General features: G+C 39.8%; 4 protein-coding genes and 1 long non-coding RNA gene across 14 annotated transcripts; 1 reads left to right on the top strand and 4 right to left on the bottom strand.

Annotated features, from left to right (window-relative positions):
- Positions 1-15779: 15779 nt before the first annotated feature.
- mical2a (microtubule associated monooxygenase, calponin and LIM domain containing 2a) lies at positions 15780-61974 on the bottom strand. Of its 10 annotated transcripts, none has more exons than XM_074617462.1 (25): positions 61820-61974; positions 49793-50162; positions 43969-44176; positions 43036-43152; positions 40986-41087; positions 39146-39301; positions 38897-38997; positions 38128-38385; positions 37088-37203; positions 36756-36882; positions 36578-36668; positions 35393-35540; positions 32830-33029; positions 31060-31163; positions 30769-30840; positions 30235-30369; positions 29744-29848; positions 27782-28051; positions 25182-25289; positions 22294-22474; positions 22094-22170; positions 21912-22008; positions 20093-20153; positions 16914-16953; positions 15780-15993 (listed from the first exon to the last, which is right to left on the bottom strand). In XM_074617462.1, exons 2-23 carry the CDS (start codon positions 50051-50053, stop codon positions 20095-20097), a joined length of 3093 nt encoding a protein of 1030 aa, XP_074473563.1. In that variant the 5' UTR covers positions 50054-50162; positions 61820-61974; the 3' UTR covers positions 15780-15993; positions 16914-16953; positions 20093-20094. The 10 variants fall into 10 exon arrangements, with proteins under 10 accessions (XP_074473563.1, XP_074473571.1, XP_074473554.1 ...); XM_074617470.1 differs by having other exon boundaries at positions 16910-16953; XM_074617453.1 differs by lacking the exon at positions 16914-16953.
- A 52-nt stretch (positions 61975-62026) lies between these two features.
- Positions 62027-72859, top strand: dkk3a (dickkopf WNT signaling pathway inhibitor 3a). Its single transcript, XM_074617517.1, has 8 exons — positions 62027-62160; positions 64274-64498; positions 65291-65407; positions 65482-65541; positions 67443-67523; positions 69165-69309; positions 69644-69800; positions 70827-72859. The coding sequence occupies exons 2-8, from the start codon at positions 64298-64300 to the stop codon at positions 70912-70914; spliced, it is 849 nt and encodes a 282-aa protein (XP_074473618.1). The 5' UTR covers positions 62027-62160; positions 64274-64297; the 3' UTR covers positions 70915-72859.
- Positions 65604-69704, bottom strand: LOC141757199 (uncharacterized). Its single transcript, XR_012591601.1, has 3 exons — positions 69572-69704; positions 68940-69046; positions 65604-67793 (listed from the first exon to the last, which is right to left on the bottom strand). It is a non-coding gene; the product is annotated as an uncharacterized LOC141757199 (long non-coding RNA).
- Positions 72860-73077: 218 nt separating the features above from the next.
- usp47 (ubiquitin specific peptidase 47) lies at positions 73078-100819 on the bottom strand. The gene is made up of 28 exons (XM_074617415.1): positions 100466-100819; positions 93511-93705; positions 90689-90805; positions 89141-89294; positions 88951-89047; positions 88712-88857; positions 88516-88595; positions 87383-87532; positions 87133-87228; positions 86877-87029; positions 85640-85798; positions 83783-83914; positions 83502-83578; positions 82527-82582; positions 82070-82182; positions 81869-81970; positions 81515-81722; positions 81184-81299; positions 80903-81022; positions 79556-80357; positions 78645-78820; positions 78475-78555; positions 78258-78373; positions 78057-78175; positions 76735-76865; positions 76322-76369; positions 76081-76211; positions 73078-74645 (listed from the first exon to the last, which is right to left on the bottom strand). Exons 1-28 carry the CDS (start codon positions 100508-100510, stop codon positions 74471-74473), a joined length of 4095 nt encoding a protein of 1364 aa, XP_074473516.1. The 5' UTR covers positions 100511-100819; the 3' UTR covers positions 73078-74470.
- A 4368-nt stretch (positions 100820-105187) lies between these two features.
- Positions 105188-107609, bottom strand: clec3a (C-type lectin domain family 3, member A). The gene is made up of 3 exons (XM_074625951.1): positions 107363-107609; positions 107182-107268; positions 105188-105944 (listed from the first exon to the last, which is right to left on the bottom strand). The coding sequence occupies exons 1-3, from the start codon at positions 107472-107474 to the stop codon at positions 105547-105549; spliced, it is 597 nt and encodes a 198-aa protein (XP_074482052.1). The 5' UTR covers positions 107475-107609; the 3' UTR covers positions 105188-105546.
- Positions 107610-108170: the final 561 nt, after the last annotated feature.

Genomic DNA, 108170 nt, shown 5'->3' on the forward strand with positions numbered 1-108170 from the left:
CGGTGCTCCTAATGGCATCTGCAAGATTTCACAGACCGGAGAACTAACAACCAATCAGAGCCGAGCTGGAGCCTGCCATCTCTGAGCAGCTGTCAATCACTCACAAACTCTGATCAAACGGTCAAACTAGGCAGCGCTCATCAAATGTGAATCAATATTCTGTTACCACAATGCCTATTTCTCTCCTCAAATGTTTTCAGAAACATCTTGTAGTGTACTGTTTAGCTGTAAAATGACAAAGTTTATGACTTGGCAGACATGTTGGGATCAGTTGAGGAAATACCAAGCACCCCCACCAGCCGGAGCATAGCCAATAGGAACGCTCTCTCTCTCTCTGAAATGACCTGTGATTGGTCAAAGTCTCCCGTCACAGATTTTTTAAAGCCTGAAAACAGAGCCATGAGGAGGTGCAGGAGTCTAGTTATCTGTCAGAACACGTGAATTACAATATGCTGAAAGTTTATTATGTATCTATTTCTATATGAATTTAAAAAATTTTTGTTGAAACAAACAGACAAACAAACACACAGGACAGAAAATATAAACTCCTTGGCAGAAAATAACTAACGTATCATAATAACATAACACAAAAGTCAACCATCTGGCTTGGCTGGTCAACCACAGTGCACTAATGTGAGGGGGAAATCAACATTTTGAAGTGCTTTTGGTTGTAATAGAAAAATAGTTGGGGGGGAAATTTGTGTATTGACTTATAGTAATTTATCAATTTATTTATATGATGGCTATTGTTTTAAATAATCACATACTAGTGACATATTTGCTTCACATGAGATGGAGAAGTTTCCATGATTTCACCTTACAAATATTCACATAATCTCAAGACACCATCACTGCTCTGTTACACATAAATGACAGAGCTATAACAGAGAAAAATAGTGTGCTTTTAACTTTAATTACCTTGAATGGTGGACTGACCAGGGGCATTCATGTTTGTTTGCTAAACTGACGCTTGGATATATATAGAAGCAAGCTTTCTTGATCCGTAGACGTAATGGGAATTTACGAAATATACCAAACAATGTGATTTGCTGTCATGGTTTCTCTTCTTAATCACATCCTTAACTCATTCCTTATGGCTCAGTTCAGGGATAAAACATTTCCTACAGGACTTAAAGGCAGCAGCTGACTTCACAAATCTGGCCAAATTCAAACAAAAGAGAGGAGAGGAGTGCTGAAAGCAGGCCTTCGTGCAGACTGGGTGTGGAGAAACTTTGTAAAGTCATAATCAAACAAACTCTGGCCTCCAACCGGGTATCATTGTAAGCATACAGATACATTTTAGTTTACATGTCATCTTAAGAGCTATTAAATCTATATTCTTTAAATAAACTATGTTCACAGACCTGCTATACATTTTATTAAAGGTTGAGTTGGCCAGATTTAGCCTACAAGTGCGAGTTCAAACACTTACAGACAGAAAACCCAGTCAAAGACACATCTGTGGTCCTGTCTGAACAAGTCATCCATTGGACGCCAGTGTTTTGACACCAATCCTTCAAAAGAAAAGGATCTATGAAGACGAACGACTGCCCCGCCGAGGACATCCATCAACACCTGTTAACACCTGTCTGTGCACGTTTAGCTGAGAGAGAAACACGGCGAGGTGTATGATTTAAATGTTCTTCATACAGGATTGTATTTTTTTTTTACTGTCTGTCTATTTATTCCATAATTTGTTGAAAGTGCACTTCATGGAGCAGTCATAGCAGTTATTAGAAGTGGTATCACTTTCTCTATTGTTCAAACCTCAATAACAAACTATTAATCATCAAAAGGCAGCTCTATCTAGGACGTCTTTAATGAGAAATCCTGCTTTTTTCCCCCAAAGATGAATGCAGTAACTCCAGGAGCTCAGATGTTACAGTGGTAATTCATTAGCTGACATTGTTTGAAAGCTACATATTAAAAATAATCTCTCGTCACGTGTGTGAGAAATTGCTCTCATATGAGAAGTCTTCGTGTCCCAGAGGAGACTGTATTTTGTAGGTTACTGAGTCACATGATTACAGTTAAATTATGGGATATATGAATCCCTAATGTTCTTTTCTCTGTGTTCTCTCTGCAGTTATTGTATTTCATAATTCCTGCATGTGATGGAGGAGAAAAAAGCCAGCGAACTGTTTACGCCAAAACAAATAGCTCACCCACCAAGCCCACCTTATGCGACGACACTATTCATGCACAGCCACTCAGCTGTTGTGTAATAGGTTGTCGCCACACAAAAGCGAGTACTGTAAGCCGTATAGGTGGCAAATGAGACAAGACAGATAAATGTGAGACAGAGTCACATGTTCGAATGCTTGTTCCACTTATTATACAGGTGGTGGTTGAGGTCCACACCTCTGTAAACACACACACACATACACCTCTGTCAGCTTTTTACTTCAACACTTATTAAAAAGTAAAACAGACAGTGTCGTTTGAGTAAAATGAAACTCAATATACTCAAATATTTCATTATTTTCACGATTTATAGTAAGATAGTTTTATGTTAATCAAGGAGCAAGATCTTAAAGGAAGCATCCATTTAATTGTTATTGTAAATATTCTAACTATAAGTCTAGATGTTAGCTTAAATTCCCGCAAGCCTATTTGTAAGCAAATTAGTTTGATGACGACATCCAACAACAGTAAGATTCACCACGGTGTAATTCATCTTTTCCTTTTTGAGTTTTTTAGCACACCAGTTTAGGGGTTGGATTTGATGGTTATGGTCCAATTCAACTTTATTTGTCTCTGTGCAACAGGTGCAGTGTTTTTATGCAAGAATACTTGCTGGCCCTTGATTTACTGTGTGGTAATGTCATTAACCCATTTGTGCCCGCAACTGAAATTTTTAATTTCCTTTTGTGGAAGTATTCCCTGGGCCTGCCTAAGCACAAATGTGAAGAAATCTTCAAAATCGGTCAAACCGTTTGGCTGAAAAGTGACTTTTTCTTATCATATATATCTAGTCTTTGGACACATGGGACTGCTGTTTTTGCGATAAACTGTATTTTAGGAAAGAGGTAGTCCCATGTGCCCAAATATGACATAGTATGATCACACAATCAAGTATTTGGTATCTATGAACTCATAACAAGTTGAATACCAAAGATATGCACACATATGCAGTGTAAACAAAATATTTCATATGCAACACATTGTGTGTGTTTTTCCAAATTTTTCAAAAATCCTGATTTTGACTATTAATAAAAGATTTTTCATAAGATCTAAACATGTCAAAGTTGTACTGTTAGATACTTGACCAAAGTATGCCTGCACCAAATTTCAAGTCTGTTTAACCCATCAAAACAAATGCTCTGGCATTTTCCTTATCATACTAAATATAGTCTTTGGGCACAAATGTGTTAAACATTAATATGAATGAATGAATATCCAGAATATAAGTATATAATTGAAACTAAAGAAGGCCTTGAAACTAGATTTTAACATAGGACCTCAAAATCAGGTAAACAGGACCCACTTTGCAGTGCATATTTCCAAACTAATTGTTATTAAATTGTTAAACCTGGAGCTTCTGGGGGCCCTGGGGGAAATTACCCGCTTTGCCCAGGTGGTAATCCAGCCTTGGAAGGACTGACCAGAGGACCTGCCTTCATAGATTGAGTCCTCCACAGAACCAGAGGGCCAAATATCCACTAAACATTGTTCAAACAGTCCTCACAAACTTAGAAAGTAAAAAAGGAACAATAAAAAGAATCAAATCAACAAAAACAAATGACATTTTAAGAAAAATAACTCCAATACATTATTTAAAGATATTATTGATAAAAAATTTTATGTAGATGAATAATAAAAAAAACAAACAGACATCCACAAGGCTTCGTAGAAAGGTGCCGAATAAAAGTATGGCTTTTCCTAAAAATAGATTATTATGATGTTGAATTAACTAATAAGGCTTGTGAGCTAATAGTAAAACGACTTTGGTATCACCTGGTATCTCTGGGTCGCCAGCGATCAAGTTGCCAGTTTATGTGGAAAAAACAGATTATGTTACATGAATCTTGAAACACCACCGCACAAAGTAACCTAAATTTGTAGCTAATGTAACAGCTACATGACTTCATTACTCATCACTTGACATGACTGTCTGTCTGAGTCTCACTCTACTCAACCATAAACTATGCAGGTTGTGTAACGAACTGGCGACCACTTGTTGTGAAGTGAAAGCAAAGGAACGGGACAGGGAGAATGTGACATCTAGTGGCTGAATGTTATCAATGTTATCAATGGCACCTTTAACATTTTCTGCTGCACTTAATTAATCAGTGTAGTTAATATGTAGCTTAAAATGATGCGGTTGCAGACACAATTTTGTTTGGTGTCATACCTCTCCCCACCCCCCACCAATGCAAAAATGAAACCTAGGCCATGCACGCTCAGACTACTCGTGCATTACTCATATCTACACTCTCCTGTATTACACTACTGTGTGTACACTTTGCCCACAAATGGTCAACAATTTTTTCCCACACAGAACAAAAAAAGGCTAATGGAGCCGACCCTGTCATGAAGCAGCCTCACAGTCGCTCAGGAATAACAAACACGTTCTGTCTACACAACAGGCTGCTGTTTTCAGCTGCCTCTGTCCTGATTTAATTACCTATATAATAGTATCCCTTACTTTCAATAACTAATGAGTATGTTGGGCCCAACACCAGGTCACGACTTAGGATGGAGCTTTCTTGTGACACCCTACAGAGTACAGTATGTATGCTTGTATTTTCTTGTGTTGTGGGACTTGAGCCTGCACAGGTAGTCTATCAAAAACTACTACTACTACTGCTTTGATTAAACAACATCAAACTATGTCATGCATTGCCTCATCTGAACATGTAAGCCATGTGTAGTCTGCATGTAGCTACTGATGTTGAAATGAAAGATGTATGCACTGTGTTGCACGGGTCAGACCCACCTTGCTTCTTTTTTATGCATTTATACATTATTCACTATGTATATATCAGGGGTGTCAAACATACGGTCGAGGGGCCTGGACCGGCCTGCCAAAGGGTCCAATCCGGCCCACTGGATGAATTTGAAAAGTGGGAAAATTGCAGAGAAGTCATTAAATCCAATTTTTCCCCCAAAAAAAGCACCGCTATTGTCCACTGGAGGTCGCGCTGCAGGAGCCGCTGGTGGAAAATGTTGGGTTTTCCAAGAAAATTGCTTAATTCTTCACAGAGTTAAATGGGAAGCTAGTGTACTTGGTATGTTCACAGCACCTTTCAGTGCTCAAGGAATATAAATTTGTTAGCACTATCAGACTCTTTATGGCGAAAAATAAAAGAACTTGCAAGGACAACTCAGTGCAGAGAAGATAAATGAATTGTTGGCAGGTTTGAGGAAACAGACGTCTGTTTTTAGTCGTAGTCGAGAGACCGGCGAGACTTCCTCAGGCTGTTCATCATCTGTCTTTTAAATGGATTGGTTATTAATTGTGCACGTTTTCCGAATGTACTTCACATTTGGAGGTGCTGTTATTATGCAATGGTTTTACTGTTCCGGCCCACTTGAGACCAAATTGGTCTGTATGTGGTATGTGAGTTTGACACCCCTGGTATATATAGTCCATCCCTGTTTGGATTTTATCATCTGCAAATCATCTTTTCCTAAAAAAAATTAAAAAAAATAGATAAAAGCAGAATCAATTCCAAACCCTTTTATAATCCTTTTTTTCTCACACTAATGCCTTCACTCTGTGTCACTCTCAACCTTAATGCCGTTTTCAGCTGAGATCAAATATGTCAGAGGAGCCAATTTGGGAGCTTGGGGACGCCGCAAATAATAACAGCTTAATCATTAGATGCATGCTTCAGAGAACACCAATCAGCTGCTGTGAACCAGTGAAGATATAGTTTCTCCACTCCAGGTTGATAAGGTTGGTCTGTGCTATAGAATCGCTTTGATTTGACCCTGCTGCTCCGAGCCTCTAAGGGAGGCCACGGTGCAATAGAATTAACCTGGATTAGTTCATTTTGCTCCAGGTCTGCCACTGGCCTGGCCTGGTCTGGTTGAGTCTGGCCTGCAACCTCCTCTAATCAGATAGCCGTGTAAGGCCAGGTGCTTCTCTGGCTCTCTGCTTTGACTGCTCGGCCAGCCGCGCTGATTTGCTTTATTCAGAGATAAGAGAAGCACTAGTGAGGGCCACTTACTGGTTAAATGAATAGGAGTGGGGGAGCCCGCAGCCCAATCAGCACAGCTTCTGATTATTTCATACATTGTGTTTAAGTGCATGTGTTGTGTTTGTTTGTATGAGCAAATGTGCCTGAAAAACCCAAATAAAGTTTTAAGTTTCTTACCGTATGATTCAGAACAACTAAATATATTTCATGTTTAAACAACAAATAAATGACAATAGTATGAATTTTCTATATGTTCTACAAATATAAATATCCTGTCAATTTGGAACACATATATTTATTCATTAACGGCTAACACTGCTGAGTATCATACACATGTGTGATGTTTTAATTGACTACATGCCAGTGGAAGAACAATCCACTCAGCACTTTTATTATTGCTGCCACATGCTCAGTTTAGGACTTTAACATGCATAATTGTTGTGTATTGTGTTGTGTATATGTTGGGTATTGTTGTGTAAGGTGTGTGTTGTCTCGAGGTAACTTCTGTTATGATTTGACTGTATATAAAAATAAATTGAATTGAATTGAATTGAATTATATGGCAGTGCCAAAGACATATTTCCATTTCATGCTAGTGTAATGGACAATAGAGTAATATGAATCTGAATCTGAATTTTCAAAGCGAGGTGTCTGGAAATGCGCCCTTGTGGCAACTTACAAACCTGTTTTCTGTTTCACTTATCAGCTCATCCATATTAAAACATCTTTAAACTGCTCTACTTACTCTCAAGTTTCCATTCAGATATAGGCCCTATGTATATTAATTTAGATTATGTAAAATAGCGGGGAAGAAGGCTTCCAAATTTGTACTTTTTCCACGTTAGGCTCCTTTTTCATTGCCTTCACTGCCTGAGTGAGCACTGATCTTTAAAATGCACATATTCCTTGTATTCTGAATGTATGCTACAGCCTCTTTGATGTACAAGCAGTTGACCATAAAATATGGTGAAATTTTACCTGTATATTCAACGCTATAAGTGCCACTGCAGCCTAAGCTGCACAGTGTAAAATCCCAATTTACACTCTGATACTATAAACATTTGTTATTTGAGCTACATGTACTTCCAGTAAACGGATTATCTTCCTTTTTGGATTAAAAGACTTAGTCTGTTTCTCACAGTAGGCATATTTTTTTATGATTTCATGCCATCTGGTTGTGTTTTTAAAAGATTTTCTGTTTCCCGAAGTTGCCTCATAATGTTTCTCAGGGACAATTCTGGTGAAATATGATTAAACCACTTTGAACAAATTGTCCCATGAAAGAAATTCAGCGCAATTATTATGCAGCAGGATTTTGAATTCAGAACAAAAAAACTATTGTCGACCAACTGTACGTCTACAAACGTTTATTATGTAAGTAAAGTTATTCTAAAGGTCTGTGATCTCAGTCGACTGTTTTATACATTTAATATGAATGCAGCATAACGAGATCATGCTGAAATTATTATCATTCTTCCAGAGAGCTGATTGGTTGCGAGGTCGGGTTTTCAAACATTTTTATCTGATCCTATAAAAATACCTGCTTCATAGTAGGTTTGCCACACATTTTAAATTACCATGGTGATCTAAACTGGTCAAAATGAGACATGTTCTGAAAATTAAAGGTCTTATTGATAACATTTTTATGTAGATGAATATTGAAAAAAAATAATAATAATAATACATCCACAGAAAATTATGACTGTGAATTAATGATTTTAAAGGTGGAAGGTATCTGATGTTTGGATCCCACTTCTGACAAGGCTTATGAGCCAATAGTAAAACAACGCTGGTATCACGTGGTATCTCTGGGTCGTCAGAGTGGAAAAAAACGGATAATAGGCTGAGATTGACGGTAAGTGCCCGGCAACGACTTGTTGTGAAGTAAATGGTATTGGAACTGGCGAGGGAGAATGCGACATCTAGTGGCTGAATGTTATCAATATTATCAATAGCACCTTTAGAACACTTAATACATTTTTCAGCAAGATTTTTTAGAGTGCACTAACGTTTGCTTGGTCCCACTGCCTCATTTTTAGCATGTTGTTAGTCTGCTGTTATTGGGAAAAATCTAACCTGAATATAATATAATAGCCATTGTCTGTTATAATGGAGGTCTTTGAGCGCCTGGTTTGCAGTCACTTGTCCAGTGTTGCTCTTGAAGCCTACCAACTTGCATATAGGCCAAATGGGTCTGTCAATGATGCAGTGTCATTATGTTTGCACTCAGTTCTTCAACACCTTGAGGCACCGGCACTGCCACTTATACATGGATTCTGTTTGTTGATTACAGCTCAGCATTTAGTACAATTCTACCATCCAGGCTGAATGATAAACTCCTACAACTGGGAGTCCAAACATCTTTGCATCAGTGGATCTTGGCGTTCTTGCAGAGGAGGAAGCATGTGGTCAGAGTTTAAAACAAGTTCTTGAATAGAGTGCTGCAGGACTTCCCTTGTCCGGAAGTCAATGGGTTTTTTGAATAGGTTTTTAGTTAGATGCCTCAAATAAGGTCTGTGGTTAACACAAGCTGAAGAGATTTTAACGTTTTGCTCTACGATATAAAATACGCCAGTAAATACCCCTCTTGTGAATTTTGAAGCTCTTACTTGTCTTAAAAAGGCGGTTGGTAACAAGTAGCTAAAAGAGATGAATAATAAGAATAATAAGAATAATAAAACGGGAAGTCATGCGACCGTGGTTTAGTTAGTTTATAGCCTAACATTAGCTTTTTACTTCAGTAATCAAATCATAAAAGTGGTGTTCATTTGTGAAGATTATCTTACTGAACCAAACATATAAGTATCATGAACGTTTGTTTGCCACAGAGTTCATTTTCTGCAATAATCCAAAACCCAATGAAAAAACCCCTTGGCTTTTTGTCGAGGGAACCAGGGCGATGCTGACTTCCTGGTTAGAAAATACGTCATCCCTGCACCAGTCCATAGGCTGGTGGTTATTCGCCCCACAGGAATGCATTTTGTCCCTACTGTGTGTATATGAGTGTATTTCCAACTCCCAGTCTATTATGTTGTTTAAGATGGTGAAGATACCACCCAAGGTCCCGAGGTGGTTACTGTATGTGATATGAGGTTTTGATTTGTTTTTGTTTAGTGTGAGCTCACCAAACTACGTTGAAATGGCAGCAAAGTATTGAATCCTTTCCTGGTCTCATGATGCTGCGTCACCATGGTAACCTATGCACCAGGTTACAAGGATGAGATCAAAACCATTCCTTTACGGTCCTAATATTAAAACCAAATGATTGCCTTCAAATCAAAGTGAAGAGTAATGAACAGGATCGTAGTGAACTAAAATGGACTTTCAGTCTGGCATGGTGACTTTTCTGGCCATGATGATTTATTTTATGCAAGGTATAATAAAATACAACCAGTTGCCCTCCACTCTGGTCATTAAGCAGGGCTCCATTAAAAAGCAGGTCGGTCTGTCGTTGACCATTAATGAATACAAATGACTGTCGCTCCCTGTATTTGTGCAGAAATGTACGACAGTGACTGGTTCAGTGTATCACGTTCAATATTCCATCAGTGCAGACTTTTAATATATATAAAATATGAGGTGACCTGTATTTTTGTTAATGAAATGACAAATTCAAATGTTCTTTTTTTATGTGAATAAATGTAGAAATGTATTTATACATCTGATGATTTTGCATGGTTAGTTTGTACAGATGCATGGGAAGCTTTTTGGGTATTTGCTCCAGCATGTATCGGTGGAAGGAAACAGTATATTGAATCATTTTCTTTTCTGTTTGAGAATTGACTGTGAATGTGTAATTATAGGGGCTGTACATCAATTTATAAATTTGAGATTTAAAATTAAATGATGCGTTGCAGCATGAAAGTACCCAAGAAAGCACTGTACATACCATTAAATATGCTGTACAGTATGTGGAGGTTATAAAGGATAAATAGGTCACTTGATTAAATTACGTTCCAACAAAATCCTCACAAGTTTCAAATGTTTCACTATACGGCTGCAGCATGTTTTTTATCACAGTTTTAAACAGTTTGCATACCTGCTAGTCGCCTACAAATCTCTTTATCTCTGTGGCAGCTCAGTTGTCTACTCAATAGAAGACTCTGCCAGTAGGACACAGACATTGAAGACAGATTATTGCATAACCAATGTTTAAAATGTGATTATAACCAGATGTGCAGGCAGATTGTATCTGAGGCAGAGGATTTTGTGATATCACACAGATGCATGCTTTTAGAACAGAGCTTTATGTCCCGCCATCAAAGAGAATCAGCGCACCGTCGAATTTCTGCCATCTGGCAAAAAAATTAGTTCAGAAAAATATTCAGAAGGCATGATTCCTGTAGAAACGCTGGTTTTAGCTGCTACTATATGTTTATAGTAAAGGCATTAAACATATTGTAATACACACAATCTCAGCAGTGACATTGATGTACAATAATTTTAAAAAAAATTGAAATGTGCATGTTCAAAGATCTCTGATGATAGTGGAGGACAGATAACATTTCTCCTGTTCTGAAGCCTTATATCACAAGTCAATAACAAACCCATACAGTACTTCCTGAACCAAACTACTCATCCTTAGTGTCGGTCCTGCTTACGTCTCTGAGGTGTTTTTCTTAACTGCTGCCAGAACTGCTGTTGTCCTCCATAAAGGGCAGACAGGGCTGTGGTCTTAGCATGTGCAGGGAGGCTTATTTGATATGAATACAGAGGTATATAAAGGCAGGTACAGGAGTGTAATTACACCTAATGGCTGGAAATGCTCCTGTTCAAGACATCTTGGCGTATGATGTCTGATTATGGGTGATCATTTTCTGCTTTTTGGTGAAAAAGCACAGCTCCCAGGTCCTGGGCTTTACTGATGGTTCAGAACAATAGACTATTGAAGGGCATTGTCGCTATCCAAGCTTAAATGTCAGAGGATGAGGCTGGCAAGAAATCCAGTTTGTAGTAGCATCCTCAACCAAAACTAAGAGCAGCTGCTATGATGCTATGAACTGGAACAACCTTTCCAACATGAAATATATATATATATGTGAAGAGATTGATTTATCCTAATAATGAGCTCAAATTCTATTGATTCAGAAATGCACTGCCTTATTAAAAGGGAGTATGATACACTGTAAGTAGAAGACAGTACATTACATGACTGACAGCAGTGGTGGACTAAGCATTCAGGTCCTCTACTTAAACCTGCAATATCATATCATCACCCTTTAAAAGCCTCCAAATGGTGGAAAAATGTAGCTTTGTCTCTACTCCTGATCATTAAAGTGGTGGACAATAGATAAATATAAGTATTCTTTGTTGTATTCTACACATTTTTTTTATTTCTCATTATTTCTACTAAAGGCAAAATTGCCATAGAAGAAAATCTATTAGTTAATGCTGCTGAAAGCCTCTCCAGAGATGTGTGATGGTCTTTAAAGTCAATACAGAAATCAACAAAGAAAAAAGATCTATATTGCCTTTTACCAATGAAACTCCTAAGTTGCCTCTATATATGTGGAATGCTATTCAAGTGAAGCATGTTTCCCATTCATTCACCATCATAGTGATTTAAGCTTGACCCATTTCAGAGAGTTTTTACATGTGATTGTGTTGTTCAGTTACATACATGTAGCTCTTTCCAGGAAAACAAAAGCAGTGTTTTCATGGTTCTGCGTCACATGTACTGTAGTACTTTCCAAGTTTTTATTCAGTTGCTATTTTCAGACATGCTTATTCCGTCTCGCTCGCTGGTTTCCAGATATTTCAAAAAGTCAAACAATGCCAGACCTACAGCACGGATCTCTTCGAGACATTTGAGAGAGGTCTGGCCAAACTCACTGTCACTCTGAGATATCTCAATGAAATTATCTGGACTGAACCAATGGGAATTGTCAATGTAATGTGGTCATATTAAAGAGTCTGTTTACCCAAATCATTATCTATAGATAGTCTATAGATAGATATAGATATATACACGCTTACCCATGCTTGGCTTTTATTTCCCAAATATTGAAAATATGCCTCTAAGATTTCTCCCCAATATAATGGAGGTGAATTGAATTCATTAATTAAAAGGAAATGGAATGAAAATGATGAAAATCAAACACTATATGAAAGGTCTGTGCACAAAAGTAATCCTTACAAAAATGCTCAGAAACCTAAAACTGACAATCCGAGGCAAAACATGACATCCAAATTAGCAGCATAGTTACCTAAAGCAAACGGGCTGCAGAGACTCGATTTGAGCAGCTGAAAGGAATTTTTGGGTTCAAACAAAAACTAAAATTTGAAGGATTTTGGTTGTGAAGGCTGTCGGTTTTGAACTTACCAATTTTCTTTCGTAAAAATGCAATTACAAATGTTTGTGAGCACCAGTTAAATTCAGAGGAGGCAGCGCGATCTCAAGGATCCAAAACATTCTTTCAGTTAATAAAATGTACACTGGTGACTTTAAGAAGTGATTACTGAATGCTTTGTGCATATTTGCACATTTAGAGGGACGACTTTTGAAATTCTCCACTGAAAAAGAAATATTTTCTATATAGTGCGCAGCTGTATAGAGCAACGGAACTGACAAAAGTCAGGAGTCAAAAATCTACAATCAAGGAATAATATAGTTTGTTGGAAAAATTAAGCTTTGTATTTAACAGACTTAGGTTAAGAAGGCCAGGTCTGTCCTGGGACAACCCGTCGACCCAGTGGAGGTGCTGGGAGACAGGAGAATGATGGCTAAGCTCTCATCCCTGATGGAGAACATGTCCCAGCCATGTAGGAAACTTTTACAGACTTATGGTGAGAAATATCTCTCTGTTTTCCTTTCAGACAAACTGAGCAACAATATGCACAACAATATGACTATTCCTGTCCGGTGATTATACTTAAAGCCTTATTTTTTTTACAAGACTTGTCCCATGTTGTTGCTGTCTGGTCAAACAGACTGAAGCAGACAGAGAGGAGCCTCGCTGACTGGCAGCATCACCACACTGAAGACATCTTCACTGTTTCTTTCATCTGTCCAGCGGGGCCTTAAATGTATTTCTCGGTGTTCTGTTATTTAGTATGAGATGGTCAGATAGGCTCTGAGTGGTTTGTTATATGAGGCTTATAAGATATAGAATGACGTTAGTCCTTTTCTTACATTCGTCAATATGAAACAGAGAGCTTGTTTATCAGCTCCTGATACTCTGTTATGTGAAGCCATTTATTTTTTTACCATGTTTTCTTATTGCAAAATATTGTAAGAATGGGGGGAAAAAAATAGCCTTAAATGACGTCTATTTTATTCTAATTTTCTCCTGAGAGGAAATGTAAACGTTCAGCTAGAATATAGATTATCTACTCCAGCAGCCTGGCAGCGAGTGTCTCCTCCCTTTTGGAGATTTGACTCTTTAAAAGGACGATTTGCGTGAAAGTGCTAAAATAATGACATTACATTTTTAGATTCATCTTGTCCTAGCATTTCTATTTTTTTTCATCACCTTTCACAGCTTCTGTAATTTCAATGCAATTTCAGGCTCTGATTGCTCTGTTGCTTGAATGCTAATCATTGTTACCGTATAACTTGTTTTCTATTCTGCTCTTTTTGCATTTAAGGAAAGGTCATTTAATAAAAAAAAAGAAAAGAAAAAGTTACAGGAGGTCAGTAAACAGATGGCACTCCACAAGAGATGCACACACAACAAAGTGCTGCTCATCCTGCAGGACTGTGTTTTATAAAATCACACCATTCTGTGGGGTCAAAAGGAAAATATTTTGTGCCGTCATGACCGTGGAAATGTCTGAAATTAGTCACCAGCTTTGTATTAAAATTCTCTTTCAGAATTAATTGAAATATTCAGTGAATGTCTGTCTATCATGTTTTTAATACACTTTTTATCCACAGAGTTGTTTTTGTGAACATTAAATGCTCTGTCGTGAGCTCCTTCAAATACCTCCCTCAGCAAGTAATCACATAAATATTCCTGCTAATGACAACACTCATTGAGGTTCACTGTATTCTTTGACCTGACATAGACCCACCTGTCATTGTCCTGTCTATTTTTGCAAGTTTCATTTAAAGATAGAGTGTGTAGGATTTAGTGGCATCTAATGATGAGGTTGCAGATTGCAACCAACTGAATACCCCTCCCTTTTCAAGCGTGTCGGAGAACCATGGTGGTCTTCCAACACGTTCTCATCTCAACTCGTTACATACCGCCGCTTTGTCATGCCCCTTGGCGTCACTTTATTTTCAGCATCAAAACCAACTCGTTCTCACTCCCAACTTGTCAAATACCGCCGTTTGGTAAGTGCCTCTCGGCATCAGAAAACTGACGCACGGAGGCACCCTTCAGCAACAGTATGTGACGAACCGGGCTTTCAACTAACTCCAATGTAAACCCACCTGAGGCTTTATTCAATGGCCGGCTTTTACGGTAACGTCAAAATGTGAAAGGCTCTCTATAGAGCCGGTGTTTGGATTGTCCGTTCTGGGCTACTGTAGAAACATGGCAGAGCAACATGGTGGACTCCGTGAAGAGGGCTGATTTCTGAAGGCTTTATATAAATGTTTATCACTCATTCTACCTCTGAGAGGCTCTCATAAATTCCCAAGATATTTAGAAAAATTAAACACATTAAAAACTTCAAATATTAAAAGCTCATATTTACTTTGAGTTTCAGAACTAAAGAGAGGCAAACACACAGGCCAAATCTGTACATATATTCGATTTATTATCTGGATGTCTTTATACTTACAAACAACTGGAGAATTTGCCCTTTAAATGACCCATTAATGAATACGGCGAGAGAGGTAACACATGGACTACCACCCAGCTAAATCTTCTCCTTGTATATTCAAAAAGTGCTGCCATCAAACTCTGAGTCAAATTGCTGGTCATTCTACTCTTTGATACTTAAAGACTTGAACGTTTATTTAACCAAGTCAGGCGATAAAGACTTTCAATCAGAACACGGACTGACTTTGTAGAGTCAAGGACGTCTTTTGGTTCACACTCTGAAGTACAATTAAATAAGTAATCTTTTGTGCCGAGCAATTTTCTCAAGTCAATGGAGGCCTAGCCCTCCCAGCTCCAAGTGCATTCCTCAACAGCTTTTAACACAACACAAGAGAGCGTTTTCCTTTTATGATGACAGACTTTTAGGACTAAAGTGGACACAGGGGAATTCTAGTTTATTATGTACTTTATTAACCAGATTTGAGCCCATTTATGCAGAGATGCAGAGGTCAATACTGCTCACTGAAAGAGATGTGAGGGTATTCATGAACTAAACGGTGCCGTCATGAACCTTTGGACAGAAGCCATCAATGGATCTTTAGGTCTTTGAGGAAATGTAACATAACACTTTACTTTTATAGATCGTAGCTGTGAACATTTGCTTTAGTTGTGATGGTCACGCGCTGTAAGAAAGACTTTCTATATTTTCATTTCTATGGGATCTTTTTTCTATTTACCGCGGATGCAAAAATAATTTAACTAACCAGACAGTTTGATATACGGACAAACTGTATTCAATAATTGGTTTCAGCCCTATAAGTGACTTATTATATAGAATTGCATAGTAGATTATAGCCAATAAAACTGAAGCAGATCAAAATCATTCAAAATATCTTTTGTCTCTGATAAACAAAGTCTGACGTCAGTAGCAACACAAACATTTATTGAGAAATACTGTGGCACAAAAAGCAATCAAAAATTGCTCCAAAACACAAGAAAAACGTTTCTAAAACACTTTCATGAAGTCTGTGTAAATTATAAACAATTATATACAACAACGTCATGAAGAATTATAATTATTCTTTAATTCTCAGTCCTCTGTGGGTAAAGTGGCTCACTTGCATGGCAGCTTCTGACTGAAAAACAACAGGAAATAAACATTGGGAATCTGCATTACGGTTGTAACAGTGTAAGATTTTCACGGTGTGATAACCAGCTCAGAAAATATCACGGTTTACGGTATTACACTATTATTATTGTTAATAATATCAGTTAGGCTACAGTTATTAGTTTCCTTTAAGTTGATCCTGAAAGGATTGACAACGGAACGTTATATAACCAAAGCATGTTAGTTTGCATATAGGCAGAAAACAGCAGAATGACTGGTGCAGAAAAATTATATAATAAACAAATGGCTCACAAACTGAGAATTAAAAAATGCAGGCAGGTAACAGCAAGCAGGTAACGCAGGCTATTAGACTGTTGTCAGGCTATTAAATTGGTGTTATCGGCCTACTACACCCACTAGTAGGTTTTTATCATATATTCACATGGTAGATCACCGAAAGAAGGTATACAAGAACACGACAGCGACCTCTAGTGACCGTAGCAATTATGACAGGAGCAGCAGTCAGGCGCTGTAGTGTGAAGGGTTCGGGGTTAGGACAACAACGGTTGGGACACAGAACACAGGAATCACATCCTGTGTGAAACCAATAATGTGTAGTTGTCTTCGTGTTTGTAGATATTTTAACCCAAAACACAATGTTTTTCCCTAAACTTACATGTTTTTGTTGTTGCTTAAACCTAAAGAAGTTGTTTTCAAAACGTGACATTTCATTCAGTTTTACAACAATGTTAGAACGTGTTGCTTTCAAGTTTCACTTTCACTTTACAACACAGGAGCCACATCTATGGTGCTTATAGCGACTGATAACGCCTATTTAACGGCCTGATAACAGTTGAATCTGGTGCGTAACGGGCAAACCAAACTCCATGAATGACAAAAGACAAACCAACAAAGAAACTGAGGTGGTATAAATAGTGACTGACTAACTGGAGAAATGGGAACAGGTCAGCAGGAAGTGAATGCAGGACTAATGAGGGACAAAAAGGCGGGAAATCACATTAAGACAAGAAGTAAGCCCAGACACATGAGGAGTGAAATATCAAAATAAAACAGGAAACAGACTAAACAAAAACCCAAGACTATGGCAATCTGTACCTTTAACTTCACACACACTTATGTCAGTTTTTTTCCGATCTGTAGATCAGCAAAAGTACCTGGTATGATAACCATCAATTTGAATACCGCTAAAACTTTAATCTGTATATCACTGTAGAGATATGCACCCACGTGTACTCATCCTAAACTTAACCAGCGCTGATGAGATGAATAAAATAACTTCTGAGTATTGAAGACAGTTTATCTACTGGCACACACTCATAAGTTCAGTGAGTCAAGCCTTTTCCATTTAGTGTTTACATATCTCTACAGTCATGAAGATACCAGTAGAATCATCATGATTATTTATTATAAGAGTAGTGGGAGTAGAGGTCACCGTGGAAATGTTAAATGGTGGACATCCTCGTTTTTTAAAAGTGTAATTAACCTTCAATATTTACTCTTGAATCAAAGGAAATACAGGAGTTTGAAAAGATTATAAACTGGTGTTGTAAAGTCAAGGACTTTTTTATGTATCACAGCAATTTGCTCTGAGCACAAAGTGCATCCCTGAACAGTTTCTAACACGACGCATATGTACTTCATTTCATTTTAAGTCACTTAGGAGGAGGCAGAGAAATGCCACTAATGTGTTTTATAAACCCTGTCAGTCGTGCGGTGAGAATCTAAAGTTACAGAGGTCATCGCACATACTGAAAGAGGAAGTTTGTCTAAATGGTGTTTTATTGAGCCTCTGTATGGAAACGTTAAGTGGTTCTTTGCTGTTATTGTCAGATCATCATGAAAATGTTCAAATAAAAAGATGTTTTAAACCTTTATTTATCCGGTTTATCAGAGTCACACGGACCAATGCTCTCTTCTTTTTCTCAGTTACAAGGGGAGTTATTTATTTAATGTTCAGGGTCTTAAGAGAACTCCACCGATTCACCGTTGCACTCCTACAGCATTGTCAAACTCACAATGGACAGTTAAATAAAAAGGGATCAAAATCGATGCAGCAGAATCAGAGATATGGTCTTTTGTATTACACACATTTATCTTCCTTGTCAAAACCTGGTGCCTAGATTACCCACAATGCCAGACAAACACTGACAGTTCATTTTAGATTCAGGTGTTTAATGCGAGTAGCGGCTACTCACTTCTTTCTAAAGGCCTTTACACACCAGGGGGCGCGATGAATAAATGACACGAAAATGAAAACTACTCGCCCTCGAATATTATTTGTCTAAGGCTTTTATTGTGAAAGGTAAGAACGGACAGAGTGGATCTTGTCTGTGCTGCCTTTGTCAAGGTTGAAAGGAGAATAAAGGTTGCTGGTTTGATTTATGGAGCCTAAGTGTTGTCGTTTCATAAATATAGGTGCAACTCAACCGGTTCTGCACAACTTCATTAGTTGATGCCTTTATTCGCAGTGCGAAAGCTCAGAAAATCAACCTCGTTCAGAAAAAAAAAAGTATGGCACTTTTTCGCGGCGTGATATTCACATTCTGTATTCATGACAAAACAGTTCGAAAAATATATTGATTTGCGAATTAATTGTACAAAACAGAAAAACCCTGTTTGTAAAGGCCTTAACTCCACAACCCCAGATTTTTATTTTTTTTTATTTTCAATCTTGTCGTCTCCAACCAAGCCCCCAGGAAGAGCGCCGGGCTTTGAAGCAAATTTTTGTAGTGGCCAAACGGCGGTACTACAACTTCTGTGTCCATCATGTGATGCCATTGGGACCAAAAATACTTTTTCCCATAGACTTACATTGGGAAAGAGACGTCTGTAACTCAGCGGATAATTTTTGGGGTAAATCAACTTCCCAGTATGAACACTTGAATAGCCTTTATTTAAATAATTAGGTTCTAAAAGTTGTAAAATGCACTAATAGCTGTAACCAGAGTTATTTCCTTTCTCCTCTCATGTGAATGAGCCAGATCGAGGCTAGAGCGAGGGCTGGGAGGCGGAGTTAAAGGAAACGCTACTGCGCCTGCTCTATGGGCTCAATGGTGCAGAAGATCGCCGGATGATCCGTGCACTTTATCACACGGTAGTCGAGCCATTTTGGCTTCATGCGCCACTGAGCAACTCTAGGAATGAATGGGAGCCCGCCTACTGTATCCAGTTCTCTTTATACATCCATAGCTCCAACTGACTCTGACTCAAGTGACATCACTAGAGGCAATTCATCAGACTTCACACAGCTCCCTCTGGAGACACTGAATGCTTTATACAACTATGCTCACATATATTTCTCCTCAAGACCTGTAAACAGACTTTGATGTGTAAAATCAGTGGAGCTCCCCTTTAAAATGCATCATCGGCTCATTAACATTTATTTGAGCAAAATATTGGTAAAATGAAGCTGAATCTTGACCTTGGAAACAATAGTTGACAAAACAATCTCCCCACAGGAGTTGAATTGTAGATGTGGCTCCTCATTCATGTTGGTTTTGAATTTAAGATTCAAATATTATTACTGACCTTGAAAACAATAGTTTGTTAAAGTGCATATTGGAAGGCTTTATGATGCAATCAAAAGCGCCAAAACAGCTACTGAATGGACCTTTGTGGAAACTGTTTTGTTAACTATTGGTTATTAATACTTACAGAACATGTCGGTCGAATGATACTTCTTGCTGATTTTGATTTGAAAATTTGATGTTTTAAGAAGAAAACTTGTGAAAGTGCAAAAAAAAATTGGAATAAAACCTGATTTGACATGTCCTTGGTTTCTTCTCTTTAAAAGTTAGTACTAGCGAGATAATCAGAGTGAACTGCAATTTCAGTATTCATACTTTGAACCACAAAAAAACAAAAATAGGAGATGTAGGCAGTAATTCTTGAACAGGATTAGTTAGTTCTGAAGGATCAATGTGAAACACTGAAGCCGTTCATTAGTCATGAGTTTAGTTTAGTCAAATCTCAGTGTCACGTCAAAACAAACAGTTTTAATCACTTCAGCAACGTTGTTAAGTCACTTTGAGTCAGTTATTTATGTCTGTAGCCACATCACAACTACTGTATGACACATGACCATGTGACCATGCAGGTGAGATCACCTTCAAAACGTCATGTCTCCTAACCATCCAGCGGGCTCACACGCTTCATAAAAGGCTTCAGCTGAACGAGAGGAGAAGAGAAAAAATGATCTAAAACACATTCAGACACAAACAACAGCTGAAAGCACAAAAGTAGAAAAAGTTTATGAAAACAAAGCAAAAATAATGACATTCAATAATGAAGACGATATCTGTATGTCGGCACCATTACACATGTTAACCGTTTGCATGATTGTCATCTTGTCATACAGATGTATAAAAGAAAAGTCCAGTCGGTGTGTATGAGAAGAGTTCTTTGGTTTTATAAAACACTGTAAACTACCTCATATTACATGCAGCAGATTCAGTAATTCAACATGAAATATTAGGTAGCTGACAACAAAACACAAACATCATATTGCATATCCAGCACATCATGCTGTAAACACTTAAAACAATGCCTGAAGTCTTCAAATATTATATAAACAAAACAAAAAGTGCTACATACTGTAAGCATCATTAGATTAGTTGAATAGGAAGCAACTGTGTGGCTTCCAGTCAAAAAGAGGCTCGCAGTTGATCTTCCAACAACATGCTTTAAAATTATGGCAAGAGTGGCAAACACATTCAAACACATCACAGCATGCTCGCCAGCTTCTATTGTCTACAGTAAATAAAAAAAATATGACATATTTAAAATTCTCCTTAGTGTTATACAGAGAGGTTTATAAAAAATGAAGGGGGGCGGGGTGTCTCATTTAGCCTTCATGGTTTTTCTGAGAGTCAACAGTAGATGGCAGCAAAGTAGAAGTAAATACTGAGAAGGAAACTCACCAGACAGGAGAGACTCTTTGGTGTTATCCATTCAATAATCAATAAAAGCTGTTCATGAAAGTAAACGGAGTGGAGTATAAAAAGACAATGAGCAAACACCTGCATATATATGGATATAAAAGAAAAAAATATATATGGCAGGAGCACATATGCATAGTCAAAAGAAAACCTGTCAGGTATTCAGCGTTAACATGAGAGCTGACAGTTTACTGCTGCGCCGACGAGGCAGTTCCCAAAGATAAAGTGCATCAAGTTAGTCAGTCGTAACCTGAGTTAAGCATTTATAACTGCAGGATCCATTTTCCAAAGGTTGAGTTCTACAGCAAAGATGATTTCAGCAGTCTCAAGTCTTTAATGCACCGACTGTGGCCTGTTTTAATTTAAATCTATTCGTTTAACTTATTCTAACCCTACAATTAAAGCACAGTTTCCACAGCAAACCCACTGCAAAAAAAAGATTTGGTGCAGCTTTCATTAACCCCTGTAGTAAATTGCATAAAGTTGCATGAGCAACCTACAGTGTCTCCTCTTTGGCTGATGCACGAATACAACCAAGACACTGAGAGCATCATAAAAGGCAAGTAAACATCACAAAGGTGCTTGTGCACGGCTACAAATGGTATTATGACAAGAACACTCCTTTAAATGTGCATCTCAGCCACGGATTTAATGGCTTTTGAAGTCAAATATGAACACGTCTAAATGAGCCGGTGCCCTATTTGCTCCTGCAGCCACAGCAGTAGAGGCTGTAGAGAGCCGGGCCCGTCGGGCGCAGCCTCTGTGTGCATCTGCAGCAGTACCTCTTGTAAAACAAGCAGCAGGGGCAAGCTCATGCTCAGTAGCTCATACATGAACGCATAGTCCTGGGCATTGTCCCTCAGGTGGCCGGCGAGGGCCCGCGCTGTACTACGCACACGATGGGACAGATACCAGGGGGCGTTACACACAGCGCGAGTCACGCTCAGGGGCCAGCTCAGGCGTTTCCTCATGAACGACCTGAAGGTACCTGCTGAGGATGGACTCTGCAGGTCTGCTGTGCTGCTGGACTCGGAGCTCTGTCCATCAACGGCACATCGCTCCTGAACTCCAGCTCCAGGACGACTCTAAAAGACAGAGGACAGAGTTAGATACCTTACAGTGAATATTGCTAGAATAAGATGGATACTGGTAGAAAGGCAAAGTACTCACTGAACGTAGAGAAAAGTTCCTCTGTAGGTTTGTCCCATTTTTGCGTTGATCAAAATGAAGTTTGCAATACAATTTCCCTGTAAGAATACAACAACTGTCAGTACAAAGTAGCCAGATAAATACTGAACTTTATACTCTTTTATTTTTAGTACAATGTAGATTAAATTCTGACGAGAGCTGATATCGGATGACACACGTACCCTGTAGAGAGTCGAAGGCATGAGCTCCCTGTCGCAGGGACGAGCTGCAGGTGGAACAGCGGAAACACTCCCTGTGGAAGTAGAGCCCCTCGGCACAGACCCTCTCCACCATATAAACACGCTTCTCGCATGAGTGACACTTGTCACCCGACGGGAGGAACGCCCTTCGTACTGGGCCGCCCTGAGAAACACAATACAGGCAGAACGATGATGAGCATTAACGTCAAACACATCGCTATAACAAAAGCTTAAACATTGACTTCAATCTTTCTATTCATTTAGTATTTACTACTACTTAAACCCAGGTCATTAAAGAGGACCTATTATGCTTATTTTCAGGTTTGGGTTTCTACTAGAACATGTTTACATCCTTTAATATTCGAAAAATTTTATTTTTATTTATTTTGCTCATACCGGCTGTTCTGCAGCACCTCTGTCTGAAACACTCTTACCATTTGTTTGACAAAAAAAAAAGATTTATTCAAACATTCCTTTATAAGAAAACATTTGTGAATGTTCAACATAGTTTAATCTAGTTTTTCTAATTTAAAAAAAACAAAAACAAAAAAACAACAACAACATAGTACGTAGACCTTGAGTTAAGCTTTTTTTTCAAGAGGAAACTTTCATGTTGAATATTTTTTTACAGGTCACACAGGTTTTTTGCTAGAAATTTAAACTGTGATGTGTTAGTTACTCTTGGAGGTGTTGGCATACTTGGTAGAAACACAGGTGGTTAGTACGTGCAGGAAGAGGGACAATGTGAGAAGTTGAGTGAAAGATGAGGAACACAAAGCTGTTTTAATGATGCGTTTCTAGTCAATGAATGTCTTATTGTTCAGATGGGGATATTCTGAGTGACAGTTGAGGTGAGCCTCATTAAAGCCTATACAGTCTCAGACTCATTTGCTCACTAACATTCAGCCAAGAGGAAAACACAGTTATGGAAAGAAGTAAGATCATTATAGAAAGGTGATAAACACAAGAAGTGATAAAGTTTATCCCAATTGCTCTTCAGGAATCAAATTTGATCCTGTGCACCAGGAGCCGTTCCTTTATATTAAACTAGTGTAAGTCCTGCTATAACATCTGGCTGTTGAGTTGGAGCAGGCTGTTTGGGATGGGTGGAGCCGGGAAACCCACAAAGTGCCACCACAAGAACACACACTTCTCCTCTGTGAGGACGACTGGTAATTAAAAGCACGAGGGGCAGAAACAGCCGTTAAAAGCAAAGCTCTCATGCAAAGCAGCAGTGCTTTCACATAAATCTGTCTATTATAATTAAGAAGATACATGACAACAATGTAAATCTTGGGCTATGAGGCTTGTTTTTGTAACACGCCCTCTGTTCTTTGCTTCACTACTGAAGCAAATAACATCATGTACTCTTTTTTTCCAGTTTATTAGGTACACCTAGATAAAACTAACAGTCCTGCAATAAAAACATTACTTCATTTACAAGTTTTAAGGGTTCAGGGTTTTTTTAAGCTTTTTAGAGTAATGTTGTTTGAACTTTATGGTCTGTCGTTTGTGATGCTGTTAAATTTAATTTAGTTATACTGACACGTGTTATGGCGGTTGACATGGCGAACTTGTTCACAAACAGTCGCTTATTTACACATCCAGTAGTTACTGAGAAACATCATCATTCAAAAATGTGATAGGGTAACATATCCCAGATTTCAAAATCAATCAGGACAAAATACTAGCATTTCACTTGTTTAACCGGGTCACAATCACAATAGACATACGCTTACACGTTTTGGCCAAGCCCCCGGGATGAGCGGCAGACTACGAAGCAAATTTTTACACAGTGGCCAAACGGTGGAATTACAACTTCCGTGTCCGTCACGTGATGCCATTGGGCCCAAAAAGACGTTTTCCCATAGACTTACCATTGGGAAAGAGACGTCTGTAACGCAGTAAAAGCAAATTGACGTAAATCAACTTCCAGTACGAACACTTGAATAGCCCTTATTTAAATCATTATGTCCTAAAAGTTATTTTCCTTCCTCTGTTCATGTGAATGAGCCCCAGACCGAGGGTTGGGAGGCAGAGTTAAAGGAAACGCTACTGCGCCTGCTCTGTGGGCCCAACGGATGCGTAAGACCGCTGAAGATCCGGGTCATTTCATACTCAGAAGTTAAACTTGTTTTGCTTCATGCGCCGCTGAGTAACTTTCATAGGAGTGAACGGGCCCCGCCTCCAACGCTGTATTCAGTTCTCTTTATACATCCATGGTTTCGGCGCAAAGCCTTCATCATTATCTTATCATTCATTTGGAGTCACATATCTGGTGAATGTAAGTCCAATATTCACTCTCTTTTAGCTCTGTTTTTGGTCTCCACCAACTCCTGAGGGAAATATCTGGCTCTTAAGCGGTTAAATGCTCCACTATGTTCACCAGCTAGTTGATAACAGTGTCTGTCTGCTGTTTGGTGGTCATCAGGTAGTGTACAGTGGATTTTTTTATAGCCTTTTCACTGAAAACAGCTTCATGCTGCGGCTGAAGACGACGCTATGAGAGCAGCGACAGTGGAACCGCCAAGTTACGGACCAGACAGCTAAACAATGAGCACAATGAAACTCACTATAAAGCTCCGTAAAGCCAAGACAAGCCATTGTCATTATAAGAATATATTATAACCGCTTTCAGTCACACCTTGATGAAAAAAAGAGTAATTGAATTCTGACAGAATTTCCTGCATCTCGGTTTATGTGTCAAAAAAATCGATGTTGTAGGAAATAAACAACAAGGGAGAAAATTGTCTGCATGTAACACTTCCCAAACATGTTTTCACATGCAAATAAACACACACACCGTGAAGGGCAGGCAGTGCAAAACACCAGACCAGGGTGGGGTCACACACCGAGCTTAGGATAGTCACCTTGAGTCCAGCAGAGCTTTCTGCTGAGAACAACCCTCTAAGGTGAACAGCCTTGTCCTTTATACTCTTTGTGTGAAACTCTCTAGCCTGTTGTGTCTGAGCTTTTTTCTGCAGGATGACACGGAGCACAGCAACAAAAGAAAAGCCATCAGTCTCGCCTCCTCAGTGCAGCGAGACACATTCTCCCACCAACAAATGGGGAGCTTTCTGTGTGTAGACATAATTAAGTAGACTAATAACCATTTAATAAGCACGACACGGTTAAATGATGAAAGGCCTTTCTGTTCTACGTTCCCAATAAGAAGCAGGATTTGACAGCTAAGTGTGTAGGCTATTGTTGGGAGGAGAACAATAACATTGCTGTGTGGAATGAAGGCTGCCTTATTACATTAATTTCACACCCCACTTGATGTGGTTGCTCGTACTGTACAGGAGCAGAAAGCTGAGACAGCCACACAGACCTGGCACAGAAATCAAAAGGCAAGAACGTTGGTTCAGGCAAAAAAAAAGTGAAATATTGACTCTCTAAGGCTTAAGTGAGTCAAAGCCAAATTTCAAAGCAAACTAATTAAAAAGATAATCATTAAATCCAAGATTAGTTTAAAGGAATGTCATGAGAAAAGTTGAATTATCTACAAACTGATGATACAAAATAACGAAGACTGCAATTTAAAGGAATTACTTATCACTTCACTTACGGAATTCACTTATTCACTTTGTCAGAGTTACGCTATATGTCCACCAGATGTGGCGAGGACGCTAGGGGACGCACTGCTCCGCTCAACTGGCTGCTTCAAGCGGTGACGTACCCTATCGTGGGATGCACCTGATTGGTCGCTGGTTCTCTGCTCGCTGTTTCAAACAGGAAACAACATGGCGGCCTGCTCATACTGTAAACCTTCTGTTAATCCGTCCGATCCACTAAAATCTATTTCTGAAAACAGTTTAGGCGAGAAATAGGCAATGCCACTGCTGAATCTCGTTTAATCTTAGAACTATATCGCCTATATTGACAGCTTGGTCCTAGTTTCGTGCTCATTTGCATGAAGTTGAGTTTTTCAACTTTATGCAAATACAGACACCTCCAACTCGTCGCAACACTCCCAGCATGCACTGGGCGACTGCTTCTACTGCTATGGAATGGAAAGCGCTGAGATGCCCTCCATCGCCGGATCTGGTGGAAATGCGCCCCTAGAGTTAAAGGATCAATACTCTCATGTCTGTACGTCAGTGTGGAGCTAGAGCCAGAAGACGATTAGACTAGTTTAGCACAAAGACTGGAAGAATCAGGTCATGGCTCCAGCTCTGTACTTAACACACAGACATGAGAGTGGCATCAATCTTCTCATCTAACTCCAATAAAAAAAAGTCAGTTCGTTCATGTTCAACTTGCAGATGCATCTGTCAAGTAAACTGAAATGATTTAATATGTAAGAAGTCCCATAAATCCTGACAACGCCAAACACAGATAAGCTGCACTGACAGAGAGGAGCAGTGGTCACACAAATAACCTTCATGGCAGTTTCTTCAGTAGTGATTTAGTTGAAATATATTTTAAGTGTTTACATTATTTTAAGAAAATTCTCTAAAACAGGTTAAACTGCATTTGATGCCACAATATCTCACACATCACCACTATTCTCACAAAAAACTATACAGTAAATAAGGGATTTTCAAAGTCTGAGACTGTCGGCCTACCATCAGACAAAGCTTGGAAAAAGGCGCCCCTTCAACCCCCTAAGTTTACCTGCTTTGTTTCGCTCAATTCCTGAAAGCCTATGTTATCATGATTATTTTATTTGATCCCAAAGATTTAACAGTTGAGCCAAGATAGGCTAATATTGCTGTTTGACATAACTTCAGACTACACCAAATAACCATAACAAAAGGTCTGTCCTTAGGCATTTATTAGTTTCTGACTCTGGGAAAGTGGAAAAATAGTAAAATTCCTCTCTGAACCATCTCTTTAACCAACTCACACACATGTAGGCTATTCTATGTGATCTTCTTTTGATTACTAATGTAATATTTTTTCACTTCCATTCACTGAGCCTCCCCTCAAACAGTTTGGAGCTGGCCTGGAACCTCTGCACTAAATGACTCGATACATTTTGAGGTAAATATTGAGGTGATTTGCTAGTAATTCCAAAGAAATTTCAAATAGGTAACTTGCTAATTATCACCTAATTACCATAATATTTGCGCACCTGTAAAATGAAGTGTTACCCAATTTTGCAGTGCTGATCTGAGCCAACACAGGCTTCAGGTTTTTAGCAAATCTGAATAATCAAAATAGCATATTTGCAGACGTAAGCCGATGCCTGCAGCCCGGTGCTGGCCGACCTTCTCCACACGGACTCAGACTGGCCAGTAATCCGCCTGTGTGCCCGTCAGGTCTGTAGGCCTGCTCTTGCCATTTTCGTCAGGCTGGATAATTAAGGGACTGATTTCACCATCTGACTACACATTACACTAAAGCCTAAATGTATAATCAGGGCATTATATATAATCAACATTCACTCAGGACATGCAACAATCAAAAAGATTTGTAAAGAGGACAGAGAAGAAGGTAAAGATAGAAAGGAGGAGATAGTGATCACCTCAGAGACGTGTTCATCCACCTCCCTGAGGCGCTGGAGGACTCTTGACATGAAATGGATTGCGGATTGGCAGGAGGAGGGAGAAGAAGAAGAAGCAGGGGGGTCTGCACTCTCAGGCTGAGGCTGGGCCTTCATCTCAGCGTACGTCTGATCAACATGTCTGAGCTTCACTACAGAAAATGGATGCTGGGACTCAGGCTGGAGCTGAGGTTTAGGTAGAGTCTTTGGAGGCACTAAGTGGTCTGCTGCTTTTCTGATACTGACTTCAAACTGAAAGGGGTGACACACAATAGTGCACATGTGAGCAGCGGTTTAGCTCCTCATCAAGCAACCGAACTGTGAAGCCTGAATTTATTTATAATCTTTTCATTCACTAGATCATTTAAAGAGCCACACAGGTGGTCTTGTTTCAGCCCATTAACTACGAATCACATGTACTTTACAATGCTGCCAAATATTTTCAGACTTTCAAGTTTTTTTGAGGTGCTAGTCGTGGCAGCACAGCAAGAAAATCAACGTGCATAGGTAATCCATTACAGTGAATATTCTGTCTGCTTTATGTTTTGCCAGAGTTATGTAATCATCATGTGATAATGCAGGTGCGAGAAGGCTGTTTTTAAAGCTTTCTTCTTGGGGAAGTGAAGAAGTGAGGGGGCAGTCCGACATCTGAGAGTCAAGAGCTAAAATGAAATGAGAGAAACTGTTTCTCTTTTTCGATTCACATTACGCTTTGTTTTTACACTTACAGTAGTTCTGCTTTTTGTTTGTCTAGTGGGTATGATTTTCCAAAAGCTAATTAGCTCATGAATGCAATGCTTTGACTGCAAAGCTCTTGTTAAGATTAATGGGCAAAAATTGTATAAGTATATACTGCATTAGTTTCTAATTAACAGACATAATTCACTAAAGGGAAAAATTTCCCCTGTGGGATATAAGATGTGAGCCTGGTAATTAAGCAAATATCTGAAAAGCTATACTGGCTAAGTGACTCTAAAAACCATAAAAACAATTGAGTCACACTTGCATTGACAAATTGCATGTGCATATTTTTCACAGATTTTAATTCATAAAGAATTAAATCACTATTGTTGGAATATGCTAGCATCAATAAAGACAATTTACTTTCATGTCAGCTTTGTCAAAATTGAATGTGAATTCTTTTGAGTTTAAAAAATAAAACTTAAGTTATGACAAAAACTGGAGGAAGTTAGAAATAAAAATAGTAATGTAAGACTTGTAGCATAGTTTGCATGGTTAACAGGGTGCTGCAGGAATGAGTCCTAAAACCTGGAAATGAGTTTGCATTTTAGCACTTCTGGTTCCTTCATCTCGAAGTCAATGGGTTTTTTGTTTTGTTAGATGCCTGAAATAAGGTCTGTGGTTAACACAAGAGATTTTAATGTTTTGTTCTACGAAATAAAATACATCAATTAATACCCCACTTATGAATTTTGGGGCTTTTACGTGTCTTAAAAAAGTGGCTAAATGAGACTACAAAACGCCATGACCATTGATTTTCTGGTGCCTGCATATAATTGCAATAACACATGAATCACATTCAATCAGTTGCTGGTGTGAAATGAGGGTCTATAATCAGTCAGGACTAAAGAATGTAAAACCACCAGTATGGTCATTTAAATATCCAAAAAAGGATGGAAAACATCTATTTTAGGTAAATTATATCATTGAGCTTTACACATGGGTGGTGTATGTGTACATGCTGTATATAGTATGTGCTTGTAAATGTCTGCGTGTGTATGTGTGGCTGTACATGTGTGTGTTTGACTGACTGTTCTCATGTATCATACATAGTAGGGCAGAATTAGCATACAAATAGCCTCCTACTTTATGTGAAGCGTTACAGACTGTCACTAGTCTTAAAGATCGTTCCAATGCCTTAGACTACCGTTTGTTTGAACACAGTTTGTGTGTCTTAACCGCCGTCTGGCGGCTCCAGACTACCTGCGTCTCAGGAGGAGGTTTAGGTGGGACCGGAGGCCTGAGTTTAATGTGAAGACTCTCAGCCAGGTCAAGAGTTTGCAGCAGAGAGGACCTCTCGCAGTCTGACTGAGATTTTGCAGAGAGGTTTGGAAGACGGTTAATAAAAAGTCACAGAAATAAAAAAGGCTGAAAGGAGTAAATGCTGGAAACAACAGACAAGAGAAGACTTTGTTTGTAGCATTAGCAAAAGGAAAGTTTTGTCCAATTAAAACCGCAGACCACAGTCAGAGCTCTAGCTCACGACAAAGGAAATTTAAAACATATTCATGAAGAAGGCAAATAGCCATTTTAACTATATACAGGCAGATGTACAAAGTGTTTGTCTGTAGATCAATAGATACTGTACATACATACAGTATATTACAGGACGACAATGAAAACCGTAGTCCTACCACAATAATATAAAATAAAACTCTTGGGAGTATATTGAAAACACTGTTGTGTATTTTTACCTGTGTTTTCCGGGCGGTGTAGCTGGGTGTGCTTTCAAACTTGGCCAGCAACTGAGAAGCCATTGAGCGCACTTTGTTTTCCTTGGGCTCTCTGTCCTCTCGCACTGCGGAGCCATTACTGGACAGATTGGTAGCCTAACGAGAGACGGAAAACAGACAAGATCCTATTATATCAACAGGCTTTTTTTAAATAGTAGTTGAGTTTGAAATTACAAAAAGTTGGAGGGCTGCCCCCTCTTAGTCAATTAGTAAACTAATCGGTTGTTTTGGTCTTCGTCGACTAAGATTTCTTTAGACAATTAGTCAGTTTTTTTTAATGCTGAATGACTGAATGACAATTTCCATGAAACTTATGAGCACATTTCTGGTAAACACGGGATTTAAAGTGGTGCTTTTATGTGATTCTTTGTAGAGAAACTACAGATCTGTCCATTAAATTCAACTAATCGAATAGTCGTCAAAATCGTATGAGTGTTAGTCAACTAAGAATTTCTCTGGTCGAGGACAGCCCTAGTAGGTAGCTTAACAACAAACCTCCTCCAGATAACTGCAGAATTTCCGCCTTCTTTTGTAAATGGGATCTGAACCGTCTGACTTCTTTTCATCCTGAAAAACACAAGGAAATAAGACTGAATATCCAACAGTCAAAAGGTGGGGAGTTTCAAGCCAAAAATGTCTACAGAAAATCTCACAAGGTTATTGAATGTATTGCCCCTTTAAAACTCATTTAAAAATGACATGCTGTATGTGTATAAGATGAATCAAAGAGAGAGTCAACTTGTTGTATTTAGCACATCAGATTGAAACATTTCAGTGGGGAGTTACCTTTGGGACCCGTTTCCTGGGCAGTGCAAGATTAAGCACATTATTATTACTTCTGACTTCCTTAGATGGATAATCTTCATTGTTTTCATCCACTCCTCTGGAACCTGCAGTATAACACATGGCTGCATTACAGTTTTCATAGTTTCCACAGTGCACAGCCATAAATGTCAGATAATATCAATGAATAATGATCATATAGATTAGGAAAGTTCTATGAGTGGTCTGGAAAAAAAAAGAGAGCCATTGTATTTGTGTAGAGAAATGTTCTACTGAAAAAATAAAGCCTTATTGAATCACTCAGCTGGATGTCAGAGGAAGGTAAATGGTTGGCTGACGTTGAATAAAACAACTAGGTATACTGTAGGTACGCATTAAATATCCCTCAGTAGAGACAGGCCGCTGTCTTCACGTTGTCAAGACTCTCAGACTACAGCCGTCCACAGCTCTGGTACAAATACACATTCCTCTCATGCCACTACACTTGACTAGTAGCACGGCACAATACACACATTTTTACGAGAAACCAAATGAAATTTAATACATTCTCTCTCACAGTCATTTCTGTATTTCTGTATTTTTGTGGTTGTTTGTTCGTATTTTAATCATAAAACAGAGTGAAGAAGATGAAGACCAGAAACAAAGAAGAGGACAAAAACAGTTTTATTAACAACAGGCTTCAGTGTTTATAACTGCAGAGTAGATTACAATAGAGCAGAGTAGAGAAAAGTAAAGTCCAGTCAAGTAGAGTAGAATCAAGTCAATTAGAGTCAAATGGAATGGAGTAGAGTAGTGTAAAGTAGAGCAGAGTAGAGTTGCATAAAATAGATCACAGTACAGTGGAATAGAGTAAAGTAGAGTAGCATAGAGTAGAATAGCGTAAAGTAGCATAAAGTAGAGTACAGTGGAGTAGAGTTGAGTAACGTAAAGTAAAGCAGAGTAGAGTTGCATAAAGTGGAGTACAGTACAGTGGAGTAAATGGTGTAAAGTAGAGTAGCATAAAGTAGAGTAGACTACAGTGGAATAGAGTAGAGTAGCGTAAAGTAGAGTACAGTAAAGTAAAGTAGCATAAAGTAGAGTAGAGTAATGTGGAGTAGAGTAGAATAGCATAAAGTAGAGCAGAGTAGACTTGCATAAATATGAGTAGAGTAGCGTTAAGTAGAGTAGAGTAGAGTAAAGTAGCATAAAGTAGAGTAGAGTACAGTGAAGTAGTGTAGAGTAGTGTAGAGTAGCGTAAAGTAGAGCAGAGTACAGTGGAGTAGAGTAGAGTAAAGTAGAGCAGAGTAACGTAAAGTAGAGAAACATAAAGTAGAGTAGAGTACGGTAGAGCCAAGTAGCGTAGAGTAGCGTAAAGTAGAGTACAGTACAGTGGAGTAGAGTTAAGTAGAGTAAAGTAAAGTAGCATAAAGTAGAGTAGGGCAGAGTAAAGTAGGGTACAGTAGAGTATAATAAGAGTAGAGTACAGTACATTAGAGTATAATAGAGTAGAGTACAGTAGAGCAGAGTAAAGTAGAGTAGAATGGAGTAGAATAGAGTAGAGTAGAGTACAGTAGAGCAGAGTATAATAGAGTAGAGCAGAGTAGAGTATAATAGAGTAGAGCAGAGTAGAGTAGAGTAGAGTAGAGTATAATAGAGCAGAGTAGAGTATAATAGAGCAGAGTAGAGTAAAGTATAATAGAGTAGAGCAGAGTAGAGTAGAGTAGAGTAGAGTAGAGTAGAGTAGAGTAGAGTATAATAGAGCAGAGTAGAGTAGAGTAGAGCAGAGTAGAGTACCTGAGGCAGGTAGAGGTGTGCCACGGAACAGCTCGTAGAACTTGGACAGGTAGGTGATCATCCTGGTCTTATCCAGCTGCTGATCGTCACTCAGCTCCTTCACAGATGTGAAGGATTTGATCCCAAATTCACGCTCACTGATGTCAAAAGCCAGCTGGAGGTTTGCGGAGTGGTCTTCCTCGTTTAACGAGTCAAACTCTCTGATGGAAACAGACAGTAATGGTGGCTTGAGTAAGAGGAAAGTCATAAAAAAAGATTCAGAGTACATATGTCACGGCAAAACAGCTGGGAAAACTATATAGTTACTGTGTCAGCCTATAGCAGGGTTTCAGTTTTCAGTGTGAGACCATTTACTCCTGTCTGTTTCCCACTGATCACTCTTCAATGCAACACAATGAGGTGTATTTGATTAGATTTTCTTTGAACATATTTCTTATTGTTTCTAAAAGGCAGACTTCCAGTATCATAACCATTTAAGATGCCCTGAATAATGAGACAGGAATGTAACAGTAAGGTTTGTAACTGAGATTCTTAAAGGGATTATTTCCTGACTTTCGTTTCATGTAGGTGTGAGATGACTGACTGTAAGATAATATGCACGCTGATATGAAAACAGTTACCGTAAGCACAATGGAATGACTTCACACAGAAACTTAACTCCCTGCAGAAGAACTCATATTTCAGGAGAAAATGACAGCAAATTACTTCTAATGGGAGAAAAAAATGCACTGACGTCTTCACCTACACTGACGGTGTGCAGACACCATCAGAAATAATGTAAAGGAGGGGGCAGTAACCTAGCAACAGCACACACAAACTTTGGTGTTATTCTGTAAATTCAGAGGCTCGCTCTTTACGCCTTTCTTTCTTTTCTACGAACCTGCTCAACTCTCTGCAGTCTGCTCTGCTGACAGGCATGCATATGGAGGAGGGAAGGGGGGAAAATGCCAGTGGTTCCTGGAAACTTACAGGACCACATGAAATTGTAGTGGCATGTGGCGAGGTATGAAGGCAATAATTAAAGAGTGAGAGGATATAATTAGATTTGTAAATGCACTAATCTACAGTTGCGTTGGCTAATTCCATGCCATGAAAGGCAGACTAGCCCTAAAAAGTGGAAACTAAGGTACAGTCCGTTTTTTAGGAGGACTTTGTCCTATAAGTGGGTACTAAAGCACACAAAGTCCCGCATGAGTTGTTTTTCTCCACAGCTCCAGATCAACAGACCGAAAGGACCATTATGTTTAGGGCTGTCCTCGACCAAAGAAATTCCTAGTCGACTAACACTCGTACGATTTTGTCGACTAATCGATTAGTTGATTTAATCAACAGATCTGTAGTTTCTCCACAAAGAATCACACAAAAGCACCACTTTAAATCTTGTGTTTACCAGAGATGTGCTCATGAGTTTCTTGGAAATAAGTCATTCAGCGTGAAAGAAAATCATAAAAAATGACGAATCGACTCAAGAAATCGTAGTCGACCGAGACCAAAACAACAATTATTCGACTAATCGACTAAGAGGGGGCAGCCCTAGATCATTTAGACTTAAATACTACTCAATAATAATCATTTTTGGAGGATCCACATTAATACAGACACCAGAACAATTATGTTTGTTTATTTCAGTGGAGGTGATAATCTCACTGACAAAATGGCCTTTGGTAAAAATGTGTGAAATGTATATAGCTGCTCTCTAAAACCTCCTATGTCTGCAGCTATATATGAAGTCTTCTTCACATCTATCAGCACTTTTAAAAAGGGCTGAGTGCTTAAAAGTTGTGAGGAGGTAGAGAGCGCAGGAGAAAACACACACGTAGATCAAATAGTTGCTCTCATGCCAGCATATTTAAAGCTGCAATGGGTAGAAATGGAGCAAATATGATTTAAAAAAGTTATAAATGGTCACTATATCCTGACAGTAGTGCATGAGACAAGTAGTCTGAAAAAAAATCCCCCGGTGCTCTTAACGGCATCTGCAGGATTTCACAGATCGGAGGAAAACAACCAGTCAGAGCCGAGCTGGAGCCTTGCCGTCTATGAGCAGCTGTCAATCAGTCGCAAACTCCGATCCAACGGTCAAACTAGGCAGCGCTGATCAAATATGAATCAAGATTCTGTTACTGTAATGCCTATTTCTCTCCTAAAACATTTTCAGAAACATCTTTTAGTGTACTGTTTCTGTTGAGGAAACACCAAGCACCGGCCACCAGCTAGAGCACAGCCAATAGGAACGCTCTCTCTCTTTCTCTGAAATGACCTGTGATTGGCCAAAGTCTCCTGTCACGGGCTAGATTTTCTAAAGCCTGAAAACAGAGCCATGAGGAGGTGCAGAAGTCTAGTTATCTCTCAGAACACTTGAATTACAATATGCTGAAAGGTTATTATGGAACTTTTGCCCAATGATGTAAAAAATATACTGCCTCCTGCAGCTTTAATACACCCATAAGAAATGAACTTGCTCACGTCGCGTTGTTACAAAATAAGATGATGTCAACGATGCTGGTTTTAAATGGAAAGGTGCAGCGCTGCGGGCTAGTAGTGATATCATCTGATTACGTACATCAGCTGGGGTTTGAACCTGTGGATGAGGGCGCAGAGGGCCATGCCACTTTTCCAAGAAGACGTCAAGTCTGTAATCATCACATTCCTGTAGCCCTCGGTCTGTTTCTGGCACCAGGTAAGAAGCCTCGCCGGTCTGATCTCCGACTCTACAACAGAAACGTGGTTAAGTTAGATTTTTCAATAAAACACTGCAATTCCTCAAATAACTTCTTCTAACATTCCTGTGTTAGAAAATCTCCCACTTAGAGCCCCAGGAAGTTGAAGAGGATATGATGTCACAAGCAGGGACCAACACAAGGCGTGCCAGTAAATAAGGTCATGATAGAAATGGTTCTGAGGTATGTGCACATCTTTATAATTTTTTTGTCTGGACATGTACGTCCTCGCTGCCTTTGATGAGTGACTCAAGTTACTTCAGTTGAACAGCTCAGCTCAGCATGTAGAGCTTCTGTCTTTACGCTTAGTTCCCAGTACAAACATGATCCTATTCTGAGCTATGCAGCACTATAATTAAATAATGCTACAAATGAAGACGAAAGTTTACTTTCTGCCTAATATACATATTATTAGGGCTGACCCGAGTGCTTCGAAGCTGCGACCGTTGCCATGGTAATTAACCTCCAAATCAGTATTCGAATGATTCGTTTTTTTTAGTATGTAAAAATAATGTGTAGATCCAAAAATAGCACATGAAATAAGGAAAAATCCCACAACATTATTCACTATTCATATTCAAGATTAATTATTATTATTAGTTATTCTCAGACGGATATCATCGTTTTTTATGTGTAGATGTGCGTGTGTGTACATTAGTGAGGCAGCGGCGCTGTACCGAAGCTTCAAATACCTTCGAATATTTCTCATTGAAGCTTCGAAGCCCAAAAAATGGTATTCGGGACAGCCCTACACATTATCAGGATACGTGCATACCGTTTGCATTTCAAAATATTTTTTCCGTATAAACACTGGGTGATTTTAAACAGGGACACTTGTAGAGCGAGCTAACTGTGTTTGTTCTTTCTACAACCCGGCGGCTCTTTCTTCATAGCTTTGTGTTGTTCAGTGTTGGTCATATGAGGATCCTTTCAAAGTAACAGCGGAGTGGACACTGTTAATAACCAGTCAGATTATTACTATAAATAATACAACACAACAGGAATCTGTCAGTTCTAGTTAGACTCACCTCGTCTGCAGAGATTGACGGGCCGGCGTATGGTAGCAGAACGCTCCAGAGAGCAGGAATTCAGCTCTCCGCTGACGTACAAGTGACGCACCTGAAACAGGGAGGGAAGGCAGAATGATTACAATCAAGACACTCAAGAAGTTGTGTATATTTGTTAGACAAAATCCCTCTATCTAACCTGGTGAGGTCTGACACAAGAGGAGTTGAGGTTGGGGTATCGCGTCCCAGGGTCTGAGGTGTACTGGTCAAAGTTTTTGGCAATGTTTTCAGTTGTTGTCTGTGGAAGTAGCCTGTAAATACTCTCCCTATAGAAACACAAAGAAACATAGAGCAAGATACGTGGTGTCATTTCTATCACAGGCAGTGGTAGTGGCAGTGATTATTCAGACTGTGTCTAAACACACAATACTTAGCGGTACTGAATGACGTAAATATGCAAACATACACTTACATATACACTGTATATGTCTCAAACATACACGGTGTGTGTGTGGGTGTGTGTGTGTGTACCTCTCTGCCAACACCTCCAGAGCTGTCCGACCCTCAGCCCAGCTCTTTACCATCCAGGCTGTGTCAAGGGCAGCCAGGAAGCCTCTGGCGCAACCCGTCCCCATGGGCCAGAAGGGCTGCACAGGAACACATAACAAATATATGAATATAATTGTGTGTCAGCGTATGTGAGGAGACAAAACAACATCAACATTTCGAAAAAGACTGTAGAGGTTTTTTTTGGTGCTCTTTTAGCCATGTTTTGCTTTGAAAGGTCACAGATCAAAACGCTGACTATCAGACTTTGAACATTTATTTAATTAATAATGACTGTGCAACTGTGAAGATCAGCCAAACCTCAGGAAGAGCGCCGGGCATTGAGCTAATCTTTGTCGTAGCCAAACAGTGGTACTTCAACTTTCGTCACGTGATGCCATTGGGCCCAAAAATACTTTTTCCCATAGACTTACATTAGGAAAGAGATGCCTGTAATTCAGCGGATATTATTTTTCTTGAGGTAAATCAACTCCCCAGTACGAACACTTGAATAGCCCTTATTTAAATCATTAGGTCCTAAAAGTTGTAAAATGCACTAATAGCCAAATCCAGAGTTATTTCCCTTCCCCTGTTCATGTGAATGAGACCCAGACCGAGCTGTTGGGAGACGGGGTAAAAGGAAACCTTACTCCGCCTGCTCTATAGACCCGTGGATGCAGAAGTCAAACTTTTATTTCTTCATGCGCCACTGAGCAACTTTCATAGGAATGAACGGGGCATCGCCTCCAACGCTACATCCATGAGATCAGCTTGCACACGTCCGTACAGCTATCTTTAACATCTTTCTAAATGTAGTGATTGTCTCTGTGTGCTTGAGGACCACCACAATTATCCCCGTGCTCAACTGTGTGACTACTGGCAACATCTTCATCAAGGATGAGTTTGTATACAAGAGACAAAGGACCCCTGTCTCCCCACTCAGACTCTACACCCATACAGCATCTACAGCAAAACAGGACTGCCAGATTGTGTAACAGCTTCTTTTCCCAGGAGGCCTTCCTTACCTCTAGCAGACTGTCGCCAACCAGTGCTACCAGCAACTGGTGTCCATATCTCTCCCTGACCAGAGCAGCGTTCTCAGAGGCGTACATATTTGTGAAGTCAAACATTGCTACATCTGGCTGCCCGCAGTGGTTCATGGCAAAATCCAGCGTGGGAAGTTGGTAGTTGGTGCCAAAGTCAGCAGCTTCTCGGGCGTAGCACAGAAGAGCTTCCTGGTTGACATTTTCACTGCACAGCAGCATTTCGGTGTCTATGTAATCCTGTCGAACAGAAGCAAGACAGTCAAGGGGAGTTCAAACTGAGTAAGTCTGAGTTTAGCAGTTCTAAAAGACAGAGATTATTTTCTTTATGATCTGTTCCCTTAGAGGGCTTTTTTGGTATGGCTGCACACAGAAGTGAAATCATTTTTGTTATATTATGCATTTAGATATACAAAAAGACTTTTATGAGTACAGGTTGTGGACATGATATACTGAAATGTACACAACTAACCTGGTTCTAGACCTCTGAAGTGCTGCCTACATCTCCAACAATTTTGAACATTTAAATAGAATAATTAAATGAAATAAAATAGCAATTAATTCTGATTATCAGGCTTTTATTGGCTGCCATGCTATTTATCTCCCTACCTTAACGTTTATTATTATAAAAAAAACTAAAATACGCTGAAAATTAGCTGTGAATAACTATTTTTCAAAAAATAAAAGGGAAAATAATAATAAGACAGTGAAAAAAGGACACAATGGATCCCTGAACGCATGTTCTGCTTACATTAATGACGACTCCCTTGTCCAGCAGGCTCTGTTTCTTGGCAGTCATGACAAAGTAATGCGTGTTGTCCCTGTAGTATACGATGTTCTCCAGATCGATACCTGCAACAAATGATATGGTTTGAGAATACAAATTTTAAAGCACCAATGTGGCAAATTTGATGTGACACACTCAAACCCATCAATGTCTAATTCCTCTCCATGCCAGCTAACACCACAGTGAGGCGGTTTGACTGAGCTCCTCTCTCACCCGCTTCCTCTTTGAGGTCAAGAAAGAACTTCTGGTTGAAGATGAACGCCACGCCGCTGATCTCCTCTACTTTGGCCTCTGCAGTAGTGTTCCTGTTGACAAAGTTGGCTGTGATGGCGATCGCCAGCTTCCCCCTGAACTCCTTCCTTTTGAAACCTGAGAGAGAAAAAGACAAAGTCAGATAACGAGTTTAAAAAAAGAAGGGATGTTGATCTTCCCAAGCCAACCAGTACTATCGGCTCGTCTGTTAAAACCAAAGGAAATCTAGCCTTAAACCATAATTACAAGGCAGTTATTTTAGGATAAGAGGCAGCTTACCAAGGTGAGCCTTTATATAGCCGAGGGAACAAAAGACCGCGGATTGTAAAAAGCACCAGGAATTAAATGCTGTCATCGAAGTTAAATGCCTTTTGCTTGATTAACCTTCAGAATTGCAAGTGTAGCAGTAAAGGGCCACTTGTAAAACACCCATATCATTAAACACTCTTTCATTTTATTAAGAATTTACTTTAAGGTTTAAGAGTAAGAACTTTTATTTTATTCATTTATTCAAGGAATATGATTCAATGGATGCTTTGCAATACTGAACAAGAAAATAGTCCTTTTGACATCTGTCTATTTCAGATATTTTGAAAGACAAAACCAGGGACACATGAAACAAAATTCAAGGGGTTCTTTCAATGTTAACTTTATATGTCCCGCACAAAAAATCAAAACACTCAAGCAGACATCAAGTAGACACTAAGGTTCAACGTTTTACTGGTAGATTTTCATATTACCTTTTCAAACCAGCAAAAATGTCACTAATTCATAAGCTGTGAGTGCAGTAAGGAAAAGAAAATGTGTTATATGAGACAGTGAAAGTACTTTTTGGGGGTCAGAAGAAAAACGTCTGAACTTGTGTTACAACTCGTCCATACTGTCAGTGTTAAAATCACAGGGGAGCTTTTCCCCTCTCGGTCTCTTCCCTGCAACGCAGATCTGATTGTATTTAGCTCTGATTGTGTTACTGTAGCTAGGCCACAAAAGCAGGCTGACTGCAGGGGAAAATCATTCCCCCCAGGCTTCATCATAATTGAAGAATGAGCTAAACGTCTTGTCCTGAACCAAAAATGCCCTTTTTAGGAATAAGCATCTGATGCGAATTGGTTGTTAGATGACAGCATTTTTAGGAGCGATACCGAAACAGTTAGACGGAGAGATTGAGAGAGTCCAGCATGATTACATCAGCTGCTGCACCGAGCCCAAGCTCTGCTCTATTTATGTACAGTGTTTCATGTATAACCTCTCCCACTGGGAGAGATCAGTGGCTTCATGCAAGTTTACAAAAGGTGAGTTTCATTTATAGCTTAACAACGGAAAATAACGCAGTAGAGGTTATTCAAAGTGAGAGAAATGGTATCCAGTAAACAGAAGGTGTGCTGGGTTTTATCAACTCTAAAACGTGACTTCTTGTTCCACGTGATGCTTCAGAGATTTTCACAATAATACAAAGACATGAACATGAACAACCTTTTTAATTACAAATATATTCACATATACTATATGACAGAAGTAATTGAAATGACAAATTTGCATTTTGTGAGTTTCTTAACTGACATTTAACAGCACCAGGAAGTATTAAATAAACTCCATGTTTCAAGAAACATGTAAATTTGAGAGCGACAGTAGGCTCCATCCCTGTGCTTTGGATGTTGCTGGTGGGAAAATGTATATTTGGCTCACAGATTGTCATTTCCTTGATCAGGTTGCACAGGTAACATTATATCTATGTGAACAAAGTGAAGTACATCCTTGAGGCATCTGTACTGTTCGCCCCTTTTGTTTGCCGTCTTCTCACCTTCCAGAGTGTTCCTGCGTCCGTCAGCCCCGACCACGACGTCAAACTCAAAGTTAGCCACGGGGTGATCAGCAGGTCGGATTGCAGCCCTCCACCCAACCCCTGAGAGACGGAAACAAAGACAGAGGAAGATTAAGACACATAATATAAATCCTAGAAATATTCCCTTTGTGCTGTACTCCACAGAACAATCAGCACATAGAATATCAACTTATAAAACTTCGAGAGAAGTCTCAATCTTTTTCATGTCAAGGACCTCCAAAATCGATGTCCAATAGACCGCAGACTATGAATGTATAAGAGGTTGTGTCCTGTGCTTTTGCCCTGCATGTTAGTAAGTAGCCAACAACTACATTAAATTCTGTTTATGTCATGCTACTAGCTCTACTAGCTACTGGCCGATAGCCGGTTGTTTGGGAACAGAGACGTTAATACATCCACCACGGTACAGACTTACAGCATACAGCCCATGGGTGTATTATAAGATAATAAAAGTGATCAATTACAGCCAATATATTCATTATTATAGCACCATACAGCTAGCAGGATATGTCATATGAACATGCAGGGCGGTGCAGTCCTGTGGGTCTGATGCATGTTCATTATGCTGTTTAGTTAATTTTACAACTTTTAGGACATAATTATTTTAAGTGAGGGATATTTAAGTGTTCGTATTGGGAAGTTAATTGACTCATTGGCGTTTTCAGTCCAAAATGGCGAACAAAGCACCGAGGTTTCGCCTCTTTGCTTCTACACTCTTTGGTAAAATGCATGAATGTCATAGATTTTCATGTCATGTTCAAGTCCACTGCATCTGACCTGCAAACTTGACTTAATAACAAAACATTGTTTCAGATTTAATATTAGCCATTTGAAGTACACAGCGTTGATGTTGCAGGAGTGTGAGACCAGCACGGTAACAGCTTGGCAGTTTGTTGTGTTATATCACCATGTGGAAAATGCATTCCATGATGTCAAGGGCACAGCTAAGTCCGTCACAGCAGAACAGGAGGGATAAGTTTGTGTCTAAATTTAGGCAAGGCTCTCGTTGTTATCGGTGTGTAGATATTGCAGCTGAGGAGACGACACCTGACAACAGCGTGTTAGATATTTTCTTCCTGAGAGTCTATAGTCCGATGTGAAGTGCTGAATGTCAGAGATGAGTAAAAGATATTACCGCTACATTTTGTTTTAAACAAAGGGAACAATGTTTATTCACTGGTATTAATGTGATAGGTGGGCGCGGTATATAGCAGGCATACATTTGAGCACTAACCAGGAAAGTTAGGCAATATACTTGACCTCTGCTAACCTCATCTAAATGTGATGAAAAACGACATCAGTGCCAATGTTTGTCTCCTGTTTATTGGTGGCTGTCAAGGAAATTAAATACTGCAGGATGAGAAGTCCGTTGCTGCCTGACCAGCCTTGAGGCAGAGCGCCAAACCACAGAGTAGGAGAGTAAATACGGACACAGTAAGGTACGCAGTATCTAACAAACACAGATGCAGCCTGATGTCTCTACACACTATTAAACTCCTCAACCTCATCCTACTTCACGGCCCAGTTGTTGTTTCCAGCTGTTTAAATTTCCTCATCTTCCCAAAGCTTGCAGATCATAAAACAGCTGCCAGAGGGTGAATATAAAAGCACTGTTAGGTCTTGATCAGACAGAGCACGTTTGCTACGTCTTTTTATTTTATATGTTGCTAAGCAACCACCAAATGAGTGCTAACGTTACCTTGTTACAAACCATGAACTGTACGTGATCCAAATAGTTAATAGTACAGTTTAAATTAATGTAAACAACGAACCAAAAATCTCATGTACCGCACTAATTTCCTGCTGTTTTCTGTTCAGATCATGGCAACTACTGTTGGTAAAGTTATAAAGCTCCAGGTATCCAAAAGTCATCACAATAAGAAAAAACGCAAATTATGATTTTTTTTTCTAAATCGAGGCGAAACAATTACAAAAAGCCGGCCCAGGCTGCTAAAACGCACTGACTGATCAGAGCTTTAATTTATTGTTTGGACGTGTGGACGGATACCTTCATTTTCCTGATCCTCTGGAGGCTCCAACAGCTTGACAAACTCGACATTGATGTGAAACTCCACTGCAACAATCAGGGCGACCTTCAGTAGGACCAGCTGCAGCTTCTGAATGCCTGTTAGACACAGACACACACATTAGTATTTGCATACAGGTGTAAAACACTCCTCTTGTTGTTATGTTGGAAAGAACTCGAATTACCACCTCGCGGTTATATGCCTCTGCCAGCTAGACAAGTTGCAGTTTACATCCATGTCTGTCTGAAATGTCATCACTTAATCATTTTATCCTATTAGACATTTGTGTGACATTGTCATATTTAGCACATGAATTCTTGAGTTATGGCCAAAAACGTGTTTTTTGAGGTCACAGTGACCTTTGACCACTAAAATCTAATCAGTTCATCCTTGAGTCCAAGTGGACGTTTGCGCCAAATTTGAAGAAATTTGCGCAAGGCGTTCCCCGAGATATCACGAGAATAGGACGGACGTAAGGTCACAATGACCTTGACCTTTGAACACCAAAATCCAACCAGTTCACCCTTGAGTGCAAGTGGACGTTTTTGAACAATTTGAAGAAATTCCCACTAGGCGTTCCCGAGATATTGCGTTCACAAGAAGAGACGATACGGACAACAACCCGAAAACATAATGCCTCCGGCCACGGCTATCGCCGGCACTGAGGCATGACTAAAAAGACTCAATGCTCAAGCGATATTCAAATAAATGACAGAGTAATGATATCATATTTAATAATATAACATATAATTTTTCCAGAAGTACAGTATACATAATGTTCTTTCTTCATCCATTTCCCTCTCTTGGAAATGGTTTTGGAATCAATCAATCAGCTCCATTTGTGGTCCACTGGATGTAACCATAAAAAGCAAAAACCGGCAGCCTGTTTAGTTTCTGTGAAGTCAGATACTCACTGATGTGGTCTATGGCCCCGGCGCAGAATTTGCCGTAAAACTTTTTGGCCCCGAGGCCCCGCAGGTCATGAATGGTGTAGGGCCAGAGGTGCAGCACGTTGTTCCTCGAGAAGGAGTCTCTCTTCTCGATCACCACCACTTTGGCGCCCATCAAAGCGAGCTCAATGGCCGTCCGCAGGCCACAGGGGCCTCCTCCGATGATCAGGCACTAAATAAGAGAGGATGACAAATTGACCTCATTACTTGCACCAGGCGCAGAGACATGAGCTGCATCATGAAGACATCTATAATCACAGACGGCTGAGACTTTTCCTGCAGATGAAAAATGGTTTAGGTCCTACTTGTTTATTAACATACCAGGGAGCATTATAGCATCTACATAGATCATGACAGGAAGCGGCACTTTACTGCACCACTGGAGCATTTAGAGGCTGAGTGTCTCACTCGAGGACACTTCAGCAGGATAGACACTAACTCGGAGGATCACTGCAGTCTCAAGATGACTTCTCCAGACCACCGTGTGTGTGTGTTAGTAAAACATTTAGAGAGTACAACACGTGCCCGAAGCAGTGCATTTATCAGCAAATTACCAAGAGGAATGTTTTTATGAACATCAACCAAAACCATTACTACAGCTTTTACATATCAAAGGCGTTATTCGTGCTTCGGCCTCGCCAAAAAATGCATGAAGTCAGTTCATTGAGGTTACAGCGCCTGTCTGAGAATGTGTGGCTCAAACATGACATCATCCTCTTAAATGATAGATGAAAGAAGTGACGCCAGTGTGCTGGCAAACTGTATCGTCTTTCCTTCCAAACATGTCAAGAGGCATTATATAGGAGGAGATGTGTGTGTCTTTATTCTTCTGACATTTAATCCAGAACCAAGCCACTCCTGAAGGTTTCCCCCGCTGTGCCCAACAAGGTGGACAGTCTCCTGTCTCGATAGCCTCACCAAATTAGCACTGAAAATAGCTTTTCTTTCACCTCGCCAGGAAAGACTTTCATCCAACAGCACAAAGAGCTACCACTCTCTAAATCCCACCCGCATGCAGACAGAGGTTTGCAACATATTTGAACAGCAGGACTCACTTCCTGCCATCCTGTGTCCATCAACAGGATAAAGAGAGGATGCTGCGATGAGGGTGCCACCCATCCATATCAGTTCTGTGAGACAATCAGACTGGGTGCTGTTTACAGAGCACCCAGTGCCAGCTGACCAAATTACCGAATCGTACCCTAAAAGGCTCTCAAAAACAACATGACTGGGTCTTTAGTCACTCCATGTTCTCCCTCTGTGGGTGTGTGGTTAAACCTTTGGGTGGCTTGACAGGGGATGTGGGTGATGAGGAACACGGTGTGTCATCATGTGTTGCCGGAGGCTATCAGGATGAGGTATTCTCAAGTGTGAAGCACACACAGGTGGTGGCAGCGCTGCCTGGACAAGCCTGCCTGACGGCCTCGTTTTTTTTTTCTCTCAACAAAGAGTGAGTAGGTGTATTATTTACACAGCCAGAGACAGAGAAGGAAGGAAATGTAATTTATGTGCACACAGTACTAACTCAGTTTATTCAGAAGTACGTTCACAATGTGCACATTTTTTATCTAAACTCATGTAACCGTTTTCATCCGTCTATCAGCCGGAACAGGCTGTTTGTTTTAGCCCGTTTCCATTCGCTGATCTATTTTTCCAGATATGAGGCTTTTCCTGACGGACTGCTCCACATCTGTTGAGTCAGCACACACACGCTTCCTTTCAGCTTCCCACTTGTGACCTCGCTCTCATCCCAGCTCCACCTCGCCCTGGTCACATATGTCCCACGCCTTATTAATGAACCCTATCTGTCAGTCAGATTATCCCTGTTTGCCTTTTCATCTCAGCAGACAGTGTGGCTAATACAAGGAGCTCTTTTACTATCACAACATCTTGATCTAAATGTCAAGACACTATCTGCAACTAACCATTATTTTTGTTTGTCAATTAGTCTGACAATTATTTTGTCCCCAGAGCCCAAGGTGACGTCTTCATTCTGCTTGTTTTGTTCAACCAACAGTCAAAAACCCAAAAATATTTAGTTTACTATCATATTTAACAAAGAAAGGCAGCAAATATTCACATTTGAGAGGCATTTTTCCTTGAAATATTATGTAAATGATAGGGATGTCAAAGTTAACATGATAATAACGCGTTAACAAAATTTATTTTAACGCCACTAATTTCTTTAACGCATTTACGCAATCAATCTTTCGGAGGTTGTAGCGGGCTCGGTTTTTAAACCTAAGGAGCTCATTGGTACCAACCATGTCATACTAGCTTGTCGAGAAGGAGGTTAAATAACGCTCCAAACTTACGATAAATTTTGACAAGGAAAAACTGGCATGGCAATTTTCAAAGGGGTCCCTTGAACTCTGACCTCAAGACGTGTGAATGAAAATGGGTTCTATGGGTACCCACGAGTCTCCCCTTTACAGACATGCCCACTTTATGATAATCACATGGAGTTTGAGGCAAGTCATAGGCAAGTCAGCACACTGACACACTGACAGCTGTTGTTGCCTGTTGGCTTGAGTTTGCCATGTTATGATTTGAGCATATTTGTTATGCTAAATGTAGTACCTGTGAGGGTTTCTGGACAATATTTGTCATTGCTTTGTGTTGTTAATTGATTTCCAATAATAAATATATACATACATTTGCATAAAGCAGCATATTTGCCCACTCCCATGTTGATAAAAGTATTAAATACTTGACAAATCTTCTTTTAAGGTACATTTTGAACACATAAATAATTAATGATTAATATGCGATTAATCGTGATTAACTATGGACAATCATGCGAATAATTGCGATTAAATATTTTAATTGATTGACAGCCCTACTAAATGATAAATCAATTCAGTTCTACAGGGCACACAAACAATATCATACCAAACCTAAAACACAAATAAACTGTATGACTGCAAAGGCTGCTTGACAAAGCACGACAACATCTGTCGTCTGTGTACAGCAAACTGAATCTGGGGCTTAACATGGATCCGATGGAGGTCAAAGTTGTCTTTTCTTGAAATTAAGTCCTAATTTGAACTGAGACTATAGATCTTGAATGCACTTTTTCTATTGAATCAAGATGTGTTACAGTCTCACTGTGTCAAATGAAGTATGCTGAGAATGATTCACAACATCACATCATAGATTATAAAATAAATCAATTTGCAATTTCTTTGTGCACAGTGAAACTTGATGAGGAAGAAACACACTGTGGTTACGCGTCGTATCGGTGTCACAGCACCGCCAGCGCGGCCATAAAACACGGATGACATCACATCCTTTAAAGATTGCAGCTACAGCGGGAATATGAGCATGAGGCGCCGAGTGATATCACATCTGTGGCTGTTAAAGAGCTGAGTTGCCATAAAACCACGAGTCGTCACCTTGTGATTCTCCCAGGGAGACAAGAAATTAGCTATCAAGTAAAAGCAGATTGTCCGTCCTGTGAGTGATTAAAACAGGCTTCATACTTGCGCTGCACATGTGTGGAAATTAATAAGCAACTTATTAAATGTTCTGGCTTTTAGAAGAAAAACGTAATCTCATAAATTCACAATAAGTTAGTGTTGCGGTTATGCACACAATCCACTGTTTGTACATCTGGTTTACTACTTTGGTACCACTAAAGCAGTAGTACAGTACCACTTTATATTTTACAACACAACACTGTGGATTATCAGAATTACACCATCTGACCTAACACTTTTGGCTCAGGCGTTTAAGAGAGTCACACTTCGTTCGCACGTTCACCTTCTTTCTTCTTACCTATTTTGGTGTAAAACTGAGCTCACAGTGTAGCATTTAAAACACACTTTTGTAACAATCTGGGCCTGGCTCCAACCTTTTAAGAAGAGCCTATAAAGAGCAGAGCGCACCCTCACAACAACTGGGGCCAAATAATCATAGCTGCTGAGTGATGCTGTCTGTTTCTCGGCGCAATAAAACACTCTTTCAAGCTGGAGGCAGCTGATGGCTGAAAGGTAATCACACTCCTCCAGGTTTTCCTACTTTCCCTCATCACCTTTACTGCTAAGTGCCCCACCACCACCACCACCCACCCTGACATAATGTCCAAATTGCAGCTATCTCTTTATAATTCAACTCAAGAGTAGCGCTTCAATAGCTCTCTTCTTACATGTGTTTAAGGAATTAGTCTTATGTCTGTAATTTGCTCTGAACGTGATTGGCCGTTTATGTTATTTGGCTGCAGTGCACAGCCGTCACAGTGTTTTTCTTTCTTTTTTCTGTGTCTTTATGAAATTCAGTGCCATGTTTCATTTGATTATGTGAACATCTGTTGCTTGTTGTGTTTGATGTACAGTGTATATGTTTCTTAGCTGTGATTTATAGCATTTTTACTGTTTGTACGGCTAAGTACACGTACAAGAAGTGATGGTTCAGTGATGCATTTGTCTATGATATAATGTTACATGATGTTTTTATTTCATTCTGTACAGCTTTATCACGCAGCACCTGTCTGAGAGGGACAGAATGAGTGCAAAGCAAGGTATATCTCTTTCATTTCCTGTCCTGTGTGCTGGGAGCTGTTGCAGGGAAAGAGTGAGTGTTACTGTGGTTGATGGTTTGTGTCTCAGCAGGTAGAGGTTAAAAGTGCTACAGCACTCTGTAGTGTACTTTAACAGACAGAGTAACGATTGTTTAAAACTAAAATGAGCCACCTGAGGTGAGGTCACTAAAGCACTTCCTAAATCATGAAACATCAACTTAAATGATGTATGAGCAAAACCGTGTGATATGTTTAGACCTTTTTAGGATACACATACAGTAGGGGTGGGGCGAAAAAATCGATATAGCAGAGTATCGCAATATTTTGCGTGGCAATATTGTATCGATACACGGACATTTTAACAATCTGACTGCCCACCAGCTGGCGCTAGACTCCTTAGGAATCGATTGGTACCAACCATGTCATGTTAGCTTGACTGGAAGAACGCTAAATGACGCTCCAAAGTTACACTAACTTTTGATGAGGAAAAACTGGCATGGCCATTTTCAAAGGGGTCCCTTGACCTCTGACCTCAAGATATGTGAATGAAAACTCTGAGATGAACAGAGTGAAAGCTGTGTCTTATTAGATAAAACAGATGATGACAAACTAAATCATTTGCAGATGAAAAAAAGGTAATAAATCTCAATATATATTATCGCAAAATATATAAAATAAAAATAAGATTGTATCGTGACTTAAAGCTGCAGTGGGTAAAAAAAAGTTATATCCACATACCGAGGATTTCGGGCTTTAAAGGACCATACAAGTTTTAGCTGGACAAAACTTGGACAGATATACTTGAGATAGATAACTCAACTCCAAAGTCTGGGATAGTGGAGGATCCTTGAATGCACCACGAAGGAGACTTTTTAAAATAGCTCTGTGACCACACAAAAATAACTACGCTTTGACAAAAAAGTGCACATTTAGTCCATGTGAATTGAAATAAATCACTTATCTAACACCATGTTGAAAATACTTGCATATACCAAACCGAAAATAAATCAATACCTGCCTGGATAGCAGGAAATAAATCTAAAAATGTATGATATACTTTGCAAAATGGCCAGCACAATAGTAACAGAAATACATAATTTAAATGTATGTATTGGGCAAAACATGCAACATCTATTATAAGATACTTACATTTACATATATCTTGCTCTCTATCCTTTGTAAATCCATCATATATTCATATCTAGCCCATGACTGGTAAATATGTTCGTGGTGTGAAGTACAGCTGTACAAAGATATCATTAAACTAACCTTGGTGCCCACACAGGCCTGGCCTTTCTTGTACTCCTTATGCAACATCCTCTTGTCCAGCTTACTCCATAGTGCCGTGGCCTTCCAGGAGGTGACCTTCGCCTTCAGGCTGCTGTAGAAGGTGTCATTGTCTGCAGGGTCAAGGTCGTGCCTCCTACAAAGGACGTTGAAGGCCTGAAGGGCTCCCTTGCAGCTCGAGGCCTGGACGAAGTCATCAAAGAGCTTCCCCACATTATCCCTCTCCTCCTCTGTCTCACCCATCTTCCTCCGCTGCAGTAGTCGGTATGGTGTGCGGAGGCTCCTGCTTACTTCAGCAGTCTCTGCCAGATGTGGCTACACCCTCAGCTTGGCCCGCACCGTCATGCCCAGTCTGTGGAGGCAAGACACACAAGAGTCTGATGTCATCTCATGGCGGAAAAGTCTCTCACAGTCGGCTTTAGGAAACTGATGTTTTTCCATATTCTATTATTAGCCTGATCAAATGGACATGTTTCATAACATTATTTCATTTAAATGGTTTATAGATTATAACGTTAAAGTAATTTAAGTCACGCTGACAACACACAGCTGGATTTTCCTCCATGACTCAAGCTTACATTACCGAATTATCAAGAGGACGCTCAGTACGAGTCGATATCTAAATCAACATGAAGTCAGCTTACACCCACATTGACGAGATAACATTTCCAGTAGAGACAAGGCTGTGAGATAAATACCGGGGAGAAAATCAAGCCAGAAAGTAAAAGGAGCCAGTCTGTCGTCGTCAGACAGCTGTCGAGCATTTTCACTGCTTTATAGAGGCCTGTGAGCCTATAAAAAGGAGTTCTTTGTGGTTCTTGATACTATACTACTTAATGGTTCAACAGAGAACCAAACTTTTCAACAGCTTCAGGGTTCAGTGATATCTTTACACAGAACAAAACTGGTGAAGCTTCAACATGAGGTATCTAATAATCAAAACTATACTGTATTGTTTGGGACTTTGCTAAAACTGGAGCATTTGTTTGAATGAGCTTCAGCTGTATATTTTTGTAGTCTTGATTTGTAGGCAAAATAGTTTTTTATCATCAGTATAAGCTTTTTTAATTGCGATGAAGGCTAATGTAACGGCTCCAGAGAATCAATAATTCGATATAAATAACATTTCTACTGTATATACTGTCTTCCTCATGGGTAAAAGTGGTTTCCTTATTATTGCAACCTGCAAGGAATGTAAAGCTTTCATTCCTGGAGTGCAGCGCTGACCACGGATGAGTAGACCGGAAAAGTATTTGTCTTGTGGTATTTTTCATTCCAGCTGAAAGCCAGACAAAGTTTTCAGCAGTGAAAAGAGAGGTCTTTGAAATCAACTGTAATGCAAACACAGACTGATTGGGCGTGCATGCTTAATAGTCCACCTTCTCATGAGGTATGTGCATTCAGTATGCTCACATATGAGCCTGCGTGTTACTAAAACACACGCTCGTGTCAAATTAGAGCTGAACTGACTGACAATGTAGTTTTCTCTTCTTTCTTCCAATCAACCATCAAGCAGTTTGAAAACCACGCCAGAAAAATCTGTGCCAGAACATCAAAGCAAAATGTGGACATTTTTCTGCATTAAGCGTGTTTGTGCTCACTTGGATGGGTGGAGACCACAGCTTCTGTGAGTTTTGGGAGAAGTCTGCCTTTGATATTTTAATGTCCCATGGAGCGGGATGGGCAGGGTTAGAGGAGAAGTCAGGTTAGCTGTGCAGCCCCCCCAAAAGTAATCCACTATTATTGTCACTCCCTGCCCCAGGCCCTCAGGTGGTAGACTGTGACTGTGCCATGAAACCAGTCATAGAGAGCTTTAGCCAGGGACAATACACCAACGCAATTCAAAAGTCAGTCACTATGACCATTAAAGCTGCAGTGGGTAGAAATGGAGCAAATATGATTAAAAAAGTTATTTTTATAAAACCGTCACTATATCCTGGCAGTAGTGCATGAGACAGGTCATCTGAAAAAAAAACATGTGTCTCTGTGTCCTCCGGTGCTCCTAATGGCATCTGCAAGATTTCACAGACCGGAGGAAAACAACCAATCAAAGCCGAGATGGAGCCTGCCGTCTCTGAGCAGCTGTCAATCACTAGCGAACTCTGATGAAACGGTCAAACTAGGCAGCGCTGATCAAATATGAATCAGTATTCTGTTACTGTAATGCCTATTTCTCGCCTCAAATGTTTTCAGAAACATCTTGTAGTGTACTGTTTAGCTGTAAAATGAGAAAGTTTGTGACCCGGCAGCCATGTTGAGATCAGTTGATGAAATACCAAGCCCCGCCCACCAGCCGGAGGTAACTTTCTCATTTTACAGCTAAACAGTACACATTACAATAACAGAATATTGACTCATAATTGATCAACGGTGCCTAGTTTGATTTACAGCTGGAAACCGATAGCTTACAGCGGCCTCCGTTGAATGAACAGCCAATAGGAATGCTCTCTCTCTGAAATGACCTGTGATTGGCCAAAGTCTCTCGTCACTAGATTTTTTAAAGTCTGAAAACAGAGCCATGAGGAGGAGCAGAAGTCTAGTTTTCTCTCAGAACACTTGAATTACAATATGCTGAAAGGTTATTATGGAATTTTTTACCCAATGATGCCAAAAACTTTGCGCCTACTGCAGGTTTAAGTCTTGGGTCACGACATGTTTGCTTATGATTTGAATGTGGTGAGATTTTGAATATTGCTCCTACAGCACCAGCGTTGTTTGCCCCCCAGGCTAAAATTAGCATATTCATTTGCACAACATCCTGCTTGGTTGTGTGTTTGCATCCTGTTTCCAGAGAAAGGAACATCAACCAGCACGTAGAAATATTATACACCAAGGTGACCCTCAGTCTGCTTGATACACCTTTGTAGCTTCAAAAAGCCCCAGTCCTGTCCTGTCCTGTGGGTAGATACTGTAGACCCCGAGGCCTTTTCACCGCAGACATTCAGCCTCAAACTCAGAGAGCTGACATTCCTTTGCCACGTGCATAAAAGAGTCCTGAACTGCTCCATCAGCATGAGTCCAACACTCTGCTTGCCCTCTCACTGGCTCCACCAGCTACATAGTCACACGACCACCTCCAGAGTTTTTTGAGGGAATTTACTCTCTGATTGTCAATGAGTGACGAGCGATGACTGAGACAGGCGTGATATACGATGCAGGTGCTTTAATCTTCCATGCATGGCAGCGGGCTGTGATGGGAAAATTGCTGTGTATTCTAGCATGTGGTATGTGGAGTGTTTTGGGCCCTACGTAATATCTTCTGTAAGTCCTCTGTGGATGAGTTTAAAATAAGATTGTTTGAGGTGTAAATTACTGCCAAAAAAGGATAAAATTTATTGCGCAAAAGCAAACTTACATTTTCATAACTACTGTTTGTGGCTGTCTTTATAGCTAATAATAATTTTATGTTGACACTGTTATTTTATTCTAAACTTTGGCCAGTGTTCAATCTCTCGAGCCTTTGGTGGAACGTTCAAATAAAGACATTTTGACTGCATTTTATGCTTTCAGTCCAAGTAAAGTGGTAAAAGAGGCACAACTATTGGAACCATCTGTTGTACGAGTCTGCGAGGACTAATGAAAAGGTACCACTTACTGTCTTCATAGCCAAGTCAGCGCTCAACACTCAAACTGCATTGTCTCAGACAGAGGCCAATGACTTCACCATCTCTGCCTGACAGAATGGAAAGTCACTTGTGGGCAGACGGAACAAACCCACAGAAAGGCTGTAAAAGTACAACTAATGACAGACGAAGCGGAAAGAATACGCACACACACACATACCATACATCACAACCAAACCATATAATGCTTAAGAGGATCAGAGAGTTTAATAGCGAGCAGGTTTAAGTCTCCTGTCTGTTCAGAAAATGATCTGTTTGAGTGACTGCGGCTGATTGAGAAAGTGAAAGGCAGTGATTCATTTATTTGTAAGCAGAGAGGAATTCATACAGTGATCTTAATTATCTCCTGATACTTTATGTATCATTTTACTATTATTCATATAATTTACTTTGCTGTACTACTGTGGCACATTGCACAAAGAGAAAAGTGTCTGTACTTTGTGTGGTACAATTCCATGGGATGGATCTACTGTATATAAATAAAAGCACTGCTGTGTGTCTGAGAGACGTAGCAGCTATCAGTTTCCAGGATGATAGGGGGGGAATGTTAGGAATGTGAAAAATGTACCTGTTACACCTGGACGGCAAAAAGAGACTAAATAAAAACATGCACATATACACTTTTATACACACACACCCACATCCTCCCACATTTCTGTAAAACACACACACATTTTCTTATGATATTAAACAGTTACTTTTTATACACTAATGTAACTTATCAGTGGTCTCAGGGCCAGTTCTAGACATTTTGGTGCCGTAGGCAAAATTTGGATTTTTGCCATGTTATGATTTGAGCACATTTTTTACGCTAAATGCAGTACCTGTGAGGATTTCTGGACAATATATGTCATTGTTTTGTGTTGGTAATTCATTTCCAGTAATAAATATACACATACATTTGCATAAAGCAAGCCTATTTGCCCACTCCCATGTTGATAAGAGTATTAAATACTTGACAAATCGCCCTTTAAGGTACATTTTGAACAGATAAAAAATAGATTTGTGATTAATCGCAATTAACTATGGACAATCATGCGATTAATCACGATTAAATATTTTAATCAATTGACAGCCCTAATTATAATATTTTTGTATTTTTTTTAGAGGGCGACCAGCACCGCCCGAGAGGTGGTGACCTAGGCGACCGCCTATATGGCCTATGCCTTAAGCCGGCCCTGAGTAGTCTACAACATGGATCACCAGACCAGGAATAACAGAGTGAATTTCAAGTAGAGCTGTTCCGATACCAGTATCGGAAATGCGTCTGATACGGCCCAAAATTCGGGAACAGGTATTGGCGAGTACGCCAGTCTATATGCACCGATCCGATACCAGGGTTTCCGCCGGACCTGAGAAAAAATGTCTAATAGGACAAAGCTGGCATTTATTCTACATTTTTTTTATCTTCAAAAAATCCCATGAAAACCAACAATGTGTTACTTTCCAACTGCCCCGCCCCGTCTGTGACACTCAGCCTCAACCCGCCGCCTTTCTACTGAAGACTGAGATCTTTTTTAAAGCTAAAAAAATTTCCTAAAACAGCTTGGCAATGTAGTTTTTAGCCAAAGTTAATCAAACAAAAGTAAATAGCACATTTGCTAGGGACTTTATTTAGCAGCGGATTAATACACGTGGTGCCCTTGTGAGTATTTACAACACAGGACAGACTGTGTCTGAGAGACCGACTCAAAATAAACTAGTGTCCATTTGTTTTTTAAACACAGTAGAGATCCATGGCACAAAGGAATGAGATATATCAGGCTTTGGCTACACAGGCGATACTTGTCATCTATTCATGGTTGGTTTTGGTCTTTTCATTGGATTTGCTGACAATAAATAACTATAAATTATTGCCATTCTTATCCCTAAATAATTAGTTTAATACATTTACATGTACAGTATATATGACCATCCCAAAAGTGTCCATGTGTTTGCAGAGCTACTTGCAATAACCGGTCCTATTTCAAACATACACTGTGGCTCTGACAATGACAAAACTGCAAAGACACTGAACCAAGCGTCGGACCGGTGACGCAATGTCTTCTTGTTTTTGCAGAGCACATAGCTTCAGGCTATCAGAATACAATAGGAAGCTGACAACACAAGGAAAACATTGGGAGTGCTGGGAAATGCACATACTGTACTGTAGCCAGCCAGCAACAGTAATTACAGACTGGACTGAAGAAAACCAGGAAGGAACCCTCTGTAGGCCCGATAAGCAGGCCTCAGAAAACAGTGAACTCATGTGGACTTCAGCCCGCCGGCTCTGCCCTTCACCAGGCCCCAGAGCTCCACGCTATTATCTCAGCCCTCTGAAATCTGGCTGCGTGTTCAGGCAGCAGTGCCAAAACAAAAGAAGATCTGCAACGAGCAAGGTAGAAACACTAGTAGAACGCAGTAAATGTCAACTTCAGAGTTGTTCATTTACACAAACAGGAGCAGGCTTGTGGAGCTCCAGGCTCGCTGTCTGTCTGCAGGCCAGTCGAGGTGTGTTCACCACATGGCTCCTTTTGGAGAATGATTGATCTGGACACGCTGAGCACAGACTAACGCCCGCCCAGATACTGACACAAACAATTCACTTGAACAATTAATCTGACCCTAACTACTCATTAATTAGTCCTCTGAATGTGTTATTATTTACAGTGAGTGTGTCCATTTGTTTTAAAAATAAAGAAAATGGACAAAGAAAACAGATTCACTGAGCCATCAGGGCTTTACAAACTAAACTCGGACCTCTCTTAAGTGCCAAAAATGTAGTAAATATAAACCACGAGCTGCAAACTGACTGGCACTGAGGGTCAAAGATCAGTGGGCGTCTTTCATTCATCCATCCATATCACCGGGGGGCACAGTGAAGGTGTAGATGGTGGTATTACTGCCGGCCGAGCAGGAATAGCAGATTGTGTAAGCCAACAATCTGTAAAGCCAGGCTCAGAATAGACAAGCATCATGTTGCAGAAGAAAACAGCACATGACAACCTCGACCCCGTAAACAAGAAAACCTCAGAAGGAAACAAAAACGTTCAAAGTTCAAATCAATAACAGTCAAGTGGGTTCACCGGTGTTAAACTGCAGCAGGGCCTTGGAGCAACACAGACGGAGGCTTCTCAAAAAACACTAATTGGACACTATCGACTTTCTGCAACGCCAGGAGTGTTTTGGTCGTTAAACTGAATCATGGTGATGCACTGAGAAAGAGGTGCAATGTCTTGTTTTTACATTTCAGAGAGCTTCAGAGTGCCAGCTCCCTCAGACGCCTCCCATCCAAACTCTTCCTGTGGAGTGTGTCTGGTTTCCTGTCCAGATCAAAGCTCAGAGGAGAGCTGCTTCTGTAAAAAAATCCACCTCTGTGATTTTAAAGCATGACTAAGATACGTTTAAAACCCCTTTTCAGCGTGCTCCTGTCCCCGACCAGATGGAACGGGTTAATGATATCCTGGGGTGAATTTACCACAACAAAGTCGCCTTGTGCCTCCTTCAGTGGCTCCATCTTTAAGTGGTTTAGTCGTGACATATCTTTTAATGTAGCAACGGCTTTAAGAAAGCGTAAATTATGTTGTTTTTTGTTCTATTATGATAGTCATTTACGGACTAGCAGGCTACAGTACAAGGAGCAACCTGCCCCACCTATTTCTGAGAGTTCCTATCTCCTTTGTGTGGCTGACGCCTGAGCACATGTGTCCGTTTTTATGCCGTGGAAAAAGGAAGGAAACATATTTGCAAAGAGGAAGGAGAAAGTTTACAACACCTCCCTGGCAATACTGAGCACAAGCTTCCTATCACAGCTAGTTTGTCGAGCTGCGTGCAACACAGTTGCATTGTTTTCATCCACAGCATGACGTTCTCACATAATCTTTATTATACTCTGATCTATTTTTGGATTCATTCATTCATTTATTAGGACTTTCAATCAGTGATTTATCCATTTAATTGTTTGATCTTTAAAGCTGCAGTGGGTAGAATTGGAGCAAATAGGATTTAAAAAAAGTTATTTTTATAAAACGGTCACTATATCCTGACAGTAGTGCATGAGACAGGTAATCTGATAAAAAAAACATGTGCCTCTGTGTCCTCCGGTGCTCCTGACGGCCTCTGCAAGATTTCACAGACCAGAGGAAAACAACCAATCAGAGCCGAGCTGGAGCCTGCCGTCTCTGAGCAGCTGTCAATCACTCACAAACTCCGATCAAACGGTCAAACTAGGCAGCGCTGATCAAATATGAATCAATATTCTGTTACTGTAATGCTATAAAATGAGAAGGTTTGTGACCCGGCAGCCATGTTGAGATAAGTTGAGGAAATACCAAGCACCGCCCACCAGCCGGAGCAAACTTTCTCATTTTACAGCTAAACAGTACTCTACAAGATGTTTCTGATAAACATTTTGAGTTGAGAAATAGTCATTACAGTAACAGAATATTGATTCATATTTGATCAGCGCTGCCTAGTTTGACCGTTTGATCAGAGTTCCGAGTGATTGACAGCTGCCTCAGTTGAATGAACAGCCAATAGGCTCTGAAATGACCTGTGATTGGCCAAAGTAGATTTTTTAAAGCCTGAAATCAGAGCCATGAGGAGGAGCAGAAGTCTAGTTTTCTCTCAGAACACTTGAATTACAATATGCTGAAAGGTTATTATGTTATTTTTGCCCAATGATGCCAAAAATGTCCTACCTACTGCAGGTTTAACTACAGTATTTGTTGTTTCTAAAACTAAAATGTTAAGTATCTAAATAATGTCTTGCATTTGTTAGTAGTAATTTAGTAATTGTATTTATACCTGTATGCAAGAAGCTGAAACCACTGACTAATAATGTGACAGTGAGCGCAGCTTAATGACTGAAGTGAACATTAAAGCACTGAGATCTTACAGGTAAGAAGCTTTGCATACGTAACACTCAAGTGTGTGTCAGTCTTGCAGGAGCGAGAGTCTGAAATGCTTTGGCGAGTTATCTACAGTCATGATGTTGTAAAAGACAAGATCGTTTTTAGATTTTTCCATAAGCATCATCATAATGTGGGCCTTCGTTTGGCTGCATGATTGGAGGAGACCTGTGCAGCTTTCTGTACACTGTTGTTAAGTTAAACTCCAGTAAAGCTGGTAATTACAAACTAAAAATGAAAGGCTGGCACAAGAATTCGCTGTTGTAAGCTACTGAGGGAGTGTTGAAGCCTATCACGCTACGAGTCAAAGACAAAGGACAGTTTGAAAAATGTGGAAGTTTGTATGTGAATGTCAGTATCAGTTTCTCACTCTGTTACAGTTAAAGTACATTTGTTCATACAGCTCTAATATACAGCCTTGTAATCTGGAGATGTTTGTATGGTCTCTCGGCTTTGAGTTAACTGTTGAAAGGAGGAGGACATGATTTAATGTTATCCCTGAGCATGTTCAGAACATAAGCCTTGCAGCTATTTGCCAAAAAAAAGACTGTTTGATAAAGCATTCGCCAAAAGACTACTTATCTTATTGAGCAACACACTGTTTACGGTGTCTTTCCATATATTTATATCACATGAATGACTAAATAAATGGCTTTACTGGGAGGGGAAATTCCAGAAAGAGGAGAATAATGTGTTTGCTGTTGAATGTTTATGCGCAAAAAGGTTGTTAATTCCCAGGAGCATAAATCACATGGACCATCAGTGTCTGGGCCAGAGACAATATGTAAGAACACTGTTTAGATGTTAGCACGTTCACTGGCAGAGCTGCTCTGTAATAAAGTTTGGATCTTACAGTTTTGACGGAGAACGGTATGCGCTGTATGTAACGGCCGTGAAGTACACAGGAAATGATTGCTCACACAGCAGTGGGAAGGGAAAACTACCACTGTTTGTATGACTCCTTTGACCCTACTTAGAAATGTTGCTGAACAAATCGTGCATCATCTTGCGTGACACATGAATCATTCCAGACTGACTGCTCATGACCTACAGTATGTTGAAATGTGGAAGAGGAAGAAGTTTTTCACTTCTCATTGGTCCAAATTTGAATATTTGTTCCTGCTTCATCAGGAATGCTGTGTTTATCAGTAGCCAGGGCTCCTACACATTTTCCATTTCAAAATCCCATACTTTTCCCGACTCAAATTTCCCGACTTCTCGATAGATTTTTCAGACGTTATTTGACTTTGCGACTCGGGGAGGATGCTGTGACAAGACTAAGCTTCGGCGTCTCCCCTACGGTTGAGACGTCAAACGATTTTACACAAAGTTTGCATTCAGCTCTCTTTTCCTAGTTGGATTTGTTAACCAACCAGGATTTGTATTTGGGATATGTCAAGCCAGCCCTCAGAAAACTTGCTTTTACCCATTGTGGCCGTTCAGTCCACAGCCCTACGGAGACATGTTGGGCGATGTTCCACTGTCAAACATCTTTCACTTAGGGCAACGCTGCTTTAGGTGAAAAACAATGATGCCGCCCCTCTATTAGCAACAGGGACAGGCTGGGACAGAAATCCATCCTGAGATGGCGAGATGGCGAGCCGAAAAATTTTGGGCAGTAATTTTAACACCAATACAGTTTTTGTGGTATAAAGAGAATCTGATGATGCTGAAGACACTTCATAGTGGATGACACCTCCTCAGTTTGTATAAGCACGTCACCACTGCACTGACTCAAAACAGGACCAAAACATTGCCTATATGTGTGCGCTGGCCGTGGCTGTGATGTACAGGTATAGAGGCACGCACCATCGCCTACTTCTTGCTTTGCTTTTGACGACATCAAGATCGCTCACACAGTAGTAAACATTTTAGCTGCACTGGCTGCTCCAAACGTTATGAAAAACACTCTGCTTGTATGATCAGTTTACTTTTAGAAATTCTGAATTTTATATTTTAGAAAACAGAATAGGGGCAATAGTCTGGAAACATAAATGTTTTTTCATACTCTCTTTTCTTTTCTCCATACTTATCCAGACCTGGAAATTACTAAAATCAAATTCCATGCTTTTCTATACTGCGTAGTAGGGAAGCACCGATACCGGATCGTATATCGGGCCGATACTGACTCAAATAGCTGGATCGGGTATCGGTGACAATGAGGCTAATATATTCACTTCAATTCTATGTTTAAATACTATACACATTATATACTTGAATTTTAATTCCTGTTTAAGTTTTGACCAATTTGTTGCTGCCTTAAAAAGTTTTACACTTGAATTGTAACTCCTGTTAATTTTGAAGATTTTCTTTTGCCATGTTACTGGTGTACAATTTATTATTTTAATAATAAATAATTCAGTAAATGTATACAGTATCTATGTATTTATTTGTTACATTTTGTTTTACAAAGTTAGGAAAGCAACACATAAAAGAATGAGCCCAATCAGTCACCTCCACACAGTGAGGCATACAGCTCATTAATTAAACACTGGTATCGGATCGGTTCAAACCCAAAGCCAAGGTATCCCCTATCGGTATCGGGACTGAAAAAGTCAGATCGGTGCATCACTATTATCAGTAACAGTAGCTGTATATTAACCTGTACTCGCACTATAAAACATTAACAGTAGTAGCAGTTTCTGTCACTCACTGAGCTTCATTCAGTAACCTGTCAACACAACACCTTTCATTATTTATGCAGTTTGTGTTGTTACAACCCCAAGGACAGGCTGAGGGCTATTTACAGTCTGTAAGCTGCTGAGCAGGTGGAGTCAGCCTGGACAAAAGGCTGAAAAGAATAAAAACTCTGGGCAGAGTTCATCAACTTGTATCCTACTGACATGAGGACAGTTAATGATGGGATTACAAAAACAATCCAAAGCATTAGTGTGGGATGACTGCAACCTGGATGTACCTGTTTCTACTCTTTTCCTTGTTTATTTACGGTGTCTGAACTTAAAGAAAAGCTGTAGGTCCAGTTTTGTTTGCCTAGACTAGAGGCATGTTAGAAAAGAAGCCACTCAGAAGCTGTGTATGCTCAGAGGTGGTTTAAGGCATAAACACACCAGCATAACAAAAATGCAGGTTGCGCAAGTGGAGATAACCTTTTCTGTTATCAGGGGAGCAGAGACAAACCCAGATGTCTGACTCCTCTCAAACAGCAAGATCACAAGGAAACACCAGATTTAGTACATGTTCATACAACTCTAGACTTCTCTAAGGAGAAACAATACATTTACAGCCAAAAAGCAGCATTATCTAACCACCAACTTCCTACTTGATACTGTGCCAGTGTTAGTTCATACAATGAACCGGCTTTTCCTTCCCTCTGCCATAACTTTTAATACAACCTTGCCTTGGTTGTCACACAAGAGCAACTTGTATATTTTCAAATAAGGAAAAAGGCACACTTCTGTCAGGTGTCTCAGCCTCACACCGACCGCTGGATTAGGAAAGACAGAAAGACTAACAAGGTGTAAAACACAAGAACTCACCTCATAATCTCAACCCTGTCCAAACTCTTCCTCCTCCCAGTGTCTTCCAACGCGGTGCTGCTGCTGCTGGACTGCTGTGTGAAGTTTAGTAGCTCCTCAGTCAGGCTGACAGAGCAGCTGCGTCCAGTGTTGGAGGGCGGGGCTGCACACAGAGACACATCCATGAACCAGACACACATGAGACAGCAGACAGACAGACCTGGCCCGAGACACACAGACCTGAACCAGACAGACAGACCTGAACCAGACAGACAGACCTGAGCAGATTGACCTGAGCAGACAGACAGCTCCTGTGTGTGTCTGCGGTCTAATCCAGAGGATCCACACACCACACATAACAGGTTGGGTTGATGAGGTATCTGGGTGGAAAAGCTAAAGAAAACTGGATAGCAATAAAAGCTAAATTATTAAACGTTATTTTAAGGGTATGTGAATGAGTTGAAGTCTCAACATTATGAAGATATAGCTAAAAAAAAAAATACAACAATACTTAAAAGCAAATTGGGAACTTTTCAAGTGTGCTTCCTGATTTGGCATAAATACCACCTGGCAACAGATTGTACATTTGACCACGTGTCAGCAGAGACTGTAGTCTACGCAGCACATGGACGAAACCATTAAACAAACACTGGCAACATGTGCTCACTAATATACAGCCCGTGGTCAGGATGTATTTACTATGAAAGCAAACGGCGCCATCTGGTGGTCAGACTGTGAAACTACAGGAGCAGCCAGTTTTGTTCTATTTAACCAGGTAATACTCATTGAGATTAAGAATCTCTTTTGCAAGAGAGACCTGGCCAAGACAGCAGCATTTAAACATACATTAAAGTTTCAGACGCCACAACATAAAACAAATGCAAAATAAATACATAGCATAATATCATACAAAACACATTAAGATAAAGTGTTTGAAGCCAACGTTAAAGTCAAATTATTCAGAAACACAGAAAGCCCCCAATTGACTCTGCTTCTAGGTTTTTTTCCCAGCCAACATGGTTATGTGGGCCCCACATGGGTTATGCTGGGGGTATCTGGGTACCAAGTGGGTATGGGCTCAAAATGGGCTTCTTATCTGGGGCCCACTTGGATCAACTAAGTAGGTCCCACATGGGCTCCTCATGTGGGCTACCGGTGTGGGTCCTAGGTGGGTCACTACTGGGAAATTAGTGCATGGGGCCAACATGGAAACTGTGGACACCTACAACCCATATGTCAGCCCATGTAGTCCCCATGTAGTACCCACATAGATCTTAAAGCTAGGACCAAGATGGGTCTTGGGTATGTTGCCCAGTTGGGGCCCACATAACACCCATTGTAATCCTGCATGGGATCCATGTGGGCAATTGACATTGGGTCATTATGGAACCTGCGGACAGTCCCATATTGGGCCCATTTTTCAGCCCATTTACTACCCACATGGGCCCCACATACAGATGTTGGCTGGGTTAGAGCATTGTTTTGACGTACCTTTCTGCCTCCACCACAATACAATGGAGATGAATTGAATTTTGTTTTATGGTGCTCTCACGGCATTGGAAAATTAATTTCAGAACATACTTTTGACTTTTCATGTGGACTATTTCTTTGCCTGAACGTTTATTCCAATGCAAACTGCTCACAGTTATTATTACTGGGTGTCATATTTTCATTATTTAGCATCTTCTCATCACTCACAGTACACAGTTATGTAGCACACAACCCAGATTGAATTAGAATAGGACTAGTAGAGCTAGTATAATGGGCAACGCAATCTGTAAAACTGTCCTTATATGGTCAAAACTGTGTTACTTTTTAAATTAGCTAACGTTAGCTAGCCACAACAGGACATCTAAAACGCTCCGTTTTAGCGCATTTTGACGGAATTGCAACAGAATTGCGTTGCTAGGCAACAGCTTGGGTCCATGTGTACTTCCTGTCAGCTGATGACATTCACATACACTGCAACCAGGAAATAAACTGGGACACATTTAGAATGTTTATGTTTAAAACTGTGTAAACGGTCTAAATATTGTATATTCGTGACATCACGAATGGGCAGAAATCCTGACAGCTTGTTTCAAATGCAGAGTTTCTGAATACGGGCTGTGTGTATTTCTCTGTGGATTGAGTGTTTTGATACTTTCTCAGTATTTATATAGCACTTAAACCTGCTTTATAATAAAAGAAACATGAAAATCTCACTTTTTTATAATATTGGACCTTTAAGTTTATCGAACACCTATGTGCCATTTTCCAACAAGTTTTTTTTTTCATATGTTTATGTTGAAACCATCTAATGCGAGTTTTTACCTGTATATTAGATTATGTTAAAGAGATTAACAAGAATATGAGGTGATGACCCCTCAGTGACGGAGACGCGCATCAGCTGTGCTGTGTGGTGTCGCTGTTTGTGTTCCTCCTCAGCACCATCACCATCACCATCACCACACCCTCCTCACTCCTCACTCACAGTGCCGCAACAGCAGCAGCAGCAGCATGATGCGAGTCGCCCTGCTAGTGTTGGCTCTCACAGCGGTCTGCCATGGCATCCTCCCTGAGATAGTGGACTCAGGCATCAGTCACATCCTGGAGGAGGACTCCTTCCCGGGACAAACGGAGCCGGACCGGGTGTTTGTGGAAGTGGAGCAGCTGCAGGAGGATCCGCAGCAGAAGAAGCCTGAGGATGCGTCTCACCAAGTAGGGCAGACAGTTTGCACCTCTATCAGTCAGCATCTAGCTTTTTACATGACATGGCATTATTTCACTGCTCACTTCAGATCACAAAGTTATTGGCTGGTATTGTGAGAATATTTTAAAAACACTGGAGAGATTGAGAAATTTTGTTTATTTGTTTATTTATTTTGCACAATTTAACTCTATACAACATAACAAAATAAATAAATGAATAATATAAAGTGCAGGAAGAGGCAAAAAACCCACTGGGCTTATCTGAAGCCTCCACCTAGAGACACGATTAATATAAAGAAATAATATAACTACATAATAATTCTAACAAACAATTAGGACAAGATATATATAATAACAATAACAATACAGTAAATATATAAAAAATAAAATACTAAATCAATTTGTTGTTTTTTACATTTATCCTTTGATATTGCAATATATTGTTATTAATTGTTCTTTATTTGTTTTATTGACACAACAAAAATTAATGACGTCTTTTTTGTTTTCTTCCCTTTACATGCATGTTCTTTTTAAATATCTAATTATTTGTAATTTGCTTAATGAATTGTATATATGTATATATATATGTTTTTGTTTTTATTTTGTTCTTTTTCATTTTTATTTATTATTGAATTGATACTTTGGCAATATTGTTCACCTGACAGTCATGCCAATAAAGCAAATTGAATTGAATTGAATTGAGAGGCAGCGGTGGAAGGAGCTAGAATATCGGAGTGACCTCTTCTTAATGCATCTCTTAAACCTGAAATCTGTCTCTGATAATCTCTCCGATTCTTCTAGAGGAACAACGAAAGTCTCAGCCCTCATCCCAATAACCTTCCTGCAAGTCACCACAATGAAACTGCTTCTTCTGATAAAGTGATTGATAACGAATCAGTCCACACCTCAGTAGAACAGGTACGATTATAAACAGTAAGTGTTTGTTTCCCTTTGTGAATGCTTAACTTAACAGATGTCCCACCTTCACACAGGAGACAAACAACATTACCACAGCCGACCAGACCAGTGACCTGGGGAACAATATCGTTCATGTAAGTTTATTCTGTTAAACCTACAGACAGAAAGAGAATCCACCTTTAATCTTGTGCTTTTCATGTGACCTTTTGACTGCTCATGCACATGAAAAGGCCTCACAGTTGCATAATGTCTGGCAGCAGCATGACATAATGTCTGTAAATGAATCAAACAGTGTGTGTGTGTGTGTGTGGGATGTGCAGCGTGCATTCATGTCTTCAGTCAGCAAGTTGAAATGAATGCTGATATGCAGCTGATCTCTCAAGTGCGTTTATCAAAATGATGACTGTACAAAATTGTTGATAAATAAGTGATGAGGTGTGCAGGATTAGAGTTTCTAACAGAGGGGGTTCCTATGCAAGAACGCAGGTTTAGAAATGTTGTTATTCTCAATTTAATCATATAAAAGCCCAATTCAAAGAGCAACTTTCTTCTTTTATTTGGCTTAGATTGTGTAAAAAACGCCAGATAAAACATTGTCAGAATAATAATGATGTATGGATCATCACCTTTGGTATATTTTAAGTCTTCTTTTACACTCAGGAGTAGTTTTTGTCACTTTGTGTATTGGAAGAAGTGAGTCCATTGAATGTAGGGCTGCAACTAACGATTATTTTCAACGTTGATTAATCTGTTGATTATTTTCTCGATTAGTTGTTTGGTCTATAAAAGGTCAGAAAATGCTGAAAAATGTCGATCAGTGTTTCCCAAAGCCCAAGATGACGTCCTCAAATGTCTTGTTTTTTCCACAACTCAAAGATATTCAGTTCATTGTCAAAGAGGAGTAAAGAAACCAGAAAATATTCACATTTAAAAAGCTGGAATCAGTGAATTTTGACTTTTTTTTCCTTAAAAAAATCACTCAAACAGATGAATTGATTATCAAAATAGTTGTCGATGAATTTAATAGTTGTCATTGATTAATCAATGTATTGTTGCAGCTGTAATTGAATGATTTGGTGTTAGACACATTGTAGAAAGACAGGAGAGGTAAACAGCTGTTTACATGGTAACTCTGGGACAACAGTCTGTCCCAGGTGCAAGAGGTAAAAATAAATCTGGAGGAGGTGCATCTTTCTCCATTCTGCCTGCTTAATAAGCAACCTAGGGATGCACCGGTGTGACTTTTTCAGTCCCGATAGCGATAACTGGGCTTTGGATATGAGCCGATACCGGGTATAAGCTGTATGCCTCACTGTGAGGAAGTGACTTGGATCATTCTTTCATAATGTAAGGCAACATCAGGCGTGACTTAAACATTGCTTTCCTAACTTTGTAAAAGAAAATGTAACAAATAAATAGATATAAATCTTCTGAATTATTATGTATTATTGAAATAATAAATCGTTTACCAGCAACTTGATAAAAAATTTTTTTTAAATATTAACAGGAATAACAATTCAAGTATAAACCTTTTTAATGCAGCAACAAATTGGTTTAAAACTTAAATAGGAATTCAAATTGCAGTATATAATGTATAAAGTATTTACATATAGAGTTGAATTGAATAGATCGGCCCCACTGTCACCAATATCCGATCCAGCTATTTGAGTCAGTATCGGCCCGATATCCGATCCAGTATCGGTATCGGTGGATCCCTAATGCAACCTAAAACTTTAATTTATTTAATTCTTCATTTTGCACTCTGGACAAAATACTGTGACGTGAATCTGTATTAAATCCAGAAAGTTTCTCTACCTTGGGGTTTAAATCCGATGTAGGGTCAAATGATATGCAGATTGATATATATCAACATTTGCTTGGCACATTTTCCAAATAAAAATGCATTGTTTCTACATGTAGGTATCATCAGCAACTCACTCATGGTCTTAAAAAATAAACAATGCCATTCTTATTTCACATGATAACGGATCAAACCACGGCGTTAGATGTAATCCTTCCTCTCTCTTGCCTTTAGGGATGCATCGCTGATGGAGACTGTGGGAAGGGAAGTTATTGCCTTTATGACAAGTGTCTGCCTTGCAAAGCAATCGATATGGTAAGTGAATCTAAGTTACATTTATATATGGACCCCTGCACTACTTTGGTTAGTTTTCTCTATAATGCACTGCTGCTTTCAAACACACACAGTCACAGTCACTTCCGGCCAGCTGGGGTTTCATTGACTGCATTGCAGTGTGTCCACAAGTGTAATCGGAGTGTGTTGTTTGTGAACGCTCCGTCCTATGAGCATCACATGGAAGAACAGCACGTGTCAAGGTTAAATAAGAGCTCTTCTTTTCCCACTGCTCTCTCTCTCAAAGGATGTCTAGAAGAAAAAGAACATAAGTAATGAGAGTCCTCGCTCTAGAGACTCACATTGGTTTTATTTAAGAGTCCAGCGTTGCTGCTGATTCTGTAGTATCTTCAATGGATGAACTGTTTCTCTGTGTAGCAGAGATGCACAAAGGCTAGCTAAGACAGTGGCAGTCTGCCAAACAAGGGAACGGTGTACATGGATAATAAATACACAGAGGACAGGATCTGTGTCTCGTCAGAAGCGCCGCACTGGAAAAACTCTGCATGGAAATAACCAGAACACTGCTGCCAGCATCCCCAGATTAACAATTCATAGAGGCTGTGTAGGAACAGGAACATGTCTCACTGCTATCAGAGACCAGTTGACCTGATGATCTCATTTATATTTAACCACATTTAACCATCAAAAAAACCATCAGCAGACTTCACGCTTAGAGAATAATTAATGCCATTAATGCTCCGGGGAGTTCCAACCTTTTTAAACTGAAGCCAAGTTCTAATTTTTGTGACTTTTAAGACATCTGTGTTACAGAAAGAATTTACATTAGATGAAAGATTTCTACTGAAATGTTGGTATTTTGATTTTGTAAACTGGGGCTCCATCTTTGGTCCTCAGCTGACTAGGGTTGTGTATTGGCAAGATCTGGCGATACGATACATCACGATACAGGGGTTACGATTTAATATATTGTGATACTGTAAGCAAGGTGACATATTGTGATTTTTTAATCAAATTTTTGGAAAACTGTCATAGAATAAAGAACAAAAAAAAGTTTACTTTTTTTCTGCAATCAGAGCAGTGGGATCTGCATTTGCATTTATCACAGTCCCTGTAACATCCAACATCATAGCACTCCTTTGAGAGGGCACATCTCTTTGCCAATGAATTAAAGTATAAATTACTGAGTTAAACTCTGCATGTAAAATATTAATAAAAAATCAATAGTTTTTGAGAATTGATACAGTATCACAAAACATAATATTGCGATATTCAATTTTTTCGATATATTCTTACACCCCTATAGATGACCTCTTTTCTCATTTTCATTTAAATTTATAGTATGCATAGCATACAGATATGGTTTTCATTAGAGTATTCAAAATCTTTGCATTATTACATAATTTTCACGATAACAAAAAAAGGGATTATGCTTACCTGCATAGCGTTCCACGTTCGGAGAATAAACTGTAGAACCCCTCGATGGGTAGGACTAAGTTTTGCCACATCTTTCATCAGGAATAATCCTCTGGAGCTTGAAGATCCTGTAATGAAAAGAATTTACTTTATTTTTAGGGTAAGGTTGGGGTCGGGTTTAGATTATTTTGCAATATATATCTGAAAGGTTAGGGAGATTAAAACCCTTTCTTTATATTCTTTCAGACCTGCACTAAGGATAAGGAGTGCTGTGGTGAACAGCTGTGTGTTTGGGGTCAGTGCAGTCTAAATGCAACAAAAGGAGAGGCTGGCAGCACTTGTCAACACCAGACTGACTGCAGCCCGGACCTCTGCTGTCTCCTCCATAAAGGTACAGTACAACACACAGTCCAGTGTGTACGCTGCTGCTCAGTGATTCTCTACATTCTGTCTCAAAATACATCTGTGTTTTTATTCAATCTTGTGAAGGGCTCATTGCACGGGTGGAATATAAATCACAATTCAGTATTTTTGAAGGAGACTTACATTTTGTACTTTTTTTTAGATCATATTCCACCCATGCAATGAGTTCACAAGATTGAATAAGCAATAAATACACCTGAGGGATCCAAAGAGCACCTGTATGTGATTACCATAAAGACCCAGCAGCGCTTCTACTCCCATTGTCTTCGTATCTGTGTGTTTTGTTCTGTTTGTGCATTCAGCGCTGCTCTTCCCCGTCTGCTCGGCCAAGCCCATTGAGCGTGAGCGCTGCTTCGGTGCCTCCAACCACCTGTTGGAGCTGTTGTCCTGGGATATTCAGGACCAGGGACCCAGGAAACATTGTCCCTGTGCAGGAGATCTCCACTGCCAGCACCTGGGGTGAGTGCAGCACATTTAACAGCACAGATTGTCTTAAAGGACCAGTGTGTAGCATTTAGGGGGATCTTGATAAGTACGTTTTCTTTAGTGTATAAATCACCTGAAGATAAGAATCATTGTGTTTTCGTAACCTTAGAATGAGCCGTTTATATCTACATACGGAGCGGGTCCTCTTCACTAAGCCGGCCGCCTTGTTTCTACAGTAGCCCAGAACGGACAAACCAAACACTGGCTCTAGATAGGGCCATTCACGTTTTCCCGTCGGCCAGCGTAGTTCTCCTACACCAAGGGTATTCAATTCAAATTCAAATAGGTCCAGTTAGAGAAAATTTCCTCAAGCAAAGGTCCGGATCATCATAATGTCTAACTTGCACTGTGATTCAATGCAATATATAAATTATATTGAAGTAGCGGTTCAGATCATTTATTTTCTGTGCCCTCAGTTCGGATTTGAGTCGGTATGTTTGCTCAAAAGATTTGTGCTTTGTTTCGTAGTGGCGCTTCATGTTGCCGCTTTTAATAATCGTCACGGTCATTTATTTCTGCGACTATTCTGTCTCTCGCTTTATCTCTTCCCTGTGTGTTTGTGTGTGTATCTCACTCACTGACCTATTGGAGTGCACAGATTTGATTGGCTGAGTAGCATCACGTCTGTGAGTTCCCTGGGCCGCTAAACCAGTGCCGTAAAGGCTAGAAAACGGCGCCAGTTCAAATAGAAACGCTCCGTCAATATTGAATAATTCTCCCAGGTCTGGATAGGATGGCGTCTAGGTCCACCCGCAGTCTGCCTATTAGTGACATCTGTCCTACACGCTTGTCACACGGGAGAAGTTTCAGTTGGTTGCAATCTGTAACCTCACCGCTAGATGCCACCAGATGCTACACACTGCACCTTTAAATCTTGTATTTGTTGTTGAGTGAATGATTCTGTTAATATATAAACAAAAGGATATTAAAGCTTTACATGAATGTCACTCACTAACTTTTATCTCTAATCCTACACTGGGGGGCTCTGCTTTTTGACAGGCGAGGCTCCATGTGCCTTAAAGGAGAGGACTCGAGTGAAGAGGACCTGACAGACAGTCTCTACTCAGAGATAGACTATATAATCTAGCTGGATTTTCACAACTAGACAGCAGTCTCCACTGACTCCAGAGCTTTGTTGCAAAGAGCCATAGCACTTTCTGTTAGCCAGCTAATCCAAAGTGGTAAAGCTACACAGCATGGAAAATTAAAGACAACATATTTATTTTATTTGCTGTAATTGAGACCTGAGGTGAAAATGTAGATCCAAAAGTCACTAACCAAAAACAGGAAACACTATATTTGCAAAGTCCTGTGTTGATACTAAACAACACTATTTTCTGCATCTTTATATTGTATTTTAACTCTTATCCAAAGCTAATCCCAGCCATACAATGAACCGTAACACACAGAATACAACTCTGGACACAGAATATCTGCTGAATAGTCACCTCACTGTTTAAACTTGTCACATACATCATCAGCTGATACCACGTTGAGTAGCAGCACTTTATCCTCCATAAGGGAGGACCTACTTACCTTCATCATCATTGTCATGGGAATTTGTGTATTTGTTTTTCTGACTGCACTCTTTGTTGGTTGCAATATCCTATAACATTTTGCTTATTTGATGCAGATATGAAGCTTTCTATGCTTACAATGTGTTTTCTATTGTGCATGTAATGGTTTTACGCTTTTTACACAGGTTTATGATTTGGGCTGGTTTTTATTGAAATGGTTTTAAGTTGTGATTGGACTGGAAACTGTCAATCTGATCTGGCAACACGGTTTCCAAGACTCCCCTAAACATTACACCTATATTAATCTACAGGAAACATGAGATGTTAGCAGACTCTGTTGTCATTTCGGAAGCTAATTTGCATCCTTATACATAAATAGTCTGATAAAACCTCAGTTTGTTGAAGAGTAAATCTAACTTTAGCTGCTTAAACATATTTTTTTCCTCCCATCTTCACTTTCCATCTTTAGAAAATTTTTTGGGAACCATGCTGCTTGATCTCAGCAATATAGATTAACTGCTGCTTTGTTCTTTGCCAAGATCTCAACATTTTTATGGCAGAGATGACATGTTATTATATGCACGCCTAGAAGAAACACTGTCCAACATGCCATCTTGTGATTTATCTATATTGTTTGTATGTATATATATTTATTATGTATTACTTTATTTCAATTGTCCTTGTCTTTCAAGCAGTATCTCGTATCCGGCAGCGTGTCAACAGTAAACTTTAAATTCTTCTATAGTTCATACACCATCATAAGACTTGGACCTTGTTTGAAAATTGTCCTGTATCAGCATCTATACTTGATATGGTGCAACTATATAACATTTATAGTTCTAGTATAACCATAAAGATTTCTGCTTGGAGTTAATCATTTGATGTTTCGTCAACAAACTTCAAGGCTTTTTTCTTTTTTAAATCCTCTTCTATTCAAAACTTAATATTTAATGGAAAAAGGAATTACTATTCCTTTACCTTAAACTTTGTTCTAATTCAAGAGCAAGTTTTGATTCGTCAAGGAGCTGTTGTTGACTCTACACCTGCATCTCCAGCTTCTGTTGCACACCTCTGTGGTCCCAGACGTGCCATTAGTCCCCAACACCTCATGCTTGTATGTGCGCTGTGTCTTCCATGTACAGCAATGTGACTCATCATGTCAACATCCCGGCAGGAAGGTGTGATACAAATGCAAGCAATACCTGATGTATGTGTGAATATAGCTTTTGTACTAGCAACTCGTGCTGGATGTTAAAGTAATAATCTCGAAGATTTTCATTTAAATAACAGTCTGTTAAGTCACTATCTATCGCCGAATGAGGTAACACAGCGGTGACTGAGCCCACTGATGAAAGCCCTTGCATTTGCAGTATTATAAACTGAGTGTCTGTGGCGACATTCCTGGGGAAAAAAAATAAATAATCACAAGCAGTGCTCTCTTGGAACCGATCCCAATACACACCTGCAATTACCACTTAGCGCCATAGGTGCCGCCAAAAGAGAACGAAACGGAGATCTTCGAGATTGTAACTTACATACAGCTACAAATGTCAAATATAAGCTCTGCACTGTTCTCAAGCACTTGAAACCTGACATGCAGCTTGTACAATTCTTGCCTTTAGAAAAATAAAAAAAAATTTTTAACACCAAAACCCCCTTTTTCTTAAAAAGGTGAGCAGGATTTGCGGGTTAAATTAAGCCATTTTAATTTACAGTTAACAGAAAACCGGCAGTTGTGAAAAAAAGCATTTTAATTAATTTCTAAAATCATCTTAAACTATTTTCACACAGGATTTAAATCTCAAAGAAATAAACAACAACAAAAAAAAAAAAAAAGAAAAGATATTGGCATTTCTACAGTGAATAGCTGGTGGCAGCATCTGGAGCCCAGAGGGGGACCGGGATGCTGAGCGTCAGTCCTCAGACCAGTTGCCCGGGCAGACGGAGAAGTCCAGCGAGCTTTCTACACCCTCTGGTGTCCGTCTATCAAGCAGCAGCAGGTAGAAGCGCCAAAAACAACCTCACGCTCTCCGCCAAATCCCCAGAGAGCTCCCTCCCCTCAGTACGACACACACACACACACAGAGATGACACTAGAGATGTACCTCCAGTTCACATGATGCAAAAACAGACACAGAAATCCACTTTCTAAATTAAAGGTTAATACAGAAAACAGATGTGTGCTTGGTGCCTCACGAGACCCAATGCATGATTACATCTGGAGCAAAATAATAATTTACAACAAACAAACAAAACAAGGAGATTCTCAACACAGTCTACTTGTTTCATTGTAATTTGTATTAAAGGACAAGTAGCCAATGTATGGTTAAATCTAGTGGAAGAGATGTAAGATAAAGCTCCTATAAAGCACAAAGAGCAGCAGTAAGGACGACCCATATCAACACATTACTCTTAGAGGAGCAGAAACAACCTCCGCTTTTACAAATTGTTGCTTTTTGGATTCATCAAATCTTGTGAATGAAGTTGAAGTCGCTGAGAGACGGAGGTTTGCCCGACCAGAAGAGGCGAGACCGAGGAAGGCTAGATAAGTAGTTCTTGGTTGTGTGTGCTGTTGGTTTTAAAAGTATTTAAAGGAAGGTGTAAGATGATAATGATGTCTGTAATAGAGCAGTGCTCAGGAGGTGTGAGAGCATATGGACTTACAAGATGGTCACAGATGGATCAGAATCAACGCTATTCCTGAAACAGAAAGAGAAACACGCAGTGACGGGGAGGAGAGTGAAAGAGACTGATGTGAAAGGAGATGGGAGACCTAAATAGACGGGATGGATGCTTTCAGTTTCACAGTCCTAACGTCTCTGCATCCATTTCTGGAGCTTTTTACGCTCAATTGATTTGGCTATACAGTATTTGATTCTTTTTTTCTGAATTCAATAGCTTTTGTACTTCCCTTTAAACTTTACAGTACAATACACTATAGTGCACAATAGGGTTTCTGAGCCAGTCACTGGGGCTCAGAGTGGAGGGTGAAAGCACGTCAGTCTCACAACGCTGCTTGATGTTCAAGTCACGATCAGGCCGGACACTCAGACTTGAGTCCCGTAGACCGGTGGCTCCGCTGCAGCCAGATGATCCAGATTGACGAGGAGTGCCGCTCAGTGTCTCTCAATCCTGCCCCGCGTCCTTGGCGGGACCTCCGTCCAGGTAGATCTTGAGGGCTTTCTCCTTGCGTGGCGAGTAGCTCACGCGGTGTCCGGTCTTGAGCAGACGGCTGCTCTCCTTCTTCATCAGCTCACTGCGCTCCTCGTCTGACAGCTCCATAGGCTCCTCTGTGCTGTCCCTGCACACAGATCACAGTGATGATGATCTCAAGTCACAAATGGTTAAAATTGAATATACTATTGTGATGCAGTTCAGTGAGGTGACGTCTACTCTGAAGGCTTCATCTCCAGCATGTTATTTTGGTGAATGAATGATAGAAAAGCTGCCTGCTTATGTAACTTGGATCTCCAATCTAAAAATGTGCTTCTTTTTTTTTTTAGCTTAGTAGCAGCTCTCTTCAAAAATATACATTATCTATGTATATAAGTATATATTGTAATATTACACAATGATACCATTAGAGATTGGATAATAATAATCAATCAATCCATCGTCTATACCTGCATAACTTTTACAGAGTGACGGGGTCTTATTAATGTCATTATCACAATAACTGAACCCCTCTTACATAAACAAACATAAGCTGAACAGATTGGTATGTGGAGCATTTATTATGAAGGAAACTCGCATGTTTACATTTTCAAAAATAAAATTTATTATTTTATTACTGTGTTTCTAATTAATTTATGCTTTAAGAAGGTACATTGTTTAGAATTTGGCGGCATCTAAATGGTAAATTGACTGCATTTATTTAGCGCTTTTCTTCGAAATGTGACTGAAGGAGCCGGGGATTAAATCGCCGACCTTCTGATTGGTGGGCGACCCGCTCTACCTCTGAGCCACAGGCGCCTTGGTGTGATTGCAGATTGTAACCGACTGAGTACCCCTCCGCTCACTCCTCCCCAAGACTGCGGCAACGTGAGCCGCCGACTGCAAAACTGTGGTAATGCCGTTTTCCTCGCGCAGAGTCCATCCTCACCATAATAACACTACTTTAGGAGCAACAGAAGTCAGATGGCGGCTCGCGGTACCACGGTTTTGCACTCACTATTTCTCACGTTACAGCAGTTTCACAAGCGTGTCGGAAAACTACGGTTGTCTTCAGGTTACGTAAAAACGCAAAAGTCTCTCTCTAGAACCAGTGTTTGGTTTGTCCGTTCTGGGCTACTGTAGAAACTTGGCGGAGCAACATGGTGAACTCCATGAAGAGGACCCGCTCCCTGTGTAGATATGAAGGGCTCATTCTAAGCTAAGGAAAACACAACAATTCTTAGTTTCGTGTGATTATACACTAATGAAAACATAGTTATGAATATTATATTACATTTCTGCTAATAGATCCCCCGAAATGTTGTTCCTGGTCCTTTAATATGCAAAAAACGTATATGACCATTTATTATAACAATGTAAACCAAGATAATCTACACCACAACAACCTTACTATTACTTTTTCATTTTGCCACATGTCTAATCCCAAAAGATTTAACTCAATGAATAAACATTAGGAGATATTCATAGTCCCACAAAATCTATGACATATTACTGCTTGGCACCAACGTCCTGTGTGTCTGAGGACTGGAAGAGAAAGATCAATCAGTACTTGATTGTTTTACCTGTAGAAGACCACAGCTCCGTCGTCACAGATGTACAGAGGCCACACGTTAAGAGTCGACACCTTAGGGTTCCAGTCCAGATCCTGATGGATCTCCAACACGGAAATATCACAAGGAAATGTTCCTCTGCCCTGCACACAACACACGCATGGATTCTCAGTCAGAGATGGAATAATAAGAGACTACAGCAACATTAGAAGAAAAATAAAGTGTCCAGTGTGAGGTACTGCAGCTCACATACCTTTGCAAACTCCAGGTTTTCGAGAGGAATATCGCTCATTTCACTGAGCTGCAAACAGAAGAAAGACATTAGTCACAAAAGGCCAATGAATGGTACTCTGATCTACAACTTGTTGATCAAGCAAACTTTTTTTGCGGGTTAAATTTTATTTCCCTCAATTAATGAATGAGATGTAATTGCTTAGAGTGACATGATTATCTCAATGCTTTTCTGTGAACATGAACTGCATCAACACATTAACAGTTTCTGTTATGGAATATAGTTTCATGTTGTTCTTATCTGTGCTGTGTTATTTATTTCCTGCATTTTGGTGTTCAGTGTTCAGTGAAACCATCGTTTTCATGGTTGAACCTGATATATAGTATAAATCATGTGACAAACTGTCTGTGTCCTGCTGGAGGATTTTCACAAACCTTCTCCTTGAGTTCTTCCACAATGCTGCTCTCCAGAATAACTTCCTGGAAGGGCCCCAGCTTCATCGTAGCGGGGCTCCATCTCCGGGTCAGTACAGCCAGCTGCGACATGGACTTCATCTTCTCCGGTTCTGACAAACAGATCAAGTAGAGGTTGATAATGGATTTTTAAAGACAGATATAATAATAATAGTTTGGAGCAGGAAAAAGCTTATAGACAATTTATCTGCCGATACCCCCCTACCCTCAATGAAAACAAATTTGACAGAGTCTGAAATGAACAATCTTTGACTTTATTACAAAACTATATAAATTAACTGACATCTAAGTCAAAGTAATGAATACCTAAATAAATAAATAAATAAATATGGAGCTGAACGGCGTCAACCTCTAAGATCGAGTTTCTCTGCACTCTGGTACTAGTTTTATCTGCTGACATTTAGAGCTTCATGTTATGGATTTCACAAAAGTAAGACATTATAATTATGTAATCACTTTGATATGGCCTCGAGTCTCTGGAGATAATTTCATCTTTTGTTTTTTTCACCTTGACCTCAGTTTTTTTTTATGCCAAAGTGAAAAGGTGGCTTTCTGGGATTTTATTACCTGTAGCTTAAAAAATATATTTTTAAGCTTTATGCTGTAAATTTAGCAATTTAGTAGTAATTTAGGGGCCTTTCACAGCAATAGTCTGGTTAGTCCGAATCAGAGAGAAATTGATAATTTGCTGAGCGGCGTGTACGGAGGAGCGAATTGATCTTTTTTCGTCTCGAGATCTGCCAATTCTATGCAGGGAATCGCAGACTTTGAACTATTGCTGTTGAAGTTTTTTCACTTTGACTCGGCACTGATCGACTGTGCGTACGAATCCCTTCTCCTCAAGTTTATCTTGAATGACTCTACAAACATCACTATTTTTGTGGACTTTATTTAGCATATTCTGTGTGTTCTCTTCGGCCCAGGTGTCAAGCAAACATCGGACTTCTGCAGAAGTCCAGGTCAGTCCTCTCCCACTCATGTTTGTCCATCTCAACAAATGCCCACGCAGGCAGCCTGCGTTTTGATTCATTTGGAAACGGTCCCAGACCTCCTATCGCAAGCGGTCTCAGACCGGTTGTTTTGGTTAGCACCACAGTTCGATTGCTGCGTTCACAACTGCCTGAACATACTGCACCAGGGGCTGAACGGCACCAAAGTTCAACTAAAACGGACTACATTTTGGCTTGTGAAAGCGCCCTTAGAAGTCCCACGGTACAAAAAAAAACGTATTATACAATAATCTATTGTAATGTGTTTGAATGAAACTGCAGAATGAGTGTTACCATTGAGAACTTCCAGGAAAACTTCCCAGTTGGAGGAGATGCTGATGTCTTCTTCATAGACATGGTAGTCCAGAAACACTGTGCCGGGGTTCTTCCATGTCTTTTTCCTGAGACGAACACTAAACACACACACATTGTTTGGTAAACACCTACACTTTGTCATCTTTTTTTTTTTATAAATGTGTAGTAACAAAGTCTTACCTGTCAATGCTGAGGTCAAGCTTGCAATGTTCTTTCAACTGAGGGAGCAGCTCCTCTTTAGACTGTCTGACGGTCATGCCCTTGGCAAACACCGTGTCCACGAGGAACTTGCAGGGCTGGGAAACAGGATAAATTGTCAATGTTTGTGTTCAACAACCTAGTCATTTCAGCCACAATCTTCTTGAGCATAGTGACAGAAAAGTCTGTTAGTTCTTACCTCTGCTTCATTCACTAGTAGTTGATACACTTTCACTCTGTATTCACCCTTTTTCAGTGCTCTTCCTAGTCGAATAGTGATCTATGGGAAGAAATAAAATGTACAAGTTAAGTCGGAGCTGTTGGATCATTCTAATAGAAACTACTAAAATCTGACATACTGATCCTGACCTTGTTATCATCAGAGAACGATGAGAGCGTTTCATTGAGCCGTACACTCTCAAACTCCTGGTTGTTGGAGTACACCCGAAACACCTTGAACTGGGTGGAGCTGACTCCCACGTAGGGCTCCAGGTTCTGTTTAAATGCTGCTAATGTTATTCTCTTGTCCACATGAACCACTAAACCTGAAGCAGATCACAAGAAAAAGCGATTAAACAATCGGTCAGATGTTCTGCCCCCTTGAGGAAGGAAAACACTGATGAACATTGTTGTTTCATAGGGCTGTGTATTGGCAAGAATCTGGCGATATGATAAGTTTCATGATACAGGGGTAACGATTCGATAAATTGTACCGCATGCAAAAAACTGCCTGTGATTATCATAAAGTGGGCATATCTGTAAAGGGGAGACTCGTGGGTACCCATAGAACCCATTTTCATTCACATATCTTGAGATCAGAGGTCAAGGGACCCCTTTGAAAATGGCCATGCCAGTTTTTCCTCGCCAAAATTTAGTGTAACTTTGGAGCATTATTTAGCCTCCTTTGTGACAAGCTAGTATGAAATGATTGGTATCAATTAATTCCTTAGGTTTTGTAGTTTCATATGATGCCAGTACCTTCACTATACCTTTAAATTAGAGCCCGCTACAACCTCCAAAAGATCGAATAGCGGCCGTCAAATTTTTAAGAGGTTAATTAAAAATCAATGTTGTGGAGAATTGATACAATATCACAACACATAATATCGTGATACTCGTGTATCTATATTTTATTCTTACATCCCTTCTGTTTCACATTCATAATACGTCAAGTTCAATCAAGTTCTGCAAGATAGTCATTGTGCTTGCCTCTGATATGTAATTAGAACTAATTTTCCTTACTTAAGGATGATCACTCAACATAATTAGAAGGTTCGTACATTTTTGTGCATCCGACGAGGAGTCATCCTGAGAGCAAGGCTCTGCTCTGAAGTACAGGTACTGAGCCTCCGCCTTCACCTTCCCAGTGTCGTCGTACTCGCTGTCTGTTCCAGAATCTTCTTCAGCAGTGTCCCAGGTCTCCTTTTTGCCCTCATGGGCTTTGGAGCGACGGCTACTCGTGATGCTGTGCGAGTCCAAGCCGTTGGCCAGCTGTATTGGCCCACTGTCTGCATTGCACAGTGTGTCGCTACTGTGGCTGGAGCTCAGGATGTCGCTGTCCACTGAGCTGGTGCTGCGGTCATTGTTCACCTCAGAGTCTGAGCGCTCCTCACAGGGAAAGTGGTTCTCGGGGTCAGAGGAGGCGCCGCTGCTGCCCCCGGCTGTGGCCCTGATCCGGTTCTCCAACTCTCTGTTGTCTGCGGCCACACAGAGTGAGGAGTTTGAGTCAGCCTCTTGGGTCGGGGATTCAATATGTTCAAAGTCGCTGGCGTCAGAGCTTTTCTGGCTGTCACTGGTGCTGGAGCCCTGCTGCTGCTGCAGAGACAGATTCTTTAACTTCTCCGTGCTCTCCTCGAGGATTGCCTCAACAGATTTCCTGGTACCCTTTGAACCTTCAAAGAGCACTTCAGAGTCACCTCCTAGTTTTTGGCAAAGAGTCCTGTTGGCCAAGGTGCCAGGAGACTGCTCAGGCAGTAAGAGCAGAAGCCGGATCGTATTCCCGTGACGATCCAACAGTTTCCACAAGAGTGAGTCGGTGAAAGCAACCTGATGATCTGTCGACTCAGAGCTCTCTACAAACACCTGATGAGAAAAAAACAAAACAGGTCAAACTTAATCGTGTTTAGAAGTGATCAAGTAGATTTTCTGATACAACATAACACATAAAGGCCCAGACACACCAAACCGACATCAGAGAACCAGTGGCGACAAAGGCCGCCTGCTGCATCGCTTCACGTCGCCTGTGACTTGGCCAAAAATTTGCACTTGAACACACTGCAAAGACTACAGGCAACGGCCGACTACCACGTACGTTCTGCGCCTGCATGAGAGGAAATAACTCTCCACACCAGCAGGTTGCGGTAGTCTGTATTCGTCATTCAAAAAGGGAAACCGGAAGACCAAGGATGAGGATATACAAGCTGTCGTTATGATACGTACATGAAACAAAAAACCTCCGATACGGGCAGACTGGAGCCGCAAGCGGGGGACACACCGCAAAAACTAGGCCGACAGACGCTCACCGATGGCCCCAAACTGGCCAACGGCCGAGTGTCTGCTTGGCGTGTAAGGGCCTTTAAACAATGGAAACACCAACAAACATGAGAATTAAAAGGAAATGTAGGGACCTTGTTACTCCTGAAGAACCCCTCAGCCTTCAGTGTCTTGTTGGGAACATACAGGAGCCGGAGGTCATTATAGCAGCGCTCCAGGACCACACGCATGCTTTCTGCAGATAGCCCTGTAGCCTGGGAAGAAACGCGTACATAAGGCTTGAGTCTGAAGGACTGATCTCACACATTCTAATGAACACAATTTATGTTACATAATTTGATGTGTTGATGCTTAAAATAAAAAAGTTGAGGAGGGAAGACAAGATGCAGTGAAGAAATTGAGGAGAGTAGGAAACCTGTGCAATGAGCTGTTTGAATTCAGTGATCGTCTGGTTCAAGTACGCCCGAACACTGATTGGAGTGGCGATGGTCTCACTCTTCAGATCCACAACATGAACCTTCACCATCACCTCTGTAGAAAATCAGCAACACCCATAAAGAAATCACATTCATTTGATTGGTATTCTGGCCATTTACATCCATCATGGTTGGACAGTCCATTTGCTCCTAACCATCAGAGTTGGTCTGCATAAAGTAGAAGTCTATATAATCTTATTTACTTGTGCAGCAGTAAATACAACCTTGTAAAACAAGATGAGTATGACTCAACAGTAGCAGGCTACTGACCTCCAGGTTTGTAAGGCTGGAACACCTGCTCTGGTTTGCGGGCCTCCAGCAGGAGGTCGAACATATACGAGGACTTGACTCCTCCCAGCAGCAGGCCCATCGGCGTGTCCTCCTCGCCTTCGTAGGAGCGCTCCAGGTACTCGTGGAACTCGTCATACTTCACCAGACGGCAGCAGTCCAGAGTCACCAGTCCCTCCAGCTCTAACAGCTGAGGCACAGAACACACACAGTGGTACTACACAGTAATAACCTCCCAGCACTCAGCAACTAAAGGTCAGCTGCTGAAACGTACTGCACTGATTAGCTATGTTGTTGGAAAATCAGATGTTGAAGACAAACAATAAACCAACAAACCTTGTAGGCCATTTCTGTTGCTTCTCTGAGAGTTTTGTCCTTGTGTACTTCCAGCTTGCTCTCCGTCATCATCTTCACAGGATGCATGCAGAAAAGCTTTATCTGGAGGTAAAAAGCAAGAGAACAATAAAAGGTAAACTTTTAAAAGTTTTATCAACTGATCCTCATTCACTTGAACTGATCTAAAAAAGTACCATGTACCTTGCAGGTGTTGCGCTCAATCTCCCTCTGGCGCTTTTCCTGCTCTTCAGACTCTTTCTCCTTCTGAACCAAACTCTTAATGTGCTCTGGGAATTCGTCCGCCGCTAAATACTCTGCAGACAGCACAGACAGGATCACATTAAAACTGCATGCTAATTCTAGAACCGGCACATTCAATTCCCTAGTGATAGAAACAGTAAGATTATGATCAAAATATAAAAACATCTTCATAAGCTGAAGGGATGTAGTGGCGTGGTTCTACTGGTGTGGAGCACAATACAGGACAACAGCTCAATCTATTGGCTCATAAAGTACGATGGTCACCACGTAATAACACTGAATGATCCAATTGATCACAGGATGACAGTGCCTCTAATAAGTTTTGTAACACTACCATAAAAGGCACAAGTAATTTTGGCATTACCCATGGCAGATTTAATTTCATTAATTTACTTACTTGCATTCCTTGAGGCATCTTTCAATCTATAAATCAGCATATATGCATTTGTAGAGCTGTTGGGAGAAAAAAATATTTATTGTTAATGGATATAGTGGAATATATAGTAGGGCTGTCAGTGAATATTCAAAATTTGAATATATATTAGAATAAACAAATATTCAAGTATGAAAATTAATATTGTGGGGGAAAAAAAGCATCTGACTGCCTCATGTGCACTGAATGCACCGCATGACGGGAGTCACGCAACGTTACTCTCATTAAATAAAAATGAAATGTAACGTTAGGTCAAGCTGAATTCAACAGCAACTGAACAGCTGATACTGGAGAAGTAACCGATTAAAAGATGAACGAGTAGTACTTGCTGTCTTCTGACGTTTGTACTTTTTAGAACAGAAAACACGCGCTTTATACTGCGACACATACTGGAAATGACTTACAATATAGCCAACAGTAAGTAGGAAACTTTCAGGCGATCTCCCTCCAGCCAGCTGTCACCTTATTTAGGTTTTTGTCGTGAAATGAGGAGGTATCGTATAGATTACTCATTTCAACTTCACGAATCAGCCGTTCTTCGTCCATTGCGGGCTTTCAAAGCGAGCGACAGGAATAAATAGAAACAAGGTGTCTGACAAAAGTTCAGCTCAAAGCGGCGCACCGCGTCACGCTGCGCAGTGCTGTGTCGCTCATGGCCAGTTAGAACACGGTGTCATGGACATAATGCGCAAAATAGATATTCGAATAGTTCAAACCTATGTGTTTTTTTTAGAACGAATATTCAAACATCAGTTTTGGCCAATTTTGAGAGCCCTAATTGTTGCCTATTGCTTCAATAGAAACACAAAGAACAATGAACAAGAACAAACAAGAACCCTCTTGACTTTCCTTTGAAACACCACTAAATAAACAGGTTCAGTTCATTATTATTGTACTCCCTAAGCTAATGTACTGTGGGCATGTGATGAGACAACTCACCTTGCAAAGGCACCGGAATAATAGCCTCTGCTCCCTGAGGACCCCCCATGTGTCTTCCTGATGTCATCTTGGGTGATCTGCCCAACAGAAATGCACAGAAACGTACTGAATGATTCAACAGATACCACTATGTCAACGATAAATAGAATGATAAAATGACATGGACATTGTTGGCTTAGTTTAGTACAAACTGGTGACTAACACCGATACAGTCTGGTGAGTCATTCTGCCCGACATTTGCTGCAAGAGGACAAACAGGTTACTCAACGGGTGAGGCTGACCTTGCTAACGTGCTGATCATTGTAACTGTACCACTGGCCGTCACTGAAGGATTTGATGCAGGCGTAGTAGTGGCCACCCGCAGCGCTCCCAGAATGCACCATGACAGAGAACAGCTCAAAGGTCAGTGTGCTCTGAAAATAGACAGAGAAAATTGTATTTTTCATATAAAAGCTACAGCCAAGTTGTATTCTGTTGACGCTCAACACACAGGAGAACTGATGTTGGCAACAGGGACGTCTACTAATGATACTGCAGCTGCAATGGCAAGATACAAGCTCAACATATGCTATATTAGCAAAGCTACAGTCACATCAAACAAGAAAACTGACTGTACAAATTGAGTAGAGTATCATGACGTGCTTCTGAAAGAGCTTCACTGCTCTCTTAAGTTCATTTGGAGTGTGCTGAGATTTGGTGACAGTCATAGCATATGAGTCACATTATTTTCATACTCATGAAAGCACCTGCATCCATTTATTCAGGGTTTCATTTCATTTATTCTGTCTGTAGCTAGTATAGGTCCTATGTAGGGATGTCCTAAAGTATTTGGGCCGACTCGGGTATATTTTAATGTATCGTCTAAAATAAAACTGATCAAATTCCGATCCTCTCTTTACTGAACTCTACTGTGTTTACTCCTTAAGCCTGGTTTCTTTTCTTTTTTTTTTTAAAGATTATTTTTGGGCTTTTTTGCCTAACCCTATGTAAGAGTGAATTTTCACTTCTGTCCCATCACACTCCCACAAAAAACTCCTGCCCCAATCCCGGAAGAATGACTCCCGTCCCATCCCCTTCCCATGTTTATTAGAACTGCATATCTATATAAAAACTACAGATGCACTGATTGCAATTTTCTCAGCCGATTCTGATTTCCTTTCTTTCTAAGAACTATAATTGACAGCACACACAAACATTCTGTAACTTTTTTTTTTAATGGAAAATTAAATTGTGTGTTCATAAATTATGAACATATATGTAAATAGTATTTACATATCAGAGAAGAGTCAGAGTAAATGTTATTCTATACTGTGTATGTAGGCCTATTATAGAGAGTCTATTTGGATATTTATTAATCTATTTATTTATACCAAATTATTTATAAATCAGGTTCTATTTACAAGAATCTAAAGGTGTGTGTATTGTATTATATTAACTCCCACTCCTGTGGCGAGCGCTGTCTTCCTGCCTGGCTCCCCCACCTTCTGGAGGAGGAGAGAATCTGCGACGTTGGCAGAAGAGCCAGTCACTGCGATTTGGCAACACTGAGGCAGGCAGTGCTACTGTCTGTGCCACTGTGTGCGGCATGAAATCAGTTCTATCTGAGACTGGTAATCGATGCATCTCTGCTGACCTATAGTTATTATTAATCCCGTCCCGCCCGCTCCCATTGACTTGTCTCGTGACGTGCGGAATTCCTGAAATATGTCAGCCTTTAAAAGGGATACGTCTTTGCTCTATGATGATCGCATCACATTCTCCCAGTTAAACTTTCATCTATATGATATCGATATATCAAGCATATGAACTTCATAATTTTTTTATCAGGACGTTCAGGATCAAATAGCTCATAAAAAATAAGATGGGCCAAATTTAGAAGGCTATGCCGGTTGTTTCAATGTGTCAGATATATTTAATCCACATTTAGGTAAATATGAAGTATTGGATCGGACTCGGTTGGTATCTGCAGATACTCGGTATCCTATACTTGGACTCGGATTGGGGCCCAAAAACTGTACCAGGACACCCCTAGGTATATGCACTTTCACACTTGCTAGTTAACTAACCAAGGATATTAACAACGACAATAACAATACAATAACCACAATAATAATCGGGTTAGTGGTCAAGATGATTACCTTTGGCTTCAACACCCTCTCTGCGCTGCCGGTGCTGTCCAAGCAGATGCCCTCATCCACACAATCATCGGTGGAAAAATCGTTGCTCATCTGGTCGCTGTGGCAACTGCCTTCGTTCTCTGCTCCGCTGTCAGTGCAGCTTTCGGTCTGAGGCGACTTCTACAGAGGAGGCCATTTCAAAAACAATAATTGAGAAGGGGTTAATGTCTGTCACATACTCATACTTTCACTTGAAAACATCAAAAACAGTTAAAAACAAAAGACGGCTGGAACACATCGGGTGTTGCCTTTGTGGCCTAAACGGTGTTTGGTCATTTATCTTGTGTTGTGTCATATTAATGAACACAGAAGCACTTTAAAATAGAAATGTCATGATACTGGAAATTTAGAAGTCGATACCAAAATCAATGAAATTCCACGATTCTTGATACCCAATTCAATACCACGGTAAAAATAAAAAAAAAATAAAAAAAATACAATGTACTTCAATATACACTCCTTTATTACTGTTTGCATACAGTTTTGTGAATTCATTAGTAGTCCTTGATGATCCGCCTCAACTTTCCCACCGAAGACTAAATTTTACCAGATTACATTTGAACGCATCATTTTATCGTTATAATTTACCTTCGCCCAATACTAATTTTTACTGGATAGAGCCTGTAAATCATAATTTAACTCAATGCAACCTGCGTACATTAGCTGTTACTGACGTTACTAGTTCTGCTGATTTAACACAGATTTGTTGTCAACAATGTGGCATCATCAGGGAGATTTTCTACCATCACCCGGACAACAGGAGGCCGTTAATCTCAAACCCGGATCCCTGGTACCTGCGGTACCCAAGGTACCTGCAGTACTGTAGAAAAACAAGTAGTCACATTTTCTGAATTTTGGCATTGACTTGTTCACTCACTACTAGATATATTGGTATTGAGAGGGTATCAATACATATAGTAACCTGAATGTTATACATCAACTGATGAATTACGACTGAAAATGTTTTGTTTTATATGATACCCCCATCCTCTCAGTAACCTGATCAAAATGCTACATGATGATGAAAAAACACATGAAAGTGGAGTGTGTGACACATTATTCTTTTTCCAAGCATAGCTTATAGTCAAGTCAAGTTATTGATAGTTAACAGGAGATAGAAGGAGAATCATATTTGGGTATTAATCTAATCTAAATCAGAAAAAGTGATGGAAGCAGCTACAGCCATTTCTGCTCTCACCTCGTCTTCCACATCGATGAAGGGACTCATGTCAAGCTCCTCAGGGAAAGTCATGCGGTCATTGAGCTTGATGCGATGCATAGTGGTGTAGTCGAAATCAAACCGCTTCAGCTGTAGCGTCAGCAGGTAGGGAAAGTGCAGAAATCTCAGACCCTGTGTAGAGAAGCATTTATCCAAGAAACAGGCGGGTCAATAGCAGAACACTGTCTTCACTGAACAGGACTCCCATGTCACATTTCGTTTTCAGTGTGCTCACCTTCCGGGCGTCACATTTCTTTTTGCAGCGTTCACAGAAGTACTGGTTGGCCCCATCCAGAGTTTCTGGTTGGACGAATGCCTGCAGAGCCTCTTCCTGTAGCAGAAAAATAGTTTCAGGTCCATTTAGATGGAGGACAAATACTTAATGGTCATAAACTGTATTAGTAGTTAGTAATGAAGTAAAGGTAGCCTTGATGTAGCTTTGAATCCCAAAGAGTGAATAAGTGTTATGTGGAGAGAAAACACACCACACTGCCATAGGCATGGATGGATCCGAAGGGTCTGATCACAAGAGGGATGTCCAGGTACGTATCAATCCTCCAGCTCTCGTAGCCACACTCCAGACAACGGACATAATCCTTCAGCTTCCCCTGGTACAGCTGGTTGATCAGGTCAGCCTGAGGATATGGAGGCATGACAGTCAGGCCTTCGCAGTCAAGTTTCACTTGTAACAAGACAGCATTTGTTTGGGCTAAAACATGTTCTCACCCTGCTACATTCTCTCACTAAAAAGGAGGCACCAGTGTGCAATTATTGCTGTGCAACACCACCTGCCACCCAAAACCTTGTTGGATGGATTAAAAATAGATACAATAAATACCGTAAAAAATACTTTGAATGTTTTGCCCCACTAGTTGTAAGAATCTAAGAATAGCAAAGTTTCGTCTATTAGAAGAAAATTACATGTTTCCAAAATCAAAAGGTATTGCCCTTTGTGCAGTGGCCATATTAGGACATCTCAGACTTCACCAGCCTCCACCACCCTGTATTACAGTGTCTGAAACCATCTTACTGATGGGGGAATCGACTTTCTGAACAGACAATACGACTATTATGCCCATTTTACACTGCAATTGACCAGGTAACAGTCCACTCGTCACAGGGATAATGTTACAGTATGTGCGGTTCAAGAGAACAACTGTTTTCCCTGGCTATGGACCGACAGTAAACCAACTAAAAATGTATGAATATCCAAATTTCTAGATTGGGGCTTGAAGGAATGCTTAATCTTCACATGTCATCTGGAGTTGGATAAAAAGACTGATGCCATTTATTCAACAGTTCTCCTATTATAGTAGTTTGTTATTTATCAATCACATGCATTTATTCTGTGCTAACCAGGAGCTCATGTGTACAGACCACATGGCAAAAATTGCTCACACTGGATTAAGTGTTTGCAGTTTATAAGAAATAAGAAACAGCTAACCCTGGGGCTTACTGGCCCATTTCACTTTTCCAATAGTAACTCTTTTGTTTTCACTGTGCGTGTGTGTGTGCGTGTGTGTGCTTGTGTGTGCTTGTGTGTGCATGTGTGTGCATGTGTGTGCATGTGTGTGTGTGTGGGAATAAACTTCTGGGAAAACATCTTGCTTTCTCCTACCTGCTCTGTCTGCTTCCACTTTTGCTCCAAGGCATCAAACATGACCCTGCACAGCTCCTGGACGTCATGCTGCTGCCAAGCTATAAGACAAGCGCACAAGAAGTGCAATTGAGTGTAAAGATGCAAAAGCACATGGTCTCTCCCTTCACACAAACAAGCCATGTGAGTCTAGTCACAGGAGAGGGCGTATGCTCACCCTCGCTGCTGTCCCAGCCAAAGCTCCGCGTCACATCAGTGGTCTCGATCGCCCGTTTCTTACTGGTCTGCAGCAGCACAAACAGCCTCTGCAGCTGGAAGGGTATACTGGTGACTGGATCCTCTTCAGTCACCTCAAACTCCCAGCTGAAGTTGGACAGAAGTTATAAAAGAATTTAAAAAGTAGCACTTTGCAGGTGAAACTTCACAAAGACTTGATGAATGAGCGTAGTTCCTTACTTGTAGAGCGCATTTCTGAACTCTGGGGTCATGAAGAGCGTTTGTAGAAGACTGTTCAAATAGCAGGTCATAGCTTGGTTGACCAAGCCCACGTAACCTAAAGTGGCAAGAGAGGAGTAAGTAAGCAAGCAAGAGGACAGTTGTATAAAAAGGAGTGCGGTCACATATTCAACAGGTGACAAAACCTCACCTGTTTCAGATTTGTTGAGGATGGACGAGTAGGAGTAAGATGGACTGCTGTAGTCACCGCTGCAGCCTGCAGTGCAGTCTCTCGGTAGCGGCCCAATAAACCGTTCCTGGGAACTGTCATCCAGTCCACTGCTATCTGCTGTTCCTGACTCATCCTGCGCACACAGACAGAGAGGGACCTTATAATAAAATATCTTTAGTTTACAAAAACAATCTCACTGTACTAGACCAGTGTTCATTTTGGCAGCCATTTTAGATTTAGTCTCAAGTCTAAAACTAATAACCTAAGCATTTTTGTTTAAGTCACATTTTAGTCATTTTTAACCTTTATAGTTTTAGTCAACGACAACTCAAAATGTTTTATTCTAGTTTTGGGCAGCAAAAACTCATTGCTTTTTAGTCATTACTTTTTGTCAAATTGTTTTCTCTCTTAATTGTTTTAGCTATTTTTTTGTCTTAGACCTGTGTCAAATGTCCTTTTTAATCATCCGATTATATTGAACATTTCAGACAATCTCCATCCATCCATCCATCCATCACTTTTCTTCTGCTTATCTGGGGCCGGGTCGCGGGGGCAGCAGGCTAAGCAGGGAATTCCAGACGTCCCTCTCCCCAGCAACGTTTTCCAACTCTTCCTGGGGGACCCCGAGGCGTTCCCAGGCCAGACGAGATATATAATCTCTCCAGCGTGTTCTGGGTCTAACCCGGGGCCTCTTACCAGTTGGACGTGCCCAGAAAACCTCCAAAGGGAGGCGTCCAGGAGGCATCCTGATCAGATGCCTGAACTACTTCAGCTGGCCCCTTTCGACGTTTAGGAGCAGCGGCTCTCCTCCGAGCTCCCTCCGGATGTCTGAGCTCCTCACCCTATCTCTAAGGCTGAGCCCAGCCACCCTACGAAGGAATCTCATTTTGGCCGCTTGTATCCGGTTATGGTCACTATCGAAAGCTCATGACCATAGGTGAGGGTTGGAACGTAGATGGCCAGCCAATGTGTTCTAGCCAAAAAGAATATTGTCTTTGTAGCCAAATTTATTTCACATACAATTTTATCCTATCATTATCTGATGAAAAACACAGGTTGAATGATTAAGAATACAACTTTGCAGTTAGTTCGAGTCCTGCTGACAGCGCTCATTAGTGATGCGCGGTTCAGTCGCACCCACAGGTCCGTTATGAGAGCCAATCAGCACCGCCGACTTGCAAACAAATGCGTTAACAAATGCGAGGACTGACGACTGAGACAAGAAGGATAGAGACGAACTGAGGGTGCGTGTGTGTTTGAGACACACAGAGAGAGTGTCAGGGAGAGGGGAGGAGACGGTGGAAGGTGCCGAAAATAAAGAGCGATTTTGGTAAAGTTTTTATTCTTTAAACTACATTTTAGTCCCGTCTTTTACGATACTGCATGTTTGATATTGTCACCGTTAATGTCGTCTCGTCTCAGACATGGAAAACACATTTCATCATAGTTTTAGTTAACAAATTTAACACTGTACTAGACCCAACAAAAGAAATTAGGAACTCATTTTGTTAAGTTTGTACCACTTACCGGTGCAACCTGGGGCTGCTCTCCATCTTTGTCCGTGAGCTGGAGGAAATTCCTCTTACCACCCGGCTCAAACCCAGAATCTGAGAGGGACATCTCACTGCTGTGGTCCAGTGGTGCCTGGAGGAAGGAAAAGTAAAAACAAATCAGATGAAAACAACAATCCCTGGGAAAATGCAGAAAAAAACAAAACATTCAAAACAAGTCTACAAACTGGAGGAACTCACAAGAAGACTTAGATTCCCCCTGAACTCATTTTCAGCAAATCCTCTGTATTGACGCATACGATGAAAATAGCTTGAAGCCAACATGTGAGCAATGCTTATATGCAACACTTTCTGTCTTTCTCCCGAGCGAGCGGAGGACAAGCAAGCAAAGTGCTGCAGTGGAAACATACAGTAGCTTAATCCACTGACCTACTCAGTGAGATAACAACAGACACAGCACCTGGGCTTTGGCCTGGGTCAGCAGCAGGATTAGCCTGCGCTCATTTAAGAAAAGGGAGTAGTAGCGCTCTACCGAATAGTTGGAAGCTTCATTCATTACGACACACAAATTCTAAGTCACCATTCGAATGCTGCGCAGATTTCAATATTTTTTTGCATGTCTATTCATTCTGTTTAAACCCGGTATTTCTGCACAGTTTCAGATAAAGATCAGGCTACACTAATATTATTAGTATTATACTATTTGTAGAATTAGATTCCAGTGGTGGCTGCGTAGTGGTGATGCGGGGGTCGACCTACAACTGCACAGGTAGGGCGGGTTGGGATAAGCTTACTAGAATATGTCATGATTTTGGGCAGGCTGGTCAAAAGACAAAGCAGTGTTCCGAGTAAGTTATTAATAACTTACATAAACACAGGTTCTCTCATAACGGGTCGGGTGTGTACGGCCTAAAAAACCCTGACCCGTGCTTTGCTGCAGCGTAGGATTGTTTCCAACGCATGTGGTCAAAACATTTCCAATAACTCCACAGCGCTGTTAAGTCAAAAGTCAGAGTTTTTTGAAAAAAGATGGATGTAACCATTTCCAAAATTCACAACATGTTTTAATTAGGGCTGCAACTAAAGATTATTTTCATTGTCGATTATTTTTTTGATTAATCGATTAGTTGTTTGGCCTATAAAAAGTCAGAAAACGGTGAGAAATGGTGATCAGTGTTTTCCAAAGCCCAAGATGACGTCCTCAAATGTGTTATTTTGTCCAAAACTCAAAGATATTAAATTCACTGTCAGAGGAGTAAAGAAACCAGAAAAGTTTCACATATAAGAAGCTGAAATCAGAGAATTTTGTTCTAATTTTTTTTTATTTATCAAAAAATTACTCAAACCGATTAAATCAATTATCAAAATAGTTGGCGATTAATTTAATTGATAAATCGTTGCAGCTCTAGTTTTAATTAAAAAGCATTTTCAATGCGGTCAAAAAACAGTTTGCTCTCCCGCTTGCCGCACACAAAGGGAGGCACGCACCTGTATTAACGGGCCGTCAATCACGTCATAAGATATGATGACAGACATTCGAAGTATCATTCGAAAAACTAAAATAGAAGCTTTGAATGTAAAAAAAAAAAATGACATTTGGTACAGCCCTAGGGAGTAGTATGTAGACAACACAGAAACTCATAGTCAACACAGAGGGAGCACATCGAGAATGCATTCTTTCATACAAGAGTGCTCTCCCTCATAGAAACACCACTCTTAAACACTTTGTTTTCTTTGTAGCAGAGAACAATGGTATGGCAAAATCCATTTTTGAACACTGATAGCATGAATAAAAAAAAAAACTGTTGGCGCTGTCTGGCTTTCAAACATATCTCTACCACTATCAGCTTCACGGAGGTCATGATATGGTGACGTGGCAGGGGCTATGAGTCCTAACGTAAACTTCCTATAAGATAACACTAACAGCAACTGCAAACACAGGCTGGGCGGCATTATCATGAATCCCACTAGAGTTCACCTGAAATACTTAGCCTGAACTCAACTACACCAAACCAAAACGTTAGCTGAAAGCCGAATCAATTTATTTATTTTTTTGCCAATTGGGGGCAGGAGAAAAAGCTATAAACACAGCATTGACATACTATGTTTATGACTTATTTATGTGTCTTTACTAGGGCTGCCCCCTCTTAGTCGATTGACTGGTCGTTTTGGTCTTAGTCGACAAAGATTTCTTTAGTCTATTAGTCGTTTTTTATGCTTTTTTCACATTTTAACAACTAAATTTTGGCATTAAAGATTACTGAACTACTGAATAAAAATTGATTAGAGTATCAGAAACTGAGATATTCAGTTCACTGTCATAGAGGAGTAAAGAAACCAGAAAATATTCACATTAAGAAACTGAAATCAATGAATTTTTACTTTTTTCCATAAAAATAAAAAATTACTCAAACCGATTAATTGATATAGAAATATATGGCAATTAATTTAATAGTTAACAAGTAATCAATAAATCGATTCATTGTTGCCGCTCTAAACCTCAGTTATCTGAGCTTTTATACAAATACAGAGCTTCGCCTACCAAGATGGGTTCAATCAACTGCGTTTTTGTTTGAACAATTAAGTCACAAAGGAAGTAGGAAAAGGCTCCTACTGACTAGGAACCTCAAATTTTCTTTTGCATGCCTCCTCCGACACCTTGTAGGTGTCACCTTAGCATCATGCTGAAACCCTGAAATGCAACTTTTCCCGAGACCCACCCTTTTGATTCGACAGGGTAATCACAGAGCTTCGGGCCTACAACCCAGTTGAGATCCATAATGACACTGAGAGCTGTGTAGACTTAAAGTGACTGTCTAGATTAATGAGTTAACTCACCATGTCCGGCGTATTTCCCCAGGCAAGGTCAAAAGTGGCTTTCACATATCCCGCTTTGCGGGCAACATCCTCATGGAGTTTGGAGAGGGTGGTGGAAGCAGGCAGGTTGAGGGTGAGCCTCTCATTAACCGTCTTTGCACTGGTGATGTCCTGAATGATGCACAGCACTCTGGGCTCCTCGGCTGCATTTTGGATCTGCAAATCGAGAAGAACGGGGAAAAACATTTCACATGACTGTATTGGAAACATTTTCATTCTGTATTCTGTGTTGTAAGCATAATAAACTGGAAAAAAAGTGTTAGAATAAACCGTTAGTAAAGCTGTTCAACAAATGTCATCATCAGAAACACACCAGTACAGAAAAGAATAATAGCACCTCATGTCATGCCTCAGTACTGATGTGACTTACTTGTTACAAGTTACATTTCTGAAAAACAAACTGCATTATGTTTTACCACCAACTGAAATGTGTCAGAGCATCAAAAAATAAAACATCAGAAGCTGGAATAGAATATTGGTTAGATTTGTAATACTGTTTATTTATTCTTTGATCAGAGAGACCCTGATTTAAATCAAAATGTTTCGGTGCTTGTGTTGGGGATAAAGTGTAACATTTGAGACTTTTTCTGCAAAAGGGTTTTGTAGAAAAACATGATTCTAATCCTCAAATAAAAGGTATCCAAAAAAGCCTAATTTTGCTATCTGTTGAATCGAAAAACTGTATGCATTTACTTGGTCAACAATCAGCTATGTGTGATGAAAAAGCATTATTAATTATGACTAAAAGAACTCTCCTTACAACTAAATTGTGTTATGTATTAAGTACAAGTAAGTGTCAACTGCGGAAAAAGCTACTATCATTTAATTGTTATTATTTATTCATGGATATATCTTGTAATTGTCATGACAAACGACCCAACAGTAATGTTTGTGCTGGATTTTCTTGCCAATCACAGAAAAAAAATGATATTCTTCAAAAGAAAAACAAACTGTTGTGTTGGTGACATACAGGAGCGTATGTTCAACGATGATAGCTTTGCAAAAGCAGCTCACATTTTCTCTTCTGTCTCTGTGTTTCATCAAAGATAGAAATAGAAATAACAGGAATTTGCTTGAGATAGACATCTTTTCAAGTAGGCTGTACAATACTCTCATATCTACTGACACATCAGCAAGAAACCTACATCTAACATATCTACACATGACTGGACAAGCCCAGTCACCCATCTTGGCTCACAATTTTCAAAAACAGAAAAACGTGGACAAATTGTCCAAATTTATCCCAAACTGTCCACAATCTGTCGCAAAAACACAGGCCATGCAATGCTGACACATGCTTCATTTTACTGTATAACACACAGTTTAAATAGTTTTCTAAGAGGAGCAGGAGTTTCAAGATGCTGCAAGTCACTTTGTCATCTGAACACTACCCATAGTTTGTTTTCTGATTGGTCTGGTATTTGGTCTGGTATTTACTGTATATGTACATGCTCAATTGATTTGCAAACGGAAAACAAAATTAGCAAAAACTGGCAGAAAAACTCACTCAACAAACACTAATGTACCGAGCATGCAGAGATGATGCCAGGCCAGCTTCCTTAGCCTCAGGTATTGGTGATTAACAACTAAATTCTATTTAAATTTCCAATGATATGATTATAGGTTTCAGAAAGTAAGTGTTTTATAGGACATAACTTCCAGTATGTCATTAATTCATTGCATATCTCTTCTGTTTGATAAAGCTGAGTCCTGATGAAGAATGTCATCACAGTGCTCTTCATGCATCTATTTAACACCATGCTTAATCTCTCTCCCACACCACACACACACAAGGCATGGCTACCTGAGAAATCCTCTTCATCTCATCAAAAATACTCTGTCTGCAACTCCAAAACACACCCTAATGATATATGGAGATAGTTGGGGTGAATAACAGCTTAAAAACAAACGTAACAAGGAAATGAATTTTAAAACATGCCTGTCTAAATTACCCTAAAACATGTAGGCCTACACCTATTATTGTCTGGCTGTCAAATCAACCTCTTGGCTGATGAAAGGGTGATAATTACAGCAAATATGTTCAAGTTATTCTGGTTGTTGCAACCTCTTTGTGAGGTGTGTGATCTTGGCAAAATGTGACTGACAGGTCCTATAACGTAGCTGCAGCTGACAACACACAAGTGTATTATGAGATTAAAGGTTATTTTTACCAGCGTGGATATAATCACAAGTTGCGGACATGAAGCCACGGGTACTGCAAAGCACAGGCAGTATTTCAGTATTACAGCTGTAACTGATTCTAAATAGCAAAGAAAATAATGACAGGCTATAATGTTGTGAAATGTCAGTGTCCATTAAAATCCTTTAATACATTGTAATGTAACTGCAACAGCACATGGCACACACAGAAACACTTAAAATAGAAATGCAAGGAAGTGAAATTAACAAGTTTATATTCTAAGTAACCAGCCGTCAATTTGGATGGACGACTATATCCATTTGACAGCAGTGGAAAAGACAGATGAGGAGACACTGATGACAATGACATTTGATTGTCCCTAGAAATATGTACTGCTAAATCTCTTTTGTATTTCTTTTTGATTGTGGCTCAACAAAAAAGTGACTTGTTCAGAGACCATTGGCAGCCTGGCAGTAAAAATTAAAGAACTGCGAAATCTACTGAGGAGGTTTCATGCATGCTTGCTTTAGCTTCCACTTAAAGAAAGATGTCTTTACAAAGTCAAAACATAAAGTAGGTGGAACAATGACCCTTTAATAGTGAGGGCAAACATCACGTGTTCAACGTCTGTTTGTTTTGGCTTGTTGTGACTTGTACAAGCAAAACAGACCAATATGCAACACCTTTAAAAGTATTCAACTTTTTCACACATAATGCGATCACAGCATTAAGGAATGTGGCGAGCAGAGTGTGGCAACGTAGCATAGAGGTGAAGTTAATTTTCTCTTGGGAGAATCGACTAGCAACATGAATGCCTGTTATGCATAACAAAAGGCAATTTCACAAGTCAAGATGCATCTTAATATCTAAGATAATTGATATGTTGTTCTTTTTATGACAGACCATGAGGATATGCTAATATTACTAGGGATGCACCGTCCCAAGTTTTTCAGTCCCGATAACATTAATGATACCTGGACTTTGGGTATCGGCCGATACCGAGTACTGATCTGATATCAGTGTTTAATTAATAAGCTGTATGCCTCACTGTGTGGAAGTGACAGGGATCATTCTTTTATGTGTAAGGCAACATCAGGCCTGACTTAAACATTGCTTTCCTAACTTTGTAAAACAAAATAAATACATAGATATGACTTTACTGAATCATTAAAACAATAAATCATTCACCAGCAACTTCGTAAAAAATCTTAAAAATGAACAGGCATTATAAGTATATAATATATATAAGTGTAAACATTTTTAATGCAGCAACAAATTGGTAAAAATGTAAATGGGAATTACAATTACAGTCTATAATTTATAAAGTATATGAACATAGAATTGGATTGAATAGATCTGCCTCATTGTCACCAATATCTGATCCAGCTATTTGAGTCAGCATCGGCCCGATATCCGATCTGGTATCGGTATATAAATATTACTTCAATACCACCCTTCTAATTCCATCACAAACACAAAGCCATTGACTAGCCACCCATCTTACATGTCACAGGGTTGCATGTGTGATTATTATATGACTGACTGGGGTTATTGGGCGTCTCTCCGTTTCATTTAATTGGGCCCAAGGCATCAAGAGAGCTCTGAGTGTCTTCTGGTATCCCAGAACACCACACCACTGCTGCTGTCCACTTTCAACACCAAACTGCAGCTTAAATTACCTACACTTGAGCTCATGTCTTGTTCCACAACATCAGTCAATAATTTGTAACCTCGCCATCGATTTCAGCAACAGAGCTTAAGTAGTGGAAGTAATATTTCACTAGGTTTTATGTTCCTGTCCTACCAGCATGTCTACAGAGCTAAATGATAGTATGACGCACATCTTAATGATCAGCTGATTTCATTATCATTAAAACAATTAAAGGTAAATCGCTGTTAAAGTTGCAACAACAGGCTTAACATCTACTTCAAACAAGCAGACAACATGGAAGTTTTATAACTTATTTGCTTTGCGTATTTGTTTTGGCCTGTGTGTGTGACATTTAAATGTATGCATTTAAAAGATTGTAAAATGGCTGTTTTTTCATTACATTTGATGTAATGTTTCCAAACAACGGGGTTTCAACCATGTATATATGCAAACAATTGGTGACTTCAAATGGGGTCATGTTTGCCGTGTTTCTGAAAGCTCAGAGTTCACGAGTTGTGACATGTTTGCTGACGTTGTCAGAAATGGCAGAGGCCATGGCAGTTCATTTTTCGGTACATAATAAGTTAATATACTGTAATTTTAGTCGTATATTGTTTTTCTTCGTCATTTTATGATAGGTCTGAGGAAAATGTTGATATTCCCAATTGTCTAATATTTTTCTCCTGCATTATGTTACCTACCTATTGCTACCTTGCTAAATTGTTATCCTCTGTGGCCTCTAGACAGTATCGTTAATATCCTTAAAATGGTAAATGGATGGACTTGCATTTATATAGCGCTTTTCTAGTCTTCCGACCACTCAAAGCGCTTTACACTACAGGTCAGCATTCACCCACTCACACACACATTCATACACTGATGACAGAGACTGCTAAGGTGCCAACTTTGCCCATCAGGATCTAATCTAAATCTAACTAATTCACACACCGATGGCTATGCTCTCTTAACCACTTGAATGGCAAGCACATTGTGTACACGACTTCCCATGTTGTAAACACAAGCTCACAAGTATCATTTGAAGGCACCATAATGCCACCTAAATTACATAATTTATGTTTAGCTTGAGGCTTACACTATTAGTATGAAACATATTAAAAAGTGTGCAGTGCTGCATCATCAAATCCCATTTTCCCAGCAGCCCTAAAGTCAACGAGTGACGTCCTATGCTTGATGTATGACTGCAGCTGACGTAAATGCAGCAAAGGTGCTATAGAAAAACACTCATACTGTGACTCCAATTAGCCTCTATAGTAACCCTAGAATAAAATAACAAATAGCACCCTGTAGGATGTTAAAATCATACTGTTCCTGAGCAAACATGCCAGCAACCACATCTCCATCTAGAAACCATCAATGGTGTTTATAGAAGCGATAGCTGATTCATTTCCTACTTGTGTGGAAAACATGACAACACAGTTCAATGGTAGATTAACAGATGATTGTTTCATGTAACATTAAGGCTTGTACGTAGTTAACCACCATGGCAGGATAAACAAGTTACATTAATAAGTTGTCTGGCTTGAGGCTTACACTATTAGTATGAAACATATTGAAAATGAACAAGTGTGCAGTGCTGCATCATCAAAATCCCATTTTCCCAGCAGCACTAATGTCAACGAGTGACGTCCTACAGTATGCTTGACGTATGACTCTGCAGCTGACGTAAATGCAGGCAAGGTGCTATAGAAAAACACTCATATTGTGACTCCAAATAGCCTCTATAGTAACCCTAGAATAAAATAACAAAAAGCATCCTGTAGGATGTTAAAATCACACTGTTCCTGAGCAAACATGCCAGCAACCACATCTTCATCTAGTAACCATTAATGGTGTTTATAGACGAGATAGCCGATTCATTTTCTACATGACAACACAGTACAATGGTAGATCAATAGATGACTGTTTCATGTAACGTTAAAGCTTGTATATAGTTAACCACCATGGCAGGATAAACAAGCAAAGGCTAAGTAACTTAACATTGTGACAAATGAGTTCGTCAAGGATGTCAAAAAAGAAGGATTTGAACAAATGTCTTCATGTTAAACTTCATTAAAACAAAATCAGTTGGAGAAAGAAAGGAGTCACACACTTCTATCTGTCATAAATAACATTAACGTTAGCATATCCTGTTAGCATTAGCGTGACTAGCTAACGGTGCGCTGAGGTTCACAGTAAAGCTACAAGTTCTACTCAAAACAACCTGCTAACACGGTCAAAGAAAGAGTCAAAGTAGACATTATTATGAAGCTAGAGTTAGGGGTAAACGTTGCTGCAGCACTGACACACATGTCAAGTGATGTAGCTGTTTGCTATTTGTGTTTGTGAACTTCAATAACATTAGCTAGAGTTGTTGCCGTGGACACAAGGCCTATGGAAGGAGGTTAAGACACGGGTCTTGCATTTGCGGTTCTGCACATGCGCAGTAGAACTCAAGCTGCGTTACGATTGGCTCGATTTCGGCCAGGTTTTACTGCGCATGCGTTGAACCCCCGGATATATGACGCGTGACTTAGCCTCCTTTCCATAGGCCTTGCGTTGACCATAACTGACAAAGCTAACGGCTAGCTAGCCAACATTCTGTTAGCTAATATTACTTACAAGTTAGTTGACACATGTTAAGATTAGGGAAAACATAATGTCAACAGCAACATTTGATAAACTCAGGAGTTTTTAATGATCATAAAGCCACATTTGAATCCTAAATAACTTAATGATAACGATGCTAAAGCTTTAGCTACCGTCATAAACTCACTTTGTCTTTAGCCAAGGCCTATGGAAAGGAGGCTGGGACACGCGTCATCAAAACGTCATATCACCAGGGGTATTGCACATGCGCAGTAGAATCAGGTCTGCACCCAGTTACACTGCGCATGCGTAACACCAAAACAACAACACCCGTGTCTTATCCTCCTTCTATAGGCCTTGCTCTGAGCTAGCTGTTAGCTGTAGCGTCAGTTAGCTCTGTCATGATAGGCCGTCACAGTCATGTAGAGCTAACTGTTAGCAGCTGAGAGTTAGCCTCTAAATAACACAACAAACTCCGCTAAAGTGTTGTCATCACTACTGAGCATGTTGTACTAAAGGTTGTCCGTGATAAAGCTCACCTCTTTGGGGACGATCTGGTTGTCGTCGCTAGGCAGCATCTCCATCTGTGCGACAGTTCAGATCACTAGAAGCATCTATATCCGGATAAACGCGCTGGACGTCAGCGAGGAAACTTCTCCGCGCTGAACTCAGGCATGCTGCTCGTGCTCCTGTTCTGCTGTTTGTTAGTTTGGATAACTCAATTATTAAAGTTGCCCAAAAAAAGTTGCAGGCTTATCAAAGTGATCGCAACAACACTCCGGGTTACACTACAGCCCTGTAGCACAGAGTGTCCTCCTGTAGTCCTGCTGGAGAGACATGGAGACATGAGAGACAAAGATGGCCGGTGTGTCTTTACTCCGCGAGACTTCACTCAGCAGCTCTCTGACGTCACATTACATCCATACCAGCGTGCGTGATGTCGATGACGTCGGCATGCGTGTGCGTGTTTAATTGTTTTTAAAAGGACAGAAACACACGTAAACACGAAACACGACATTAATGGTTCAGCTTGTGTGAGATACAGATCACCAGCTGTGGGACAACAATGCATAACTGTTTTCAATCTGATCACAGTCATTTTTTATATAAGTGCACAACATGGCTTCATGATGAATATTAACATAATGTCATTATGACAATGTCACCTGGAAGAGCACATAGATAGATAGATAGATAGATAGATAGATAGATAGATAGATAGATAGATAGTAACTTTATTGATCCCGAGGAAAATTCAAGTTTCCAGCATCACAGTTCCATAGTGCAAAACATGTTAGTAAAAAGGCAGTAAAAAAAGTTAGTAGTGCAAAGTACAAAAAAATATACCAGATATAAAAATATTAAGAGATGAAGAAAACTGTTAAAACTGAATATAGTGCAGGGTAACAGCTGTGATACACTACTATTAAAAAAGTGAAGTGTGTGTGTGTGTGCGTGTACGTGTGTTCAAGATTCAAGAATCAAGATGTTTATTGTCACGCCTTATATACATGTACAATCGTCTGAAATAATAAAGTTATATTACAATTATAAAAGGAAATACTTTGTACAGGGGCATATTAAGAACATATTTAGTATATACAGTATAAGATATATGATTGAGTGAAGAAAGTGTGTGAGAAAGTGTCGTATGAGTGTGTGTGTGTGTGTGTGTGTGTGTGTGTGTGTGTGTGTGTGTGTGTGTGTGTGTGTGTGTGTGTGTGCATGTGTGTGTGTTTAATTGTTTTTAAAAGGACAGAGATGACAGAAACACACGTAAACACATTAATGGTTTAGGTTGTGTGACCGTTTTCAATCTGATCACAGTCATTTTAATATAGGTGCACAATATGGCTTCATGATGAATATTAACAGAATGTCACCTGGATGAGCACATAAAATAAGATAAGATAAGATATCCCTTTATTAGTCCCGCAGTGGGGAAATTTGCAGTGTACAGCAGCAAAGGAGAAGAAAACAAGATGCATCAGCTAACACAGTAAAAAAAGAGCTAAACAAAGTGTAACAAAATATGAACCACTTAAATAGAAGGAAGTATAAAAATAGGAGCAGTATATACAGTATTGACAATAAACAGACTATTAACAAAATTGCACAAGTGGAAAATGATATTGCACAGTGAGAATGAATGAATGAATAAAATTCCACCTGAAAATATCAGGTCAGTTTTTTGGTGTGTAAAGAGGAAATACTTTGTACAAGGCATATTAAGAACATATACATTAAGAACATACAGTATATACAGTATAAGATATATTTTCTTTGTGTGTGTGTGTGTTTAATTGTTTTTAAAAGGACAGAGATGACAGAAACACACGTAAACACGACATTAATGGTTTAGCTTTTTAGATAATTCATACGACACCTTCTCACACGAAAATATCACATAATTTAATCATATATCTTATACTGTATATACTGTATATGTTCTTAATGTATATGTTTTTAATATGCCTTGTACAAAGTATTTCTTATATATTTACATTCATACTTCCTGATATGTATATTTTCTTAATATGCCTTGTACAAAGTATTTCCTTTTATAATTGTAATATAACTTATTATTTTTATTGGAGCTTCCCAGCAAAAAGCATTTCACACAATTGTACCTGTATAACCGGCGTGACAATAAACATCTTGAATCTTGAATCTTGAGCTTGTGTGAGATGCAGGTCATCAGCTGTGGGTCAACAATGCACCGTTTTCAATCTGATCACATAACATTTTAATATAAGTGCACAACATGGCTCCATGATGACTATTAACAGAATGTCACCCGGATTAGCACACGTTCTGATTTGAAGATTTAGAATTCTTTTCTTATTTAATTGACCTTAATTAACCTGAACACTTGTTTGTGAAGTCCACCAGGAGCAGTGAGTGAGTGTACTACATGAGAGACACACAGTAGGGGAGAGTGGGGTGATTTGAGTCTGTGGGGGAAGTTGAGCCACCCCTTGTTTCTAGGCAACCATAGACAAAATTGGTCATGTGACCACACATTTTTGAAGAGTCATCCATTATACTGACCCTGTGAGGGAGAGAGGCCCACATGACAAGTGGTGAGCACATTTAGGTTTAAAAAAACAACATAATTTTGCCGTTCAAAGTGAGTTTTTTGTGTTCAAAGGGTTGTGATTCTTGTGTCAGAACAATTACAGACAAGTTTGAAAAAATCTCACACATGTAATAGTACTTTAGGAAGGATAACACTTCATTTTACAGGTCCACAAATTTCAGGGTAATTAGGTGATAATTAGCAAGTAACCCATTTGAAATTTCTTTTGAATTACTGCCAAATTACCCCAATATTTAACTCAAAAGTGATCAAAAATGACTTTATTATAAACATTATTTAATGATTATATGCTGAAATAGCATATAATGGTTCAAATAGGGCCCTTAGGCTTGAGAAGCGGTTGTGCGCTGCTCTTCATCGGAGGTGGAAAACCAAAAACTAATAGAAAACACTTCTGATCAGGCACAAATCTCACCATTGTGTGACTTATTGTCCACACAAATATAACCTGGTAGCTAATGTAATGATTCAGGGAGGTTTTTAAGTCATTTCAAATAAGTTATTTGCTAATTATAATATATTTATCAGCAGACATGGAAATAAAGCATATCAATTAACTTTGTATAATTACTGGAAATGTATTATGAGGCTATACTATAAGCATGACATTAGCTTCAAAACTGCTGGATGATACAAGTTTGTTAGATATATATAATTAGGTATAACTAGATATATTAGATAAAGCTTCAACTTGTTCTGTAAATCTCAATATAAACTGCAATGCTTCAATAAAGGATGAATGAAAAGGTGATCATATAGGCTAATCAGCTTTTAACCTTTTCTAGGAGGTGATTAGTTCACGTTTTAGGGTGCGTCACCATCCTTCATGGCTCACTCCTGAAGCAACATCTCTCGGAAGAGCCACTGCCTTTAGGCACAATGTGGGGGGGTCTTTGATAACCACACTTCAGTGATAGACGGGTATTATTGATAACCTATAGTCGTACCGCATATGGCTCAACTTATCCTCTCTCTATAAGCTCCAGGGCCAGGAGCCAAGAGACCGCTTTTTATATTTTAAAAACTGTTTATTTTACATCCAAAGTGATCATTCCCAAAGAATAACATATTTCATGTTGTCATCTCACAGTATGAAGGGTCAAGGTTAGATAACAGTCCCTTTCTGCATGTTTGCATGTTCTTTCTGTGTTTGTTCAAGTTTATTTTTGGTGTTTCCTCCCACATTCCAGAGACAAGTAAGGAGTATTGACTCTAGATATAGTTCATATCATATAGTTTTCATGTGAGAGTCTGTTTTTAGTGCCGCTGTTGAGCCTGGAGACACAATGTGGTTTTGGGGTGAGAAGGAGTTCAAGAGCCTCAACCTCCAGTTTCATCATTATGCTGCTCTGGCCTCACAGTCAAGTTGTAGCTAAAGGTTTGAATATTACTTACCTTGCTGTTACTTCCATGATACCCTTGAGCAAATCACTCCACCCACATTTGCTCAGATTGAACTGTTCAGTGGTCGGCGTTGTAAACTGGGGAACTCACTGGTGTTTATGTGGTTCCCAACCCTTTTCCTTAAGGGACCACTTTTCTATCAGAGTAAACTGATGACCACTGACATATTTTATGGATATTTCATATTATATTCAATGCATAACAATATCAGTACAGAACAACTGATAAACTGTACAATTAACCCAAATAGTGAACTCAATAACTGCAGGAAGTTTGTGTTAAACGAGCGATTTGGATGAATTTTGAGCAGATTATTTCCTGTGAGTATTGCATCAGAGATGTGTTTTCCTGTTATTTTTAGAAACTTTTAATCTGTCTGTATGGTGTATATTTTTTTAAATTTTAACAACTACACATACTTATCAGGCTTCTTTTTTTTTGCAAATTCTGTGTTTTCTTCTCCCTGACAACCATTGTTCTATTAGCTCTTTGGTAGTTTTAATACTTTTCTAATTTTAAAGCGTATACCGTAAATAATAATCAAGCTTTAAAAATATTATATAATTAATATTAAAACATATTTAGTTTTCTTCACAGAAATGCATGAAATGCTGAAATATAGGCCAACTGTATATATTTTTTAAAAAGTTCATTTACACCCTTTTAAATCAAGAAGGCCTCGTGACCTCTGTGAAGCTTTGGCGACCCTTAGTGGGTGTCAGGACCCCCAGGTTGGGAACCGGTGATGTACACAACCGTACACTGATGCTGAATGAATTAGACTTAATGCAGAAAAGTAATTGTGTAATTTAAAAAAAGTGCATTTACAAAAATAAATAGTTGTAACAAAACAACAAAAGATTACATTCTTGTTTATTTAACTAGTATCTGTCATCACACAGAAATCTCCTTTCACCTGATTATCTAATGATTACAGTTACTACTATGTATTAAATCTAATTAGCAACCTAATTAATAACCATAGAGACACAGTTTAATAAAAGGAGTGTTATAATTTCATGTTTCCATTGAGAATGAGCACATATTTGACAACACATTTTTAATTAATGACCCGCATAAATGATCACCAAGTTGTCAACAACCTCTCTGTCTCCTTTAGGGAATGACAATTTCACAGATGTACTTTTTGAGGTTTCGACACACCTCATCGTACCACTTTCCTTGTGCAACCACTGAGAGGGCAACGCAGCTCTCCCTCTTGGTTCCTGTGGGCTGCTTCTTGGTGCGGTCCCAGTTGAAGTAGCTGACTGGCAGGCTGTTGACATCAACATACTGGCCTTCTTTCACTATGTCTGCCACACCGATCCAGAAGTCCTTGGATCCAGGAGCGCTCCTCTTTGCATAGTCCCTTAGTTCATTGTTCTCCATCATGTCCCGTGGCGTTGCAAGAGTTCCTCCTTGTGCAATGCAGTCTTCATTTGCATCATGGTAATGCTTGGGTTCCTCAATTGTGAGATAACACTTCCTGTGAGCTTTGATGCCACGGAGACACACTGAAAACACAAAGCACTTACTTCAGTGAATTGAACTGTAAAGTGATGTGTGTATATACAGTATATGTGTGTGTGTGTGTGTGTGTGTGTGTATATATATATATATATATATATATATATATATCACATTATTCAAAAATCTATCTTTTTTAAAATTGTATTTGTTTACTCCTTTTTTTCTCCAACAGATTTTGTTTTAGGTGAAGTTTAACATGAAGACATTTGTTCAAGTTAAATTTATATTTATATTTACATGTTTATTTTGTCACGGTTTGCATTTTTACAGGTTTATTGACAGCATTGTGGTCATTTCTTTTTATATTGTTAGCTGTAGTAAAGTATTTTAAGAATACCAAAGCATTGTTAATAAAACACAAAGAACTGACATAACATATTGATTTTTTTTTGTTATAAAAAAGTTTTCTATATTTTCTATTTGAATGAAACAAGAAAATAAACTACTGGTGTATGTAAAAAAAATGTCAACACCAGTAACACCTCCTCAACAGCTCAAGGACCACACACCTTGAAGGAATGGACAGTTTGCAATTCATGCAGTCATATTAATTAACTCATTATAGAAACAAATACATTTACAGTATTAAGTCTTAAAAACTGAGAAACAAAAGAGTGAAAAAAAACTAAAAATTTAAATATAACATATAACTTAATGGCTGATATGAGTGCTGCTGCCCTCTGCTGGTGACTCTGCACACCAAGAAGATTAAAATCTATTTATTTACCATAAGTTACCAGTTATCTCTCAGCAAAGTCCCCACTCTTGCATGACGCCTCAGTGGTCTAAATTAACAAGTAACAATGAGGGAAGCACCATAACATATTTATAATACAACCTAAAATCACAGTGAAATTATGAATCAACCGTTGTTAATTGAGGATCTCAGGCAGGCAAACTCAGTATCTTCCTTTAAATCTCTTCTTAGGACTCACTTTTCATATTATGGATTTTTCTTAACTGATGGTGCATTGTTGTAACTATTTATATGATTTTATTTTGTATTGTTATGATTTTATTTTGTTTAGATTTTAAGTTGTGCGTGTTAATTACTTTTATCATGCTTTTATTGTAAAGCACTTTGTAACCTTGTTTTGAAAGGTGCTATATAAATAAAGATATTATTATTATTATAATTGTCCCATAATTTATTTATTATTTACTATTTTTACATGCTTATGAATGTAATCTATTACTTTATGTAGTGAGGGCAGTACCTACCTGTCTGCAGCGCCTGCATCTCCTTCAGTGAGTTCACCTCCTGCCACAACCTCTCAAGCTGGGATTTCACATCATCTTCTTCAGCAGCTGCATCTCGGCGAAGAGGCGAGAAAAACAGGGTCAGATAAACATCAGTGTTGAGCATGGTATATATGAACTGTGTGTGTATAGTTAGTTATACCTCCAGACTGACGGGCTGACACAGCCTTCCTGGAGCGAGATGGACGGCTGGAGCTGAAGTGGACCAGGGAGAAGCAGAGAACGAGGAGGACAGGGAGGGCCAGACGTGCCATGTCTGAGGCCAGTGGAACCCTTCGGTGACAGCACACAGTGGCACACCTTGTATACTGCCTTGAGAGGAACCAAAAACACTGCAGGCATCTCAATATATACTGGTCCTTCTGTGTGTGTACTCTCCCTGCATTGGCTCCCACTGTTTTTGTCCAAACATGCAGGAGGAGGTGAGAGAGGCATAAGGGTGGAGTGGCAAATAATGATTTCCTTGTGTCTGGCTTTTGAGAAATATTTACTTGGGACAAGGTGCACTAAGCTGTGTTCCCTTTCATTTCACAAACAAACTGGAAATTCATTGACTGCTTCACTATTACAGAGCGCTCTTCATACCATCCCTGCTACAAGTCAGTTCTAACAAGTGAAAAATAACCTTATGGTGTCAACAAACTGTCAAATGATACCACCTGTGAAAGATTCATGTACACTATTAAGGGTAATTTAAAGCAACTGCTGCTGCTATACACTGTAGATATCTTTTCAATATTTCAATCACACAGACTTGCAGTTATATAACCTTTCAAAATAAAGCTTCTATTAAAGTCCAGCTCCCAGCTCAGGGGCAGGCCAAGCTATTTATAGAGTGAGATGTTATATACAGACGGGAGGGGGGAGCTAAATAAGAAAAACCCTTGGGCATATGCAGGCTCAGTATAGCAACACACCTCTCAAAACTAGACTACACTTAAGCATGATCT

This window comes from Sebastes fasciatus, chromosome 2 (genome assembly GCF_043250625.1).
Source record: "Sebastes fasciatus isolate fSebFas1 chromosome 2, fSebFas1.pri, whole genome shotgun sequence".
NCBI classification, from domain to species: Eukaryota; Metazoa; Chordata; class Actinopteri; order Perciformes; family Sebastidae; genus Sebastes; species Sebastes fasciatus.

Excerpts from the sequence above, each read along its gene's own strand:
- mical2a (XM_074617428.1), bottom strand. The coding sequence starts at position 50,053 with ATGGGTGAGACAGAGGAGGAGAGGGATAATGTGGGGAAGCTCTTTGAT. Across the intron at positions 36,669-36,755 it reads CTTGTGTCAGACCTCACCAG|GTGCGTCACTTGTACGTCAG; the intron begins GTTAGATAGAGG and ends TCCCTGTTTCAG. Across the intron at positions 22,171-22,293 it reads TGCCTTCGACTCTCTACAGG|GGAAATTGTATTGCAAACTT; the intron begins GTACGTGTGTCA and ends GTATTCTTACAG.
- dkk3a (XM_074617517.1), top strand. The coding sequence starts at position 64,298 with ATGATGCGAGTCGCCCTGCTAGTGTTGGCTCTCACAGCGGTCTGCCAT. Across the intron at positions 67,524-69,164 it reads CTTGCAAAGCAATCGATATG|ACCTGCACTAAGGATAAGGA; the intron begins GTAAGTGAATCT and ends ATATTCTTTCAG. Across the intron at positions 69,310-69,643 it reads CTGCTGTCTCCTCCATAAAG|CGCTGCTCTTCCCCGTCTGC; the intron begins GTACAGTACAAC and ends TTGTGCATTCAG.
- usp47 (XM_074617415.1), bottom strand. The coding sequence starts at position 100,510 with ATGGAGATGCTGCCTAGCGACGACAACCAGATCGTCCCCAAAGAG. Across the intron at positions 81,723-81,868 it reads CAACAGAAATGGCCTACAAG|CTGTTAGAGCTGGAGGGACT; the intron begins GTTTGTTGGTTT and ends TCTGTGCCTCAG. Across the intron at positions 78,176-78,257 it reads CTTGACCTCAGCATTGACAG|TGTTCGTCTCAGGAAAAAGA; the intron begins GTAAGACTTTGT and ends GTGTGTGTTTAG.
- clec3a (XM_074625951.1), bottom strand. The coding sequence starts at position 107,474 with ATGGCACGTCTGGCCCTCCCTGTCCTCCTCGTTCTCTGCTTCTCCCTG. Across the intron at positions 107,269-107,362 it reads GTCAGCCCGTCAGTCTGGAG|CTGCTGAAGAAGATGATGTG; the intron begins GTATAACTAACT and ends GCCGAGATGCAG. Across the intron at positions 105,945-107,181 it reads GATGCAGGCGCTGCAGACAG|TGTGTCTCCGTGGCATCAAA; the intron begins GTAGGTACTGCC and ends TTGTGTTTTCAG.